Below are 144179 nucleotides of genomic sequence, written 5' to 3'. Positions count from 1 at the left end.
GGGGCTGAAAACTTAATTCAGAGTCTGGACACATTTCTGCCAAGAGCTGCTGGGTTCTGGTATTTGTTTCTGAGTCTCGGGGATCATGGCCATTCAGCAACTCAATCCTCAGCTACTGTTTTAAGTTTATGGAGGTGGCCTGAGCACCCCAGGCTTCCCTCCCCTCCGGACTGCCAGCTGAGTGGCCGGCACGACGACCCCAATTGCCGAAGCCTTTTTGTCTTCCAGCCCAGGTGTGTGATGCCCCCTCGACCCGCCCTTCCGGACCCAGCCTGCTCCTTGGCCCTGAGCACCCCAGGCTTCCCTCCCCTCCGGACTGCCAGCCAAGTGACCGGCACGCCAACCCCAAGCGCCTCAGCCACTTTGTCTTCTGGCCCAGGTGTGTGACGACCCCTCGACCCGCCCTTCCGGCCACCCCCAACCCCCTGACCCACCGTCGGGCTGTGGGAAAGGAGCATGGCCTAATTGCCAGGGGGTGTGGCCTAGGCAAAGTGGGTGAGGCCTCTTTTCCGGCCATCTGCTGCTTACACTGCAGCAGATAGTCTCCTCTACATTGTGTCCAAGACTAACATCCTAGCTATTTGTAAACAGTAGGACAATAAAACACAAGACTTCACATAAGGATTGAAGGAACATCTCAGTGGGAGGTCAGCTTCGAGAAGGGAGAAATAAAAAGGCAACCACCATTGACTGAGCCTATCCACAATCCTTTTTCTCAACAAGAGGGAACAGGGGTACTGATCTTCAAGATCCCTCTTCCATACCACCACAACAACATGAAGAAACAGCGCAAATCCCCACCGCAAGCAGACAACAAAATACGAGAAGAAACGAGAGCAGAAATAAAAAACCTAAAAAAAGAAATGAAGAATTCGCTAGATGAAATCAAAAACGCTCTGTCTGCCCCCAACAATAGAATGACTGCAGCGGAAGACAGAATCAGTATGCTTGAAGATGAGCTGCAAGATACCTACAGGCAACAACAAATTATGGCAAGAGACCTCAAAATAGCTCTAGGGCGAATCAGCGTCCTAAGGGATGATTTCAAGAGGAACAACATTAGAATCATTGGACTACCAGAAGGACAGGGAACCAACCCCAACAAAAAGCCATAGTCAAACAAATCATTGCTGAAAACTTCCCAGAGCTGGACAATGCGGGCATCCAGATTCAAGGCGCCCGAAGGGTGCCAGATAAAAGAGATCCTAACAGAAAAACCCTAAGACGTATCATAGTTACAATGATGGACGTCATCCAAAGAGACACAATACTGCAAGAAGCAAGGTCAAAGAAGGAAATTGCATACAAAGGAGCACCCCTTAGATTCACAGCAGCTCTATCAGAGGAAACCCTCCAAGCCCGAAAGCAATGGTGGGATATAGTGAAAAAACTCAATGAAATCAACGCTTCACCAAGAATACTTTATCTGGCTAAACTCTATTCAAACTCGAAGGAATCATACACTACTTTGGGGATAAAAAACAGCTCAGGAACTTCACAGACTCAAAACCAAACCTAGAAGAAGCACTAAAGGGACTATTGTAAGACAAGAAGAACACCCACAAGCACAACAAACCCTTACACAAAGATGGCACAAAATCCCATAACAATAATCTCCCTTAATGTCAATGGTATAAATTCACCAATTAAGAGACACATACTGGCAAAATGGATTGAGAGACTGAACCCAACATTCTGCTGCCCATAAGAAACACATCTGAATAGCCAGAACAAACAGAGACGCAAAGTCAAAGGATGGAAAATAATCCCGCAAGAAAACAACTCCCTCAAGAAGGCTGGGGTGGCTTTACTAGTATCAGACAACATAGACTTCGGGTTGAAAAAGATTAGAAGGGATAGTGAAGGCCACTTTTAATTAATCACGGGATACGTACATCAGGAAGAAATTACACTCCTAAACGTCTACGCACCCAATGAGGGACCAGCTAAATACCTAGAAGAGCTGCTAAGAGACCTTAAGAAGGAAATTGTGAGCAACACAATAGTAGTTTGAGACTTCAACACTGCCCTATCATCTCTGGACAGATCAAGAAGATTAAAACTCAACAAGGAAATACTGGCTTTGAAGGAAGAAATAGAAGAAAGAGGGCTAATAGATCTATGCAGGGCTTTCTATCCCCCAAAAGAGGAATACACATTCTTTTCCAGTGCACATGGAACATTTTCCAGAATAGACCATGCGCTAGGCCACACAGCATACCTCCACAGAATGAACAAGATAGACATTGTACCAGCTATCTTTCCAGACCATGATGCACTGAAGATAAAAGTTAATCATGGACAGATGCAGAAAACCAAATCAAACACCTGGAAATTAAATAGCTTGATGTTGAACAATGAGTGAGTCAGGAAGGAAATCAAGGAAGAAATCAAAAGGTACCTTGAAACAAATGAGAATGAAGGCACGAGATACCAGAACCTGTGGGACACAGCTAAAGCCATATTAAGGGGAAAATTTATAGCTCTGCTAGCACACTTCAGGAAGGAAGAAAGGGCCCACATAAATAACTTGACTTCATAGCTCAAGACCTTAGAAAAGACCAACAAAAGGAGCCCAAACCAGGCAGAAGGAAAGAGATAATAAAATTTAAAGCAGAAATTAACGACGTGGAAACCCAAAAGACAATCTGAAAGCTCAATGAAACCAAGAGCAGGTTCTTCAAGAAAATTAACAACACTGATAAACCACTAGCAAGACTCACAAAGAAAGAGAGATAGAGAACACTTTATAAGCCGAATCAGAAATGAAAAGGGGGACATCACAACAGAAACCAATGAAATTCAAAAGATCATCAGAGACTACTTCGAAAATCTGTATGCCACAAAACAAGAGAACTTAGAAGAAATGGATAAAATCCACGAATCCTATAATCTCCCAAGGCTGAACCAAGAAGACCTGGAGTACCTGAGTAGTCCAATTAACATCAAGGAAATTGAAATGGTAATCAAAAGTCTTTCCAAAAAAAAAAGCCCAGGTCCAGATGGATTCACTAGCGAGTTCTTCCAAACATTTAAGATGACCTGTTGCCAGTTCTTCTCAAGAATTTCCAGGAAACTGAAAAAACAGAAACCCTCCCAAACAGTTTCTATGAGGCTCATATCTCCCTAATACCAAAAGCAAACAAAGACACCACAAAAGAAGAAATCTACAGGCCAATATCCCTGATGAACACAGATGCAAAGATTCTCAACAAAAATATTAGCAAATAGAATTCAACAACTCATCAAAAACATCATACACCATGACCAAGCGGGATTCATCCCGGGGATGCAAGGATGGTTTAACATCCGGAAATAAATCAACATAATCCATCATATCAACAAAAGAAAAGATAAAAATCATATAATCATATCAATAGATGCAGAGAAAGCATTTGACAAGATCCAGCACACGTTTATGATGAAAACGCTCCCCAAAATGGGTATAGAAGGGACATTACTCAATATAATATAGTCAAAGCCGTTTATCACAAGACATCCCCTGCTCGTGGATTGAAAGAATTAATACTGTCAAAACGGCAATTCTCCCCAAAGCATTGTACAAATTCAATGCGATCCCTATTTGCATACCCTTGACATTCTTCAAAGAAAAGGAGCAAGCGCTCCTGAAATTTTTATGGAACAATAAGCCCCCACGAATAGCTAAAACATTTCTTGGGTAAAAGAAAATGGGAGAAATCAACCTCCCCAACTCCCAACTCTACTACAAAGCGGTAGTCATTAAAACAGCATGGTACTGGAACAAAGGCAGAGCTGCAAACCAATGGAACAGGGTTGAATACTCTGACACACACACACAAATATATGATCATCTAATCTTTGATAAGGGAGCAAGAAATGTGAAGTGGAGCAGGGAAAGCATGTTTAACAAATTGTGCTGGCAAATGGACAGCTACATGCAAAAAAATGGGCTTAGACCTCCACCTGTCACTCTGTACAAAAGACAGATCAAAATGGATTAAAGACCTCAACATCAGACCAGAATCCCTAAGGTATATTGAAGACGGGTCGGCAAAACCCTGCACGACATTGAAGCCAAAGGTATCTTCAAGACTGACACGCCACTGGCCAAGCAAGTGAAAACAGAGATAAATAAATGGGACTATCTCAAACTAAGAAGCTTCTGCACCTAAAGAGAAGCAGTGACCAAAGTAGAAAGATAATCTACAGAATGGAAAAGGATATTTACGTAGTACCCATTTGATAAAGGGTTGATAAAAAGGATATACAATGCACTATTTGAACTGCACAAAAAGAAAACTGCCAACACGATCAAAAAGTGGGGTGATGAAATGAACAGAAACTTTCCCAAAGAAGAAATCCGAATGGCTGAGAGGCACATGAGAAAATGTTCAACATCACTAATCATCAGAGAGATGCAGATCAAAACAACAATGATATATCATCTAACACCTCAGAGACTAGCCCACATCCCAAAAAATAAAAGCAACCAGTGTTGGCGTGCATGTGGGGAGAAAGGGACCCTCCTTCACTGCTGGTGGGAATGCCGACTGGTTCAGCACTTTTGGAAAACAATATGGGTGATTCTCAAAAAGTTAGAAATTGAGCTTACATTTGACCCAGCAATACCACTCCTGGGAATATATCCCAGTGAGGCAAAAAGGTATATTAGAGATGACATCTGCATTTCTATGTTCATTGCAGCACTGTTTATCATAGTTACAATCTGGAAAGAAACAGAGTGCCCAAAAAGAGATGAGTGGTTAAAGAAACTCTGGTACATCTACACAATGGAATACTATGTAGCTGTCAGAAAACATGAAGTCTAGGTCCGGAGCCCCAGGCCCGTCTCACACCTCTCAGTCTCCCTGCGGCGGCCCTGAACTCTGACTCCCCACCAGGTAAATTGGGACTTTTCCTCTGAGACCCTGCTGCCGGTCCAAGAGCACACGAATTTCCCCCACGTCCGCGGTCTGGGGTCGGGAGCCCCAGGCCCATCTCACGCCTCTCAGTCTCCCTGCAGCGGCCCTGAACTCTCACTCCCCAGCAGGTTGTTAAGGGCGTGTCTACACGTCAGTGGGCATGGCCTCAAAAGGGGCGTGACCTCCTTCTGAAGATATTTTTCCCACTCAATGCATTGTGCTTTGGCCATAATCGGTAGAATCTATACCTCTGAAGAATACCCTGGTCATCTTAGTCACTATATGTTAATAGTCAACTGACCTAGCCTATCCTCATTTCACAAAAACTGTCAATGAACTCATCAATCCACACATAAAGTCCTTTGTAAAAAGATCATAGCCCCACGCTTTCTCTTGAGACCCCTCTCAAGCTATGGAGAGCGCCTAATAGTTAAACCCATAACAACATGAAGAAACAGCGAAAATCCCCACCACCAACAGAGATGGATGGGAGAATCTCAGCAACCCCAACAATGACCTCCCAGAAATGCAGTCTCCTCTCAGATAAGAATTTAGAGAGGAAATCGTGAAGATGGTTGAGAACGCAAAGCAACTATGGAGCGAGCATCCAATAAGATAAGGGAAGATATGGATGCAGCATTGGAACGATCCACCAAGATAATAAAGGAAGAAATGAGAGCAGAAATTTCAAAGCTACGAACAGAAGTGACACAATTAAAAGAATCGGTAGATGAAATAAAAAACTCAGTAGGAGCCCTTAACAGTAGAATGGCTACTGCCCAAGAAAGATTCAGTGATCTTAAAGACGAGCTGCAGAAAGCATATAGGCAACAACAAATAATGGCAAAAGACCTCAAAATGGCTCTAGAGCGAATTAGAGACCTTGGGGATGACGTCAAGAGAACCAAAATAAGAATCATTGGAGTACCAAACCACAGGAACCAATACTAAGGAAAAAAACACAATTAAAGACATCATCGCTAACAAATTCCCAGAGCTAGATAATATGGACATCCAGATCCAAGGAGTCCAAAGGGTGCCAGCTAAAAAGGACCCAAAGAAAAAATCCCCAAGGCATATCATAGTCAGAATGATGGATGCTATGGATAGACACACAATACTGCAAGCAGCAAGATCAAAGAAGGAGATCATATACAAAGGAGCACCCCTTAGATTCACAGCAGACCTATCAGAAGAAACCTTCCAAGCCCAAAGACAATGGTGGGATATAGTGAAAAAAACTCAATGAAATGAATGCCTCACCAAGAATACTTTACCCGGCTAAACTCTCAATTAAACTTGAAGGAACCATACACTACTTCACGGAGAAACAACAGCTCAGGAACTTCATAGACTCAAGACCAAATTTAAAAGAAGGACTCAAAGGGCTACTCTAAGACAAGGAAAAAAACCTATAAGAACAACAAACCCTACAGAAAAATGGCACAAAACCCCATGAAAATAATTTTTCTTAATGTTAACGGTCTAAATGCACCAATCAAGAGACATAGAGTGGCAAAATGGATTCAGAAACTAAACCAACTTTCTGCTGCCTACAAAAAACACATCTGAATAGTCAGAACAAACACAGACTCAAAATCAAAGGATGGAAAACAATCCTGCAAGGAAACAGCTCCCTCAAAAAAGCGGGGGTGGCCATACTAGTATGCAACAACATAGATTTCAGGCTGAAAAAAATTAGAAGGGACAGTGAAGATCATTTCCTATTCATCAAAAGATATGTACAACAGGAAGAAATCACACTCTTAAACGTATACGCACCTAAAGAATGACCAGCTAAATACTTAAAAGAACTCCTAACAGAATTTAACTAGCACCATGATAGTAGTTGGAGATTTCAACACTGCCTTATCACCTCTGGATAGATCGACAAGAACAGCACTTAGCAAGGAACCAAAGGCCCTGAAGGAAGAAATGGAGGAGAGAGAGTTAATAGACCTATACAGAGCTATACACCCCAAAAAGAAAGAATACACATTCTTTTCCAGCGCACATGGAACGTTTTCCAAAATAGACCACGTTCAGGGCCACAAATTATACCTTAATAGAATCGGGAAGATAGAAATTGAATCAACTATCTTTTCAGACCATGATGCACTGAAGATGGAAGTTAATCACGCACAGACACAGAGAACCAAATCAAACACTTGGAAATTAAACAACTCACTATTAAACAACGAGTGGGTCACAAGGATTTAAAGAAGAAATCAAGAGATACCTCGAAACAAATGAGAATGAAGACACAAACTACCAGAACCTATGGGATGCAGCTAAAGCTGTGTTAAGGGGAAAATTTATAGCTCTGCAACCTTTCCTCAGAAAGGAAGAAAGTGCCTATATGGATAGCTTGACTTCGCAAGATCTTAGAAGAGGACCAGCAAAAGGAACCCAAACCAGATCGAAGGAAAGAAATAATAAAAATTAGAGCAGAAATTAACGATATGGAAACCTGAAAAACAATCCAAAAGATCAGTGAAACAAAGAGCTGGTTCTTCAAGAAAATAAATAAGATTGATAAACCACTAGCAAGACTCACAAAGAAAGAAAGAGAGAAAACCATAATAAACCGAATCAGAAATGGAAAGGGGACATCACAACAGAAACCAAGGAGATTCAAAAGATCATCAGAGACTACTTTGAAAGTCTGTATGCCACGAAACAAGAGAACCTAAAAGAAATGGACGAATTCCTAGATTCCTACAATCTCCCAAGACTGAACAAAGAAGACTTGTAATACCTGAATAGTCCCATAAATATCAAGGAAATTGAAACTGTAATCAAAAGTCTCCCCAAAAACAAAAACCCAGGTCCAGACGGATTCACTGGCAAATTCTTCCAAACATTTAAAGAAGACTTGTTGCCAGTTCTCCTCAAACTTTTCCAGGAAATTGAAAAGACAGGAACCATTCCAAACAGTTTCTATGAGGCACAAATCTCCCTAATACCAAAAGCAAACAAAGACACCGCTAACAAAGAAAACTATAGACCAATATCCTTGATGAACACCGATGTGAAGATCCTCAACAAAATACTAGCAAGTAGAATCCAACAACGCATCAAAAAGATCATACACCATGACCAAGTGGGATTCGTCCCGGGAATGCAAGGATGGTTTAATATTCGGAAATCAATCAACATAATCCATCATATCAACAAAAGTATAGATAAAAACCATATGATCATATCAATGGATGCAGAGAAAGCATTTGACAAGATCCAACACCCATTCATGATAAAAACTCTCACCAAAATGGGTTTTGGAGGAACTTTCCTCAGGATAGTCAAAGCCATTTACCACGAACCTATGGCAAGCATTATCATCAATGGAGAAAAACTAAGGGTCTTTCCCCTAAGACCGGGGACAAGACAAGGATGCCCACTCTCACCACTTCTCTTTAATATAGTAATATAGTACTGGAAGTATTAGCAATAGCCATCAGGCAAGAAAAATTTATTAAGGGGATTCAGATCGGAATGGAAGAAATCAAGCTCTCACTATTCGAAGATGATATGATACTATACCTAGAGAAGCCTAAAAGCTCTAGTAAGAAACTCTTAGAAACAATTGACCTGTACAGTAAAGTCGCAGGCTATAAAATCAATACCCAAAAATCCATGGCCTTCCTATATGCAAACAATGAGACAGAGGAAAGGGACATAAAAAAAGCAATCCCGTTCACAATCGTGCCCCAGAAAATCAAGTACCTTGGAATCAGCTTAACTAAAGAAGTAAAGGACCTCTACAAAAAAAAAATATGAAACACTACTCCATGAAATAAAAGAGGACATGAGGAAATGGAAACATATCCCCTGCTCATGGATAGAGAGAATCAATATTGTCAAAATGGCAATACTCCCCAAAGCATTATACAGATTTAACGTGATCCCTATAAGGATACCCATGGCATTCTTCAAATAAACAAATCAAGCAATTCTGAAATTCATATAGAACAACAAATGCCCACGGATAGCTAAAACAATTCTTGGGAAAAAGATGATGGGAAGCATCACCCTCCCCAACCTTAAACTCTACTACAAAGCGGTAACAATTAAAGCAGCATGGTACTGGAACAAAGGCAGAGCCGAAGACCAATGGAACAGGGTAGAATATCCCTACACAGTACAACCTCAAGTGTATGATCATCTAATCTTTGATAAGGGAGCAAGAGATGTGAAGTGGAAAGCCTGTTTAACAAATGGTGCTGGCACAACTGGACAACCACATGCAAAAGAATGGGCTTAGACCTCAACCTGACTCCATGCACAAAAGTCAGATCAAAATGGATTAAAGACCTCACCATCAGACCACAAACCATAAGGTACATTGAAGACAAGGTCGGCACAACCCTCCATGACATTGAAGCCAAAGGTATCTTCAAAGATGACACACAACTGGCTAACCAAGTGGAAACAGAGATCAACAAATGGGACTACATTAAACTAAAAAGCTTCTGCACTGCAAAAGATACAGTGACCAGAATACAAAGACTATCTACAGAATGGGAAAGGATTTTTACACAATACCCATCAGATAAGGGGTTGATATCAATGGTATATAAAGCATTGGTTGAACTCTACAAGAAGAAAACACCCAACCCCATTAGAAAATGGGGCGAAGAAATGAACAGAAACTTTTCCAAGGAAGAGATACGAATGGCCAAAAGTCACATAAAAAAGTGCTCTACATCACTAATCATCAGAGAGATGCAGATCAAAAAAAACCATGAGATACCACCTCACACCACAGAGACTAGCACACATTCAAAAGAACAAAAGCAACCACTGTTGGAGAGGATGTGGGGAGAAAGGGACCCTTCTACACTGCTGGTGGGAATGCTTATTATTTCAGCCCTTTTGGAAAACAATATGGACTATTCTCAAAAAACTAGAGGTTGAGCTCCCATTTGACCCAGTAATACCACTGCTGGGAATATATCCCAGAGGAGCAAACAAGTATAGTCGAAACGACATCTGCACTTATATGTTCATCGCAGCACTGTTTACAATAGCCAGAATCTGGAAAAAACCGGAGTGCCCTAGAACAGATGACTGGTTGAAGAAACTTTGGTACATCTATACAATGAAATACTATGCAGCTGTTAGAAAAAATGAGGTCATGAAGTTTGCATATAAGTGGATCAGCCTGGAAAGTATCATGCTAAGTGAAATGAGTCAGAAAGAGAGAGACAGACATAGAAAGATTGTACTCATCTGTGGAATATAGAATAATCCACTAGGAGACTAACACCCAAGAATAGTAGAAATATGTACCAGCAGGTTGATTTCATGGCTTGGAAGCTGGTCTCTCATTCTGGACAACTCAGAGAAGGGAACACCAAGTAAAATGTGGTTGGAAGCCATGCGGGGGAAGGGTGATGCGTGCCGAATGTTGACTAGAGACTGAACACAATGGCCACGCAACACCTTTATTGCAAACCACAACACCTAATTAGAGAGAGAGAACAAAAGGGAATACCCTGCCATAGTGGCAGTGTGGGGTTGGGGGAGATGGGACTGGGGAGGGTGGGAGGGATGCTGGTTTTACTGGTGGCAGAGAATGGGCACTGGTGAAGGGATGAGTTCTCGAACTTTGTATGGGGGAAACATGAGCACAAAAATGTATAAATCTGTAACTGTACCTTCACGGTGATTCACTAATTAAAAATAAATAAATTATAAAAAAAAACATGAAGTCATGAAATTTGCATATAAGTGGGTCAACATGTTAAGTATCATGCTGAGTGAAATAAGTCAGAAAGAAAGAGAGACATAGAAAGATTGCACTCATATGTGGAATATAAAGTAGCTGAGAGGTACAAGGTTACAATGATGCAATTTCTGGCAGATATTTGTCTGGACTTACTTACTAAAGTACTAAAATACAGAAATCCAAACCCATGCGGCTGCTAGTGTTGCCTCTCGACCTCATATCTCTTCTTTCTCAGCAATGGAAAACAAATTATCAAATGCTTTCTTTTCAGCAGGTCAACTTTAGGGGGGAGAAACTACAAATCAATAATAGTGAGTTTTTTGTTGAAATATTGAATGTAATCAAAGTAAAGTGAAAGTAAAGTGAAATTTACCAGTTTCACATGCGGGGTGGGGGACTGGGGAGGTAGGGAGGAGGGGGGAGGTATACTGTGATTCTCTGTGGTGGAATATGTGCACTGGTTAAGGGATGAGTGTTCGAGCATTGTATAACTGAGACTTAAACCTGAAAGCTTTGTAACTTTCCACTTGGTGATTCAATAAAAGAATAAATTTTTTAAAAAGTTTATGGAGGTTATTGATAAACCATTCAGTATCCCATTTTTTCTCTATTTGTATATCACTGTATCACTGTCATCCCGTTTTTCATTGATTTATTCAAACAGGCACCAGTATCATCCCCATTCTTCCCAGCCCTGAGATTTTAGCAGCCTCTCCTTACTTGTTTTTCCCAACAATTGGAGGGTCTTTTCAGAGTCAGGGGAATGATCCCTGTTATTGTTACTGTATATGGCATATCGAATATGCCACAGAGAACTTGCCAGTCTCTTCAGTGCAGTTGGGATAGTCTTGGTAGTTTGCCAGTTGCCAGGCTCTCTGAGAGGCATATATATGTATATACATAATATATATATACATATACATATATATATTCCTTTATGATGAGGTGTTGTGCGGCTGCAGGAATATGTTGACTATATGTTAGGCTCAGTCTGCCCCTGTGGAAAGCTTTCTGGAGCGTGGTGGCAGTGGGGTACTGGAGGTTGGCTGCCGAGGCTGGGTCCCTTGGGGTGGGGAGGGCTCTCACCCGCCCATCTCTCGGGCACCCCTGGTGCGGAGTTCGGTGGCTTGGTTATGGGGGCCTCATTTTCGGCTCCCTTCTGGGAGAAGCAGCAATGAGTTCTGGAGGGTGGCCAATGAGGAGATTACCTGGTGCCAGCAGGAGGTGGCTATGAGTGTGACCCCTGGGTGACTAGAGACTGGGGAAAGCAGGCAGAGGATCTCTGCTCCTGGGTCCATTGAGCCCAGAGTCCAAGATCACAAAGTTTGGCATTACCAGATAATAAATTACCAGGTAATTTTTTTTATCTCTATTTATGTAAATTTTATTTTTCCTTGATGTTACCATGGACAAATTACACCTCCTGATTCACATGTGAAGCCCTGACCCTCAATTTAATTGTATTTAGAGATTAAATTAAAGCCTTTGGAAGATTATTAGAGTTATATGAGGTCATGAAAGTAGAGTCCTACCTAATTAATTTCATTATTTCTTAATGGAGTTAATGGCCTTAAAGATGTATTTCCCTCCACCTCTTTCTGAACATACACAAAGCAGAAGTCATATGAGTCCACAGAAAGATGGCAACTAGCATCAAGCAAAAGGAGAGTAAAAAATAAACCCTGCCTTTTCAGGATAATGATACAAAGTTTAAAAACACATATTTACTACTCAGTTCCATAGGTATAGGTTTTTAAATCCAGCCAGTGTATAGTATTGTTATAGCAATTCAAGACTAGTACAGTTGTAGAAATATTCTAGAGCAAGTAAAATTAGACTCGGTAAGAAATCTCTCCAGGTTATAAAACAGATAAACCTTGATGAAGTCTCTGGACTTTCCTTACATTCTTAGGAAATACTGAAGAGGTTATAGTTCATGAAGATAATACTGATAAATTTGAAGCTCTAAATAAGAAAGGAAGCTATTTAATTAAAGTACAGTAGCAGTCTTCAAGTTTGAGTGTATGTATGTAAAAGTGATTGTAGGAGTTGCATGTACAGTGTGTTATAAAACTGTGATAATGTAGAGAAAAAAAGTCCACCATTAGAACTTCACCTTCTCAGAAGGGAAGTGTTTTAAATTCTATGTGTGTTCCCTGCAGCACCTAACAAAGTATGTTGTGTGTTTTAACAACTTATTAATATTATGGATTTCATTTCATTTTATTCTTTTGATTACACATTGTTTCCTACTTACATTTTAATAAAGATGACATGTTTTTTTAGCACATTTTATATTATCGTCCTAAGCTAAACACTGGTAATATAGTAATATAGACATAATGATCTTTTTGAAACGTTATTTTAAAAAAATTATTTTACCCAAGGACATCATCATAAAGTTCATTACCATGCAAAGTAATATATACTGAGGAAAAGAACCATAATGTATAAAATAATGTGGACCGATCATCTCAACATCTATTTCAATCACCTTCTAGTAATCTAGAAAATGGAAAGTTGAAAATCATATTTCATACATTCCCTTGAACCTATTTCTGTATTGTGAGTTTCAAGAAAAAGGCTCTGGGACGAGTGGGGGCATGTGGGGGACGCCAGCATTCAGTGACCGAGAGCCGCCTCCCCAGGCCGGACGATGGGTGATACAGACGGAGGACCAGGGTAATGGAGAAACAGGGAGTGGGCCCGAGGCTGGTTGGCAGAGAGAGTGTTTATTTCTCTCTTCTCCCCTGAAATCTGATCTCTCCCTTACAGCACGATTATAGTCGGAGTTTTGGCTTAGTCGCAGTCATAATAGTTCCATCATTCTAGTCTCCTTGTAGACCTCAGTCCTCTCCTTAGCAAACTCCTTCCTTGTCTCATCGTAGTCTCACAGTCCTCTACTTCAAGTCCCCACAGACCTGCTAGTCTTCAAAGACGTCAAAGTTCCAAAGTCCTCAAAGTCTCAGTTCTCATCCCCTTTCTGGTCATTTCTTACCCCTTACTTACATCATAGTCATAGAAATCACGAAGGGTGGAGACACACAAAGGTGGGGTTGAACATTGTCAAAAGAACAAACAGATGTAAACCACTCCTTCAGGACATTAATTCAAAGACAAAATCTCATCTGAAGGTTCAGCACTCCAGATTACTAGGAGATCCGCTCAAGGGCAGGATTCCATCCAGGGTGTATTGCTTTCTCCTTTCCTCAGAGAGGAAATTTATTTCTTATAATATTTCTAGTCATTTAGTATGAACACAGTAAGAGATATAGTAACCTCAAAGCTTGGCTCTTCCTGGGGATATCTCTCTATATATTCAGACCCCAATCCTCAGGCCAGGTTAGTCTTTCCCAAACCCAGCCAGGTCCTTATTCAGTCACTTCTTTTTGGACCATGACAGAGTTTGTCCCATGACCATGCTTTTAACTTATTATACTTATGGTGCCTAGTTTGTCTCCTTTCGATGCCAGGGTAGCGTGTCCATCCATCCCTTCATTGGGACCCTGCTCTTGGAGTGGTAGGAACTAAGGCAACTGAGGCTTAAGAAAAGTAAATATGGATGCCCAGGAGTAAATATTATTCAAGTCATTAACTCTCATGTTACAAAAGCACAGCATGAACTATCTTTGTGTGTCTATACAAAAAGAAAATTGCTAAATAAATCATGCAAATGACATAAGGAAAAGAGAAATGTAATATAGTGTTATTAATGCTTAATAGAATTGGGTGCACCTCAGGGGCACTGCTGTGAGAGTAACTCAATAAAAACTTAAGCTCCCTGCGGGAGAAGCAAAGAAAACCCAATGTTATACAATACTGTATACATTTTAGGTTTCATCAATCATATGCACAATCATGAAACCCAGAATTAAATTGGATTAAATGCAGAAAAACCATGTATAATGCATCTGTTTTACGTGAAATCAGAGGAGCTATAGTGAGGACCATCTTTCTGGTTAGCAAGAGGAACTTCTGTTTCTGATGGCAGGAGTGGCCCTTGAGATAGATCTCTGATTGAGTCTTTGGGAGTGAACAGACACACATTCAGCCTGAAGTCAGTTACTCTGTGTCTTCCCCAGGCTCTGTTGGACATTTAGCACACATCAGTGAATGTTTTTCTGCTTGAATTAACCAGAATAGATTCAGTGCTCTGCAACCAAATTCTGACTGATAGAATTGCTTTATAAAAAGGAGAACATGTCTATCAAGAGCTGTGAAAAAAGCGTGTCAAGATTCTCCAGACTTATCTGAAAATACTAGTGATCTGAGACATGATTAAATTGGTGTTTAATTATGATGGATTTATTTTTAGTAAGACTTTTCAAAAGGTACATGAATAGTTCATCTGTATTATGAATTGCACTCTAAATCACTTCCCCAATGTTTTTTTTCAAGAAAATAAATTATTCATGTCGGGGATAAACTATTATTCACTTTCGAAACAAAGACAAACTTACTCTAGTATTAGTCTAAATAAAAAATACAATTCCCTGAGTCTACAACCTTTATTTTTATTTCAATTATATTTATTCCAAGTGAAATGTTTAGACTTTAGGTTTTTAAACATCTGTGGTTATGCTACAGTAGTCAGTTTTCTGAGTGGAGGCATCTCTATCCAACCAGTGTAAATGTATTTATTTTCATATTGCAAATTGATAGCATTTTTGTGGACAAAGTAATTTTACTTCAATTTGACTACTGGATGCCAAAGAAACCTTGGTTTGTTTTATAATCGCGAAGAAATCAAGGTTAAAATATCAAAAATAACATATTTTGCTGGCATTCCCCAGTTTTTGTGTGATTTTAAATGAGTTTAATGGGGGAAAAGATTGCAAGATTAAGAATGAATTCTGCCTGGGAGACTAACATCCAAGAATAGTAGAGATATGTACCAAGAGGAGTACTCCACAGCTTGGAAGTTGACCTCACATGCTAGGTGAAGAAGCAGCTCTGATAAAGAAAGGATCACTAAGCAAAGGGTGCCAGGCGGGCCCACTAGGGATGGAAGATACGGGCTGAAAATAGACTATAGACTGAACATGATGCCTACTCAATACCTATGTAGCAAACCACAACACCCAAAAAGAGAGAGCGAGCAAATAGGAATGCCCTGCCACAGAGGCAGAGTCGGGTGAAGGGGACAGAGTGGGGGTGGTGGGAGGGATGCTGGGACCATTGGTGGTGGAAAATGGGCACTGGTGGAGGGATGGGTACTTGATCATTGTGTGACTTAAACATAAGCATGAAAACCTGTAAGTCTGTAACTTTGTCTCATGGTGATTCACTAATAAAATAAAAAATCACACGAATCACAAATCACGAAATCCCGTTCATCGTCGAGTTGCTCTAGCGGTCTCAGTAACCTCTACATTCGTCCTATCCCTGAGATCTTAGAAGCCTCTCTCTTCTCGGCCTTCCCAACAATGCTGCATTGTAGGCTCTTTCAGAGTCAGGGGAATGAGATTCGGCTGGTTACTGGCTTTGGCATAAGGATACACCATGGGAAGCTTGTGAGGCTGTCCCATATGGGCAGGAAGCTCTCAGTAGCTTGCTAGTTTCTACCAGATGGAAAGGTAGGTTAACAAGATATCTGGGAGCTTGCTTTTAAGTCTCTGGATGTTGGCCGTTGATGGGATTACACACACCTGGGTTCCTCTGCCGGTACCTTCATGCGTGAGGCTTGTCGAACATGTGGAGAGGGGCCTTGAGCATAGCTGTAGCTAGGTTCCGGTGGTCTTCAGCCTCTAGGAGTTCTGCTCAGGGTGGGGAAGAAAGCTGGAGCCCATCCCCTCAGAGGGGCCCCAGGGAAGACAGCCAGGCATGTGGGCAAGAGACTCTCTAAAATAAAAAAATAAATAATAAAAAGAATAAATTCTGCCTAGGACAAACAAGCAGATCTGTGATTAACTAATTTCCAACAAAAGAACTCAGAACATAAATGATATAAAGATAGCCTCATTGCAAAATGAGAGAGAGAAAACTGGATAATCACATGCAAAAAAAGAATGATGTTAAGCCCTTATCGCACACCTTATAAAAAAAGTCAACTCAAAGTTAATCAGAGACCTTGAGATCAGACAAGAATTCATAAAATATATTAAAAAATACTGGCAGGATTCTCCAAGTCTTGGACCTCAAAGTCATTTTCAGTGACATAGTCCCATTGATAAGGGAAACAAAACCAAACATGAACTAATGGGACCATTTCAAGTTAGAAATTTTTGCATGGCTAAAGAAACATGACAAAATTTAAAAACTCCCTACTAAATGGAAGGAATTATTTTCACTCAGTGCATCAGACAAGTATCAATATTCAAGATATCAATATTCAAGGTCGAATAGTGGGTAAAGCCAGTAGGCATATGAAAGAGTTCATCATCACTTATCATTAGGGAAATTCAAATCAAGATGATAATGATACATCATCTCATATCATCTCATATCAGTGAGAATAGCACATATGAAAATATCTGGAAGCAATTTGTGGGGATGTTGTTAAAAAGGGAACTCTCATTCCAGGCTGGTGGGAATATAATGTTGTCTGGTTCAACCCCTTATGAAAAATAATATGGGAATTTCTCAAAAAAGTAATATTAGGATTTCTGATACAACCGAGTTTTCTAATTATACTTCTTGGTACCTACCCCTAAGATATAAAGCCATTAATTTAAAAAGTAATATATATACTATAATTTACTGCATTCCTCGGTATACTAGCTAAGACATGGAAACCCAAGTGTCCAATGACAAATGAGTGCACAACTCACTAATATAATCTCACCTTGTTGTTCTCTTGTTTACATATAATACACACATGTACATGTATAAAATATACATAAATATACAATACACTATGTGTGCATATGTATACGTGTGTGTATATATATATGTGTGTGTGTCTGTGTATGTGTACACACACACATATACATGCACAGTGCAGCTGCAAGGGATGATAAAATCATGTCATTCTCTGCAATTTGGATTGAATTAAATAGTATCTTGGCAAATGAACTAAGTTAGTAAAAAGAAGACCAACTACCAAATGATCTCATTTCTTTGTGGTACATAGAAAAACCTGAAAAAGGAATTTAAGTTATCAAGAAATAAAATGTCAGGGAAAGAGAAAAATAGAGTGCCGAGTCAGAGAAGTTGAAGAGGCAAATGAGTGATAACAAGGGCAAAGATCAGGGGACTTGGACACATCTGTGGTGGTGTAGTACACACACACACACACACACACACACACACACACACATACACAGAGCCAACAGTAGTGTACAAGCATGAGACTCGTAACTAAAAAATGTGCCTGTTAAGAAGGCAGGCTAGGGGTGGGACCTCGAGGGAACCTAGAGACACTGGTGGAAATAGTTAACACTGGTGGTGGAATTAGTGTCGGAACATTGTTTTCTAAAACACTAATGTGGACATCTTTGCAAATCACAGTAGCACTGTAGTACTGTGGTCCCGTTGTTCATCAATTTGCTCAAGTGGGCACCAGTAACATCTCTATTGTGAGACTTGTTACTGTTTGGGGCATATCGAATATGCCACGGGTCGCTTGCCAGGCTCTGCCCTGCGGGCACGATACTCTCGGTAGCTTGCTTGGCTCTTCGAGAGGGGCAGAGGAATCCAACCCGGGTCAGGCCGCATGCAAGGCAAACACCCTACTGCTGTGCTATCGCTTTAATTCAAATTTTAATGTATTAATAAAATGTTTTAAGTAAAAAGGGTGAAATGCCGAGTAATTTAAAAGATAGTATTTGAAAACTAGAGTTAGTCTTGTAATCAGTCAAAGCATTGCAAAATCAATGGCATTAGAGTGGAAAGTGACAAGCACTATCATTTTCTAGAGAAAAAGAGAGAAATTACTTCAGTCTAGAGCTTTAAGAGAGATATTAAATAAGATGCAGTATCTCGTATATAGAAGATTTATTAGAGCTAGAATTGGCCAGGGAAGAATAGAATGCAAAGTAGGTTGATTAAAGGTAAGTCTGGGTGACTATTGACTCGATATAATTTCTATTAGGCTAATGAATTTTTTTAAAAAATATAATCACATTTCTCAACTTCGCCATACAGGATGTAAATTGAAACTATTAGAATAAGGAGCTCACAGTATTACTGAGAAACTAAGTAACTAAGAAACTAAGAAACAAGTACATCATGATGTACTGAGAACCTAAGCTGTACTCCGGTTTTAATCCCTGGGTGATGTTGTAGTTGGATTCTTCTTACCTCATTTAATGACAGCAGTATTTTTTTCACCAAACCCAGTGAAAGATAAGAAAATTCTTTAAATCTATCTCTTCTCAGATGGAGGGACAAGGTTTTTAATTATTATTTTTAATTATATTGTTTTGTCTTGAACCACAGCTTTCTCTTAGCTTTAGGGAAAAAAATTTGCTTTGTAGATTGTCTAGCTTTTTCTCATCTGTGATAGGAATAAAATGTTCTTGACATTTTCAATTACCTTGCAAAATTTTAAGATCAATTTAAGAAATTTTAGGATCAATTGCTCACTTTTTCCCAACCTAGTTTATAATCAAGAATTTTTTTCTAGCTTCATCATCCCTTTCATGTTTCCCAGTCAACCTTCATTTGAGATGGGTTTTTTTTTTTGTGGCCAGTGGCTGTGGATCACGTCTAGAGGTGCTCAGGGCTAACTCCTGGCTCTGTGCTCAGAGATCACTCCTGTAGTGCTTGGGGAAACATTTTAATGCAGGGCATTAAACTCAGGTCAGCATTGTGCAAGACAAATCCCTTAATCCTTAATCTCTGTGGCTGAGAGAGAGAGATTTTAAGGAATTAGAAAGAATTGTAGTGTAGGATAACATAGGCTCAGGTAGTTTAGGTTTATTGGGTAACTCCCCTCACAATGCTCCCATTCCTCTGTGTTTATTTGTAGCTTCTTTCTTAATGTTCTGTTGACTTGTATATATTGTTTTTCTCTTCTCCTTGAGTCCTTTGCATAGTTTATTCAGAGCCATATCCTTTTGTATGGACACAGGAAGACTGCAGCAAATGCTATGCTTTTGTAACCTGGGAGTCATTTGACTCTACATGATAGTTTCCTCCTGGGCATCTGTTCTCTCTATATAAGCCTCAGTTGCCTTTCACTGTCATCCTGTTGCTCATCGATTTGTTCGAGCGGGCACCAGTAACGTCTCTCATTGAGAGACTTATTGTTACTGTTTTTGGCATATCCAATATGCACGGGTAGCTTGCCAGGCTCAGCCGTGCGGGCTCGATACTCTTCGTAGCTTGCCGGGCTCTCTCAGAGGGGTGGAGAAATCAAACACAGGTCGGCCAAAGGCCCAACCGCTGTACTATCACTCCAGCCCATCAGTTAGCACCCCCAAAAGCAGGGTCCAGACGAGGGACAAGACGGACCCAGGGCAAGCGGTGAGTTGTGTGCACACAGGGAGTTGTGTGCTCCCTGGCATCGAGATGGGCCTGGCCAAAGTGCCTAATGCTTAACTATAAGTTAAGAGCTTGGTCATGGACAAATTCTGTCATGATCCAAACAGTAATAACTAGATTTGGACCCTGCTAGGGTTAGGAATGATTAATCTGGCCTGAGTGCTGTAGTCTGAGTCTGTGGCAAGATGTTGCCAGGAGAGCTGCCTTGCAAGCCTCATGTATCTCTTGCTATGTCCATACAAAAATAACTAGTATTAAGATGTTAATGAGTGTTTGGACTAAGGAAAGGAGAAAAACCCCTTAAGAGGTATTTTGCCTACTGGCAGTCACTGGAATGCCCCTAGGTTGTGTTCCCTTTGAACCTGATGACCCTCAGGAAGGGCTTTCTTATGTTGATTTTACTACCTGGCTGTGTGTAGCCTAGGGGCAAGGGCGAGAGAGAAAAAGGGAGGAGAGAAGAGGGAGAATCCAGGGGATGGAGCTAGGAGTGCAGGAGATGAGAAAGATGGAAGATTGAATAGACAGTAACTAATCAGCAACCAGCTTGGTCCTCGTTCTTCATTCTCCTGTCCTTGGCCAACGGCCGTCCCGATCCAGCCCATACACAACAGTTCCAGAGCACCGAACGGGGGCGGTGAGACAGCAGCCCGAGAGCATGCGAGTGCACACGCCCTATGGCGTGCATAGTTTTTTACAGAAATGTCAATGAGTAACGATGTGGGCACCCACACTGTGTTAGTTGAAATATATAAATTATGAGGCAAAAATATTTACAGCTTGATAAACTGCTAAGGAAATTTCTTCCAGAAAATTCCTGTAGTTTATCTCTTATTGTTGGACATGGAGTGGGGCAGGAGAAACTGCTTCATGTTTTGTTTTACCTAAACCTTTTTGTTTTTCTTAAAACTCCGTTTCTTCCCTCTGGCAATCTGCAAGGGCTGAAACCTCGGCCTTGGCAAATAGTTCCATAACCGCTATTCACTGTCTATAGAAGCCACCCAGACAAAAGCAGGGTGGGTAGCTGCCAGAATGTTCTGAAAACATGTCTAGATAAACTATCTGTAACTGCTTGTTTGTACTATTTGAAAGTATGTTTTCTTCTGAATCATGAAACTTACACTTTCACTTATTTTTTGTTAAAATTCATAAGTGCAGGCTATGATGTAAGTACTGACTATACAATTTGTAGCTTTTCCCTTGTTTGGGGTCTTGTTTGGGCCTGCGTGCCTAGAAGATTGACCCCAGCCAGCTGGTTTAATAAACTCCACTTGTGTGTTGCATTACTGGCTGAACTCTTTGTGTGGGTTCAGAGAGGGGGAAATTGTCAACACCGGACCCTAACACTATCAACATTACATTAAATTTACAATCATGTTTTTAGGGGTAGCTAAATACATGGCATTGAATTAGGTTCTTTGCTAAGTTCTAGTGCTATAACATCATCATCATCGTCATCATCATCATCATCCCATTGATCGTCGATTTTCTGGAGCAATCTCAGTAACATCTTCATTAGTCCTAGCCCTGAGATTTTAGAAGCCTCTCTTTACTTTTCCCAATGGTGCCGCATTGGAGGCTCTTTCAGGGTCAGGGGAATGAGACCCATCATTGTTACTGGTTTTGGCATATGAATACACCACAGGGAGTTTGCCAGGCTCTCCCATGCGAGCAGGAAATGCTCCATAGCTTGCCAGTTTCTCCAAGAGGGAGAGAGGGAGAACTAGGCTATAAGATGTCTTCCAGGAGCTTGGTTTTATAGTCTCTGGATGTTGGCCTTTGATGGGATTACAGGGCAATGGGCGGGGGAGGGGGGGAGTTTCTGGGTGTGACCGCCTAGCTAATGGAAAATGAGGGATCTGGGTGGAAGAGGCCCAGCCCCCATCTGAGCAGCCTTGGAGATTTCAGCCCTGGGTCCCACACACCTGGGTTCCTCTGTCAGTTCCTTTATGTGTGCGGCTCATCCTTATGTGTGGAGAGGGGCTGGAGCATGGCTATGGCTGGGTTTCAGAGTTCTTCGGCTGTAGGGGTTCTGCTCGGGGTGGGGAGAGAAACCCACCCCCTCCAAGGGGCCTGAGTGAAGACAGCCAGGTGTGGGGCAAGAGACTCTGCCAGTGCTATAACACAAAAGAAATTTTTATTTGTCTTCAAAAAATGGTGAAGCTTTACTTGGGGACTTTTATTGTATCCCAGGAACTCTTCTAAATGATTAATAAGTGATATTTTATTTTATCCTTATAGTAATCTGATTAGGTACTTACTGTTATACTTTATTTATAATTTAGATGTGAGAGAAATTACAGCAAGTAATTACAGCAAGTTGTGCAGCAAGTAAGAAGCAGGGTAGACCAAGGTTATCTGGTTTTAGAACCACTGTAGTATGTTATATTAAGTGTGGCAAGTGAAAAGTCTCCAATCAATGAGACTTGGAAAATGCCACATGTGAAATTGCAGAATTCACAAGGTTCCACAAACTTCTCTTTAGTGTTCATCTTCAAAACAGTGGACATATTATCTATATCATTAAGCTATTATAACAATTTAATAAAGGTGTGTCATTATGCTGGCATATTAACTCTTTTATCAGATTTTTGTTTGTTTGCTTAGTTTTTGGGTCACACCTAGCTGTGCTTAGAGCTTATTCTTGGTTCTGTTCTCAGAGATTATTCCTAAAGGCTCAGGGAATTTTACATGATGGCAGGGATTGAACCCTGGCCAGCTTACAAAGCAAATGTCTTATCTTCTGGACTATCTCTCTAGCCTCCACTAAGAATAATAATTTAGTGCAAATTAAATATCTGTAAGTGCAACAGTGGTATGGCAAGCTGTGGACAAAGTACTATCCTGACATAATGTCCTCCCAGCTTGGGAGGGGTAAAATAATCTACAGTATTCTAAAATGCATGGCATCACTGTCAACTTGAAAATGAATGATAATGACTCATGCTTTCATGTTGACTTCCTTTCGATCTTCTCAAAGTATTTCATTCATATCAGCAGATGGAGCTGATATATGAATCTTGATTAGTGGTAAAAGCATATGATTCTTCTAACAGAAAAAATTTTTTTTGTAGGTAAAGCCATATGGTCCTAATTATAGACTGTATATTTACACAGAAAAGAGCTGATTTCCCTCTAATTGTATATGAGACTTATGTCCCTGTTAGGGCCTTCAACTGCAATATATCTCTGGATAAGTCATTCATTTTTCTATTCTGCAAACTTTCTTATTTTAGGAACAATCACTGTTATACTTTGCCCTTAGAACAATACTGGAAATACAGAAATGAGGTGACTATCTATCTATCTATCTATCTATGTCTCTCTCTATATATATATCACTGTATGTAGCACTGTCCCATTGTTCATTGATTTTGCTGGAGCAGGCACCAGTATTGTCTCCATTGTGAGACTTGTTACTGTTTTTGGCATATCGAATACACCACGGGTAGCTTGCCAGGCTCCGCCATGCAGGCGAGATACTCTCGGTAGCTTTCTGGGCTCTCCAAGAGGAAGGGAGGAATAGAACCCGGGTTGGCCACATGCAAGAGAAAAGTCCTACCCACTGTGCTATTGCTCCAGCCCTATACATATGACTGGAATTGAAGCTGGGTCAGCTGTGTGTAAAGCAAGTGACTTATACACTGTATTCTCATCAACCGTAATTTTTTTTTTTTGGTAGAGGAGGAGGCTGGAGCAATAGCACAGCAGGTAGGGCGTTTGCCTTGCACACAGCCAACCTGGGCTCGATTCCTCCATCCCTCTTAGAGAGCCTGGCAAGCTACCAGGAGTATCCCGCCTGCATGGCAGAGCCTGGCAAGCTACCCGTGGTGTATTCAATATGCCAAAAACAGTAACAACAAGTCTCACAATGGAGATGTTACTGGTGCCCACTTGAACAAATTGATGAGCAACGGGATGACAGTGATACAGTGATACAGTGATGTGCTCTGGAGATGGGCCACAGGCTAGAAAGAAAGCAGAAAAGTGAGTAGGTATTTTCACAGGGAGTTATAAATTTCTGGCCTTTCTTCTCTCCATCATTTCTGGAAAGATTCTTGAGGTGAGGGGCAGAGTTATAGTACAGCAGTGAGGGTGCGTGCCATGCATGTGGCCAGCGGGGCTTCTAGCCCTGCACCCCCTATATTCTCTGGGAGCATGCCATGAGTGACCCCTAATTGCAGAGCCAGGAGCAATCCCTGACCACACTTGTTGGGCATGGCATCAAAACAGACAAATAAAGCAAAACTAAACAAAAAATTCTTGACTTGAAAGAGCAGGATTCCAGTAAAAATATGTTGTCCTAACACTGAGCTGTGCCTCTTTCTGGTGCAGGAAAGACACAACCATACCTACTTCTCCAAAGGAAAGAACAGACGCTGAGCGCTATAATTAACTCAAGCTGACTTGCTTTGATCAGTTTAGATGACAATAGAATTTTTCGATATAATCTGAGACCCAGAGTTGACACACTTCCTGTTCTCACCATCACATAACGTGTGTACCCTAGGTAGATAATGTTTGTGCTTATTCAGACACAACTCTGAGGGGAAGCCAGCTGATTGAATTCATTAGTGAACTGGGTTCCTTAGCCAGCAACTGCCTGTTAATGACTTTAATCATCTCTGCTACAGCAATACTCTTTCAACCTTTTATATCCCCCTTCTCTTTAGTTATTGTTCTGATGACTAGTGCACTGGAAGTTTACACTTCCTTGTGTTGATCATAGGTCCCAAACAACAGGGACTCTGAGGCCTGCCCTCAGGCATTGCCGGGTGGTGCCAGCCAGGCTCAGACCTGCAAGGTCTGCACTTCCACCACGGAGATATCCAACTGCATTGACTGTATAAATATTGTACTTAATTTCAAGAAAGATTGAAACATTTTGACACTTAATTCCTTATGAAGAGAGAGTTAAAGTAGACAAAGAGGATTCCTTTTGCTTGAAACATTCTAAATTTTTTCACATGTAGATGAAACTACTGATCCACTATCAACAGTTTCCCTACTTGTCATCTTATGACCCAAAGCCAACATTTATAAGGTGCACCAATCAAGGTCAGCAGTTTGTCCTGTGACTGAAGATTATTATTGCTATCTTACTGGAGCGATAGCACAGCGTGTAGGGCATTTGGGGCAACTGCCTTGCACATGGCCAACCCGGGTTCAATTCCTCCGTCCCTCTCGGAGAACCCGGCAAGCTACTGAGACTAGCCCGCCGTCATGGCAGAGCCTGGCAAAATACCCGTGGTGTATTTGATATGCCAGAAAGAGTAACAGCAAGTCTCACAATGGAGACGTTACTTGTGCCCACTCAAGCAAATTGATGAACAACGGAATGACAGTGATACAGTGCTACATAGCAGAGGAACTTCTCAGAAACTAAACTTAAGTTAACACAGCCTCACTCTCCAGTATCATTACTAACTAGACCAGATTCCTAGACATTTCTCCAAGTTTGATATTAGGGCATATGTAAAGCTCCTCAGTGTGTTTCTCAAGGTTTGGGTGAACTTAGAACTACACACATGTAAAGACAGTGGTCTTCTTCTGAACTAGCATCCTTCCACCACCCCAACAAAGATAAAACTTTATGTCAGAGAAAATATACTGATGCTTTAAGGGTAAAACTATTATCAACCCAGTTCTTCTTAACATTTCCTTTAGAGTATACTCAGAAAAAATAGGTGGTCTTAGTAAGGAAGTGTGGGATTAAACATGACTGTCTGGCCTCAGAATCAAAGGAAAATTATACTCATTCTCCATTACTATGTCAATCTTGTACAGATTGGCAGAGTTGGGGATAGAGAGATAATATAGCAGGTAAAGTGGTGCCGACCTTACATGCAGTGAACCTAGGTTTGATCCCCGGCATCCCATGTGATTCCCCCAAGCTCTGTCAGAGTGATCTCTGAAGTCAGGAGTAACCTCTGAGCAATGTCAGGTGTGACCCAAAGAGTTAAAATTAACTAATTAATTAATTAATTAATTTAAAAAGTGGTCTCTGAGCTCAGAGCCAGAAGTAAGCCCTGAACATTGCCAGGTGTGGCCACAAAACAAAACACAAACAAAACAAACAAGAAAAAGAACCGTCAAAATGATAACTTCAGCAAAACAGTTTATGAAGACATAAGGTGAAGAAGAAATTGTATTTTTTATGATGTATGCATGCATAATGGTATGGTTATACTAAGTACTAAATAGCAAGATTTACTGTCATCCTAAGAGTGTTTTTAGAAAATGTGTTAATTTACCATGTTCCCAAGTTTGGGGGGTTGTGATAAAATATGGTAAATTCAACAAATGCCACCCAGGTCCTAACAAAATGAAACTTTTACTAAATAGTTCTGCCTTTGAACTCTGTTAACTTAGAAGTTTTATCCTGATTATTTAATCACTGTCATTTAAAATAAATATTTTATTCCAGAAAAAAAATCTAATAAATATTTGGGAGGAATTATACTAATCCTCTTTTGGAGAGGAAATATTAGATGCTATTAGTGACATAGAACAGAATGCCATAGAACTGAAGAAGTCATTGTTAGTTAATAGAGTTGTATGAAGAACCCCAAAGCTTTCACTGGCTCATGATGACTGGGAACTTTTCCAAGATGAAGAGAATATAATATTCAAGCAGAACGAGGGAGAAAGGTTTGAGGAAGGTGTTATCAATTAAGCCAAGTGATATTTTAAGAAAAATATTAAGACCTTTCCGGCCCCACGCAAGATCGACCCCGGAGGCAACTGAACCACTTTGGACACGAGCGGCGGCCCCAGAATGCCTCCAAACTGTGTGCTCAGAGCTTCTGGCCCAGGCGCTGCCGGCAGGGTATGGTCTTTTCTCTCTCAACTCTTTTTTTTTGAACGCAGCGAGGCAATAGCTGGTTTTTAGACTATGCAGGAAGCCCGAGAAAGCCGATGGGGCGGGACTTCCGGATCCGCCCTGTGCCGGCCGACATTTAAGCACAGAGCCATGTGGGGACGCTCCTTTCCGGCCCCGCGCGAGATCGACCCCGGAGGCAACTGAACCACTTTGGACACGAGTGGCGCCCCCAAAATGCCTCCAAACTGTGTGCTCGGAGCTTCTGGTCCAGGCGCTGCCAGCGAGTGATTCAATTACCAAAAGAATTTTCCCTGGACTTCATATAGAAATCCAAAATCGACCTAATATCTCTTGATTGTCAGCAACGTGTAAATGTTCCTTTTTGTCAGGGCTTATCGTGGGGGGAAACTCCAAACAATAGTACTAAATTTTTTGTTGAAGGGTAAAAGATTGTAGCGATAGAATTTTAGGCAGAATTTTCCCTGGACTTTATATAGAAATCCAAAACCGCGCGGCCGCGGCAGCCTAATGTCATCTAATCATCAGCAATATGAAATGGTTCCTTTGTAATGGGTTGGAATTTGGGGGAACCATAATAGGGTTAAAGTTTGTAGTGACGTGTAATTTCTGGCTGTACTTTCCCTGGACTTTATACAGAAATTCAAAGCCGCAAGGCCGCTGCCATGGCCGCGCAACCTATTGTCATTTAATCATCACCAATATAAAATGGTTCCCTTTTAACGGGTCGGATTTTGGTGGGAAATCCTAACAATAGTAAGTATTTTGCTGAAATATTGAAGGCTACCAAAGTGGTAGCCATCTCTATAGACTGAACTAAGCCATATCCCCACGCCACCTGAGAAGAAATATCCTTCTTTCACGGGAAGAAACACGGCGTGGCGTTAACCATAGTATGATGTCCATTAAGCTGACACGGACCTGGAGGCGTGGGAATGGGATACAAGGGAATAAATTATTATGTACTTGGAACAGCGGGACGCTGGTGGAATCTCGAGCCGGGGCTGATACCAGCGTATTACTTTTGGTTCCAGAAACTGCTTGCAGACATTCTACCAGGCTATCAACTAAGCCAGAGCCCCACACCGGCTGATGATGGGAAATAACCATCTTTTTTGGTTTGTTTTCCCTTTGTCAGGCAGCGTGGTGATTACTAAACAGGCGTGATCTCGGTGGCGCGGGACGAGGAGGGAAAAAAATAGAAAAGTTATGTAACAAACTGTGGGACTTAATATCTCTACATTCTCAGAGCCATCAAATGCTTCCTTGACAGTGGGACTGTCTTTTCTTTTTGGGGGGGAAACCCTAGCAACAATAGTGAGTTATGTGTTGAAACATGGACTGTAACGAAGATAAAGCATAAACGAAGTGAAACTTATCACTTACAAGGGCGGGGACTGGGGGGGCAGGAGGGGGCGGGAGGTCAAATGGGGTGGTTGGTGATGGAATATGGGCACGGGTGAAGGGAAGGGTGTTTGAGTATTGTATAACTGACATAATCCTGAGAACTATGTAACCCTCCCCATGGTGATTCAATAAAATTTAAATTTAAAAAAAAAAGAAAAATATTAAGAGATACTTTAAGAGGGACCCTGGAAACAGGCGGAGGAAAGCTGACCTGGTGGTAGAATGGACGATGGAACATTTTATGTCAAAAACCCAACTGTGAATAACTTTTTAATTCACAGTGCTTTATTTATTTATTTTTTATTTTGCATTTGATAATTAGTTTTCCATTGCTGAGAATGAAGAGATATGAAGTCCCACTGTTCCAAGCACATAACTCCTTTTTTTCTCATCCCCAGACCCCCAAGTTCGTGCCTGCTCAATAATCCTCATAATATGGCGGATGCCACGCTGCTTCTCCTCGAAAAGGGAAAAAAAATGAGAAAGAAGGATATTTCCCCTCCCCGGCTGGCATGGGGCTATGGCTTAGTTCACGGTCTAGAGACATGGCTGAAAGCAGTTTCTGGGACCAAAAGTAGTCTAGTTGGCCTCCGGATCCTGGTCAATCAGCAGCAAAGCAGCCACACAAAAGTGTGGCCACCTGGGTCGAATCTTGGCGGAGCACACGCCAGTAACGGCCCCAGCCCGAGACTGCCCAAGCGTCCCACTGTTCCAAGTACATAATTTTTTTTCTTTTTTTTTCTCCTTCCCACGCCACCAAGTTTGTACCTGCTTAATAGACCTCATAATATGGCAGACGCCACGCCACTTCTCCCCGAAAAGGGAAAAAAAGCAAGAAAGAAGGATATTTCCTCTCCTCGGCCAGCGTGCGGCTATGGCTTAATTCACAGTCTAGAGACATGGCTGCTACTTTGATTACTTTCAATATTTCAACAAAAAACTCACTATTATTGTTTGGAGTTTCCCCCCAAAGTCAGACCTGCTAAAAAGGAACCGTTTCACATTGCTGACAATTAAGAGAATATTAGGTTGTGGCCAGGCAGTTTTGGATTTCTGTATAAAGTCCAGGGAAAATTCTGACAGAAATTGCATCCCTGCAAGCTTTTACTTCCCTTTTTGTGGTGCTCATAAGATGGAAAAGCCTGGAGAGAGAGAAAACCTACCCCCCGGCGCTGCATGGGGCAGTGGCTCATTTCACAGCCTAGAGGCATTTTTGCGAGCTGCTGGTGTCCAAAGTAGTTCAGTTGGCCTCCGGGATCATGGTCGTGCAGCAGCGGAAAGGCCTCACAGTGCTTTAATGAAATAAAATTTGGAAAAAAAAATTTAGATTTTGGAATAATAGTTGGATGCAGAGGAATATTGAGAAACAGTCTAGAGTTAAACCACTAGGGAGAACTAGTTGTCATAGAACTTGACTGTATATTTTACTCAGTAGCTACTTTTCTGAGATTGTTTTTGTCTGAAATAATTCCCTGTTTTCATATTCTACTTTCTTCACTGACTAGAGTGATAGCATAGTAGGTAGGGTGCTTGCCTTGCATGCGGCTGACCCGGGTTCAACTCCTCTGTCCCTCTCAAAGAGTCCAGCAAGCTACCAAGGGTATCCCACCCAACGGCAGAGCCTGGCAAGCTACCCATGGCATATTCGATATGCCAAAAATAGTAACAACAAATCTCACTATGGAGACATTACTGAGCAATGCCAGGAGACGTTACTGGTGCCTGCTCAAGCAAATCGATGAACAGTGGGATGATGACAGTGCAACAGTGCTACTTTCTTCACAATATCTGGGCACTGTTCCCTGTATAATTTTTAACTGTTCTTTGGATACATGCATTTTTATCACTTTCTGAAGAGATTCTTAATTTATCTGATGAAATGAAAGCACATTATATAAGCATAAATATCCTATGACTTTCCAGTATAGTATAAACTTTTAGCTATTTCATCTTGTTAAATGTTTTTTATTTATAAAAACTAAATTTTTCCATGAGATTAGAAAGATTTCCATTGTATTCACTTTTTAATCCTTAAAATTTCCATAGTGTCCTTTCCGCCCCGCGCGAGATCGACCCCGGAGGCAACTGAATCACTTTGGACACGAGTGGCGCCCCCAAAATGCCTCCAAACTGTGTGCTCAGAGCTTCTAGCCCAGGCGCTGCCGGCGGGGTATGGTCTTTTCTCTCTCAACTCTTTCTTTTTGAACGCAGCGAGGCAATAGCTGGTTTTTAGACTATGCAGGAAGCCCGGGAAAGCCGATGGAGCGGGACTTCCAGATCCGCCCCGTGCCGGCCGACATTTAAGCGCAGAGCCATGTGGGGACGCTCCTTTCCGGTCCCCCGCGAGATCGACCCCGGAGGCAACTGAACCACTTTGGACATGAGCGGCGCCCCCAAAATGCCTCCAAACTGTGTGCTCGGAGCTTCTGGCCCAGGCGCTGCCAGCGACTGATGCAATTACCAAAAGAATTTTCCCTGGACTTCATATAGAAATCCAAAACCGCACGGCTGCAATAGCAGCCGCGTGACCTAATATCTCTTGATTGTCAGCAACGTGTAAATGTTCCTTTTTGGCAGGGCTTACCGTGGAGGGAAACTCCAAACAATAGTACTGAGTTTTTTGTTGAAGGGTAAAAGATTGTAGCGATAGAATTTTAGGCAGAATTTTCCCTGGACTTTATATAGAAACCAAAAACCGCGCAGCCACGGCAGCCTAATGTCATCTAATCATCAGCAATATGAAATGGTTCCTTTGTAATGGGTTGGACTTTGGGGGGACCATAATAGGGTTAAAGTTTGTAGCAACGTGTAATTTCTGGCTGTACTTTCCCTGGACTTTATACAGAAACTCAAAGCCGCGAGGCCACTGCCATGGCCGCGCAACCTATTGTCATTTAATCATCACCAATATGAAATGGTTCCTTTTTAACGGGTCGGACTTTGGTGGGAAATCCTAACAAGAATAGTAAATCTTGTGCTGAAATATTGAAGGCTACCAAAGTGGTAACCATCTCTATAGACTGAACTAAGCCATATCCCCACGCCGGCTGAGAAGAAATATCCTTCTTTCTCGGGAAGAAACGCGGCGTGGCGTTAACCATGGTATGATGTCCATTAAGCTGACACGGACCTGGTGGCGTGGGAATGGGATACAAGGGAATAAATTATTATGTACTTGGAACAGCGGGACGCTGGTGGAATCTCGAGCCGGGGCCGATACCAGCATATTACTTTTGGTTCCAGAAACTGCTTGCAGACATTCTACCAGACTATCAACTAAGACAGAGCCCCATGCCGGCTGATGACGGGAAATAACCATCTTTTTTGGTTTGTTTTCCCTTTGTCAGGCAGCGTGGTGATTACTAAACAGGTGTGATCTCGGTGGCAGGAGACAAGGGGGGGAAAAAAATAGAAAAGTTATGTAACAAACAGCGGGACTTAATATCTCTACATTCTCAGCAATGGAGAGCCATCAAATGCTTCCTTGACAGTGGGACTGTCTTCTCTTTTTTGGGGGGAAACCCTAGCAACAATAGTGAGTTATGTGTTGAAACATGGATTGTAACCAAGATAAAGCGTAAACGAAGTGAAACTTATCACTTACAAGAGCGGGGACTGGGGGGGCGGGAGGGGGCGGGAGGTATATTGGGGTGGTTGGTGATGGAATATGGGCACGGGTGAAGGGAAGGGTGTTTGAGTATTGTATAACTGACATAATCCCGAGAACTATGTAACCCTCCACATGGTGATTCAATAAAATTTAAATTATAAAAAAAAAATTTCCATAGTGCATGTAAAATAATTACTTATTAAATAAATGAATATATAAAATGATATTATGACAATGAATAAAATGATAAGCTAAAATATGCAGGGTAAATGGTAATTAGTAATGCAAATAATTGCTTTTAATATGAAATGTAAATATTACATTTATTTTAGGATAGAATTAGTTACAGAGATTTTGAGAAAACATCATAAAAATGATCGGTTCTTGGCGCAGATGTAGGGAGAAAGGGACCCTCCTTCACTGCTGGTGGGAATGCTGACTGGTTCAGCCCTTTTGGAAAACAGTATGGACGCTTCTCAAAATATTAGAAATTGAGCTCCCATTTGACCCAGCAATACCACTTCTGGGAATATATCCCAGAGAGACAAAAATGTATAGTCAAAATGACCTCTGCACTTTTATGTACATTGCAGCACTGCTTACAATAGCCCAAAACTGGAAAAAACCTGAGTGCCTGAGAACAGATGACTGGTTAAAGAAACTCTGGTACATCTACACAATGGAATACTATGCAACTGTTAGAAAGATGAAGTCATGAAATTTACATATAAGTGGATCAACATGGAAAGTATCATGTTAAGTGAAATGAGTCAGAAAGAGAGGGACAGGCGTAGAAAGATTGCACCCTTTGTGGATTATAAAGTAACAGAATGGGAGACTAACACTCAAGAACTGTAGATATAAGTACCAGGAGGTCTGCTTCATGGCTTGGAAGCAGGCCTCACATTCTAGAGGAAAAGGCAGCACAGATAGAGAAGGGAACACCTAGTAAAGGATGTTGGATGTTGAGAGGACCCATTCAGCCATTCAGAATGAAAGATGCATGCCAAATGTAGACCATAGACCAAACATGATGGCCACTCAATACATCTATTGCAAACCACAACACCTAAAAGGAGAGAGGGAGTAAAATGGAATGCCTCACCACAGAGGCAGGGGTGGGTAGAGAGGATGGGATGTGGGTGGTGGGAGAGATTCTTGAACCATTGGTGGTGGAAAATGGGCACTGGTGGAGGGATGGGTACTTGATCATTGTATGACTGAAATGCAAGCACGAAAGTTTGTAAGCGTGTAACTGTACCTCACGGTGATTCACTAAGAAAAAAGATCGGTTCAGTCTAGGACATCAAGGAAAGATTTTAAAAGGTTACATCAGCCAGACCTTGAATTCAACAAGTTGATAGTTGAAAAGCATAATTTCTGGCCTCCCTTTTTTATATTAATGCAATCAATATACAGAGAGAGAGAGAGAGAGAGAGAGAGCACAGAGGGTAAAGCACTTTCCTTGCATGTGTCTAATGCAGGGTCAACACCCCATCACCAGAGCACCGGAGCACTGCCAGGTGTGATCCCTGAGCACAGGACCATGAGTAAATCCTGAACATAATCAGCTTTGCCCCCAAAACAATAAGAAGTAACTGGATAAAACTTTTATAAATAGCTGTATAAAATTACACAGTATAAACATATTGCACTTTATTTTACCTATTAAAAAAATTGTGCAGGATAGAGACCAAAGCTCACACATGTGATATGCTGCTCTGTTTTCAGAATCCACCGAAGCCTCCCTTCTGGGGCTTCCCGCAGCTCAAGGGTGAAAGTAGCACCTTCTCCCTCCTCGTCCCTGGCTCTGGATTCAGGGCAGAGGCGGGACCTCTGAGCTGACTGCACCCCAAAACACCTCTTTTTCCTAGGGGCCTCCTAGTCCCTTACAGTAACATAACAAATCCACCACTATGCCAAAGTCAAGTTCTCACTCCTTTCCTAAGGCCCCAATTTTGTTTTGTTTTGTTTTCTATAGTTTGGGGGCTATACCCCTCAATACTCAAATAATACTCCTGGCTCTACACTCAAGAACTACTCATGGAGGTGTTAGGGGGACCTTACTTGATGCCAGGGATTGAGCATGCGCAAGGCAAATGCCCTACCACTATACTATCTCTCCAACCCAGGCCCAATGTTTTTTTTTTATTACTATAGCACCATTATGTACAAAGTTATTCAAAATAGTGTTTTAGGCATACAGTGTTTCAGCACCAATCCCACGACCAGTGCCAACTTCCCTCTACCAATGCTGCCAATTTCCTTCCCACCCAGCCTGCTTCCTGGACAGGTACTTTCTTCTTCTTTTTCAGTTTCAGGCAAAACTGTTAGTGTAAGAGTTTGTGCACAGAACACTCCAGCACCACACCCAACACAGAGTGTGTGCTTCCTTCCAACACTCTCCAGTGCAGCCCCTGCCCCTGCCCCTGCCACGTGCTCTGTGCCAAGTTTCCTACTGCAAATCGGTTCCAAGTTCTACGCCCTTCGGGCATCATTGTTCCCATACCATGCTTCCTTTTATTCAGAATATAAGAAAGAGCATTCTGTGTGCGTCCCTCTCCTAACTTCATTATGTATAGCACTCTCCAGATCCTTTCATATAAGAAGCAAATTTCATGATTTCTTCTTATTTTAGAGTCAAGTTGTATGTGCGTATATGCATCACTGTCACTGTCATCCCATTGCTCATTGATTTGCTTGAGTGGGCACCAGTAACCTCTCATTGTGAGATTTATTGTTACTGTTTTTGGTGGGTACTCTCTGTAGCTTGCCGGGCTCTCTGAGAGGGGTGGAGGAATCAAACACAGGTTGACCGCGTGCAAGGCAAACCCCATACTACTGTGCTATCATAGTTTCTTTATCCATAACCTGATCTTGGACATTTGTGTTAGTTCCAGATTTTGACTATTGTGAGTAAGTGCTGCTATGTGTTTGAGAGCAAATGTCTTTTCTGAACAGATTTTAGGCCTAGTGGGAACCAAGGTGGTATGGTCTAAAACGGTAGTGGTGTTCATTACCAGTACTAGAGGGAGGCCTTAGAGAGGACACGCTAGACAAACACCAGGGCTAGGAATTCTTTCTGCCTTGCTGAAAGAGAGGAGGGCAGAGAATTTTGTTCTTTAAAAGTCTAAGTATCTTTCACTGAAGATTTGTAGAAGAGTCAGTGTTTTGCCTTAGAAATTTATAGGCTGGGGCTGGAACGATAGCACAGCGGGTAGGGCGTTTGCCTTGCACGCGGCCGACCCGGGTTCGAATCCCAGCATCCCATATGGTCCCCTGAGCAACGCCAGGAGTAATTCCTGAGTGTAGAACCAGGAGTAACCCCTGTGCATCGCCGGGTGTGACCCAAAAAGCAAAAAAAAAAAAAAAAAAGAAAAAAGAAATTTATAGGCTGGTGGTCTTCCTGCACGGAAAGCGGCGGGCTGGCGGCACCCATGTGGCAGGCGCCATCTTCTGTGACTCCAAACCCACAGGTATTTGGTTTCTACTTTTGGGGCTCCCAGGAACTCATGGGAAGGGAGCGTAACCGGCACGCCCTCGGCCCAGATAAATCCGGAGCCGCTGAGCGCGAATCAGACCCTCTGCGCCTAAAGACTTTGAATTCAGAGACTTCTTACAGCAATGCACTGGGACTGTGAGCTGGGCTATGTAATTTCTGGCAGAATTTTCCCTGGACTTTATACAGAAATCCAAAACCGCGCGGACTTAACATTTATAATTGTCAGCAATGTGAAACGGTTCCATTTGAACAGGTCTGACTTGCGGGGGAAACTCCAAATAATAACAGTAAGTTTTTGTTGAAATATTGAAGGTTTTTAATGTAGCAGCCACCTCTGGACTGTGAACTAAGCAAAAGCCCCACGCTGGCCGACGCGGCATGGCGTACACCATACTATGAGGCGCTGGAAGGAGGATTAGGGGGAAAAAGGAAAAAAAAAAAGGGAAATGGAAAAAGGAAAAAAAAAAAAGAGCGAGAGAGAGAGTTATGTACTTGTAGCAGTGGGGCTACATATCTCTTCATTTCCAGCAATGAAAAACTAATTATCAAATGTAGTAGGTCTGTCTCTCTTGGTTGGAAACTCCAACAACTATAGTGAGTTTTGTGTTGAATTATGGAATGTAAACAAGGTAAAGAAAAAATGAAGTGAAATTCATTAGTTATACAGTAGGGGATACGGGGTGGGGGCGGGGGGTATACTGGGGTTTCTGGTGGTGGAATATGGGCACTGGTGAAGGGATGGGTGTTTGAATATTGTATAACTGACATATAAACCTGAGAACTTTGTAACTTTCCACATGGTGATTTAATAAAAATTTAAAAAAAAAGAAAAGTTACATATAAAATAAAAAATAATAATAAAAAAAAGAAATTTATAGGCTGGGATTTGATGAAGTGAAGGGTCAAGTCCAGCTGATTTCTGTTTTTATTTAAGACAATTTTCCTTAGTGAGACCTAGATTTTCATGTTCTAAAGCCAGTACACAAAATATAACTTAAATAATATGGTAGCATTATTTGATTCATAAATGTATTGAGTGATAAAAAAATTTGGCAAAAATCATTTATAATAAATTACATATTTAGTCACCACACTAATTTTCTAAAGAACCAAAAGTGCCAGCACTTGATCAATAAGCTTATAATTATTAATCGAATTTAATTAAACTGTTTTTTGATAAATCATTAGTTGATCTTAATTAAGCCTAATTTAGTCCAAGTTTTCTATACCTAGGAAGTCTTCACTAGATCAAAAGACAGACTGCTTGAGAACTCAAATGTCTGGTAAAGAAGTCCACAAGAGATGATATTGTGAGACGCTCTCTGTTAAAAGTTAAGCATAGCAAAAAAAAAAAAAAACCCTAAGCAGAGCATACTTTTGTCTGGCATAGATGCAAAAGAATTAGATAAAACTAAAATGTAAATGATGCTGCTGTTAATGCTTTAGTTTAAGAGAATGGAATTATGTGTTTTGAATTAGCAACAGCTGGCCGGAAGACAGAAACAACCATCTCAGCATTTCTGTAACACTTTGTAATTTCCAAAGAGTTTTCACAAGACGTATCACTCAAAGCCAGGATAAACTAAAGACAACTATTCAAGTTTGGGGAGACCTTGTACTGTATTGAAAGGTAGAAAGCTCAGGTAAGATAAAAAGCTTAGGTAAGACAGAAAACAACTTTCTTAGAATCTTCTTTCCCAAGCGCCAAGAAACACAGCTTTGTTTCCTTGAGTCTCCTCATCTCAATAGCAACATGCTACCACTGAGGCCAAACTTAAGGAGCTCTGAGGAGAGAGGCCGATAAGTGTGGTCACTCGACCTCATACCTCTTCATCCTCAGCAATGGAAAACAAATTATCTAATGCTTCCTTTTCAGCAGGTCTGACTTTAGGGGAGAGACTCTCCAAACAATAATAGTGAGTTTTGTTGAAATATTGTATGCAATCAAAGTGAAAGTAAAGTGAAATTTATTAGTTACACAGGCGGGGGGGGTTTAGGGTGGGAGGGCTAGGGGCGTGGGGGGGTTTGGGGTGTGAGGGGGCGGGGTGGAGCTATACTGGGATTCTTGGTGGTGGAATATGAGCACTGGTGAAGGGATGGGTATTCGAGCATTGTATAACTGAGATTTAAACCTGAAAACTTTGTAACTTTCCACATGGTGACTCAATAAAAAATTAAAAAAAAAAAAAGGAGCTCTGAGGAGCTGGGGTGCAGGAGCAGGGAGGGGTCTCTGTGTTCATCTGCAGTCCCCAAGTTCTTTGATATTTTCAAGAATTAAAATATTATAAAAAATATTGAGTAACAGAAACGCCCAGATGCAGACTTATAAAGTAGAAAGGTTTATTGGAAAGTGGAAAAGAAAGAAAGGAAAAGAAAAGAAAACTTCTTTTCTTCCCCATGTGAGAAGAAGTTAGTATAGGACCAAGTTTACTGTGGTGCTTTGTTTGATGGAGATTTGCAGAAACACTGGGTCTCTGAGTTACAGAGAACGCAGGGAAGTCCCAGGGGTGTATAATCTCTGGGGGGCCAGTGGAGACCCTCACGGCTCTCCCCCTTGCAGTCCGGGTTTGGTGGTCTTGGCTCACCAAGTCAGGGTGGCCCATGCCATGGGGCAGACAAAGGAGGAAACGAGGGCCAAGTTGGTTGATGATCAGTTGCCATTTATTCCATTCCCCCATGTGCTTGTTCCAGTCTCTCTGAGTCCCCCATTCTAGCCTCACACTGCCCCTCATTCCTGTCTCCTCATGTCTCTCCCGCTCATCTCTCCGCGCTCCATCTTGCTGCCCTGCTCTCTCTCTCCTCCCTTCAGCTATCTCGTCTCTCCACCCCCAGCACTCTGAGCCAAAGCTATACCCAGTCTGTAGAAAATCAACATTGGAAAGCCCCTTCCTGACCGCCCATCAGGCTCAAGGGCGGAAACACCACCTAGGTGTGTTCCTCTTCTCCTTAGTCCAATAACTTAATTAACAGCTTAATTCTACTTCTTAATATTAGTTATTTTGTATAGACACGGTAAGAGATACGTTGAGCTTGTAGGTGGCTCTCCCGGGAACAGACTCAGACTACAGTGCTCAGGCCAGATTAATCATTCCTAACCCTAGCAGGATCTGAATCTAGTTATTGCTTTTTGGATTATGACAGAATTTGTTCATGACCAAGTTCTTAACTTACAGTTAAGCATTAGGCACTTTGACCAGGCCCATTTCGATGCCAGAGTAGCACATAACTCACCGCTTGCCCTGGGTCCATCCTGTCTCTCATTGGGACCCTGCTTTTGGGGTGCTAGGAAGTAAGGGCAGCTGAGGCTGAAGTCGAGAGAACAGATGCCCAGGAGTGAATATTATTCAGAGTCAATTAACTACCAGGTTACAAAAGCATAGCATTTACTGTCTTCCTGTGCCCATACAAAAGGACATTGCTCTGAAATAACTATGCAAAGGACTAAAGGAGAAGAGAAAAACAATATCTTCAAGATAACAGAGCACAAAGAAAGAAGTTACAAATAAAACAGAGGAATGGGAGCAGTGTGATGGGAGTAACCCTATTAAACCTAAGCTCCCAGCAGCAAGGCAGAAAGGACAAACCAATGCAATGTTTTCCTACACAGGGAAAAGGTTTTTCTACAGATGCTTTAAAATGAAAACTGGCCTCTGCATTTCTTATCAATTGATAAAAGTATTGCAGAGGATGCAAAGATCAAAAGGGTGGTCTGGCCCCCTTACCTTAGCTATTTCTCGTTATCTTAACCCCCTGGTGAGCCTAAGCTCAATGGCAGAATTTTATGATGGACAATTGTTAATTTCCTGCTTATTAAAAAGATCCCAGAAAGTAAAAAATGTAGAATGAGGCAGTGAAAATGCTGCCGGCAGCTGGCAAGGCGAAACCGAGATTTCCTCTTTCCGTGGAAAACACTGAGTACAACTGGATCACTTCAAAGGAAGTCAAGTGGTAAATTAGGCTTCTCATGAGCAGTCTGACACAAGAGATCAAAACTGCTTAGTTCAATCTGGAAGCTATGCACGTTTTCAGACCTATTAAAAGGCAATGATAGTGACAATGATGATGAAGAAGAGGAGGAAAGGAGATGGAGAAGTGCCACCAAAGCTAGCTACCCATATTTTAAATATAACACTAAGTTTATTAAAACATATCAGTTTGTGGCTTTGTTTTGTTTGTTTTGGTTTGTGGGCTGCTCTTTGCAATGTCCAGGGTTTACTCCTGGCTCTGTGCTCAGGGGTCAGTGCTGGTGGTGGTCCTTGTGCAGAGCAGGGCCTCTAACCTCGGTAGCCTTCATGCAAACAACTGCCCTACCGGCTGTACTATCTCTCTGGTCCTTGGGCTTTTTTTTTTAATAAAACAATTTCTTATCAGAGAAGTATAATACCTTGCCTGTTAAGAGTCAGCCTGTGAATCTAATCCAAGTCTTTTTACTGGAAACTCTATATTCATAACCACTCTTCTCCTCTACAATTGGGAAGAAGCGGCTCACTAGCCAGGCTCCCTAGGCACTTGTGAAGAGTGACCAGCTGTTCTCTCCTCGGTGAATATCTCGTTGAAACAGCTCATCCAACATCTCAATGACAAGGAGTTTGAGGGCCAAGTTTCCAGGCCCCCCTCAGGACAGTGTTGAGTTCCCTCTGGCAGACAACGGGCTGATACCCAGAAGGGACGGGGTGGGGGCAGAAACCCTGTTATTCAATTAGGGAATATTTCAGAAAAAAAGTACTGGGGCACTTAATGTTAAAAAAATAAAACCAAAAAAAAACACACCCAAACCAGGAGCCTCTATTATAGAGTGGATCCATCAGCATGCAACATCTAAGGCAGTTTATTCTCCTTCCGCCTTGCTCTCACCTTCAGACCTCCTTGCCCTGACCCCTCTCACATTCCCAGTCCTGCAGTTCCTGCTCCTGTGATCTTTGTATCCTTTCAGCTAAAAAAGGGGGGGGGGCAGGTACATTGGGGGACTTGCAAAAGAATGACTCGAGAACTAATGCTGCAGTGCTGTGGAAATGTAAGGGGGATTGAAAGGAAGGGACAAGAAGTTTGGGGTTTTTATAAGTTTATTCTTTAGCTGATTTAACTGTGTCTTCCAAAAGTGCACTGAACGTCCCACAAGGGCCTAAAAGCTTGTCATGGATGGCAAAAAGGAACAGTGAACTAGGATCCTAAAGGCATATGGTTCAAGGGGACTGAGCTACACTAATTTCAAAAGTCTTCACGAAAATGACCCAGGCACCAGGAGGTGGTCTTTCTTAATACAAGGCTCTGGCTCAGACAGACAGCCCACCAGCTGGTGTATAATAAGGACACCTTCAAATTCTAATTTTTGATCTCCTGTGGTCTTGGTCATGACCCCACAACAGTAACCACATCCGAGGGAAACTGACATGGACAACACCCTGTATTCGGTGTGGCTGCTTTCGGAGAAAAAGGAGACCCTCACTAACACTTCCTGTCAGCGTCGCTAGATCTGTCAATTCATCATTTACTTGTGAACTTGATGCTTTTATTTCAATTTCCTCACATTTAAGCTTTAAATAAGGATACATATCTAGGCAGCTAAAATTTTTGAGAAATACAATGTGATATTCATGTAAGTATAATTAAATTCTTGAATACCCAGAGAATATAACTGGTTTCTTTTTAAGAGGTGCTAACTCACCTATTTTCCTCACAAAGTCTTCCTGAATTTGATTTTCTTGTTGGTAAACCAAGTATAGTATAAGTGTAGTCAAATTAAAAGCGTGTTCAGAAGTTCAGAAAAGTATCAACGCAACCATTTCCCCTCTGAGGCCTGCCTAAGTGAGAACTCTCCATTGGCTGAGAAGGGGCGTCAAGCTCCTCAATGTCCAGCAACAGGGGAGTAATGCGGATGTTTGGGGACTTCTCTTTGGTGACCTTGTTTTGAAAGTAAAAACATGTTTTTATTTCGAAAATTGAGGAAGTAGGGAGGGAGGGAGGAAGAGAGAGAGAGAGCATCAGGCCATCCTTGACAGGACACCCCAGACTCAGAAAGAGTGACAGATCTGAGAGTCCATTAATGCCCAGGGTGGAGGACTCCAGAGCCAAGGTGGGTTGAGGAGCCCCCGCCTCAATTCAGCGTTCATTATATAACCAGTTTTACCTAGAAGACGTGGTACAAGCCCACATTCTTATTCTTAACCGTTATCTCACGCAAAGCCAATGTACAGAAGCAAAGGTGACAAGTAGAAAAAGCATTATGCTGGTTTGTTACACATACCACAAAAATTCAATTTGTTTTGTTCACTAGGCAGTGGGTGGGTAAGTTCATTCATGAAAAATTGTTGCATACTAAAGGCTAACTAGGTAATAGAACCATGTAAAAACTGTACACATTAAAGGCTAACTAGGAACTGTCACTGTCACTGTCATCCCGTTGCTCATCAATTTGCTCAAGTGGGCACCAGTAACATCTCCATCGTGAGACTTGTTACTGTTTTTGGCATATCGAATACTCTATGAGTAGCTTGCCAGGCTCTGCCGTGCGGGCAAGATACTCTCGGTAGCTTGCCAGACTCTCTGAGAGAGTCGGAGGAATCAAACCTGGGTCTGCCGTGTGCAAGGCAAACACCCTACCTGCTGTGCTATCACTCCAGCCCTAGAACAATATAAAATATAGTTAAAAGAAAGAAAACATGATTCCTTTCATTTTCAAGAGTAAAGTGCCCAAGAGAAGACATGGGATTCTCCAGAGTGGTTAGAGAGTCCCAATACACTTCCCACATCAAAGTACGAAGGGTCACGTCTCAAGAGGGGAGAGGAAGCAGCCTGTGCCCAGCGCCATGTGCGTGATATATGTGCATGCAAGTTCTTTGTTCCAAGTTGGCTTTGCAGGGTTTTCCCCAACTTGCCCAATGGGGGGAGATTTCTCTCTATTAACAGGTCTTGTGGTGGTGGAAATGTGCACTCGTGGAGAGATGGGTGTTCGATCATTGTATAACTGAAACTCAAACATGAAAGCATTGCAACTATATGTCATGGTGATTCAATTAAAAAAAAAAAAGTCCATCGAATGGTGTTTGCCAAGGGGAAGAGTAGGAAGCAGTTGATGGTCTCCTTTGATATTCCTTTCTTGGCCTTTTTGTCCTGCTGCAGCTTCTCTCAGGAGATTCACTGGTGTATGTAAAGGTCTTATGAGGCCTTAGGTCCAGCCCACGAGCAGGGTGCTGGCAGTAATACTTGTAGCAACTTAGGACTAGTTGGTTCTATTACTTCTCAAGAACTCGTTGTCATGGGCCTGGGGGTAGTGAATATCCCATTTCCAGTATTCCTGGGAATGACACTCCAAGCACTGCAAAAAATAGTAATGAAATGAAAAATTAATTAAAAGGAATGCTACAGTGGAAGATGCTACAGTGGGAGAGACTAGCAAGCTCCCCATGGCATATTCATATGCCAAAACCAGTAACAATGATGGGTCTCATTCCCCTGACACTGAAAGAGCCTTCAGTGCAGCACGGTTGGGAAGAATGAGTAAAGAGAGGCTGCCAAAATCTCAGGGCTAGGACGAATGGAGACGTTACTGGGCCCGCTAGAGAAAATTGACCATCAACGGGATGATGATGATGATGATGATGATGACAGTGGAAAAGAACGCATGTGTATAAAGTCTACTAACTTTGCCAGAGGAGGGACAGGTACAGGCCTTCATCATGTTGTTCAGCAGCAGGGATGGCACAGCTAAAACAGACCGTAGATGCAGAGGTGGAAAGGAGCAAGCATAGCATAATTAAAACAATTATGGCGAATAAATTAAAGGTGCAATTTCACTTTGATAATTATTTCTTTTGAGTTTACAATATAAAAATACAGGTGATAAAAACCACAATATTCTAGAATGTCACCGAATAGTCCACTGGGTAATGCATTCCCAATTCTCCTCAATGCACTGTTCAGGGTTTTCTTCTTATCTCAGATCATTTGCTCTTTGTATATGTAAACATGATATTGCACACTCACTGTTGTTCAGAAGGTAACATACCAATCATCGTACTATGGTATCTTTGTGTATCTTTAGTCTGTCTCATTCTTTTTTTGTAACAACTCCAAAAATATTCCATAATCTAGATTTTCTTCAATTTACTTTACACTCTCCACAAACTCATTATTTCACTTCTATAAACAATAATATAAAGACTTACAGAAGATGGAATTGTAAAATCAAAGCACAGCATATACTTAAAGTTGTTGCCAACACTGTTAAACCACTCCTTTAAAAGAGTGTTTCTGTTATTGTGTCTGTCAGTAACAGAGCAAATTACCTATTTCTCCATGTTTACTCAAAGTGAGTGTATCAATCTATTACTTTTTATCAATCTTATAGAAAATACCTAATTTTAAGTTATTTTCAATTATAAAATACAAATTTTTAATTAAAGCTGTTTATGTTTTTCTCAAATTATTTCCTACTGTATCTTCTTTTTAAAAAAAAATTAACTAGTGGGGGCTGGAGTGATAGCACAGCGGGTAGGGCGTTTGCCTTGCACGCGGCCGACCCGGGTTCAAATCCCAGCATCCCATATGGTCCCCTGAGCACCGCCAGGGGTGATTCCTGAGTGCATGAGCCAGGAGTGACCCCTGAGCATCGCCGGGTGTGACCCAAAAAGCAAAAAAAAAAAAAAAAAAAAAAAAAAAAAAAAAAATTAACTAGTGAAGAATATGTATTTCTTCCAAAGGAATATTGATATGAATAACAAGCTTGTTAAATTTAAGTATTATGCCTGAGAAGAAAAATCATTTACTGCCTGGCAGAGAATAAAAACCCGAGACAGGAGAGTGAGAATTCAAGTTTGACAATTATAGAAAAAACATCTGTTTTTATTACTTTTCCATAGCAGAATTTAATCCACTGTTCAGAAAAACAGCTCTCACACTCAGGATGGAAGAGGTTGGGATTTAAACAGAGTTCTAGGTTTTCTATGGGGAAGAGTTCTACGTTGACATCAGTTTAAGGAAATGTCAGGTCTTGCAATCAACAGGTAGTTGCCAGGCAATGGGGACACTATGGGTTAAAACAGACTCGGTCTCTTCCTCCCATGGTGCGCAGTAATGCTAAGAAGGAAGCCTGGTGACTTCCCATCCCTTCATCTTTCCCTAGTGGAGCTGGGGCCAGTGGATGTGTAGACTGATCAATTTTGGCAATTCTGAGCATAATGGGGAGATGCAGAGAAATAGGACAGGAAAACACATGCTTGGGTTATTGTTTAGTAAATTTGCTACTAGTTCATAAACTATCATTCTTCCACTTTGTTTTTTAATTGTTAGTTACATAGGAAAGTTTATCAGAACTGTCCTTGTTGTATTTCCTAATTTAGTTAAGTTTTATTAAAATGAAACCTCCATCATTACTACACTCCATGGAAACATGCAAACATTTTCATTAAAGGAACAGGCTATTCTTATACTAGTGTTAGTGTATTTCGCTGTATTAACTTGACAGAAATATCAATAAAAATTTTACTTCTTATAAGGTTGAAGAAGACTTCCTGTCTCTCCCTTCCCTCCCCAAAAGATGAGGTGTTTATAACTGTTTTCATCTTTCACCTAAAATGAAACTTTACAAGTTGTGATTTTAGCATATCTTAACTCAAGAACTATGATAGTATTATGTTGGATAACGTTGAGCTGTCCTTGCTCCTCCCTCAAAGAATTTAAGGTTTATTGAGATACTCCCACAACAGTGCCCCTGAGGCACACCCAATTCCATCAAGCACTAATAATCCTATATTGTTTCTCTCTTTCCTTTATGTCATTTGCATGGTTTATTTAGCAATATCCTTTTTGTATAGACACAGGAAGATAGTTCATGCTATGCTTTGTAACATGAGTTAATTGGCTCTAAAATAATATTTACTTCTGGGCATCCATATTTACTTGTCTTAAGCCTCAGTTGCCTTTAGTTCCTATCACTTCAAGAGCAAGGTCCCAACGAAGGGACTCAATGGACCCAGGGCAAGATATACGCTACCCTGGCATCAAAAGGAGACAAACTAAGTGCCACAAAAAGTATAAGTTAAGAGCATGGTCATGGAACAAACTCTGTCGTGACCCCAAAAAAGGTAACTGAATAAGGAACCTGCTGGGGTTAGAAAAGACTAACCTAGCCCAAGGACAGTGGTCTGGAATATATAGAGAAATGTCCCCAGAAAGAGCCAAACTTTTTTTTTTTTACCAGCAGCCTGGTTTATTTTATTTATATATATATTTTTTGCCTTTTGGGTCACACCTGGTGATGCACAGGGGTTACTCCTGGCTCTTGCACTCAGGAATCACTCCAGCTGTCACTCAGGGGACCATATGGGATGCTGGGAATCGAACCCAGGTTGGCCCCGTGCAAGGCAAACACCCTACCAGCTGTGCTATTACTCCAGCCCCAGGAAGAGCCAAACTTTAAGCTTAATATGTCTCTTACTGTGTTCATACAAAATTACTAGAATAAGTAATGTAAGAAGCAAATTACTATGATTATTTAAATGGATGACTAGCTGAGGAAAGGAGAAAGCAATACACCCTACATGGAATATTGCCCTTGAGCAGATCTCCTAGTAATCTGGAGTGCTGAACCCTCCGATGAGATTTTGTCTTTGAGTTAATCAAGGAGTGGCTTTGCCTCTGTTTGTTGTTGTGACAATGTTCAACCCCACCTATGTGTACCCCCACACTTCATGATTCCTATATAAGTATGCTGTAAGGGGAAAGAGGAGAGATGAGAACTGATACTTCAGGACTTTGGGACTTTGAAGTCTTGGAGGACTAGAGGGTCTGTGAGGACTAGAAGGAGGGTTTGGTGACCAAGATGACCGGAAGTAGAGGACTGTGAGACTAGGATGATGGAAATACGATGACTGGGACTACGAGTGTGCCGTAAGGAGAGAGATTGAGCTATGCTGGGGAGGAGAGAGAGATAAACGGACTACTGAGCAGCCTGGGGCCCAGGCCCTATTTCTCCATTCCCCAGACCTTTGTCTGTCACTATCATCTGGCTGGGGAGTCGGCTCTGGGCCATTGAATGTTCGAGTTTTGCGTGTCCGTGCTTTTTCCTTTGAAACTCACAGCACTATTTTCTACTTTCGGAAAAAAGAGCAAGATTCAGAAGATTTGAAACCCTTCCTGGCATAAAAGCATTCTCTTTCTTTCACACCCACCATGAAGTGAAGGAAGGAGGAGGGGAAGGCAGGGGGAAGGGGAGGGAGTGGGTGGGAGGGAGGATGGGAGTAGGGAGGGGGTGGGAAGAGGGGAAACCAGTGAGAGGGGGTATTGAGGTGAGAGGCGGGGAAGGGAAAGGGGAAAAGATGGAACATGAAGTCAGTGAGCCCTTGAACAACAGCTGTAGCAGTTGCTACTTCCAGGCGGCACCCAGAGTCATGCACCATGTCCCTGATTCATTCTGGCCCCCAGTGGCTACTCAGACCTCCCGACCCCCCACAGAGTGTGACCTGTTCCTGATCTGTGAGGGGGAGGGTCTATTTGGGTGGCAGTTGCTGCTACTTAAAAGCAAGGAAATGCCAAATTACTTCAATTCAAAGGGTAAGAGAACTTGTGGTTTGAAGCATTCTTACAGACTGCCAAGGTTGTTGACTTGAAGCTTTGCAAATGAAAGAGATATTTGTGAAGTAATAGAAATGTTTCTTGAGATGTAACAATTTTTCAAGGAATAATTTGCAAAAGGAAGTACATGCTCATGATAATGTATTTTTCAGGCTGTCTCAGAATTAGAAAACTTTTTATATATAATAAAAAAAACAGTGTGTAAGGCATGTGTGATAATGAAAGAATGTTCAATAGGATATTTACAGAGACAAAGTTCTCACAGCACTCTTTGAAGCTGTGGACTGCTTAGGAAATGGCAAATTGCACATTGTTCTATGCACACCTCAAGTTTTTTTGAGGATTGTAAGCCCTGGGGTGCTTGTGGTAGTATTGGTGTTGCAAGAGTTTCTGCCTGAAACGGTCATGGTGTGTTGTGAACAACTTTGTAAATCAGCTTGTCTTAATTTAAATAAATACCTGTTTTAAAATGACTAAGGTATTACAGATGTGTTTGGCAACTCAACTCTAAAGGCAAGAGAAAAAAGAACAAAAATTAGCAAGTGGATATACTTCAAACTAAAAGAGCTTGTGTACAGTAAAAGAAACTTACATCAAAATATTTTTAAAATCCTGGCGCCGGAGCAATAGCATAGCGGGTAGGGCATTTGCCTTGCACGTGGCCGACCCGGGTTTGATCCCCAGCATCCCATATGGTCCCCCAAGCACCGCTAGGAGTAATTCCTGAGTGCAAAGCCAGGAATAACCCCTGAGCATCGCTGGGTGTGACCCAAAAAGCAAAAAAAAAAAAAATTTTTTTAAATCCTACTTATTGGGAGATATTTTCATATCATACGTATGACAAAGATTAATATCCACAACATTTAAGTAACTCATAAGACTCAACAATGAAAAACATTCTCACTTTTTATAAATGGGCAGAGGATCTTTAACAAGCACTTCATTTAAAAAGACATTTTTTTGTACCAGTAGGCACAGAAAAAGATGTCCACCATCCCTCCTTGTGCTAAGGAACTTCAAATCCAAACGATGTTAGACTGTGTAGCAATTGTGAGAACGAATCTTATTGCTAAAAAGTGTGAGAGAGGATGCCAGCTCAGGGACCCCTCCTGCCCAGGAGGAGCTGTGAAACGGCACAGCCAACATGGAAAGCAGTATTACGGAGAGTTCCCAAAACTTTGAACACGGAAACTCCAGGTATCTAGCTACCTCACGTCTGCTTATTTATCCTAAGAGTGCAAAGCCCCACTGACTCCCAAAGCTGGCTGCCGCGCCTCCTGCTCCACCCCCAGGTGCATGTGGTGGGCGAGAGAACCGAGTGCGCAGAGGCAGGGGCAGCCCTGGGGACCGAAGGAGCGGGGCAGGTGACAGTCAGCACGGCAGCCGTCCCGCGGGGCAGGGCTTGGCTTGGGGCCTCCTGGGCTCTTCCAGGGCACGGGAGGGCAGGAAGCGAGGCCAGGAGTGGCTGGGCTGCAGGGGACACTGCACTGTGCCCCGCAAGTTAGAGGGGCTGACGCCAGAACTAGCCAGGGCCCTGAGAATTGCTCACGAAAGGCCCCAGAGACGTTCAAGTGAGTCCCCCAAATCCCTGTGCTCTAACCAACCAACGCAGGGAAAAGAGGGGCTGGAAAGAAGTGGTTCAAAGCTGGAAACTGGCGGAGAAACGCACATACACACAAACAAACCCCAGCTTGCCTGGGCCGGCCGGAGGGGGGCATCCTCCTTCAACCCCGCCGCCGTGGAGAGGTTTGTTTTCTCTCCCTGGTGCTCCTGTCCGAGTGCTCTCCTGAGTCCAGTATGTGTCAGCACATGTGCCCTCAGACAGGCGCTGTGAAGGAGCGCAGGGGTGACCTGGCCGCCCTCCTAATCACAGCATGATCCAGGCAGTCTGCATCTGGGAACCCTCCACTCCAAGGACAGGGTCACTCGTGACAGGGCCGCGTGGCCATGACCGTGAAGCTGATGTAGGCAGGTAGATAGGGAAAGGCCCTTGGCAATGAAAATTGAGATTTAACAGAGTCTCTGGGAAGGGGACTCTTAAGATCTGCAGATTCAAGAAAACAAAAGACCCGGAAGAAACCATCAGCAGACCCTGAGGACAATAGACCCCTCCCCAGGGGGTTCCCCAAAGAAGGCCATCACCACTCCCAACCTCCCTGGTAACCTCCTTAGCAACGGACTTTTACCTGGGAAGAAGCCCCCACGTGGGGGCAGGTTGAAGAAACCCTATAAAGGCCACCTTGAACAAAGGAAGGGCGCGCATATGCTGCCTGAGCCCATGTGCTGCTTGTGCCATGTGGCTGAGCACATGTGTCGCCCGCATCTCCCCCCTTGAGATGTGTACTTTCATGCTTTCGTGTCCAGTGCTAGGATGTGTGTAGGGCTTCCTCCACCCTTGGAGAAGCCCGCGTTCTCTCTTGAGCGCGTTACTCCTACTGGTTTTTCTTTTCCACTTATCCTTTCCTCCTTCCCTAAGACCTTCTAAATAAAATCTATTTACTTCACTGCTTGTCTACTCCTGAAATTCTTTTCCGCGAGCGAGACAAGAACCCAGTAACCCTGGGTCCCGGGTGTTTGAGGCAGTTGGAGAGAAAGTGACTGTCTTTCTCCTCCCCGCCTCACGAAAGTCACCCGTGGGGCCCACCGACATCAAAGCTGCCGTGTTCCTGTCTGGGCCCTTGAACTCGGAGGGCGAACTTTGCCCTGGAAACTCCCAGTTCTTACAAGTGTATGGCTGTTGCTAATAGCTAAGGAAGGCCGCACAGCACTCTGGGTCCCGTGGCTTGGGGGCCTGTTGCTGCTGGCAGGTCTCTCCCAGTCCGCCTCGTCCTCCTGGCCCTCGCTGGGCTCGTGTCCCGACTTCCCCGGGCCAGTGGCACAGCAGGCTTTTGTCCCTTTGGCTTTTGTTTCCACTCCTGCTTTCTGCCAGTCTGCCCAGGCCCAGGTGAGAGGTCAGGCCAGCCCCTGCCCTTCAGAGCTCCTGTAGCCTGATTCCTAGGCGGGGAGTGCAAATCTGTTCCACAAGCATGGTGTATAGATAATCCTCCTTTCAATTCAATTTTATTTCACTTTAATTTATTTTGTTGGTTTCGGAGCCACACCCAGCTCTGCTCAGGGCTCTCCACTAGACTTTCACTCAGCCTCAGTCCTGGCAGAGCTCCAGGGACCATCTGGGGTGTTGGGAATTGAACTCAGCACATGCAAAGCACATGCTATACCTGCTGTACTATATCTCCAGTCCCTCAACTTTTTAAATAGAAAATAATTTTAAGAATTTCAAAAATGACGTTGACAACCTCTGTTGTACCCTTATCTCATTGTCTTTAGAGTTAGTTATTAAAGAACACACCCATAACAAGCTACCGAGAGTATCCTGCTGGCTCGGCAAGAGCCTGGCAAGCTCCCCATGGCATATTTGATATGCCAAAAGCAGTAACAAGTCTCACAATGGAGACGTTACTGGTGCCCGCTTGAGCAAACCAATGAACAATGGGATGACAGTAATACAGTGTTACTTATAACTAAATACTTTTATTTTTATATTCCCTTCCATAAAATTTTGATTTGGAGATGTTATTAAAATAGATACACGAAGAAATCATGACTATGAAATGAGCATAGGGCTTTTGTTGAGAGTGACAGGCTTCTCTCCTGCACTAAGCACAGTCAGACTGTTGGCCTGAAGAACATTCCATTCCTCACAGCATGTTTGGGAGCCCAAGAACGGAAGGGGCCTTGTCTTGGGCAAAACAGGAGGGAGGGTTCCTAAGAATGGGGCTCTGGCAAAAGCAAGTCTTGGAGCACTAGGCTCTGTGATTGACCCTGAGCCTTTGTAGAAAAAGACTATGACACAGGGCTAACTTTGTCCTGGTTCCCTATAAAAGAATTTTGTAAAATTCTTTTTTTTTTTTATAAAGTTCCCTATAAAAGAATTTCCCCAAGACTGTAGGGATTTTATAAGATCAAGCAAGCTTGATCTTAGGTGGAGGAACCCATAAGCGATTAAGCTAACAGGGGGCAATGAGTTTAGGGGTGCAGCGCATTGGGATTGCTACTGGCCACAAGGATGAGCCCAGAGGGAGCAGCGATGGAAGAAGCCAGAGTGCCCTGACACTAAGGGAGCAGGGGAGCCCTGGCGACATAGGCTGACCCTCCCCCCAGACTCAGAGCTGAGGGAGCCCTGGGGACATAGGCTGCCCCTCCCCCCAGACTCAGAGCTGAGGGCCCTGAGGGACATAGGCTGCCCCTCCCCCCAGACTCAGAGCTGAGGGAGCCCTGGGGACATAGGCTGCCCCTCCCCCCCAGACTCAGAGCTGAGGGCCCTGAGGGACATAGGCTGCCCCTCTCACCCAGACTCAGAGCTGAGGGAGCCCTGGGGACATAGGCTGCCCCTCCCCCCAGACTCAGAGCTGAGGGAGCCCTGGGGACATAGGCTGCCCCTCCCCCCCAGACTCAGAGCTGAGGGAGCCCTGGGGACATAGGCTGCCCCTCCCCTCCAGACTCAGAGTTGAGGGAGCCCTGGGGACATAGGCTGCCCCTCCCCCTCAGACTCAGAGCTGAGGGCCCTGAGGGACATAGGCTGCCCCTCCCCTCCAGACTCAGAGTTGAGGGAGCCCTGGGGACATAGGCTGCCCTTTACCCTGGGAGCAAGGCAGTAGAAGTGTAGGTAAGAGAGAGGTGGGAGTTGTAGAGGTCTGGCTAGCAGAGGGAGGCCTGCTGTGAGAAGATCCTGACACAGCCTGAGGGAAGAAGAGAATGTGGATTCTGACTCAGGGCTTTCTGATTCTGCTTCCTGAAAAGGCTGTTAGAAAGCCAGGGCCCCCATGCCTGCCCCATGGTCCTGGGCCCTGCTGCCCTACATAAGACAGAACACCCATTTCCTTTGTCAGATGTAATTTGCTTCCTTGTGTTACCCGCCCCTCCCCCACACCTTCCTCTGGTGTGTAGGTGGAACCCTTGGTGGTCCGGAGTTTTCTTCTCTCTGACACACTTTACTTCTCAGAAGAGCTTGAAATGTGTTGAAGACAAAGAGGGCAGATTCTTGTGGAAAATATGAAAAAGGCTGATGTTTGCTTTGTTCTACTTCCCCTCTCCTCCACCAGAAAAGCACCCGCTCTAGAGCCTCTGACTCTTTCCTTCTGTGAGATACTCCTTGGGCTCTTCTTCAAATCTGAAAGTCCTTTCACCCCATATTTGGTATCACTAAGGAAAAATAATTATAATCCATGTGACATTAGAAATGAAGCTAAACTTTATTGTTGGAGAGATCATAAATTTGGTGATGTAACATATAGACATAAAATGTTTACATAATGTATATACATTGTTAGGGTGCAGATAGAGCTCTCCCTATAACGACAAAGAGACTCCAGAGACTGCAAATAGCAAGCAGGGTTTATTGTAAGACTGGCTATCCAGGGTCCAGCCACCTACTCGGACACTCAGGTCCAGCAGGTTGGGCAAAAGACCCTGAGCTTCTCCAAAGGAGATCTTATATAGGCCTTCCCCGGCCGTTACAGCAGAGCCCACGCATTTCATACCCAATAGATTTGTAATATTACAAACTTTCTTAGCCAATCCATTTAAAAGGACATCACTCCTTAGCCTATGGTTTTGGAGATCAGTATTCGCACCAATATTCAGGAATGTCCAGTTCTGGGGGCAGTCCTGGGTCTTGTGATATGGGTCTTGTGAGAAGCATCTGGTTATCTGGTCTGACCACCACCCTTCTTGCGACCCCAGGGCGTCTGTATCCTAATTTCTTGCTCAGGGGCAGAAAATCAAGTTATTCTGCCATGCGGGCTCTTGTAAAATGAGTCTTGAGAAAGCTAAATTGATTCCTGTGGTCTGTTCTGGGCCGGTTCCTCACAACATGAAAATATTTTGTTAAAAGTGGGTAATTTCAAAGGTCCACTTTCATAGTTGCTGGACAGAAGCTATCAAAATCATGAGTCAAGGTGAGATGTAGAGAAGAAGGTTTTTAGCCCCAAAACCCACGTTTTGAATTGATAGCCTTGGAAACCATCTTGCCCGCTTGCTCAGAAGCAGCAGTTCATAGAACAAATGAACTGGGAAGTCTCGTTAAGCTTGCAGGAAGATGGGACAGAGGGCCTTTGAAGCATGGGCACAGGCCAAAGAGAGGATTCTGAAGATAGCCCTTGCCCATGGATGGCTGGTTTTAACTTTGAGTTCAGCTCTAAAGCCATCTCAGTTTGTTTCAAGTTCCCAAAAGTGAGAGAGCGAGCGAGCGAGTGAGAGAGAGACAGAGACAGAGACAGAGACAGAGAGACAGAGAGACAGAGGAGAAATGGACAGAGTACTTGCCTTGCACTTGGCAAACAACCAGGGTTTGATTCCTGGCCCTTGACACCCCTCTGGTCACCAGAGTACTGCCTGGAGTGATCCCTGAATGCAGGGCCAGGAGTAAGTTCTGAGCACCACTGAGTGTGACCCCAAAACAAAGAATAAACAAACAAACAAAAACCCCAAAATGTGTTCAATATCAGAAGTTCCAGTGAAAGTTCAGATGTCCATGATAAAACAGTAGGGAAATTCATATGAAGAAACCACATTCTTGCCTACTAAACTTTTTCTAATCAACATGGAAATGTCCATATATTTTACCCATTTGTTTTCCCTGTCTAAAGATCTGCAAAGATTTCTTCCTCCCACACCCCAACCGCCACCCAGTACTTCTAAAACCTCACTGCCTCTGACTCACACGTATCTCATACCTTTGGAATTGTGTTCAGAATTCACATCTGTTACTTATTAGATCATTCTGTATATTGCTGCCACCTCCATCCATTTTAATAATAAACCTATATCCTTCTATTGCAATTTTTAGATTTTATAAAACACTTTTATAGATATCACCACATGTGACTGTAACAGTAACTCTTTCACATAGAAATTATCTTTGATGTACCTAGTAAGTGAATATCAAAGTTGAGTCTCCAAACTCTAGTGTTCTTTCCAGAAATATAGTAACAATGAAGCTATATTCTTTTCTTTATCTCACAACTATCAAGTCTTATTTTTATTATTCTACTTTTATAATTTATTTAGCCACCATGGGTTGCATTCATGATTGGGTTTCAGGCTTGCAATATTTCAACACCAATCCCTTCAGTGGTATCCACTTCATTTCGCCAAGACTCTCTTTGCCCCCATTTACCCTCCCACCCACCAGTCTGCCTCTATACGAGACACTTCTGAAATAACTCTCGGTACTGTGATTTACAGTACTGTTATTGATAAGGCTTAGTGCATAATGCTTTATTTCAGCAACCTCTTCTCCCATTTGAACACTTCCCTCCATCATTGTTGTAGTTTTCTCTTCCCTATGTGATACATATAGAAGAATCTGTCACCAGCACTCATCAATACACTGGCTCAGCTCTTCACACACTACCTGCCTGAATGCAAGTTTCTGTCCCAGTGGAAAACCAGCAGGACTGTTCTATTGTACAAGAAGGGAGACATCCACGACTATCGCCTGATCTTCCTGTTGTCCGTCATCTACAAGTTATTGACTCAAGTCATCCTGAATAGGATTGGCAGAACACTAGACAAAGGATAACCATGCGAGCAAGCCCAGTTCTGAAAAGGATTCAACACAATCGACTATATCCGCAGGGTGACCAAACTCATTGAGGTTTCTTGAGAGTTCAAGATGCCTCTCTGTCTAATGTTCATTGATTTAAAGAAGGCTTTTGATTTTGTTGAGACTGAAGTGGTCATCAAAGCCCTAGCCAAAGAGGGCGTTCAAACTCAGTACATCAGGATCCTCCATGAGCTGTATTATGGATTCACCACCAGGATCTCACGATTCTACAAGGAAGTGATCATTGATGTAAAGAGAGTGATTCAGCAGAGTGACACCATTTCACCAAAACTCTTCAGTGCCACCCTTGAGAACTCATGTGATGACTGGAATGAGAAGGAATGGGAATGAAGATAGATGGTCAGCAACTACACCACCTCCACTTCGCTGACAACATCCTTCTAATACACTAAATATTAGCCAAGTGCCACGAATGCTGGCCGACTTTGACCCTGAGTATGGAAAGATCGGACTGCAGCTGAATTTCATGAAGACAATGTTCATGAGAGATGAACTAGTTCCTGATGTTCCATTTGCTCTCAATGAAAAAACATCCCTGAACGCAGCAGTTATGTGTACCTAGTTTGAGAACTCAACATGACGAATGACTTGGCACCAGAGCTGCTCAGGAGGAAAAGAGCTGCATGAAATGCCTTCAAGAGCATCAAAGAAGTTGTTAAGAGGATGAAGAAACTCTGGCTCTGGGCACATCTTTTCAACTCCACAATTCTTCCTGTACTACAACTCAGAGACCTGGGCCCTACAAAAACAGGACAAGAACACTATTTGGGTCTCCCAAAGAGGAATCAAAATAGCTATGCTTAGAATATCACATTTCACTCAAGTGAGAGAAGGAATCCAGAGTTCTGACCTCCATTGACGATCAAGAATTAGGGACACTGCCTCCTTTGCCAAGGTGTTGAAAATTGATGGGCCGGACACGTAATGCAAAATGGAGACAATCACTGGACTAGAGCTGTTACCGACTGGATTCCATGGGACTTCAAAAGGCTGCGTGTCTTCCCACCTATGAGATGGTCATACTTCTTCGTCAAGACCCTGAATGAATGATTCGAGGCTCTTTCGTGTTCTTGAAGCAAGTAGACGCCATTGGGCTACACTCGACAGGGACGAATGGAGACGTTACTGGTGCCCGCTCGAGCAAATCGATAAGCAACGGATGACAAGTGATACAAGTGATATTGATAATATCCACGTGAAGCCAAATGAAAAAATAATAACCAATTTTTTAGTTTTCAGGTCTACTTATATCATATGAGATCCAGTATTCTTTATTGTCACATCTTTTTAACACCTGATTTCCCCAAGCCATAGGTTGGTTATTTTAGAAACAGTCTAGACAATTAATATGTTCATAGAAAAAAACTATTTGAATTTTATTTAAAATTTATTTGAACCATTGTTATACCCATGGAAAATACCAAATCACCTTTTCTTGAGTAATTTGATCATTTATTATGCAGATTAAAACAGGGTGACATTTGTCAAATAAGGTAACTTAAATTTGTTTATTCACTCAGTTGTGAGTATTGTTGAGTATTCAATAAGTAAGTAATCTGAGAGTTGTTCAGTTATGATATGGATCCAAGGTGGAAAAAGTTTACCTGAATCCACCTTTTCATTACTCTCTGCTTTTTTAATATTAGGAAAAATACAACACAAATATTTCCTTAAATTACTCTAAATTTATTGAAAACAAACTTTTATTTGTACTTCCTAATGTTTATACCCATATGGTTTGCTCATTCCAGTATAAATTTTCCCTGATTTTCCTGTTACCAATCCCCCCAACAAAACACTTAAATGATTTTTTCTTTTTTTTTTCTTTTTTCCTGTATTTTATATGATTCTTAACAGGATAGATATAGATATGTGTTGTTGTCAAGTCAAAGTCTTAAAACATTTTGAGATTAATTTACATTACCAAAATGCTTTACAAAGAGTTTGAAACAATGTAAATTCCCACAAGCTATGTCATAAAGTTTCATAACTATTAAATTTCAATTCTCCATCACCCATGATATAGCTATTATCAACTTTTCACACTTCCTCAAAATGCGTCCAGGCTTTATATTTGTTATTACTTCTCAGTATTTAAAATGTGCTGCCATAAACAATGAGTAAGTGCAGATCTCAGCTGAAATCTGCCTTCTCTGATTCCCCTGCAAATCAAGGGACAATTATCCATTGCTTTTACCTCTACTACTCATCTTTGATATAGTTATTGAGAAATAAATGTTTTATGTTTTATTTTGGGCTTGAATGAAAAGCCCCAAAATAGGATCTGAAGTGTTACTACACTGGGTGGAGTAGGAGCAGTTGCCCTGCATGTGACTGATCTTGGTTCAATTTCTTTCACCATATATGGTCCTCGGCTTTTCTAGGAGTGACCCTGAGCACAGAATCCTGAACAGTGTTGGAAGAAAGGAAGGAATGGAGGAAGGAAAGAAGGAAGGGAGGAAGAAAGGAAGGGAGAAGGGGAGGGATAGGAGGAGGGAGGGATGGAGGGAGGGAGGGAGGAGGGAGGGAGAGAGGAAGGGAGGAAGAAGAGAGATAGCAAGCAACCAGGCATGCGCAGCAGGGGAGATGCCATGATTCTAAGTGGCTTCCCCTGTCAGCCCATCATTGCCCTTGGCTGTGCTGACTCCTGTGAGTTCCACTTCTGTCCCTCAAAAACAGAAAGTGAGTTCAGGAGAGCAGGAATTCTACCACAACTGTTGTTGAAGTCCTCATGCCAGATCATAATCTGACACATGGTAAGCATTTAAAGCACCACAACTTAAAAAAATCTAAGAAGTTGAAATTTCTGATTGGATAAGGGAGAAATCATAAAATTGTTTGACATAATGTCCTTAAACGAGTCGGTGGCAGGAAACTAGTTATGTTCATAATGCTGACTTTAGCAGATAGTTTTTAAAAATACAATTTCAATTACAACTACTTATTTTGTTAAAATAAATCCCCATGGGTGGGTCTAGAGCACAATGTGGGCTCAGTCACCTCATCGCTGCCACAAGTAAGAGCACTGAGTGAGGAGCAGCTCCCAAGCAACTGTCAGTATGTTCCTGACAAAAGCAAGACAAATATAGTATCTTCATGACATTTGGATTACAGCTGAGTATGATATAGACATTATTTATATAGGTGTCACTAATATCTGTAGATGGGTACTACAATACTTCTGTATAATTAATTTTATATTAACGCACTCAGCTGAACCAAATCAGGAATTCTAACTAGGGAGAGAGCAACTTGTGTCTTAGAGAGCAATGCTGAAACAGGAAATGAGAACATACTTTCATTATGACTTTCAGATCAGTCGTGTTAATCATGTACAGACGAGGTTATCCTTTACTTTTGTAACTTTGCAACAGGGTCTTTTTGAAAGCTAAAAGTTCAAAAAAATCAATGCTAAAATTAAAAAATGGCCCAATAGTTACTATTAAATCCTACATACTGGTTTCTCAGCGAATAAAAAGTACAAATTTTGGTAGTGTATTTGATTTTGTAAGGAGAGACTAATGAGAAATAGGTTTATACGAGAAATTTATTTTTAAAAAAACTGAGTGCTACCATATGCTATAATGATGTGATGGAACTGAACATACCTTCCAGTCCAGTGGGTCAAAATGCCACTAAATATATTTTTAGAACCACAGATATTGATATATTCTTTCAGTAATGGTCAAAAAGAGGGTCTCTGCCCCACTTTTCAGTAGCTTAGTATAGCAGCATGTCTCAGTGGGAGCTATATGGCCCCTCTAGGTTCTTCAGCATATTTCAAGGGCATTACAGGTGAAAAATGACATTAATGGGTCCACTTCCTGACATCAGGGGCTAACTGGAAGGACTTGGTTTGGGGACACAGGAAGGACGCAAAGTTGTAAGGGGGCCAAATTTTGAAGGAATAAGTCAAATATTCCAGCTCAGCCACTTGATATTTGCATAGAATTTAGCAAGACATGAATCTCTTTTGTTTAAAAAAAAATCTGCATTTTTTAAAATGAAGAAAACTCCTTCATATTACCATGTAGGTTTAAGGATTAAACTGTTTGTATGTACAGATGTTTACAGATAATAGGTATTCCCTAAATCATAGTTGTTGTCCTGAAAAGCATTTTGCTGTTCCTCTTAGTTTATTATAGAAACTTTGATCAGTAGTGTGAGGTCTGTTAACATTACAAAAGTCAAGAAGGAAAATGTATATTTGAATTAAAACCCAGGCCTTGGATCAAGACAACACCTGGGGTTGACAGGCACAAATCTAAGTTACTTTTGGGCAGGAGATGCTTGTGGATGTCCCAGAGCAGAGGACATCTATGAATAGGCAAAATCATAAGTTTCAAAGGAGGTATAATATGCCTACATGAATCAGTAGAAGATAACAAAGCAATTATAGTTTTGAAAAGAGAATCAGGCAACAAACTTATAAAAAAAAATCTTATAACTGAGTTTACTTAACAAAATGTTAAAAATTCTTTAAAAATTGAAAGATGAAAAGTCAAAAGTAAAATCATGACCACTGAGAGACACGCTAACTACTTTGAGGAATAGTTCAAAGTCTACTGCAGAGTGAAAGTGCGATCTTTCATATCTGTGTAAAAGTACAGTCATTTCGTGTACACAAGTAAATTCTACATAGCTATAAGAAAAGATGAAATGTTACTTATTTTGTTGCTGCAACCTGGACGCCACTAGAGGTAATCAGGAAAAATGAAATAAAAAGAGCTAGTCTCCAGGACCTCACCATGTCTGGTAAAGTAAGAAACAGAGTAAGAATGTAAGTGATATTTGGTGTAAACAAATCCTTAGGGTGCAACCACAGTGATAAAGTTACCAAAGATGGGGAAGAGCTGGGTGCCTGAGCTGAAAGGCCAGACGGCATTTAGTCAACTTTGGTAGAGGGACAATGGCACTTTGATTACCTGGTGGTTTGGAAATATGGTACACCTAAAACATAAGTATATATAGTCTTATAAAAAGCAAACAAAAATGTTCTCATAAAAAAAAGGCAGGCAGTGGGTGGCAGGTGTGTGTGTGAGGGTGATGGGAGGGAACCTGGGGACACTGGTGCTGGGAAATGTACACTGGTGGAAAGATGGGTGTTGGAATACTGTATGACTGAAACCCAATCATGAACAGCTTTGTAATGGTCCATATCACAGAGATTCAATAAAAGAGTTAAAAATACTCAGCTATAAATTAAATCATAAAGAGAACATTGATACATTGATAAATTTTAGATGTTGATGATCTACAGTCTTCATTCTCAAAACATGATCCAATAAATAGTAATATAAAATAAAAACTTAACTACTTAAAATAGGTTACAAATACTCTGTAGAATTACCTCAAATATTAGAGTTATACATTTCTACTGAAGTACTATTTGCAGGAACAAAAATAATGTCATATTACCCTAAAACAACCCAGATATCCATTTAATTCAGATATTATTACACATTCTCAGGCAGCTATTTTCCTTAAATGATTTTAGTTTCCCCATATGAAGTGGTCACATCATGATTGTTGTTTTGGAACCAACCTGGTGGTGTTTAAGGGTTATTCCTATTAGTTCTCTGGGACTATATTTCATGGTGTCAGGAGTGGAATCATAAGCCACTTCATGCAAAGAATGTGCTTAACTCTTTGAATCATTTTCCAGGTCCCTCTTCAATATATATTGGGGGGTGGGGAATTTGAAAGCACACCAGGTAGGGCATACTCCTGGTTCCTTTTAAATGACTTTTAAGAATGAAAATATTTCTTTAAGAATGAGAGAGAGAGAGAGAGAGAGAGACAGAGAGAGAGACAGAGAGAGAGAGAGAGTGCGCAAGAACAAAAATCAGTCTGAGAAGACTGTAGAATGTATCTACCACTCCTTTATTTTTCCCTTTTTGTACTTGGGTGATACCTGGTGATGCGCAAGGTTATACCTGACTCTGTACTAAAAGATCATTCTTGGTACAGTTTAGGATACCATGTATAGAGACAGGGATTGAACCCATTTCAAACTGTATTCAAAGCAAGTGCCCTACCCACTGTATTATTTTCCTGGCCCCAAATTTCCATTAAAAAATCCATATATATGGATATCCAAATAACAATGACAGCATTTCTACAGTGGTTATACTGTGACAATATTGTAGTGTTTTTTGCACACACACACACACACATACACACACACACACAAGAGCACACTATGCAATTTTCAGGGCTTACTCCTGGCTCTGTGCTTTGGGGGTCACTCTTGGTGGTGTCTGAGAGACCATATGGGTTGCCTAGGCTTGAACCTGGGTTGGTGGTGTGCAAGGCAAGCACCTTATCCACTATTCTACCAGCTTTTAATGTAGAAACCCATTCAAGCCCTCATATTATTATAGTAGTTTTGCTGATGAGGAAACTGAATCAGAGAAAATAAGTAACTGCTCTTTGGTTGTGTACATACAGAGTTGGTGCCAAAATTCAAACCATGCCTTCTGGCTCTAGAAGCTGCATCCTCAATCATTATGTACATTGCTTCTTTAAAAAGGCTGAATAATGTCTGAATAAGTTTGGTAAAATAATTGAAAGGTGCATCAGGAAGTTTATAGATATGAGGGAAATGGAGAGATAGTAAATGAAAGGAAAAGGGAAAACTAACATGGCAAAATATAATTGTGTTTCAGGAATTTTAAGTAAAATTCATTTGATTTTATATCTCATATTATAAAACACTAATAAATGTAGTAAAGTGGAAGGTATAAAGAGAAGAAGAGGAACAAATTTAAATGACAATAAGACTTTGGTCTTTATTTCTGGCAGTTCTGTTACTATAATGATAATCGTATGTTATTCATTTATGCATTCAGTAATGAGCTTATTTATGTCTAAGCTTCCTTACCATGCTATTTATGTATTGAGCTATTTTAAATTCTAAAAGTACTAAATGTTATTTCAAAAACATGACAGGGACCAGGCATGTGACTTGACAGTATGACATTTGCTTTCTATATATAAGGTCCTGGCTTTGATTGACAACATAGCATATAAAAACAACAACAAAAAATGAATTCATATGCCAGTTTGATATTTTAATCAATATATAATAATAACATATACTTAAATTATTAAAATAAATATTTTCAGCATTCCCCAATAGCATTACTTGGATAAGTAATCTGTTTCTTTGAAAAGAATATCTCAACTGGCAAACACCATCTCAACTTGGAGAAACTGATAGTCTTGACCTTTAAAAATAATTATCGAGTCTAGATTTTCTCTCTTTCTGCCAAGAAAACGAATTTGCTATTTTAAAATTCACTCGTTTGACCTCAGGTTTATCTCTCAGCATTATATGATATAAAAAGAGAAGTAAAACTAAACCATAGAGCTTTGAAAGGAAAATGCCAAAACACAATTTTATTCCAACATAAGTTTATAATTGACTTCAGCCAACTATGAATTGGTCCAGGGTCAAGTTCCCAGCTAATATACAAAGGTATATTAACTTAAAGTTTCCTTATGCCGGTTAAGATAAAGTTTTCCTTTATGATGAGATGTGAAATGTTAAAGATAGAGAGAAAGGAGTGTTAAGAACTCTGTAGTGGCAGGGGGTGGGGGGTGGGGGGCGAGGGAGAAGGAGAACATAAACTTTATTTCTACCATTTTGATTACGTGCAATGATTTCCAATACTGTCAATTATAATTTTCATTCGTGCATGCATTGTTCCAATGCTACACCCCCCACCAGAATGCCTGCTTCCCCCCACCCCATCAGTTTTCTAAATGCCACTCTCACAGCCACCCCTGTTCATGTAAACTCAGTTCTATAGACAAAGTTACTGGTTCTGATGCCACTGTACTCAGTCAACTTTTAATAAATATTGAGCACCTACTATGTCTGTCTATGTCCAAATATTGAGCCAGGTCAGTGAAAGAGAGGCAAGGACCAAACCTCACGGAGTTTAAGTTGCAGTATCACTGTCATCCCGTTGTTCATCGATTTGCTCCAGCAGGCACCAGTAACATCTCCATTGCGAGACTTTTTTCTTTTTGACCTGGAAGACATTTACTTCACCATCTTTCTCTACAATGTTGTTAGGTACAGCCCACATAGCATAAAATGCATGATTTTGAAGAATAAATCATAAACATTTTTGGTATATTCACAAGTATCACATATGTTACTATGCTTTTTTTTTTAATAAACAGCACGTTATTGTTTTTGGCATATTGAATACGTCACAGGGAGCTTGCCAGGCTTTCCGAGAAGTTGCAGTAGAGCAGCAATTAATGTGCTTCGCAGAAATAAACATGATAATAAAATTGAATGACAGGAGAATTCAGCAGTCTTCTGAAAACTGGGTGCATATTTTGGGCAGAAAAGTCATTAAAGAACAGGTTCTGAGGAGAGAACAAAGCTAGGGGGCTTGAGGACCTGACCCAAGGCCAGAGAGAACACTGGCCACTTCTGTGGGAGAGTGCAGACTCTTTGGGAGGTCTTTTCAAGGTGCTGTACAGGCCAGCTATTGGTCAGTACTCAGCTTTCCAACACTGGGAATATCATGATCCTTAAATAAAACATTCACAGGGTGAGAGCAGGCTCATAATGGACTGAGATGGACTCTATCATCTCAAGACCCACCTCAGTTTTCCGGGTCTGTAGCATAAAGTACATCGATCCTGGGCCCGGTTGCTTCTGCTCCAGCCTCACTTGTTAATGGGAGTCATTACACCAGAGTTCCCTGGTGCAATAAGGTCCTCAGTCATTGTTCTCCCAAACCTCCTTCCAGGCTCCCTTTGAGATCTCAGAACCATATTGCAGCCTGATGTTTTCTCTTTCTAACTTTCTGCCCTGTCAACTTTCTCCTTCAAGGCTAATAATTTGCTAATAATTAATCCCTAATAATTTCTCTGAATCTCAGCTTTATTTTAGATAAAATAAAAGTTAAAAGAGTTAATCTATCCACAATTATCTTAGTAACATGTAAAATAGTAAAAAAAAGTATTACATCATTACTGTGTCTATCAATAATGAGAATGCCTATGTTAACCAATCGCATTCTTCAGGGATTGCCAAGTTTTTTTTTTTCACTACTTCTGAGATCTTTGTTGTGATTTGCATTCCAGAAGAGTGATTCTACAAAAGAGGAAACACAAAAATTATGATGTTCTTGACAAATACATAAAATAAATATTCATAATATTTTTCATTCAACAAATATAAGAGGGATCTGTGTACTAGGACTAGAGGCCAAGTGCTACAGTAATGGAGAACAGGATTATAAAACCTCAATCTAATTAATAAGGAAAAGTTTTTACATTTCCTGCACAATAAATGTAGCCAAATACCACATATATCACTAATAACTATTTTGTCTCCTGAAATCATAATCTAGAGCAGGCAACAAATGTACACATTTTATAAGTGAGAAAATCAAATCACAAAAAGAAACTTCTCAATGAAGAGAAAGCTGGCGAACAGCAGAGCCAGGCTTTAAACTCAGGCAGTGTTCTTGCTAACTTGAAAGCGGTGATGCTCAAACTATAGCTGATGCAGCATTGCCTGAAATGAGACTGGGACCAGTCCAGACACTTTCTGGTTGAGTAGGTATAGCATGCAGCTCTGGGATTTCCATTTCTAAGAAATCTCATTTTTAAACATTTTAGTTTTTCTCTTTGCTTTCCTTCATTACTCTTGTTCCTGGGATGACTGGGGGGTATGGACACTTGGCTGCAATGTTTGACTTGGTTGTGGTGCTTGCCTGGGGTCACATCTGGTGGTGATGCCACTTCACTGTGATGACAAAATCCCAAAGTGCAGACGAGCTAGAACTGCAGTTCCGTATGAGTGGATCTCACTAGTCTCATGCTTGCAAGGGAGCTCTTTTATTTTTTTCTTTGCTCACACCCAGCGATGCACAGGTATTACTCCTGGCTCTGCACTCAGGAATTACTCCTGGCCATGCTCAAGGTAGTATATGGGATATTGGGCATTGAACCCGGGTCAGCCGTGTGCAAGGCAAACGCCCTACCTGCTGTACTATTGCCCTGGCCCAAGGGGGCTCTTCTATCATGAACAATCCTCGGATTCCACCTGAACATTTTAGATGATGGACTATTGGCATTTTATTTAAATATTTATAATTTCTTTTATTTTGTTACATTTTGTTTATTTTAAAAATTAAGTGTGTAACTTATTTGTATGAATTACATTTTAGAGTAGTAAAAGGTCTCTAAAATACTCTCATAAAATACAATTTTAGTTTCATTAAATTTTAGTCACTAATTTTCCTTTCCAAATGAAAAGACTATTGAGTGTATAATTTGGAAGTTATCAGATTAGTGGCACATTTAGTAAATTGAGATTATTTTAGTAAACTAAACTGAAAATAAAACTCTTTGAGATTTACTCCTGAATCTCACTACCCAGCAATAGGACATTTACAAGACTCCAAATCTCTGGGCATACATGCTTCAATATGTATCTGCTGTAGTGGAAGACCTCTAGGTCCTGGTCTACTTCCCACTCACTGAGTAACTGCCTCAAACGCTCCTTACAACACATTGTGTAAGTAGCTGAAGCCCATCAGAGATATGTACAGCCTCACTGGATCTTGAATATTGATGAGCTTGTAAAAGTTTTACAATTTAACTACTTAACGTTTTAAAGTTTAACAACCAGTGACAACACATTCCAGACAATGACAATGTTTTGTCAGTGTCCAAGTAGCTTGTTGATGATATGATGCCAGTTTTTAATTACCATGAAGTGGTTGTAAAGCCCTTTACAGGGTGGTGGCTGCAGCCTTACCCTTACACTTCCTTCCAGTAACTTCCTTCCAGAACTTTTCAGTTCTGATGGTTCACTCCTTTTGCCAAATATAAACTGGACAAGGTCTTAAAAAGCAAGAAAAGCACACAGCGAAAGCTTTCTTTCCTTTTCAGTCTGTCTTTCCCCTCCCCCCTCCCCTCATCTCTCTTCTCTTCTCTCCCCTCATCTCCTCTCCACTTTCTTTTCTCCTCATTCCATCCTTCCCTCCCTCTTTCCGTCCCTCTCCCTTTCTCTCCATCACTCGCATTTGGTGTTGGCACAGGATTTGGCAGCTTAACAGAGTGCATGAAAAAAACCCAGAGCACGTGTGGGTCACAGTCATTGTCACAGTCACTATCATCCCATTGTTCATCGATTTGCTCGAGCAGGCACCAGTAACGTCTTCATTGTGAGAGTTGTTGTTACTGTTTTTAGCATACTGAGTACACCACGGGTAGCTTGCCAGGCTCTGCCTGTGGGCGGGATACTCTCGGTAGCTTGTGGGGCTCTCCGAGAGGGATGGAGGAATCCAACCTGGGTTGGCTGTGTGCAAGGCAAATGCCCCACCCGCTGTGCTATCGCTCCAGCCCGTGAGGGTGACACTGGACTCAAATGGGCAGTGTGGAAACAGTTCCAGCTGGCAACCTGGACTGGCGGGTGGACGGTGCCTGGGGCTGTTTCTCTGGGCAAGGCCCGTGCGAGACCAGCCCTTCTCTCCCAGGACCTCAACCCAGAGCCACCGCTCCAACGCGCCTGACTGCTACGCGTGGGGGTCTCCACCCACGCCACGGGGGCGGCGGCTCGAGTGTGTCTGCCCCTCTTCCCTGCTTCTGCAGCGGTCAGTCTTTCCTGGGGCCCCCGGAGTCCAAGCACCACGGGGGAGTCAGGCCTGGTCCAACGGTCTAAGCATCTCAGTGGCGGCGAGCACCTCGCAGCTTCTCCATGCAGTTCCCTTCGCTCTGGGAGAACCTCAGGCTGGTCCTGCTCCCGCAGGGGTCCGGCTCTGACCACGCACGGGTGGGCAGCAGCCCCGAGCACCCGATGCGGTAGCAGCGGCCTGGGCAGCGCTCTCTCCCGTCTGCCGCTGCTGTCCTGCTCGCTCGCTGCCCGCGGCTCCATCCCTCCATCCCTTACTTAGTCTGCTTGCTCCTGCTCCTGCCGCAGCCTGGGGCCTCTGCCCTACCCCGCGACTGCCGGCGTGTCCCTCTCGGTGGCCAGGGTGGCCCGCCTGCGCCTGTCTCTCTTCTCATGTTCCCAGAGCCCCAGCCCTGGCCCCCTTCTCTTTCCCACCTCTGCCTGGGCCTGGTGGCCGCCCTCGGATGGCCCCTGCTCTCTGGCCTCCCTCGCGGGCCTGGGGCAAGTCTCGGGGAACGGACGCAGGCAGCTCTGCACCAGGCTAGTCTGGTTAGTCGCTCAGGAGCGCGTGCGGGGTCTCACTCCGGGGCCCACGTTCTGGGCCCACTGCCCTGCTCAGGCCAAGGGCCCATTTCTGCCCTGGGTCCCTAGAACGTGCGATCGGAGAGGGAGCACTTGAGACTGAGCCGAGCCGCGCTCGGTGTCGCAGCGAAGCCTACGCTCGTACCCAGGTATTTCGGAAGGAAAGGGGGCTCTGAAGGAGGAGACCCCGCTGGGGCTGCGGGGAAGCCCCCGCCAGGCCGCGAGCGCCGGGCCGCGGGGAGGCAGCCAGGGCAGGCCCGGGCGTAGCCGTCTGGGCTCGGGACGGCAGGCGGGGGCATGCGGGGCGGCCCCCGGGCGGCCCCAGATCGGCACAGGCGCCTGGTCTTCGCGCGGCGGAGACGGGGACTGTGAGCAAAGCCCTTTCCCTCTCCCCGCGCCCACCCCGGGCCCGGCCTGCGCGCCTCGTAGGGGCGGTGCAGGGGGAGGTCTCCAACCTGTCGCACCTGTGGCCGTCCGCGCAGCCTGGGCCGGCGGGGCGGGGCGAGGCGGGACGAGGCGGGGGCGGGACAGGAGGGGCGGGGCCTTCGGGGAGGGGGCGGGATGGCGGGGCGGGGCCGTCGGGGCGAGACAGAGACGTCGGGGCGGGGCCCGGACAGGCGGAGCTGGGGCGTGGCCGTCGGGGCTGGGAGGAGCTGTCCGAGCCGTCGGGGCAGGGGCGGGGCCGGCCGCGGCGTCGGAGCGGGGGCGTGGCCGGGCCCATCAGGGCGGGGCGGGTCTCGCAGGCCCCTCCCCGCGCCTTCCGGCCCGCGGCTATTTGAGAGCGCGCGGCGGCGCGGGTTCGGCCCGTCCAGGCTCTGGCCCGGCTGCTCTCCCGCCATGGACACCCGGCCGGCCGCGCACCTCGTCCTGCTCCTGTGCCTGCTGTGCGGCGCGGGCCTCGCGCGCGGCGACACGCCCGCCAACTGCTCGTACCCCGACCTGCTGGGCACCTGGCTGCTGCAGGTGGGCGCCCCGCGCGGGCAGCGCCTGGCCAACTGCTCGGCGATGGGTAAGCCCGGGCCGGGCCGCCGCCTTCCCGGGACTTTCGGCCCGTCACGGTGCGCGGGCTCGGGGTGCTCGTTCGGAAGAGTTGGGAGTGGGCCTTACAGCCGCTCTCACCGGGCGGCCCCTGGCCCGGCCCGCGCGCTGCTCCGGGAGGGGCTCCGGGAGGGGCTCCGGGAGGGGCTCCGGGAGGGGTTCCGAGAGGGGCTCCGGGAGGGGTTCCGGGAGGGGTTCCGAGAGGGGCTCCGAGAGGGGCTCCGAGAGGGGCTCCGGGAGGGGCTCCGGGAGGGGTTCCGAGAGGGGCTCCGGGAGGGGCTCCGAGAGGGGCTCCGGGAGGGGCTCCGGGAGGGGTTCCGAGAGGGGCTCCGGGAGGGGCTCCGCGCCGCCAGGGGCCCTCTGGTTGGCGGCCAGCTGGGTTTTCAGTGAAACTTTCGTTGCCTTTGGACCGTCGGGAGCGGAGACCGGCGCAGTACAGGCCCGGTGCCGGAGCGGACAGCCCGCCCTGCCCGCCCTGCCCGCCCTGCCCCTCCGGAGCCCTCCCCTGCCCGGGCCCTCGCCGGTGCCAGGTGGCACTTGCAGCTGCAGTTTCCGCGTCAGCAGACCGCTCTCGTAACCCAGTGCCCGCGCGCGTGCCAGGCCCGGGCCCCCAAGCCTCCCCCTCCGAAAGGCTGGGTTTGGGGGGTGACGGTGGGAGGGAAATCGGAGCTGGTACTGTCACTTGTGACTGTCCTTTCCCGACGCCAGTGGGACAGTGGGAGCAGCTATTTGGGGTGCGCGAACCGCGCAGAGATGTCCCCAGCTGGGCCCGCAGCAGACGGGCCGTCTTCTCTTTTAATTAAGCAAAGTACTTTTCTTGTTTTCGTTTCGATTGTTTGGGGCCCCGCTCGGCGGTGCTCAGGTCTCATCCTGCCTCTGTGCTCAGGGGTCACCCCTGCGGCCGGGGACCATGGGTGCTGGGCAACTGACCCGTGCCTGGCCAGCTGTGCACCACCTGGGGGTGACACGGGAACGAGTGTCCCAGAGAGGGGGCGACAGGCCTCACCGGAGGGGAGAAGAGCAGGAGCCCTGCTGAAAGGGACGTGGGCTGGGACAGCCAACGAGGCCTCTTTTGTTGGCGCCCTGGACCCTCCGTGCTCAGGAGGGCGTAGAATTTAGGCTCCTGGACTCAGGCCCCGGGATGGCACAGCGCTTCCCGTCCGGTGGGTGGTTGCCCTTGTCTTCTACATGTTCTGATAGCGGGCCTTATATATACATATATATGTATATATTTTGTTTCAAGATTTCCCTTTTCAGCTCCCATCCTCGCCGTGCGTGCTGCGTTTCTCGGCCCAGGCGCTTTAGGAAGGTGAGCTGCGTGGCAGTCTGACTTGGACCCGCCGCAGAGACGTGCCCGAGCCTGGGCAGCACGCAGAGGCGGCCACCTGTCGTGCACGGGAACCTCCACTCCAGACCTGTAGCACTCAAAAGAAGCAGCTTAGAAATAGTGAGAATAAATGCTCTCTTCCATTTAAGTCCAAATAACTCTCCCTTATTTGCGCATTTTTTCTTCTTTAGGACCACCAGAAAAAAAAGTAGTAGTGCACCTTAAGAAACTGGACACAGCATATGATGAGTTTGGTAATTCTGGCCATTTCACCATCATCTACAATCAAGGTTTTGAGATTGTGCTGAATGACTACAAGTGGTTTGCCTTTTTTAAGGTTAGTCTTGGTGACAAATGCATTATATTTTGGGGAATTTGATACCTGAAACTGCTTCTAATCAGAGTACCCTGATAATTTTAATTTTAGATTTAGAAAATAACTAGAATTGACACCAGTTTTCCTCAGAGAAATCGAATAGTGTGATTTGCTTTTGTCTCTTTATTTAAACTTAAGTCTTCAGTAGGTTTAAAAAAAAAAATCCTGCTCTATGTTTGAATATGTATAGTCCATCGGTATTTAAATTCGGATTTTGTAGCTTTTGTAAGTATGACTGAAACCAGCCTTTTTTGAACATTGAGCTTCCCTTGCAGATACACTGTAGAGTAGGAAAGTTTAGCACAGTTTGTGATTAGACTTTTTCCTGTTAGCAGAATCTTAAATGGTATTCTCAAGTCCTGACTAGCTGTTTCTCATTAAAAAATAGGGTATAAAGACAGACTTTTTAATAGGGTATTGTTTACAGTCTTTGAAACATCTGCTAAGAGTTAGCCAATTTGGGGATTTGTGGGAAAGTGGAGGAAGGTTAAAGCTGATGAAAGAGAAAGTACCAACAAAAGACTAACTTCTAAATTTATTGTGATCCTCAATTGGGCTCGGATTTGATTTATACATACAGTGTAATGTCTAAGCTAGTTATAATTCTTGGAGTTCTAATTACTTAGTCTATGAGAATTCCTCTTTAATATGAAATCAGTGGTTGCAGAAACAATCACTTCTCATTTGTGTTGGCCAGGTTCTTAAACGCTGTTCGGAGGCTGTCTGTTCAGACTTGCTCATGGTGCCAAGCAGTCAGTTTTCTTCTGAAGCCCGTGCTTGCCAGTTAGTAAATACTCTAATATGCATGCATCGTGGCTCCTGGGGGGAGGCATCGCAGGAATCGGATGCAGGGCTCCTGTGCTCCGCATGCACTATGCCACTGAGATGGATCCCTGGCCCCTGCTTGCTTGTTTTTGTTTTCATTTGTGTTGTTTTTCCTTTTCATGTCATAACAGTATATGGATTTTTAAGTTTGTCTTTGTTGTTTGTTTGGGAATGAGGGAGCACAGCCAGTGGTGCTCAGGTCTTACTCCTGGCTCTGTGCTCAGGGCTGGTGCTGGGAATCAAACCCAGGCCAGCTGAGTGCAAGGCAAATACCTTACTCACTGGACCATCTCTCCAGCCCTCTGGACATTTAAAACTCTAGCACGTATGTGGTCAGCGTCATTCTCTTCCAGTTCTTGCTCTGCATGTGAGTGCTTTCCAGGTTTTCACTGCTTCTCAAAGGTTCTTTTCCTGCAGGTTGGTAAGGAGTTACCTCTGCAGTGGAAATGTAAGGAAAGAGATACTCGGGGTAATGGCTACTATGTGTTCCTGCCCCCTTCTGTTTCTGCCTTCCCCACCCTGCATTTCCTTGGCCCTTTCTTATTTCCTATGAATAGGGACGTCCTCGAGTCCCTCAAGGGCATCATGGGGCGATTCCCAGGGCCGTCTGCTTAGCTTTGGGTATGGCTGTCAAGATGACACACCTCTGAGTTGGGTGCAGTGCACTGCGGGAATGTGGCTGGGGCTTTCTCCTTGTTCCCCTTCTCCTTTCTGTAGACATGTAGTCAATATTTAAAAAATATACAAATGATTATACGAAGTAGAGTTCACTTAGAAATAGATTGACTATTTAATACAAGGTAGAGAGTAGCATATACATATATGGTAAGTCATTTTATGTATTATTTACAAGTCTTTTTCTAATATATTTTACCTTTACTGAAAATATTTAAATAAAAAACTTTAAAATAATAGTTAGGGTAACATGGTTCCTGTATTTTAATGACTAAACACACTCACTAATTTTGGTGGAATTATACGAAGAAAATCTGACCGGTAGCACAGCGGTTGGCCGTTCCCCTTTCACGCGGCTGATCCGAGTTCGATACCAGGAGTATCGAGCCTGAGCGGCAGAGCCTGGCAAGCTACCCGTGCTATTGGATATGCCAAAAACAGTAACAATACGTTTCTCAATGAGAGACGTTACTGGTGCCCGATTGAACAAATTGATGAGCAACGGGATATATATGTATATATATACATATATATGCACTGGGAAAGAGAAAACTTTAGCTTTGAACATTGTGAGTATTCTTGAATCCTACAGTAAAACTTGACAAATGGTTGTTATTTTAATGCTAGTTGCAATGGGAATCATAAATTACATCGATGAATTTCTTGTGCCTTTATATTAGTATTTGTTTGTCTACATTGCATTTTGAATGGAGTTTGGTTTTTTTATCCATTTGTGGAGCTGGATCAATAGCACAGTGGGTCGGGCGTTTGCCTTGCACTCGTCCAACCTGGGTTTGATTCCTCCGTCTCTCTTGGAGAACCCGGCAAGCTACTGAGAGTATCCTGTCCGCACGGCAGAGCCTGGTAAGCTACCCATGGCATATTCAATGTGCCAAAAACAGTAACAACAAGTCTCACAATGGAGACGTTACTGGTGCTCGCTCCAGCAAATCGAATTACAACAGGACAACAGTGCTACAGTGTAGTATCATGTATTGGCCATTTGGAAACTTTTGGTTAACTGAGATAGGCAGATCCATTTTGTTGTATTTATAAAAATACTATGTTTCATAATATCAGCATAACAATCATGGGGGAAAGTTTCATATATATGTATACATATATATGTGTATATATGTATATATTTGGTTTGGGGTTATACTCAGAGGTGCTCAGGACTTACTCGGTTCCTCACTTAGGGATCACTCCTGGTAGGGCTTGGGGGACCTTATGGGATGTGGACCGAACTCCCCAGGTTGGCTATTGCAAGACAAGTGCCCTGCCTGCTGTAGTTTACTCTGGCCCCGTCATTGGGAAAATCTTATCAAGACAGGAACTTGTTAAATTTATGGTGGCAAGTATGCATTTCCCCCTTAATGGTTTTTGTTGGAATTTCAAGTTTTCTACATGACAGCAAATAATGTCAATTATTTTCTTTGAAATAATAGTCTCCTTTCCTCACTTTCACGAATATGACTGCCACTGTCTGAATAATCATAGTTTATTGCATAGAAGACCACCATGCTCAAGGAGCCTAAACAATAATGCAGGAGCTCAACTAGCACACTGGATCCTCAGAATATATCTTTAGTAACATCATTGTGAGACATAGCAATGATAACAGATTGACTCCTATTGATCTCTATTTGATAATTCCATTTGCCTTTGTGTTATAACAAACAGTACAATACAGAGTAAATTTGATTGTGCCTGCAGGGGTCAGGCTGGAGTGAAGGCTGGGAGACTGGGACTGGGGACATTGGTGGAGGGAAGGTCACAGGTAATGGGAATGGTGTTGGAATATTTAATGCCTGAAGCAATTTTTGTTTTGATCAACTTAGTAATTCATGGTGTTATAATAATTTTGTTTGAATTGGCAAATTATTTAGAAGCCTTTCCAATCTTCTGCAGAATTGAAAATACTGGTAGAGAAACTTCTAAAGTTACCACTTATTTACCAGTGTCTTTTCCTATTTCTCCACCAGTTTGTCTGCTTTCAAATGAATCTGGATATATTTCCATGACCTCAGAACATGAGTCAATAGAAAACTACTTTTTAAAGCTAAATACATTTTTAAGTATCCTCAGACATAAGTAGAAGAGTAAACTATTGAAGGGTGTCTCCTGAAGGCATTCTCGCATTGAGAAAAATAAGAAAGAGTGTTCCCTCTTTGTGATTTCAATATTGATTATTTTGAAGTGCCCATCTGACAGGTGCTCATCTGTGCCATGTTTTCTTGCTAAAATCTAAACCTTTCTGGTCAATAGTTAAGTCCTGTGATAAGGAATAAGGGTCAGCATTTCCATGAGCAAGTAGATATACACATGTGCCCTCATCCTTGGGCTGTACCATCTCAGGGGACTGGGGTGGCGGCTCCTGGTGGTGCTTCTCTAGAACCCTGGGGCCTGGCTTCAGCAGGAAAAGTGTGTAGCCGAACTTTGAGCATCTCCCTGTTCCCCAGGTGGGTGTTTCCAAGTTTCTCTTCATGTAATCAAGCCGTGGTACCTTCTAGATAATCATTGTTTGCAGGGTGATACTTTGGAGGCATGTTCTTTTAACAAATCAAATGAAGGGAAATGGGAAGCAGTATTAAAAAAAATTAGAAAACTGATAGCAGGAAGTAGATTTTAGGGAATCGGAGGCATAACCCAGTGCTTGCTGGATTTGAGCAAAAGCATCAGGGTATTCCCTACAGTGCTGCTCGGGGAATCTTGCTGAAAGATTTCAAGAGAAAAGCAGACATTTATTTGTATTAAATATTTTTTAAAAATAGCGTTGCATTGTAACATGTAAAAGTTTGTATGTGACAAAGGTTTTAAAGTATGCATCACTATGAAGCATTATCTATGTATACTATGTTGAGTTCACCACCAAAACTCTAGTTTCCCAATTGGTCCTTTCCACCCAATTAAACCAACGCAAGGAATAAAGAACATGAGTTTTTTTTTTCAAACTGACAAAAATTAATTATTTTTTTAATTGAAGAATAAAAACTTAAGCAGTATTTTATTTTTTAAAATTTTAAGCAGTATTTTAATCCATGTTTTATACATATGTATGTTTATATGTGGTAAGCAATGTATAATACAGTTTGCTCAGTGTGCTGCCATTAGAAGCATCTGACACGCTTCACCACAGGGCCTTGCCATTGTTATTCTGTTCATTGTTATTCCCTGTCTGTTCTACCATTGGTTTTCCTTTGGTCTCTTCAGTTATACTGTCACCAATTTTAAAAAATATTCTTCTTTTAATTCTTATTGCTGCTCTGACTCATAAAGCAAGCGATCCTATCCAGGTCATTCTGTTTGGCTTCTGCTCCTCTGAAAGCACCCTGAGACCCCTCGAGCGGACGGCATCATCCCTGGACTGCATTCCAGCTGACCCACTGTCCTGCTGCTGCTGCTGCTGCTTGGAACTTGCTCTATTTGTTTTCCTTATTCAGGTCTCATAGGAACAATGACATAGGTTTACAAGCGATTTATTCACTTGTTAATTTTTTTAATTGCTTGAGAAATTGTGAGTGGAGTTGGGATATTATTATAATTAATATTTTTCATATGACTTGAGGCTGATTAAAATTTTGGAGTTAGTGAATTTTGATTCTGAATGTTTTATGATTTGAGTGGAACTAGAAGCACTAGGGATATATATATACATATATGTATATATGTATATGTATATATATATATATACATATGTATACAAATTTTTTTTGAAAGATACTTTTCCTTGAGCTTCTATGGTAGAGCACATTTCTTGCATGCCTGTGTGAGGTCCTGAGTTCCCTTTCCAACAGGGAATAAACCTCCCAACCCCCCACCTTAGGACTTCCAGCTAGGGCCCAGACCACCTCCCAGGGTGCCACCATCTTTGCAACTATGGAAGATACTTTGCCCTGTTCAACTTCTGGAAGACATCATATTATCTTAACACTTGTTGAGCTGCCAACTCAAATGCATTTAGGGCTTACTCATGCTGGTGTATAAACATGTAGAGCAACTTCTGGGAACCCAAATGCTGGTAGCACAGCAGGGAAGGCACTCGTCTCGATTGCAGGCTGCCCCACGCTGTGGTGTCCTGGGCATGGCCAGGAGTGATCCCTGAACTTTCAGAAGTAAGCCCTGAGCACAGTTGGGTGTGATCCCCAAACCAAAGCAGTTTTATTTAAAACAGAAGGGCCCAGCTATGCAAAATGCAAATTTTCAAGTTCAGCTAACGTGTAATACTGTGTTGATCTATATCCTTGACCACTGATTATAATTGGGCACACTGCAGCAAATTTGTGCCACTCAGAAGTACTGCAGATTAGAAAGTCAGCCTATGAAAGAAAAATACAGAGTATAAAAACATAAAAGAAATTTGTTGATTTTGGATGATAAATGGTTACTTTTTCTCCTATACTTTAGTGTACTTTATTCCTTTTTACAATGCTCCTCTAATGCACTCATGCTGTGCTCATTACCTAGATGAAGAAAGTTGTATGGAACAAACTGACCTCTGAGGAATATACTCAACTTGAAAAGACTTTCTAGCGTGTTACTGTTTCTCAGGCTACTTTCTCTGAGGCTGTAAATGAGACTGACTAGAAAAGGTAGTAGAGAAGGAACTCAGATTTTATTTTAATTATAAACTGCTCAAGGGCTGAAGAAATGCAAGGGCTGAAGTGAAACTATGTGGTTGAAAATTTCATTTGATAATCAAGTAAAATTTCATTTGTTTCTCCATTTGTGTTTGGGGCCTACCAGACTTCCTTGAATTTTAAGTGAAACATTGCAATCATGGGGGTTTATTAAACAGGTTGCTACTCAGCATATCTGGGAGATAGAGGATTTATTTGCCCATATGTGTGCTAATTATATGTGTATTTCAGGTTAGAACAGCTGACAAACAGAATGACAAACAGAATTTGTCATTCATCTGTATAGTAAAATTTTTCCATTGTGCCACCTTGGTTTATTTTAAGATGTAGCAAGAAGCTTTTAGCATATGTTTTATTAGGATAGATTTTATAGTTTTGTTAAAATTCAGTATGTTAAGAATTTTGTCTCTTAAATAACGTGGGGGTTATTTTTAAATATGTTACAATTGTAGGACAGAGTTGAGTTTGCATTTAATGTATGACTTCTGTGATGATGCTTTATTTCAATGCAATGACTCAGTTTACCATTGTAAATCCTTCATAGGATGCCACTGATTTTATCAATCAGTTGTTTATGCAACTGGGAACAGTGGGGATATATGATTTGCCACATCTGAGGAACAAACTGGGTGAGCTCCACTGAAATATTTTCAACTCTCTTATGAAAAGCAGGCTTGCTTCCTTGGCGGCTTATGCAAATTAGTTGATTCATCATGAAACTTGGGTTTGTGAAAAATTTCTTGCTTGACTGCTTTTTTTGCTACTTCTATCTGCCCACACTATTTTATGTAAATATATTTTTCAGTTTAGTATGCTGTCTTTGCTTATGCCAGATTACTTCTTTTAAAATGATACTCATAGACACAAGTACACCGAACCCAAGACTTAAAGACCCAGTTAAGGAAAGGTTGACTCAGGGTCATTCACACCCTTGAAACAGTGGTATACCTCAGGTAGCTCCTTTTTCTAAAATTACTCACAGGAACTTGGGAGGCCATAGAATTTGAGGTCTGTCTTCAAGTAAAGATCTATTTTTCTGTTTTTCAAAGGAAGACCTTCCTGCCACTCATACTTCTGAGAAGTCTTCCATTTTATCTATCTATCTATCTATCTATCTATCTATCTATCTATCTATCTATCTATCTATCTATCTATCTATGCTTTTTGGGTCACACTCGGCAACGCACAGGGATTATTCCTGGCTCTGCACTCAGGTATTACCCCTGGCGGTGCTCAGGGGACCATATAGGATGCTGGGAATTGAACTCGGGTCGGCCGCATGCAAGGCAAATGCCCTACCCGCTGTGCTATTGCTCCAGCCCCTAACCTAAATTTTTGATGGAAAATGGATGGTTAGAGAGTTTAAAGTTGGTAGAAACTTACCCTGCCTTTAGTGTTTCCTTTCCTTCCCACTTTTACTTGTTAAAAAGTAAGACTGGGAATTGGAGATTTCTGTTGACAACACCTAAACTTACACATTTAATCTTATAAATTTAGAAAGTCTTTTTCTAAACTGTTTCATGGACCTGCCAGGTGAAATTTCTTATCAGTTGTCTTATTTTCATCTTGTTAGCCTTATAGATTCTCCAGGTAGCTAGTAATTACAGATCAAAGAATTCAAACTAAAACAGATTAGCTATGTCTTCTTAATCCTTTTCTGGTAGTTGAAAACTGTGGATTGAAATCTTTTTTTTTTGTTGTTCAGAACTTCTCAGCATTTTTAGTACATTTTATGCTGCTTGTTTAGGAATAAGATATAGTAGAAAAGTTACCCAAAATAAATTTGCCATTTTTCCTATTACAAAAAGTTTATGAAATGTAGTTTTAAATTTTAAAAAATGAATTAAACATTTTAATTTTAATTAAGAATTTAAAATTTAAAATGTATTTTGTGGGTGCCGGAGTGATAGTATGGCAGGTAGGGCATTTGTCTTGCATACGGCCTACCCGGCTTCAATCCCCGGTATCCCAAGCACCGCCAGGAGTAATTCCTGAGTGCAGAGCCAGGAGTAACCCCTGAGCATCACTGGGTGTGACCCAGAAAGCAAAAGCAGGCATATATATGTATATATAAATGATGTATTTTGCAAACTACATTAAAATGAATTTACAAAATTCTGTCTAAAAATTCATTGTCTTCCTCCTAATTCGGGAGATACCTTTTCTGGTAGTAAAGATGAGCCCTAAAGATAAAGTTTGGTAAATTGGGTACGTAGCCTACTGGGCTGGACATAGGGATCCGTGCAGCATTAAACCTATGTTTAGAATTTGTAGGGCACACAAGTGAAGGTATCTGGTTGCTAGAATTAGTCTGCTAAGTACGTTTCAAGACTACAGCTTATCCAGAGGTTAGCTTCCTATGCATCTGCATGTGCTTGCATGTGTTGGCTGCATTCGCAATACGTGTTGCCTAACAATTCAGCTTGAGAATGGCAGCTCGTTGTGAATGCCTTTGAATGCACTAAAAGTCACTGGCATCACAAATATTGATATGTTTTTTAAACTTACTGTAAGTAAACATTTTTAGAGAAACACTGATCCTTTTTGGTTTATAACTGTAGTTTTTATTATCTTGTAGTTATTAAGTAGAGCATCTATTGAGGGGATCTTTTAAAACCACAGCCAAAGAGAACTTGGGGCTCAGAGGCCAAGCTGCATGCCGCAGTGGACCACGTCTCAGCCAGCAGGGGCTCCTGGGCCGTTGTGGCCTCCCATCTGGAGTCTCTGAGCATGTAGAATGCAGAGAAGTCCTGGTGACCTGTCTCCAAGGCCGCTGCCCTCCGACATTTCCTTGGAAAGCAGAAACCACCATTCTGGATTGTGGAAAGCCAGACACTGTGCAGAATAAGAAAATAAATATGGAAGTCTTAAATGGCTTCACTATCCTGTGTTTGAATAAGAAAGAACAATATGCTACACAAGTTATTTTCTCTTTTATATGTTCACTATTATTTAGGTGATTCCCCCCCCCCAAATTGTTTAGAATGTGAATATTGTGTATTACTTTGTTTACAGTGCAAGTTTTATTCACAATTAAACTGTCTTTTGAGTGCATGCCTTTTCTTTAATTACCTCGAAGAAACCCAGCACCTACCATGAAGTGAAAATAAGGCTTTAGGAACTTTTGAGACACACAGATAAATTATCTGAAGTAATAAAGTTCGAAGGAGGTCACATCTTAGTTGGGGTAGAGGAGAAGGGCTTTCTGATAGATAAAATTGCTGAGTTGGATCATTGCAAGTTATAGGCCTATAGCACTACTGGCCAGAGAAGGGATCTGATTTTGAATTTTTTAAATATATTTTTTACTAAATGCAATTATGTAAAGATTGCATTCTAATTTTGTGCTAAGAGCTTGACATGCTTTATCTTACAAAGATTCTATAACATGGATACTACTAGGTTCAGTTTACGGATAGAAAAATTACTATCAGAGCAGTAAGGACTTCTATAGTGCTTAGCGCCGAAGTGGAAAACAAGAAACACAGAAGTAGTGAAGCTTGCAGTCATATTTGTGTGGAGTTCCTGGTGAGTCTGAAGTATTAGGAATGTTAGCTTAATGTAATAGAATATGTACTGTATTCACTCCCATTGGCATTTTAGAATGATTCAAAGTTTTCTTTTCAAATGAGGCTATTCTCCTTTTTTTCCTAAATCAGGACTCTTTATTTTAATTTCCCTCATTAAAGATCAAATTTTACTTTCTCTTTCCCTTTGTAGTCTCAAAAATTGAAAGGAGAACTTTATAGACGAGATTATAAGTAACCTTGCCTAGTTGAGTTCTCTTGACACTGTTGATAATACCGCTTGCTGTCTTTGAATTCTTGCCTCCTAATCACTGGACTAATTTTCTCAGGTAGTATTTTAGGTTAATATCTGATAAGTATTAACCTTGGAAAACAGTGGGACTATACCTAATCCATTTTGTTGGCAAAAATTTTCTCTGACATTTCTGCTCAGATGGGGGAATCTTTCTGAGAAAGTATGTTGATTGGTTATCGTGACTTTTTTGCCCTCTGAGAAGTACTGGTATGCTTTTCTGGGAAATTTATGTCTTTAAAGATGAAGTAACAACAGATACTACTTCTACCAGAATACTTTCTTCCATCCTGCTACTTCTGGACCTAATAAATCTTTTATTTTCTGGGTCTTGATGCCACCTTTTGATGCCACCTCCAGTTCATTAGTGGAGCGAATGCCATTGCTTTTGTAGTTCTTTCTGCTCCGGCACTAATGCTCTTGTGATAGAACAGTTTGCTAACCTGTTTCCATTTTCTTCCATGCGGAAAATATGTGCAGCTCCCTACTTTATTTTCAGCTCTGAATGTACAGGATATCAATGTCTGGAAAGTGATACAGACTTGTTGTCTTATCTAAGACAGAGCACAAGTAATATCAGTTTGCAAAAAATCAATTCTATAGGGTTCTGGCACCACAAATCAGGAAGGATGCAGTATTTATTGTTTTGGTTCTCAGCTCTAAAAAACTTATCAGTTTGCTTGCCTCCAGAGTTCTAATGGAGTTTTGTATTTTTGAAGTTGATTTTCAGATGTAACTACTGACAAAGCAACCAGTATAATAAGTCTATAATGTGGAATTTCAAAATCTTAGTCTACTAAGTAAGCCCCCCACTTTTTCTGAGTGAGTTTGCATATTAAGTGATGGCCTTTATTATGGAAAAGACAACTTAATGGGTATGAAATTGCAGGTATATGTTAAAAGACCCTGTGATATGAAAGAGCTCTGGCTTCTCTTTCATAATTGCTTATTTGTCTTTTCCTCTGATCAGTTTACATAAGGGCAGGAATCGAGTCTCTGTATCACTGACCATTTTATTTCTCACGTAGCATAATACATTTTGAATAATAGTATTTACAGGAGAAATAACATGAAATAATACATCACTGTGCTGTCCTACTGTTTATTGATTGCCCCAGAAGTATTGTCCCTTTTTGTACTTGGAGGATCAGGTCATAGTTTTTGAATGCTTTTGTAGAAAATAAAATCGATAACATATTTTATTGTCTAACTTTTGCATAATACTATAGAGGTCAAGATAAGGCTCATTGTTTAATAAGCAAAGTGCTAATTTTCAGAATTATTACAAATTAAATTAGTTGCCAAGGGAAGTATCCACAGGCTGGTTCCCCCGAGTCAGGAGAACCAGTATTGGTATCAATCCCAGCCTGGAAAACCCATTGTGTGTTGGGGTGCTCCAGACTGGATTGGGCTAGGCAAACAGGATTTCTTTGAACTTTGTGTTTAAAGTTTTAAAGTGAATAGATGAAATATTGTTTGCTATCAAACATGAAATAGTATTAAATGATCAAATGCTTAGTGCCACAAAAATTTGGCCTGCCAAAACATATTTCACAATACCCATCTTTGGGAACAGAATAAAAATATACTCAATTATGATTTTGTTGCCAAAGGAAATTTAAGTGTCTCCTCACTGAAAGTTTTCAACATCTTATACAATTTTTAAATGATTTTTTTGGTCTTTTTTTTTCTTTTCTTTTTGGATCACACCTGGTGATGCACAGATGCACAGGGGTTACTCCTGGCTCCTTCACTCAGGAATTACTCCTGGTGGTGCTCGGGGGACCATGTGGGATGCTGGGAATTGAACCTGGGTCAGCCTCATACAAGGCAAATGCTCTACCTGCTGTACTATTGCTCCAGCCCCCCCTTTTTTTTGATATATTAGGATTAAACTCAGTGCCTCTTACATATAAAGACACTGTACTAATGAGCAACGTTCCTGGCTGTCTAATGTGCTTTAAAATCTTTCAAGTACAGAATTTTAGTAATTTTTACCTGTTTTGTTAAAAATAGGAACGTGTCAGAAGTTTAATAATTTAGTATAATTGATATGTGGCATTAGGAAGGGTTGTTTAATATGTACATGTATTAGATATGTAAATATATGTATACTAAATGTATTTAGCACATATTAAACAACCCTTCCTAATACACATATCAATTATACACACATATACTTATTAATATATATGGACAGATATACATATATATATTTAGCACACATTTACACTGTTGATAAATAAGATTTAAAAGTGAATAGCGGGTGGAGACAAGATCCCTTTACATGGCGCTGACCCTGGTTTGATCCTCAGAACCACATCTGGTTGCACCTGGTATGACCCCGAGATACTGCCGGGATTAAGTTTGTGCAGCACAGATGTCTGTTACTCCCGCTAACCCCAGAGGGGGAAATGAGCATCATGGTGATAGAAACAGCTCAAACATCTCTTTTCAAAAACACAATTTTTCATGGTGACTGGCAGAATAATCTAGGCATCAGGCCTTCCCATTTTCTTATTTTGATTAATATTTATAAATCCTGATTTCTTTGCAGGTATTACTTTAAATCATTTTCTCATTTTGTGAGTTAGTTTAATTAAATAATATGTGTTCCTCCAGTTTAGGAAGGCACCTATATACTCAAGGGAATATATACTTTGTCCTAACCATCGGCTAGGTAGCACACCTACAATGACAAGGAGACTCTTACATTCGAACTAAGAGTTTGTTAATATTGTTTTGCATACTAGATAGTGAATGGGCTGGAGCGATAGCACAGAGGTAGGGCATTGCCTTGCATGCGGCCAACCTGTGTTGATTCCTCCGCCCCTTTCGGTGAGCTCGGCAAGCTACCCAGAGTATCGAGCCCGCACGGCAGAGCCTGGCCAGTATCTGTGGTGTATTCTATGTGCCAAAAACAGTAACAATAAGTCTCACAATGAGAGATGTTACTGGTGCCCGCTCGAGCAACTCGATGAGCAACGGGATGACTGTGACAGTGACTAGATAATGAATATGCTTATTTTCAGTTTATCTCTGTTGTAAGTACAAATGAAAAATGTAATATTTTCTTTCCAGTATTCTGATGGATCATCTTTTATTTCATTTTGAAAAGTACTCACCGGTTCACAAATAGGACTCTACTAACTGTTCGGTTTTGGGTTATGTTGTAAGTTATTTGATGGTATAAAGAAAGATTGGAACAGTTTTATCTTCTCCATAGTTAACAAAGGGTAGTTTATTATATTTTTTGTCATTTTTTAAATTCTTCAATCCTGTAATGTTATCTTTTTGCTTTTGTTTTGTCATCTATATTTGGAATCCAGTGAACTTGATAGCATTCCCACTAGCAGATGGAGAAAGATTGAGACTAGTTGTTACTTTCGGGTTATGTGAGTGATAAATGGCAGACTAGTATTTAAAGGCACGCAGCTTTTTATACAACTGCATTTGACTTCTGTCAGTGTGTTAAGTAATATCGTTCACATGTTTACCAAGTATGTTCGTATTCAAGGAAACTCACAGGAGGTAAGTGATCGCCACTCTCTTTGCCAAGGAGCAGTTGAGTACCAGATCCAGGATAAGTGACAAATCCTAAAACAGCCTGCTCTTTCTCTGTTGTTTAGTATGAGTTTTATCTAACTGGATAGTTGATAAGTGAGTGATACATTGGAAAATTGGGTTTTTGAAATTGTTTGGCAACCTAGTGAAAATTTTGAAGACAACAACGCATAGTGATTAAATCTGTGTTTTCTAAACTTAAAAGCTGTGTTTTGAAGGTTCTTCAATTTTACTTACTTGTAGGTTTGGGGAGGTTTGGAACCACACCTAGAGATACTCAGGGCTTACTCCTGGCTCTGTGCTCAGGGATTACTTCTGGTGGGGGTGAGGGAATATATGGGACACTGGGCATCAACCCAGATTGACTGCATGCAAAGCAAGCATCCTATCCACAGCACTATCTCTCTGGCCCCTCTTCAATTTATATTAAATTATCTACTATTGCAGTAGAAATTAACAGACAGGTACCAGAGTTGTCAGCAAATGTCTAGTTTTTACAACCCCTGCAATATAATACGTTTTATTCAGTTTGCCCATCACTTTTTCCTTTTAGTAACCATCTTTTTGTTCTATTAATTTGAATTTTAAAAACTTTTTAATTGGTGTAAATATCCAAAGCCATTGAAATAGTAGTCCACGATATTAGGGAAAATGCCACACTGCAGCGTATTTGCCTCAAGAAGCTGATGAGGATAGATGGACTTCTCAAAGGCCTATCAAGAACTTGACAGCTGGGTGACACATGATTCTTTTTCTTCTTTTGGAGTCTGTGGCGGTGGGGGGTAGGGGGTAGAGAAACACTGTGCTGGGTGTTTCTCTCTGCGGTGTTTAGGAGACCATGTGATGCCATGAAACAAGCAAGACCCCCCTCTCCCATACAAAACAAGCTTTGCATGTCTTCAGCCTGTTGAACTACCTCTCTGGCCCAAATGATTCTTTTTCTTATAAGCTATACTTGAATTGCATAAGGATATTGCAACTCTATTTTACCTTATATAAGGTCTTTTTAATTTGAAAAAAAAAAGGGGGGGGTGGAAGGTAGTCCAAGGGGGGTAAAGTGTGTGCCTTGCACATATGGAACAAGGTCTCAGGTTTAATCCCCAGCAGAGCACAGCCCTCTGATACCTGGGGTTAGCCCTGACCACCAAACCATCTTGCCTGAAATGCAGGGAACACAGCAGGAAGACCAGCCCTAAGTCCCAGGGAAGGACTGGGGAAGCCCTATTTAAAAAAAAAAAAGTGTGTGTGTATGTGTATATGCATTTGGAAAAACTGCATAATAATATAAAATAACAAATGGAAGATAATTTTCTATTTAATGCATCAAAATGGCACATGAGTAGATAACTTTCTGAATTATAGCCAAAATGCAATTCTTTTTTATTGGATTGCTTAGCACATATGTCCTAGATCAGGAGTTGTGTTGGTACAAATTATTTTATGGTTTTATGATATTAAATAAGAAATTCCCAGCAGTAAATCCCAATCGCTATGGAATTAGAAAGCATTCAGGAATATTTTGTAACATGTAGGTTGACCTAGATTAGCCTTAATGTACAGATAGGAATGTGAAGGTTTGGAAAAGAAAACTGGCATTCCAAAGCTATCCTGTGAGTGTGAGTTTAGATCTTCATGATTTGTTGGCAGCGTCACCCTAATATTAATTAGAGACTTCTTATCTCTTGAATTTCTTGTGCTGTTTTTGACATAGAACTTGACATTTATTGTTCCTTTATTCACTCTTTAAATATTTAATTGCTTCCTAGTGCCAGATAGTTTCTTAGTTACTGAACAAACTAATATTGTTTGCACAATGCTTCTTTGGTGTGTGTGGAAAGAGCCAAAATAGGTATCTTTTATATAACATAACTTATGAGACAGGTCTGTTTCCATCACTCTGGTTTTATAGGTGCTGACTCCAAAATGCTCAGAGAGGATCACACAGACACTAAGTAGCAGAATGGCTTCCAGCGTAGGCAATTATTTCTCCGAGATCTAGTCTTTTCCCTATGTTGCACTGAAAATGCTTACCACGGGGCGGGAGAGATAGCTACGGGAGCTGCCTGTCCGCTTTGCCTGCAGGAGGCCAGCATTCAGAACCAGGCCTGCTGGGTTCTCTGATGCTGCTAGTGCCTGTGCTCGATGAGGTTTGCACGGTATCCGAACAGGAGTGGAATTTGCCTGGGAAACTTAACTAGATCCTGAAAATGTTTGAATCTGAGAGTCAGTTACTATTCAAGTTAGAGAGAACAGTGAATAAAGCAATGATCCTTGTAACCTGAGCACTGCTGTTTGAATTCTTGTCTCTATTTTGTAGAAGTTTTGGGTGAGAAGAATGTTTCCAAAGAAGTCCCCGTGAGGCTCAAACCATAGAGGTTGAAACCCTTTGCAGAGGGGCTTCTGAAGCCTTTGCGGCCTCTTCTCGGGTGCTGAAAAGCAACCTGTAAAAGTAATCTGTAAAGTGCTCATTATAAAGTGTGAAGTGGTTGGGTAAATGTTAAGGTTCCATAGTTCTGTAATACTGATGAATCATTGAGTCCTTGAACAGTATGAATGTTAAAATATTGCAACAGAATCAGTTATATTTGATTGATTCCCCACCCCACTCCTCAAATAACAGTCACCTTCCTCTCATGAGAATTTGCCCTTTATCTGTGAAATTGTGCATTGTTTCTTCAAATCTGAGTGAGATTCTGAGTGGGTAATGTATTCTTGGTGAGGTGTTCATTTCATTGAGTTTGTTCACTGTATCCCACTACTGTTTTGGGGCCTGGAGGGTTTCATCTGAGAAGTCTGCAGTGAATCTTAGGGATGCTCCATTATAAGCTATTTCTTTCTTTGATCTTGCTGCTTTCAGTATTCTCTCTATCTGTGGTTTTTCTCATTCTGACAAGGATGTGTCTTGGGGTATTCTTTTTTGGATTTCTTTTAACTGATACCCTTCCAGACTCTTTGATCTGGGTACATTCAGTCTTCAGCTCTGAAAACTTCTCAGCTTTAACAGTTGCTTCTTTATCAGGGTTTTCTTCCTGCCCCTCTGTTACTCCAGTGATTCTTATGTTGTTCTTCTTGGCATCATCCCAATTTTCTCTTGTATCTGTCAATTTATTTTAAAGGTCTTTTCCATCTCCTGCTGTTGTGTGGAGATTCTCTGCACCTCATCTTTAAGCTCACTGATTCTGTCCTCAGCTGTCTTAACTCTGCTGGCGAGGCCTTCCACTGAGGTTTTCATTTCACCTACTAGGTTTTTCCGGTCTGTCATTTTGGCTTGTATTTTTGTTTGCATTTTCTTCAGTTCTGCTCTCAAATTCTACTGTATTTTATTTGCAGTATGTTCCATTGTTTCTTTGAGTGCCTTGCACATCCTTAACAGTTTCATTCTAAATTCCCTATTAAAGAGGTTATATGGCTTGCTATTGCTTTCTGGATCAGCCAGGCTAGCTTCTTCACTCACTAAGGCTGGCAGGATTCCATGGTGCTTTACTGTCGTGACCTTTTGCTGTTTTTAGATTTGTTACCTGTGTGTTTTTGTGTAGTTAGGAGCCTAAGTTGTCTTTGTACATGTAGGATGAGTCACAGAGAGGTGAAGAAATGTATGGTACAGGTTAGTGAGGTAGTTCAGGGTTAGTGAGGCAGGTGATAGAGGTGAACAGTTCCCCAAGGGTCTGGGCGCCTGCCCGATGTTCTAACTGTTCCTCTCACTTCTCGCTGAGAATTGCCCTTGTGTGGGCTGTCCTGTTTAACTTGTGACTCATTTGTGCCGACCAGACCACACTGGTAAACAGTATTTACATTTGTTCATTTCTGCTACTGAATGTTTCTAACTCTTATTCTATGTTGAGAAAGTTATTTCATCAGATCTTAATCTGTGCTTCAATGAGGAAATTCTCCAGGCTTCTCCAGGAGTTTCAGTAGCTATTGAGCCATATGATGGCATAACAGATTATTTTCATATTTGTTTCTTTCATTGAACTCTGAACTTCTTAAGGCCAGGGCCTGCATCAGTATTGGTGAGCATGCCTACCACCTTTCATGATGCCTGGAGCATTGTGCAGCCAGTATTTGATAAATAACTGTAAGAGCTTCAAAATAAGAATTAGAGGTGCTTTTTTTCCAGGAGTTACCCAGACAAATCTATTTCAGCAGCTTTGAGCAACACCATCTCAGCAATAGGATTCTTTATCCTTTGTAACTTTGTAGGTGATAAATTGTATTCATTGAAATTTTTTTTTAAAGATTTAATTTCACAAGATAATTTCATAATCCTCCATTTTGTGAGTAACAAAACTCAATGAAAGGCAAAATTCACCTTTTGTTTTCATTAAAGATTTTCTTCTTAGGGACCAGAGTGATTAGTATAGTGGAGAGGGTACTTTCCTTGGCTGTGGTCAACCTTGATTCAGTTACGTCACCCCCTCTGGGCACCCAGGCCCTGCATCAATGCCATAGAAAGCCCTGAAAACCACCAGCTGTTTCCTCCAAACAAACTTTAAAAAAAAAAACAAAAAAGATTTTAGTCATAAAAAAATCATATTTTTGTTTCTAGTTATCTGAGAATGACCCAGACCCACGAAGAGCTCACAGCAATGTAGCCCTATGCTGTGTAGCTTAGTAGATGTGGACCCGAGGATTCAGGCCTGTATCTTTGCACCCAAAGTCATACTTTCCTTTCATTTTCAAAGGTAGTGTGGTGGGGTGCAGGGTAGGTGGTGGCGGGGCCATTTCCAGCACTGTCCTGGGCCGCCGGGGCTCTGGGGGTTGCATTTGCGTGGGGGGGCGTGCATGGAGTCCAAGGTCAGACTTGATGCTCGGATATACAAGGCATGTTTCCATCTTCATGAGCTATGCTCTGGGTTCAGCCCACAAAGTGAGTCAGATGTAATAAACAATTTTACCTTTTGAGGTGTTGTTTAGCCCAGTGGGTTTCAATCATTCATGGACCACAAGTATAAAACAGATCGAAACCCACCGAGTAGCCCACACATTTCTCTGAACTCGTCTTGCAAGCTGCAGGCCTGTGGGGTTTGTGTGTACTTTGTTTTGGGGGCCACACCTAGTGATGATCAGGGCTTACTCTCTACTCTCTGCTTAAGGATCACTCCTGAATGTGCTCATGGACCGTATGGGGTTCCAAGGCTCAACCTGGTATAGCACGGTACAGGGCCAAATGCCTCACTCGCTATGCCAGCTTTCTGCACCTCCACCCTTTTATGAAATTTCTTGGCACAAGATCTGATTCATTCTATTTCATGTTTCCTGCATACCTTTTGTATTTCCAATGGCTGAAGTAGGAGGTTGTTACAAAGATCTTAGAGCCTGCAATTCTTAATACTTACTCTCTGGCCCTTATAAAAGTTGGCCTGGCCAGAAAGATAACTCAAAAAGGGCTAGAGTCGAAAGTAGATAATGGACCAAACATGATGACCTCTCAGTGTCTGTGTTGCAAGCCATAATGCCCAAAACTAGAGAGTATGGGGAATATTGTCTACCATAGAGGCAGGGGGAGGATGGGAAAGGGGGAATACCCGGGATATTGGTGGTGGGGAACGTGCACTGGTGGAGGGATGGGTGTTTGATCATTGTAAGATTGTAACCCAAACATGAAAGCTTGTAACTATCTCATGGTGATTCAATAAAATTTAATTATTTTTTTTAAAAAAGGGGGGACTAGAGTACATTCAAAGCATGCAAGAGTTCTGGGTTGCATTCCCAGCATCAAATAATCACCTAAACACCACTAAAAAACAAAGTCAAAACAAGCAAAAAAGAACTTGGCCAATCCCTGTGTTATAGGTAAAGTAATATCATTAAGATTATATTAGGAATCTTGGGGCCGGAGCGATAGCACAGCGGGTAGGGCATTTGCCTTGCACACGGCCAACCTGGGTTCGATCCTCGGCATCCCATATGGTCCCCCAAGCACCGCCAGGAGTAATTCCTGAGTGCAAAGCCAGGAGTAACCCCTGAGCATCGCTGGGTGTGACCCAAAAAAAAAAAAGATTATATTAGGAATCTTCAAACATAGCCCATGGGTCAGAAGTAACCTGTTGAGTGTTTTGTAAAGAAAGTACTGGAAGAGTGTCTGCCTGTGTGATTGTGGGCAGTGTGTGCCTGTATCTCACAAGGGCAGGGCTTGTGAGTCACTCAGACAGTGCCTTCGGCTGCAGAACCTAAACGGTAGGCTTCCTGAAAAGCCCTGACTAATCTCTGCATTAGGTTGTGGAATTCCAGAATGATTAGCACTTGCAGGACGTTTTTTCCCCTTTTATTTTCATTGTTTTATAGATGGGAGAACCAAGCATTTCATGAAATAGACCAGTGCCTTAGATAGTCTGTGTTTCCCTCTGCCTCCCAGCCCTACACACTCATTCTGGAGCATGTGTCCTCTGCATGAGGAGGTGACAAGAACTGGAACATCTGGGTCCAGAGTGGGGTAGCACTTTACAGCTATTTTTCAATTATCAACATCGAAAGGACTAAGTGAAATAAGGAGATTATTTACTTATGGAGTGGCTTTAGCTCCCTGAGAATTGGAATATACATAAACATCATGAGATTGACACAAACATTTTGTTTGGATCTATAAAAAAATCATAATCATTTGTTCTTATAGTTTGCTGGTATAGACCTTTCAGTAGAGAAAAAGTCTGATGGACTGAGTAAGAGCCTGTGTCTACCACGGAACTTTTTCTTAGGAGAGGGCTGACTGACTTCCTCTGGAGCCTTTGTGCCATTTCAGTGCGTGACTCTTTGAAATTGCCTGAAACATGACAAATGCTCAACAAAAAGTATTTCTGGGGCTGAATTGATAGTACGGTGGGTAGGGCATTTGCCTTGCACATGGCCAGCCAGGGTTTGATACCCTGCGTCCCATGTGTCCCCACGCACTACCAGGAATGATTCCTGAGTGCAGAGCCAGCAGTGACCCCTAAGCATTGCTGGGTGTGGCCCCCCCAAACGAAACTAAATATTTTTTCTTTTCAGGTCTTTTACTTACAGAAGTTTTTGTTATGTAAAGTTGGGGAATAATCAACAATGTTAATCTTAGAAATGTTGGGTTTTTTTTCTCTTCACTCTAAAAATAAAAATGTGAGAGTCTCAAAAATGTAACCTCTCAGCATTGAAAGTTCTTGTTGGCAGAGAATATTCCTGATGATAAAAAGAAAGGGCATCTTTCCTGTGACATTGTGGGGGCCAGGAAATGGGTGAGAGCACAGTGGTATCTATCTGATGTTCAACAGACTCAGTAGTAGCCTCTCCTGGCTTTACTTTATTGCAGTATAAAGAAGAGGGCGGCAAGGTCACCAGCTACTGCCATGAGACGATGCCTGGGTGGGTCCATGATGTGCTGGGCCGTAACTGGGCTTGCTTCACTGGAAGGAAGGTGGACGCTCCCTCTGAGAAAGGGAATGTGAATATGATACATCTTCCAACTCTACAGGAAAAGGAGAAGTAAGTGGTCACACATGAAAGATACATTGAGATTTAGTTTTGTTATATGATATGTGTGTGTCTAAGTTAATGGTTAGAGAATTTTATTTTGATGATTTAAGGGTTGACTTAGAAATGTACACCATGTTACAGCAAATTTCTTTGGGAAAAAATGTTTTGATTGATGTAGTTGAGAAAATAAATTTATTTCCAAAAACACTTCAAAATGAACAATCATGGCTTAAGAGTAAGTGCTGGGTAGAGAGTTCAGCAGATGGGGCACTTGACTAGCACATGGCTGATCCAGCTTCAGTCCCTAGAGTCCCATGTGGTCCCTGGACCACCACCAGAAGTGATCCCTGAGTACAGAGCCAGGAATAAGCCCTGAGTACTGGCTTATTCCAAAAAAACAAAAACAAACAAAAAAAACCTCTCAAAAGTAAGCACCATATTCAACTTCACAGAATTGCAGTGACTTTTTAAAGAACATTTTATTAATTGAACATAAGTATTAAAGCAGTATGTGGCAGAAATTTAAGTTCTTGGTCATTAGGTAGTATACATATGTATTTTTTTTTTTGCTAGAGTTATCATAACAGTATCATAAACTGAATGAGTTAAACATCAAAACTTTATTTCATTACCATTTTGAGGCTGAAAGTCACAGATCAAGTAAGCAAGTTGGGTTTCCTCTGAGTGTTTTTGTATCATTCACAGTGTAGTGACCAGTGGATGCCAATTTGCCTAATCATGTTTCCCAGAAGAACAATATTTTTAATCTTCTTATGAAATAATAGTGTTTAAGACCACTTTATAATCACTGCAATGCACATATCAGCATAGGACATTTTACTAAATGTTGCAAAGAAATAGGGAGAATTACTGTTTCTTTATCAGTGTAACGTGGCTTTCATTACAAAACATTTATAATTTAATATTGGTTTTTTTTTTGGGGGGAGGGTCATACCCAGCAATGCACCGGGGGTTACTCCTGGCTCTGCACTCAGGAGTTGCTCCAGCCCCTATAATTTAATATTGTATCTTGAATTTTTCTGTTAAACTCTGAAAAGCTTTAGTTTTTTTTAACCTCTCTGACTAAGCCTCTTAAAAAAAAATACTTGTCATTAGACTTTTGAAGTGTTTAACCTTTATGAGATTTTATTAAACTGCTTTTACCTTTAGATTTATTCAAGCCAGCCTATATAAATCCATTTATTATTGTGCCTGAAGATAGTAGAACAGCTGCAATTTGGTTTTATTGTTGTGTTAGTATTTTCAGAAATATGATGCCATTTTATAATCCGTTTAGTAATGTTATACATCTGGTACACTTTGTAATAAGTGAGAGAGAACTTTGATGAAGCATTATAAATGTGGTTACGCATTTTCTGTATTCCTCGGTATTTTGTGTTAAAATATTTTCTCTATGGAGAGCAATCAAAAGAGAAAGTGAATTATGCCTAAAATGTTACTCAAGTTAGATAATGCTTTGCATAAGTGAAACGACCACATCTTAAATGTTAATTCATTGTGAACCATTTGGAGATCTCCTTAGATCCAGATTCCGATTTAGTTGTCTGGGTTGAATATTTAGGTTTTGTCCACATGTGTAACAAACATGCAACTGTTGATACTGATACTATCTCAGAAAAAAACATATTCTGAGGTGCTGAGAATGTGGTTCAGGGGCTGGAGTACCTCTCTTGCATTTGGAGCCCTGGTTCAGCCTCTGACTATAGCTGGGAGGGAGCCTCAAGCACTGAGCTGGTGGCAACCCTGAACATTGTAGGATATGACTTAAAAACAGAAACAAAAAATGCACACTCCCCCATTTAAAAAAATAATTGTGTATAGACGATGTAATCCATAATTCATTTGAAATAAATTATTTTAGTTGTCATACTTACATTCGATACTATATATATGGCATGTTGTATGCTATATAATGTTTGCCATGTTATATTCTTTATTACATAATTTAGAAAGATGCCCTGTTTTATTTTATGAATTTATAAAGGTACATACTAGAAATTGTAAAGGGCAGGGGAAAGGTGGTGATTCAATGCCAGCGCTTAAAGGCATCTAGGTTGACTTCCTTTTAAAAATGTATTACTGTATCACTGTCATCCTGTTGCTCATCGATTTGTTCGAGCGGGCACCAGTAATGTCTCCATTGTGAGACTTGTTACTGTTTTTGGCATATCAAATATGCTACGGGTATCTTGCCAGGCTCTGCCGTGTGGGCGAGATACTTCCGGTAGCTTGCCGGGCTCTCTGAGAGGGGCGGAGGAATCGAACCCGCATTGGCCGTGTGCAAGGCAAATGCCCTATCGGCTGTGCTATCGTTCCAACCCAAATGCACACACACACACACACACACACACATACACACACACACACACCACACAATAAAACCTGATTGTGAAGGCCAGAGAGATAGTTCGTGGGTAAAGTGTTTGCCTTCTATGCTGGATTTGGTCCTTGAACCCTCCTCCAGGTCCCTGAGCTCTTCCAGAACCGAGTCCTAAGCACAGAGCCAGGAGTGAGCCCAAGTGTGACCAAAAATATGAAACAGTAAAACTGATTCTGTATAAATGTCTTTGCTTTTTAAATTTAATAAACTTTAAACACTTATCACAAACTAAACTTCTAGACACTTTTTACTGAACAGGCAATAGAATAGAGGCAGTACTGTTGCTTATTTAAGCAGCCCTTATCTTAAAACCTAATTTATGATATTTATAACCTATTACTAGACAAAATGGTTTAATTTAACATCCTTACATATTCCTCTTCATTTGAGTTGCTATTTTCACAGAAGGCATTCCCATTTATGCTGTTCTTACAGTTGTTTTCTCAAGAGGTCATAGCAGTTTTGTTTCTTCTTTGCTGTCGAGGGCACGCACATGGATTGGACAGGCACCCAGGGCCTTCCCTAAACAGTGTTGGGGCTGGGGAGACGGGATGCCACAGTCAGGGTCTCACACTTGAATGAGATTCCCGGGCCCTGCTTTCCAATTCATCCCTTAGTATGAGAGCCTCTATTTGACTGGAGTCTATTTACATCTGCAGTGGGTATATCTAAAACTGTCTTGCTTTTGTGGCAGCTATTCTAACAGGTTGTACAAATATGATAACAATTTTGTGAAAACTATCAATGCTGTTCAGAAGTCCTGGACTGCAACCACATACAGGGAGTACGAGACACTTACGCTGAGAGAAATGATGCGGAGAGCTGGTGGCCACTGGCAGAGTCACCCAAGGTAGTACTGCACCCACCTGTCTCCCTGACAGGGATGCTGTCTGTCTGTCTCCCTGATGGGGAGGCTGTCTGTCTGTCTGTCTCCCTGATGGAGATGCTGTCTGTCTGTCTGTCTCCGTGATGGGGATGCTGTCTGTCTGTCTGCCTGATGGGGATGCTATGTTGAGTGTGTCTCCCTGATGGGGATGCTGTCTGCCTGTCTCTCTGATGAGGAGGCTGTTTGTCTATCTGTCTCCCTGACGGGGATGCTGTCTGTCTGTCTCCCTGATGGGGAGGCTGTCTGTCTGTTTGTCTCCCTGATGGGGATGCTGTCTGTCTGTCTGTCTCCCTGATGGGGAGGCTGTCTGTCTGTTTGTCTCCCTGATGGGGATGCTGTCAGTCTGTCTGTCTCCCTGATGGGGAGGCTGTCTGTCCATCTCCCTGATGGGGATGCTTTGTTGAGTACCATCCTTCCAGTGTTTTTTCCTGGATCACTCACCATTTTATTGGGCATCCAAAATTAATTTTTTTCTGTTTTCTTTCTTTTTGTTTTGAATCATCCGTCTCTTTCAGAGATGCTCTAATGTGCCCAATCCTAATTCAGGTTTTGCTTTCACAGGCCTGCCATCCTTCCTTTTCATTCCTCTCTTCTGGCTTAGGACTTTGTCCCCTCTCCTGTATATGAATCAGCTCCTGCTTCGCTCCTTCCTCTTGGGCTTCTTCCCTCTCTGGTCCTGTGTTAGCCACTCTGTGTAATGCTGACATTTCTCCTTCCTGTATGCTGCTATGATTGTGTTACTACTTATTTTTTAATACTTAAACTTAGCCATACAGATCTGACTATAGCTACACCTGACTTGTGTTCAAATAGTACCATGCAGTTACTAAAACTTAACTCACAGTCATAACATTTCCTTTGCTTCAAACCCCTTCTCTCAACTTGCCTATAAAAACTGTCAAGTTTGCAGTCTCTAAAATGTCAGAAACTCTGCATATGCTGCCTGAGCCCACGTGCTGCTTACATCCACGTGGCTAAGCACATGTGGTGCCTGAGCACATGTGTCGCCCGCATCTCCCTTCTTTTTTTTTTTTTCTTTTTTGGGTCACACCCGGCAATGCACAGAGGTCACTCCTGGCTCTGCACAGAGGAATCACTCCTGGCAGTGCCCAGGGGACCATATGGGATGCTGGGAATTGAACCTGGGTCGGCCGTGTGCAAGGCAAACGCCCTACCCGCTGTGCTATTGCTCCAGTCCCGTGCATCTCCCTTCTTGAAATGTGGAATTTTGTGTTTTCATGTCTAATGCTGAGTGTATGAGTGTAGGGATGAGTGTAGGGGCTCTCTCTGTTCTTGGAGAAGCCCAGGATCTCTCTTGAGCTTGTTACTCTCCATTGTCTCTCTCACTTTCTCGCCCTCCTTCCCTTCAAAACCTCCAAATAAAAAAAACTGCAATTTCCAAATAAATAAATAAATAAATAAATAAAATGTCAAAGACTTCTTTCTGCTTAAATTCTAGGAAAAATGCTCCTTATTTACCAATCTGCCTTGCTATCCTTAGTCAAAATTGTCATTTTCCATCTTTTGTTATAAACTTCATGTTCTATTTCGTACTCGAGTCGATTATATAATAATACTTTAAACTGAGATAGTAAGAAAGTTTGTAACTTATTTCCTCAGATTATATTATACTTGAATAATATAATGTGACATTTAGTCTAATAACATCTGTTAAATGACCAAGTATATTCTTCTGATGCCCTACCTTTTTTAGAAAATATTGATATGATATTGATATGATAAGGAATTGAAAAGCAGTAAAGATCTAGTATGTAGGTAGGCTATTCTTCTTTAGTCCAGTTTTCAAAGAACACAGTATTAATTCTTTGCTTTAAAGTATATTGCTTCATTAGGTCACAAAGCAGTTAATTATAAATAAAATGCATTGGAACCTTTTTTAATCTGCAGAATAATAATATTCATTTCTGATATATTTTGGCTTTGATACTGTCTTGAGGATTTTTCCTATCCACTTGATAGGATTATCTAATAATTCTTTCTCAGAAAAAAAACATATAATTATATTTTTATATATTTGTGTGTATATTTCTTTAAGTTTATACTAAGGAATTTCAAATTCATAGGTAATGCTTTTGTTAACTGAAAGGAAGGGAGCATATCATATTCTGTTCTTGAATTTGCAAAAATGGAGTTCCATGTTTCTGTGAGATTGGAAGCTGAGACTCAGTGAAAATCCAAAGAAGTCAACCAGAGAATGGGTTATTGATATTATCATATTTAAGCCTCAGAAATTTTTTTTTCTACATGCCTTGTTCTATGTTTCCATTGAACTCTTTTTTTTAATCTATGCTCTTCTCTCCTTCCACCTAACTACCTTTATCTTAGAGAAGGGCAAGCTTTATGAAAGGCTGCTTTTAATTTCAAATCTTCATAGAACCTTTAAGATGAGATTAAACTACCAAAGTGAGAAATATCTAAGGTTGACTGCTTTTCAGCAATATTTTTGTTTATAAATAAGTCCTAATAATCCAATGACATTATCAGCTCAGAGACTTAGACATAAACTTTAAGAAGTTTCTGAAACTAGTGACATTTTACATAAAATTTGTGTCCATGGACATCTTTTGAGTCCAGAGCTTTCACTGTATATTTCAAAGAAATTGGGCCCAGATGATTAACATGAAATGTACCTGTGGTGTTTGTGATTATCCCTTCTTCATCCCCCAAACTCCTGTTATGCTCTTTATTTTTACAGCATTGAACTTCAGTTGTTAGTTTCACTGTGTGTGTGTGAATGTGTGTGTGAATGTGTATGTGTGTGTGAGAGAGAGAGAGGGAGGGAGGGAGGGTGGGAAGGAGGGAGGGAGGGAAAGAGGAAGGGAGGGAGGGAGGGACCAGTGAGCAATAATCTGCCTTATAAAATGGTAGGAAGAAGGGAGTTAACAGCGTTGATTAATTCTATCAGCATCATATTTAATCTTTCTGACATGGATGGTGATGATGAGTGTTATAACTGCCATATATTATATTAAGGACTTTACAGAGACTGGATGTGTTCTAAGGGTTTTTTTTTTAATTATTGCATTGAATTTTAATAGCAATCTTGGGGGAACATAGTATTATGTCGATTTTTTTTTTTTTTATTGGGTTACCTTGAGAAAAGTTACAAAGCTATCAGGTTTAAGTCTCAGTCATACAATGATCAGACACCCATCCCTTTACCAGTGCACATGTTCCACCACCAAGAACTCCAGTATACCCCCCATCCCACTCCTTCACCCCCGCCTGTGTGGCTAATGATTTTCCCTTTACTCTCTTTTCACTTTGATTACATTCAATATTTCGACAGAAAACTCACTATTATTATTTGGAATTTTCCCCCAATAATCAGACCTGCCAAAAAGACATCATTTGATAATTTGTTTTCCATATTGAGGGCTCTAAAAGATGGTGGTCGCCATGCTGCTGAAGCTGAAAGGAAAGGCTGAGGGACAAAAACCTTTCCCCTCCCGGGGTGGGGGACAGCACGGAGCTGTAGCTTAGTTCACAGTCTAGAAGCATTTCTGCAAGAAGCCGCTGGGTTCCAAAATTAGTTAGTTTTCCTCTGGGATCATGGCCATTCAGGAGCAGAGGACTCTTGCATGTGGGGATGCTCGGAGTCTTGTCTGGGCAAAGGGTAGCTATTATATCGATTTTAATGAAAGTCAATATTAGTTTCTGGTGGTCTTTGAAGAATTATACCATTACACTGGTAAATGGTGAAGCTGTCTTGAGCAGGTCAGTATGACCTGTAGATACTTGAAATTAACTGCCCTGAAATTGCATTATGCTGCCACACTTAATTTCCCTTTTTCTTTCATATTAATTAGTATGCTATTATGTATATCATGACAACTAACTGATACCTGTTGACTTATTCAATCTTTTGGCCTCTCAGTGTAAAATCACAGAAACTTTATTTTCTTTCAAAATGTATTTGCACCTTAGTGTTCAGAGATTAGACAAATTTTCCAAGAATTTTTGGGATTTGTTTCTTCCCTACCATTTATATAAAATTTTCCACAAGGCATACATTTTTATGTATCTTACTTATCCCATGATTATTGTACAAGTTATGCATTCTTCAGTAATTAACTGATCCCTGTTCTAGAGTTCATGAATGTATCTCTCCCTGAGTCTTTGTGTCAGTGATCACCTTATATTTGTCTCTATACCACAGAATTTTTAGCAATATTCCTGTCCTGGTAAACATCTTAGTGTAAAACCAGTCTACACCTTTCCTCATGATAAGAAATCTGTTCCTTTTTGTTGGAGAGCAGGGGCAATGGTCACACCCCGCCATCCTCAGTGCTTACCCAGCCTTATGCTCAGGGAACATCCTGGCAGAGCCAGGGGACCACATGCAGTACCAGGATTGAACCAGGGCCAGCTGAATGCAAGACAAGTGCCTTAATACTTGTGATATCTTTCCAGCACTAAGATTTTTTTTTTTAAATTTTCGGCCACTTGTAGCACTGCTCAGGTCTCACTCCTGACAGTGCTCAGGGGACCTTTTGATCTGCCAGGAATTGAAATAGGATCAGTTGCGGATAAGGCAAGCAACTTCCCTTTTTGTCCTAGTGTTAACTTAGATCAAGATTTCTTAAGCTTTTTCCTCTGTGCCTTTGTTGCCCAAGAAATGCAGAAATGCTGCCAGAAACAAGGCAGATTCATTACATGTTTTCTTTTCAGTCACTGGAGTGAGAAACTTTTCACTCTTGCCATATTCTTTTGTGATCTCCATATTGTTATATGATCACATATGGGGTTCCCAGCCGCAGTTTCAGAAGCAGACTTCATCGTTTTCTACCTTAGTATCATCATCAACATATCCTGTGTCAAGCATCAATAATTCCTTTATTTTCTATGTTTATTATCTTCACTTCCTATGTTTTTTCTTCTTGGTGTGGAGAGAATGCATCTACTTTTGTATATATTAAAAATACCTTGATAGATATAGACTAAACGATTATCAGTTAATAAAAAAATTCTGATCTCCAAAAAGAAAGCCATTTATATAGCATCATGGATGATGTCAGTGGAATGTTATTTAATAGGAAAATTCTGTTCCTGAAAAAGTTAAGCCATTTATATAGCTTCATAGATGATGCTAATGTGATTACATTGTTGGAACATTGATACACTGACAGACCAGTCTTCTTTGTGTCTGAGTGGAGATCCAAAGTTGAGAGCCTAGCCAACCAGGTGTTTGAGATGGATTTAGAGGCAAAGAAATTAATCCTCTAAGGGTTGACTTCATATTGATGTGAAGTGTGTATTTTTTCCCTAGGCCCAAACCTGTGCCATTAACTGCAGAAATGCATGCAGAGAATTTACAGTTGCCAGCATCTTGGGATTGGAGAAATGTTCATGGTACCAATTTTGTTAGCCCAGTTCGAAACCAAGGTAAAAGAGAAGTTGTATTTTTCATTAATTCATCCTGAAATATTGTATGCTAGAGCATGGGATAGATTCTGGGCATATTTATTCATAGAAATGAAGTGGGTTTCAGTCACTGTAGTAAAACAAATGAGAAATATGTATAAGACTAATGAGTGCTCACTTCCTTTTGTGTCCATGGCAGATTATGGTAATGGTTCACATCACCTATACATTTCTTTGATATTCTTCTCATACATTTTTGAGGTAGCTACTGAAATTAGTAAAAGACATATGCAAGCCTAAGCTCATCTGCCCTCCTTGCAGGAATGACTTATGTAGAAATAATGAATTGTATATGATAAATTGCATTACTTTTGTAAAGGATATGCTGAAATCTTTGTTATTTATACTCCCACTACTATTATTTAGTCTTTCATTACATTAGAAGTTCAGTAAGTGGATCCTTAAATTTCACTCTGGCAAGGTTGATTTTGGAATAGGATAAGGGTCTTTCAGTTCATTGTGTGACATAATATTATATTAAGCTGATTTTGGATAGAATTGTAGTTCACTTGACTGATTCATTACTAAATAAAATAAGCAGACTGTTTTCTGGAAGCATTCTTATTGGTGATCAGATTTTAGTTTTATAATATCCAAAAATATATCGTTCTTTCCATTTTCTAAAAGTTAATTAATAATCAGCTTCCCCTACTTCTCAAGCATGCACCACCAACTCTTCAGTCCCATTATTACTGAACTTTTGTCAAATGTTTGGAATGAACAAAGCTGGGAGCAGTTATGGCAGCCGCTTAGCCAGCAAGGGTCCTCTTCACATACCCCAGCAGTCATTCCTTTGTACTGGTTATTCTGGGACTCTTCAGCTTAGATCTACAAAGTGTGGAGCCTGAAATTCTTTCCAACTTTTCCTTCTTGGCAAGAATTTCTTGGCATTGGTGGAATTGGATATAAGAAAAATTTCAAAGAAATGAATTGCAAGTGAAATTAAAAGGTGGATGTTAGATTAAAATGTACTCGGTCATCAAATCTTATGCTAATTTGAAAAAAAATTAGTAATGTTTTTTAAGAGTTGATTAATGAGTATCAGGGCCATAGTTGGTCCTGCTGTGTTGCCGAGAACATTTGGTTATTCGTGTTGTTAAAAAAATTTTTTTTGAAAACTATGGATCCGTCCCTCTTGGAGAGCCTGGCAAGCTACTAAGAGTATCTCACCCACACGGCAGACCCTGGCAAGTTCCCCATGGAGAATTCGATATGCCAAAAAGAGTAACAACAAGTTTCACAATGGAGACATTACTGGTGCCCACTTGAGCAAATTGATGAACAAGGGGATGACAGTGCTACAGTGTTACAATGGATATAAAATCTAATATGACATGGTGCTTTTTATTGGTCTTACAATTTAACCAAGACTTTGAAGCCGAACACTAAAATTAAAATACGATAACTACTAGGGTGTTCTTAAAATTAATCAGAAGTATGGGGGGATGGGAGATTGAATGGTTTAGTCACCAAAGATATGATTAATTAGTTTTGCAACAATAATTCAGGAGAAATAAATGAACTAGATTCAGTGACATTGGTTGTCTTGTAGCTCTGTAAAATTTGTTATTGTCTCCAGTGTTTCATAGTCTTTGAGTATTGAAAGGACTTTTACAGACAGGCACAATTTAAAAAGCAGAGGACTTAGATTAGTTGCTTTTGAGTTGATCCCTCCTCTGTGGTATCTTGTGTAGTACTTAAGAAAATCACACATTTCAAGGTTCTTCTTTTGACTTTCTTTCTTTTGGAAAGATGACTGCCTTCCAAGGTGGCTGCTAGGAAATTTTCACTAAGAATACCAGTTTTGTATATAACACAGAATTATGAATTTCCAAAAGTTCTGGAAATCATAGTTTTCTCTCTTTGAGGGCCATAGAAAAATGCCCTTGCATATGAAGGACAACTTTAAGTACCCTGCATAAGCCAGGTTTACCTGAAAGTTTGAGAGGAGGAAACAAAAAATTGGAAAAGATAAACTTGCCTTGTTCTCTAAGCAAGTGTCTATTACTGTGCATTCTGGAGAGTAAAGTGTCTTTTCTTGGCCATGTTAATTAGGTAATGCAGTTTTTTTTTTTAATATTTATAATTGATTTTCTTTAAATCTTGTTCTGTGTACAGTTTGTTTTATTAGAGTTTATATCCGAAGACCTTGAAGAAGTGCACCTCACCCTTCTTACTTATATACAAAGTAAAAATGAGTTCTGGAACCGGAGTAATAGCACAGGGTGTAGGGCACCTGCCTTGCCCATGGTTAACCTGGGTTCAATCCCCAGCACTCGGTAGAGTCCCCCACACTGGGGACAGAAGTGATCTCTGATGACAGAGCCAGGAGTAACCCCAACTCAAAAAAAAAAAGGGTAAAAACAAATTTCAGGAAGTTCTCCTGAGTTTCCCAGGATCACACAGCTGGTTGTTAGAAGGAAGGGGAGAGAAAAGTATCCTGACACCTCAGGTCACTGTGCTCCCCGGTCTCGGAAGGGTCATCTTGAACATAATTAAACCCCGTGAAACCACAGTATCAATTTGAGATTGCAGAAATACTGTTATTGAAGAGCTCTTTTTAAAAATACATTTTATTTTTATAAAGCTGTTCATAATAATTTATTACAGTCAATATTTCAACACCAATCCCACCACCATTACACTTTCCAACCATTGTTTCAAATTTTTCCACCATGACCCAAGCCTAAAGGCATATCCTAAATAATTTATTTTGTGTTGCTTGTTATGAATAATTGATTAAAACTGACCCAAAAAGGTTTCTCTAGAGAAAAGTATGTGCAAATTGTTGTATCTCACTTTGGAGCCATTAAACGTCTGTATAAGAGATCACTAACATGTTGTTATTTGAGCTGTGTGTGCTAATGTGTGTGTACGTGTTAACGTATATATGTGCATTGATTAAGATCTGTTGTCATCTACCTTACACCCCATCAAATGTGTTGCTTTACTTTTGGTATATCAGTGGCATAAAGTATGTGGTGCTCCAAGAATTCTAAAATTTTAAATAGGGTGCTAGGGCTGGAGTTACATTTTTAACTGGATGGTGATTTGGGGGTCCAGAGGCATCTCTTTGGCATGTTGCTCTCTTTGGAGATTTATTTCTGAGTCTCTGGATCATGGCCGTTAATGAACTTATATGGCACCAGAGACAGTTCCTGGGCATGACTGGCAGGGACCCAGAGGTACAGGGAGATGAGAAGTGGGGACCCAACACCGACTCCATGCAAGCCAGCACACTGGGATTCATTCTTACGTGAGGGGCTCTTATGGGGCCAGATGTCCTTCCTGGGTCTTTTGGTGCCTGGTAATTTTCTGAAGGAGTAGTATTTCTTTTAGGATTCAGCCACTGCCTCTTTGGAAAGAGGCATTGATTACTGACAGATTGGGAGAACACAAAGCCTGAGACAAGTTTTCTCTTTCTTTTTCATTCTCATGATTTCTCTAAAGATCATACTCTGCACCCTTGAATATGCACTTGACCCCTTCTCTCTCTTAGTGCTGGATGGTCAGATGATGAAGACTTCATACTTAATACCAAGACATGATTTCTGTAGCTGCCACGGGCTACAGTGCTGGCTGAACCAAAAATGGGGCCTTTTTCAGAATCTCTTGGGAAAGTGCTGCTTATTTTATGGTTTTGGCATCTCATGGAAGTAACACTGGCTTCGACTGCTCACTCATTGAATTCTCTGCCATTCAGGCTTTGAAGGACGAATGTTGTATTTTTCTTTTTTGAAATTTTTGATTGAATCACCATGTGAAAAGTCTCAGTCATACAATGATTAAACACCCATCCCTTCACCAGTGCACATGTTCCACCACCAACAACCCCAGTATGCCCCGCTCCCAGCCCACCCCTGTGTGGCAGATGATTTTCACTTTACTCTCTCTTTACTTTGATTACATTCAGTATTTCAAAGAAAACTCACTATTATTATTTTGAATTTTCCCCCAACAATCAGACCTGCCAAAAAGGCATCATTAGATAATTTGTTTTCCATTGCTGTGAATGAAGAGCATATGAGGTTTTGGATTTCTGGTATTTGGTAATTAAGTCCAGAGAAATTTCTGCCAGAAGTTGTATCACTGCACTCGTACCTCTGTTTAGTGGGGGTCTACAAGCTGGCAGTCGCCATGCCACAGGTGAAATGAAAGGCTGAGAGAGAAAAACCTTTCCCCTCCCGGGGCGGCATGGGGCCGTAGCTTAGTTCACAGTCTGGAGGCATTTCTGCAAGAAGCCGCTGGTGCTGTGCATAAGGTTCATACTCAGCTATGTGCTGGGAAGTTTGTTGTCTTTTAAAGAAGCTTCTTTAATGCTTCTTGCAAAACTGGTTTCAAGGTTTTAGATTCTCTAAGTTGTTGCCTGTCCCCGAAGCTCTATGTCACTCCAAATAATCTGTCTGACAGAGTATTCTTGGTGAGGTGTTCATTTCATTGAGTTTTTTTTTTTTTTGTATCGCATCTCTCCATTCTTTGCTTGTTCATAGAGTTGGATAGATGTATTGTGATGGGCTTTTCTTTGCATATAAGTTCCTTTTTTGCTTTCAATGTCTTTGGATTTTGTTATTCTGAGCACAGTGTGTCTTAGAGTTTCCCTACTTGAATCTATTTTTATTGTGACCCCTGGCCTCTTCTATTTGATTCTGTATTTCTCAGTTCTTGGAAATTCCATGATTTCTTTAGATATTGGTACTTAATCAAATTCACTTTCCTGTCAGAAACTCTGATGATTCTTACATTTTCACCTCAGAACTGGTTTTCCAGTGTGCTGTTCATCTCTGTTCAAACTTTCTTCCACCTTCTGTTGGTTTCTAGTGGTTTCCTGCATCTCATCTTGGGGTCCGTGCTCTTTTCCTCCACTGCTGGTATTTTGTTACTGGGGCCTTCTTTCGAGTTGTTTTATACCTCCAGCCGTACTCTTCCTTTCGGTTACTTCCAGTTGTAGTTTTCTCATTTCTGCTCTCTTGCTTTTTTGTGCCTTCCTGACTGTGACCTTGTATCTGTGTGTGAGCTTATCGAACATCCTCACTGTGGTGTCGCCAAGTCATTCCTCGGGGACTTGCAGAGCTAGTTGGTGTTGGTTGAGCCCTTAATGCTTATTGTTTTTGCTCATTGAACTTGGTGGGCTTCTAATTGAGTTTGCAGTGTTTCTGCTGTGCTGGGAATGAATCTTTGTAGCTAAGCCAAACACAGATGGATTACTCTGGGAGGGAGTGTTCTGCCCTTTCCCTGCCCATTTTTACCTAATGACAGGAAGTACACCTGTGAGCAGTGTGAAATTTGACAAGAAGGGCTCTTGCAGTCACTGGGTTCCAGAGACAAGTCCTGGGCCTGTTAGTATAGCAGAAGCTGGCGTGTGGGCTGCCGGGACCAAGTGGGCTGGGAGAGGCATTTGTCTCCACTCTAGAAAGGGTCAGAGGGGCTTGAGAGAGAGTTCAGCTGATAGGGTACTTGACTTCTATGCAACCGACCTGGGTTCCATCCTTGGCATTTTGGTGATCCCTGAGCACCACCAGAAGTAACCACTGAGCAGCACTGCCAGGCGTGGCCCTTAAACAAATAAATAACAACTAAAAATGGGTCGAGAGATGCCCGCCAGGAGTCGTCTCCTCTGGAAGGGTGGGGAAGGAGACAGAGAGCCCCGTCCAGAGGTCATTCAAAGAGAACAAAGATTCTCTTTGGTATGCAGTTTTACACTGTGTAGCCAAAGGAATGGCTCCTTTCCAAAGGGTTGCAGATCCGAGGCCCTGGGTTCAAACCCCAGCACCACCCCCTGCTCTGCGCTTCTTCCTGATGGCCCCTGGCACCGCAGATCCTGCCATTGTGCTGTTGGCCTGGTTTGCAGATCTCACTGGGAATAGCCCCTTTGCACACTCAGTTCTGCTTGAGAAGCTCCCCACCCCAATAAAGAAATGAGTAAATAAATTCTTTTTAAAATAGGAGTACTGCTTTTTATTTAGCAATTGATTATGCTGAGTGATTGGGCATGAACTCCACATTACTTTTTTAATTTAAAAAATTTTATTGAATATCTGTGAGACAGTTATTACAAAACTGTTCATAATTGGGTTTCAGTCATACAATGATCCAGCACCCATCCCTTCACTAGTGTACATCTTCCACCACCAGTGTCCCTGTTTCCCCACCACCATCCCCCAACATCTCACCTCCACCCCCAGACTCCCTCTATGGGAGGCACTTTCCTTCTTGCTCTCTCTTTCTCCTTTTCCTTTTGCGCATTATGGTTTGCAATACAGGTGCCAAGAGGTCAAGGTGTTTGTTCAGGGCATGCAGTATTTTTATCGGGATGGTAAGGCTGGAGTAGCTTTTCAATTGGGCGGCCGCTTCGGGGTGTGGATGTGACTGCCGAGGATTCGGGAAGTACAAGGAGATGGGGGGAGGTAGCCCATCCCGACCCTGAGAAAGCCTAAGATTTCAGTCACAAATCTCGCATACCAGAATTTTCAGCAGATTGTATCTTGGTGAGGTCCGACCTGAGATGGTGGAGTCAGGCAGGGGGTATGGCGGCAATTTTGGATTGTGGAAGCAAGCGTTGGGGGCTCTGCTTTACCCCTCTCTGTTTAGCATGCGTGGGTCCAAGTTTAACTGCAGCTTTTGATCTCTCTTGAGATTTATTTATGGGTCTCTGAAGCAAGGCTTTCTTCTTATTTATTCACAAATCTAATTTTCCATGCTCATCATTCAAATAATTGGAAGAGCTTACATGATGGTGCTGAAGTTGGTTCGTGCGGGTGACTGCCAGTGCTTCCAGGAGTATTGGGAAGTGGGGGGGAGGTAGCCCACCCAACTTCGAGAAAGCCTGGAGATTTCAGTCACAAAACCCACATACCTGAGTTTTCAGCAGATTATATCTTGGTGAGGTTTGTCCCGAGATGGTGGAGTAGGGCCAGGTATGGCTGCGGTTTTGGATTGTGGAAGCAAGTGGCTGCTGGGGGCAATGCTTGGGCTGTTGGCCTGGTTTGCAGATCTCACTAACCTGCCCCCACTCAGATTTACCCAGGTCTGTTCAGTCATATGTGGGTCCGAGATTGACTGTGGCTTTTGATCTCCTTTGAGATTTATATATGGATCTGTGAAATATGGCCAATAAATGAGGTGGCTTGTGGGCATGGCTCCCACATACCTAAGTTTTGACTGTTTAATTTCTTGGTAAACTTGGCCCCAGTTGTTGGGGTCAGGCCAAAAGCACAGCAACAGTTTTGGGTATCAGGAAGCCTGAAGGCATCATCAGGCTGCTGATGCACTCACCCTGTAGTTACAGATTGGCCTGCTGGCAGCACCATACCCCTGAGTAAATAAATTTTATTTATTCACAAATATAATTTTTCATGCTCACCATTCAAATAAGTGGTATTTTTATTTAATATTTAAGAGTTTATTAAATTGAATGCTCTATAAGTTGTGTATAACTTTAATATCAATATCTTAAAAATGATATAAGCTTGTATCCCTGTAAAATGTGTATCAGTAGCAGAAGTGAAATATTAATAAAAATCTAAATATTAATAAGTAAAAACAGTTTTCCACCCCCAGAATTATAAGTGGAAGTTCCAATTTTGTTATGTATAACGATATATATAATTATCATTATGTTTCTAGATATTTTAAAAAGTTTTTTGTTTTTCCTTACCTTACACATCAATCCAGATATTTTTCATATTTTTTTTATCCTTTCAGGGATGTTTTTCAGAGGATGCTGCTTATACATGTCACCTTTTCACCCTTGGAACTAGTCTTTTCAATTTTTTTGCCTCCATACTGGCATAATGCCTTTAGTTTCTTAATGTCTACCTGAAATATCAAATTCTTAGCCTTCCTCCCCCTCCCCTTTTTTTTGTATTTTGCTACCTTGATCCTCGTTATATAGACTATAGCTCTCTCACACCTGTATTGTTAAGGGTATCACTGTATCACTGTCATCCATTTGCTCAAGCGGGCGCCAGTAAAATCTCCATTCGTCCCTGTAGCATGCTACTGTAGCCTGATGGTGTACTGGGGGCTCTTTCAGGGTCAGGGGAATGAGGACCATGATTGTTACTGTTTTAGGCATATCGCATAAGCCACGTGTAGCTTGCCGGGCTCTTGGTAGCTTGCTGGGCTCTCCGAGAGGGATGAAGGCTTTTGGGGTGGCCTCTAATCGCCTTTACAGGTGTTCCCAGTGTACCAAATGTAAGCTTTTGGTTGACTGGCATGTTGTAATGATCTTCACACTGACAAACACACACCTGCCTGTGTCTCTGGGCAGCACCTGGGACATCTGCGGCCTCAGGTTGATCTCCTTGAGGTTGATGGAGTGTGCCAGGAAATTGTTGAGCAGCTGGCAGACAGGACCCTATCATGGAGGGTCTGTGCCAGGTCAAACACCTGCGCTGAGTCCCAGGTCACCCTTACTTGGTGGTTGGCTGACAGCACCCCACAGTGGATGAGCCACTGCATGAATTGCCGCCACGGCTCTATGTCCGCAGTGCTGCAACTCAGCCTGGCCAGGGCAGGAGGCAACTCTGTGGCCACAACTGCCGTTTCTCCATGCCCTGCCGACACCATTCTGTGCAAGTCTTGCAAAACAATTGGTGATGTCCATCAGGAATCACACATAGAGTTCCAGCAGGGGTCATGCGTAGAGTTCCATACCTAGCGTGCTGAGCTGCGTGCTGTCTAAGGCTCTGGTGAGCCGGGTACAGGAGAGCTCGAGGGTTTCCAGTGGCATCAGCACCGTCTTGATGTGAATCATTGTTAAAAGTAGTTCTATGCAACTTGCTTTAGCACGTGCTGTTCTTGAGATATTTAAATGTTTACATCATTTATGTCCACCTAAAGTTTTCTCTTTAATATGAGCGTTCATAATGTTGCAGGCACAGTTCTTTTTATCAGGTGCATTATTTTTTTGACAGTGATATTGTCAAAATCACTATTTTATCAGTGATATTTGTAGATGTTAGGAGTTTCCTATTTATCCCCTCCTAAAGTAATCTCGTGGAAAGCCCCACCTGTACACTGGATCTTTGATCAACAGGGTTGACGTCTTCATATTTCATTGTTTTACTTTGAGAGGATCATCTTTGTTGATTGAACTTCTGTATTGTGTTGAACCTTATGAGCAACAATAGTTGATATAAATACAGTTCATCAGCTCATTCATTCAGACTTTTGTGTAATCCTTTGTGAGCACTCTAAAGTTCTTTTTCTTTTCCTTTTTCATCACCAGGTTCTTGTGGAAGCTGCTACTCATTTGCTTCTATGGGCATGCTCGAAGCTAGAATTCGCATACTAACCAATAACTCTCAGACCCCAATCTTGAGTCCTCAGGAGATTGTTTCTTGCAGCCAGTATGCTCAAGGTAAATGTAGTTTCGCAGATACCGTTTACATATGTGTAGTTGGCTATGGTTTGAAAAAGGCAAAAGAATATTCAGCCTCTCTAGTCAGAAATCCTGGGTGCAACTCTGACCCTCCCCGCTAATCATGGATGCTGCCATGAGCCACTGTGCCGTCCAGTAATGTGGCAGTTGCTGTTTACTACTGGGGTTTATGGAGCCTCTTACTGTGCTACCTACTGATGCCTAAAACCATGGCGAAATAGATGCCCTGCGTCACAAAGAGGGGGCTTCCATTTTAAACTGTTCCATAAAATGTTGAAGGTCTCAGTGCTATTTGAAAGTTTAAGCTCTGATGTAGATAGAAAGCCCAGCTATAAATGATTTAGGAAGAAATTCCCCTTTAAGATTTTCCTTGTATCAAGACTAGAGTTGGCCTCACTAATGTCCCAGTCTATAGATGAAAGTACTGGTGGAAATTCTGTTACTGATCTTTTTTTATCCATAGTGAAATATTCACTTCATTGTGACTCTTAGCAGTGAGGCAGCGATGTATCAAAACGTTGTTCACACTTTCGATGAAGCTTACAGTTAAGGGGAGAAAACTGAAATTAAAGAATTATAGGAACAATGGAGAACAAGCTCAAGGCCCTAGCTGTGTACATAGGAAGGAGGAGATAGGACCTGGGTTAGACTTTTCTGCGGGAGGTCATGAAATGAATTTTTAGGAAGAGCCATGACATGTGATCTGGCCATTTTCTAATATTTGAAAAAATATTGTTTGTTGATTGTTTGGGAGCCACATTGCATTGCTCGGGGTTTACCTAGCTCTGTGCTCATTAGACACTCCTGACAGTGCTCTGGGGACAATCTAGGTTACCAAGAATCAAACCAAGGTTTACTGAAAGGTAAACACCCTACATGTCATATTATCTACCACCCCCTTTTAAAACTTTTGCATGAAGTAACTAATTTTATATGTTACAAAAAACTAAGCAAGTGTAGAAGAGTTAAAGTTTCATGCAGTTGTGGATTTAAACCTACCGAACTAGGTTTCCATGATTTCTCGTTCAGCCGTCCACATCAGGCATATAATCAGTGTGAGAATAATGGGGAAAAGAAAATAACTAAATGAATATATAATAGGTGGATGAATAAAGTAACATTGGGACTAAGAACAACTTGTAGGTTAAAGAATTGATGAAATAGAAAGAAAAAAGATAGAAGGACTGTCTTTCTCATAGCAGGATAATAACTCTGTCTGCTACTCATCTCCAGGCTGTGAAGGTGGATTCCCGTTCCTCATTGCAGGAAAGTATGCCCAAGACTTTGGGCTGGTGGAAGAGGACTGCTACCCCTACACAGGTGTTGATTCCCCGTGCAAACTGAGGGAAAACTGCATCCGATACTACACGTCTGAATACCACTATGTTGGAGGGTTCTACGGGGGCTGCAATGAAGCGCTGATGAAGCTAGAGCTGGTCCGCCATGGGCCCATGGCAGTTGCTTTCGAGGTTTATGATGACTTCCTCCACTACAAAAAGGGGGTCTACCAGCACACTGGGCTGAGAGACCCTTTCAATCCCTTTGAGCTAACTAACCACGCTGTTCTGCTGGTGGGCTACGGCACCGACCCCCACACCGGGCTCGATTACTGGATTGTTAAGAACAGCTGGGGCACTGCTTGGGGTGAGGATGGTTACTTCCGGATCCGCAGAGGAAACGATGAGTGTGCCATCGAGAGCATAGCGATGGCAGCCACTCCTATCCCTAAGTTGTAGGGTGTGTCTTCCACCCAACAACCATCCATCATGGAAGAGAACCCATGTCTTCACAGGCTGGAGACATAGCAGTTCCTGAAGAGTGCAGACAGATTCTAATCAGGATTTTTGCTCATAAGATGAAAACATCCTTGACTTTATTACACTTTCCCATTAAGCCTATGTTTTTTAAATATTAAATGAAGTTTTTCTGATGGTGCAGGAATAAATTTTTTAATTATTCAATTTCAAACAGATGCTATATATTTTCAATGTATGCGCAAGACTGATTATTTTTCAATTGTAAAAATAAAAAATGTGATTTTTAAAGATTATTAAATGTTATTTTTAAAGATTTTTTTAAATGTCAAAGATTTTATAAATGTTCAGGTGGCATATAGTATAGAATTTATGCGTCTTAGTGATTTTTTACCATTGATTCTTTGGTTAGATTTACTTGTTACTTATCTAAGTACTTAAAAAATAAAATGCATTTGAGGGTATTTTAATTTTAAAAATAAAATTTAGGGGCCCGTTATAGTACAATGAGTAGGGTATTTGCCTTGCATGCAGCTGACCTGGGTTCGATCATATGGTACTCTGAGCTCTGCAAGTTGTAATTTCTGAGTGCAGAACCAGCAGTAACCCCTGAGCATCAGCAGGTGTGATCCAAAAAGCAATAAATAAATAAAATTATAAAACTTTTATGGTAGAGGATATACTCAGATGATTATTGAATCTTAAAGTCTTATCCAGGATGTATGATGAGCCAGAGGCCATGGAGCAAAGATACAAAGTTTGATAAATATATGGATATTGATTAAATTTTTTAATAGTGTGAAAAAGTATTGTTTATTCTTCACTGGGTGGACAGTAACAGCTTAAATGGTCAAAGTAAATCTCAAGCCGAAGATTTGGGCAGATCATTAGGCTCTCCAAAAGATATTTCACAATGGTTTTAACCTGTATTCCGAGTCAAGACATGGCATCTATTAGGAATAAGAGGAAGTAGGGCAAATTAGAGCATCTTTCATATTTGAAAATTTTACCTTGATGTAGGTTCTCCATGTGTGTTTCTAGTATCTCAGTTCTGCTCTACATTGCAGTCCACTGCAATGGCAAAATTCTTGAAATGGGGTTCCAGAATTTACCTCACATTTAAAATGTGACTTTTCGTCCTCCTGACACTCTCCTACATCTCTTTGGTCTTTCCTCTGCAGACACCAGACCCTCGCATGGTAGGCTTAGTTGGGGCCCTTACCATCTGGGGCTTCCTAGGTGATTCATGCTCTTGGTTTTGTTATTTTTTCATTTTTGTTTCTGGAAGTTGAACCCATGTAAAATGTGTGCTGTAGTACTGATCTACATTTCTGATCCCTAGGAGGCATTTTGTTGTTACTGTTACTCAGTTAACATAATCTGATTTCTATTCTATTCTTTATCACTATGTTAAATATTAGACTTTGAAATCAAAAGTGAATTTGTTGTTTTAAATTTGGAAACATATTCAAAAACCATGCCCCAGGATGCTCCTGGACAACCCTCCCCCCCCCCCCCCCCCCGCTTGACATTCAGCATCACATGCTAGGAACCCAGCATACCCGTATACTCTTTGAGCCATCTCCCAGTCCCAGTGAATACGTTTTTACCCAAATGGAGAAAAATGCTATTTAGCAAATAAGATGCTATTTAACTTGCAAGCACAAGTTTATCCTATTTATCCTGTTTTTCATGGTCATTCAGAACACCCCAGTTTCTGCACAATTTTAAGAGGACCCTGGCTGATCTCCATCTCAAAATCATGGCTGGGATCATTTAAGTTGTAGGTCAGTTGTTTTCACTCTAAACTGAGGACCTCTGCCAGTCTGCATATGTAGGAAATGCTGAGAAACTAGATGGGTATGACGGAGAGGCAAAAAATTATAGTCAAAATGACATCTGCACCTGTATGTTCATCGCAGCACTGTTTACAATAGCCAGAATCTGGAAAAAACCCGAATGCCCGAGAACAGATGACTGGTTAAAGAAACTTTGGTACATCTACACAATGGAATACTATGCAGCTGTCAGAACGGATGAAATTATGAACTTTGCATTTAAGTGGATCAACGTGGAAAGTATCATGCTAAGTGAAGTGAGTCAGAAAGAGAGACAGACACAGAAAAATCGCACTCATTTGTAGAATATAAAATAGAATAGTAGCAATTAATACCTGGAGGCCTGCTCCACGGCTTGGAAACTGACCTCACATGCTGGGGGAGAGGGCAGCTTGCTTAGACAGAAGGGAACACCAAAGTGCAGTGAAGGATCCATTCAGGATAGGAGAGGCGGGTTGAAAGCAGACTATAGATTGAACATAATAGCTACCCAGTATCTCCATTCAAACCATGACACCCAAAAGGAGAGAGAGAACATTAAGGAATTCCCTGTCACGGGAGGGGGGGCCCGTAGGGGAGGGGTGCTGGGAGGGACCCTGGGGCCATGGATGGAGGAGAATGGGCACTGGTGGAAGGATGGGTACTCGAGTATTCTATGACTGTAACACAGGCACGAAACTCTGTAACTGCACCCTCACAGTGACTCATTAATAAAAAAAATAAAGGAGTTGGCCCAAATCTAAAAATAATATTAAAATCTCTAAAATTCTCAAATAGCTATGAACTACCAAGCATACCAAATGAATGAACACACATTTTTGTTATGTGAAAAAAAAAAAAACAACTAGATGTGTATGAGAGTAATTGGACTGGGATATAGTTTCTATAATGAATTGAGGACAAGCAGTGTTTTAAAGATGCCCTAAGTTTTCAAGAATCTAGAAGTGATCCCGCAGTGGCAGTCTGTGCTGTGGTGGTTTGCTGCTTTGACAGGAAAAGCCGTTTTAGTCACTGTAGAATGCACATTGATGTTCTTCAAGCCAATGTTAAGTTACATCAAGATTTCTTACCTAGGGGCTGGAGCGATAGCACAGCGGGTAAGGCATTTGCCTTGCAGAGGCTGACCGACCCGGGTTCGATTCCCAGATACCATATGGTCCCCTGGCACTGCCAAGAGTAATTTCTGAGTGCAAAGCCAAGAGTAACCCCTATGCATCGCCAGGTGTGACCCAAAAAGCCAAAAAAAGATTTATTACCTAAAATATAACTATATAGATTCTAATAGGATATATAATCAAGGTCTGGATTTTAGAAAAAGTGGGATAGGAAACTGGCTAACCTCTGTCAACACATTTCTCATAAAGATTTGCTGATTATACACTATCATTATTTACAAAAGCTTCAGTGGACAGTCTAGCACAACCTTAATCACTTTATTGCCTTTCTGCTCAGGAAGATATTTTGTTCTGCTACTTCTTGGTCATGAAACCTTAGGCAAGTCTTCATTACATGTACTTCAGCTCTTTCATATACAAAATTGGAGAGAATAGGATAGATTTCCGTCACTGTCAAGACTTGCCCTCCTTAAGACCCTGTTATTGCAACAAGAGTGGGTCACATTTTAGTAAGACATTTGCTTAAGCTGAATTCAGGCCTTTCATCATCCCATGATAGGAGACCAACATTCTGATAACGAAGTTTCCCTGGTGATCCAGATTCGCTCACTAAACTCAATCTGACCTCTAACCGTTGAACTCAGGAATTGAGTAGATCAGTATAGTAAGGGGATGTGTATACTACTTCACAGTTCTCAAAGGTTAAATGTCTTCTATATATATGCAAAATATATAGAACAGTGCTTAAAACAGTGAGGAGCCATCCCTTTTTTTTTAAAAAAAAAAAAGCCTAGATTGTAAAATAATTCATTGCTTGTCCAATAAACTTCTTGAAAGTCCTTAGTTGCAAACATATTTATAGTAAATATTTTTGTTGATTTTTTTTTATTATTGAATCACCGTGAGGTACAGTTACAGGCTTACAAACTTTCGTGCTTGCATTTCAGTCATACAATGACTGAGTACCCATTCCTCCACCACTGTCCATTTCCATCACCAATGGTCCCAGTATCCCTCCCACCACCCCCACCCCGTCCCCTCCACCCTGCCCTGCCTCTGTGGCAGGCATTCCCTTTTGCTCTCTCTCTCTCTGGGGTGTTGTGGTTTGCAATAGAGGTATTGAGCAGCCATCATGTTCAGTCTATAGTCTACTTTTGGCACGCATCTTTCTTTTTTTTAATTTAAAAAATTATTTTATTGAATCACTGTGACAAAAGTTACAAAGCTTTAAGGTTTAAGTCTCAGTCACATAATGATCAAACCCCAATCCCTTCACCAGTGCTCCTGTTCCCCCACCAAGAACCCCAATATACCCCCCCTCCCACCTGAGTGTCCAATGATCTTCACTTTATTCTCTCTATATTTTGGATACATTCAATATTTCAACAGAGAACTGACTATTATTATTTGAATTTTACCCCAACAATAAAACCTGCTGAAAAGACATCATTTGATAGTTTGTTTTCCATTGCTGAGAATGAAGATTATAGGAGCTTGCAGCTGCGCGGTTTGGGATTTCTGTTATTTTAGCTCAGTTTATAGTCTAGATGCATTTCTATAAGTCTGGGTGCCAAAATGGGTTAGTAGCCCTCCCGGCTCATAGTCTTTAAGGAACAGAGGGGCTGTGTCATGCACGGTTGCTCCAGATCTCATCTGGGTCAAGGGCATGCTGGTTGCACCCCCATCCCATGATCTCTTGCACGCCACGTCACAACAAGCAAGCACCTCTGGGTTGTGAGTCCTAGAAAATGGCGGATGCCACGTGGGTGCTGCTGCTGCTGCCGTTGCCATCTTCCCCATAGAAAGAAAGCGTTGGGAGAGAAAATCCTTCCCCCTCCCCGGGCGGCATAGGGTCATAGCTCAGCTCACAGTCTAGATGCATTTCTATAAGTCTCTGGGTGCCAAAATGGGTTAGTAGTCCTCCCGCATCATAGTCTTTAAGGAGCAGAGGGGCCGTGTCGTGTGCGGCTGCTCCGGATCTCATCTGGGCTATAGCAAATATTTTCAACAGTTAATTGGTCATAAGGTTATTTTGCCATTATCTTAGCATAGTGAAACATGAGATATTGACTCACCAACATCAAATGGCAAAACCTTTTCACCATTTTCAAAAAGCATATTTGTCAGAAATCAAAACCATTTTATTTTTTGAGATTTGTAAGAGCTTCATTATTCGCCTTTGGTCTCTAATACTGCCTAATAAATTCAGCAAAAGAAGTATTAGAGAACAAGCTATTTTATCTAAATTAATTAAAGAATGGATATTGCTCCTAAAGGCTGGTGAGTCACTAGCCTCATACACTTGCCCAGGCTTTTAATGCTGGCTGTGATGGATGGCAGGACGATACATTATCAGTGTCCACTCAATCTGCAGTCTGCGCTTATGCATTTATTTCACACTCCCTCTAAGGTTTATTGCCCCCTACTGCCTACTGCCTGTTAGCCCCGGAGAAATGGTTTTTGGTTCTTTTTAGGTTCTTCCCTACATTAGTATAGTTGGCCTGCTTAGACCTGAAAAAGTTCATACCTGATCATGCTATATAAAAAGGCCTTGGGCTTCTGCCTCCATGACATGACTCAGGTCAGCGACTGGTCTTCGGAGATGGGTCCACGGAAAGCGTCTGTCCTTCTGAGTGAGTGGCTGGCTCCAGATACAGCCAGCCCAAGCCAGGGGCACTTTTAGCCCCAGGGGGGTGCAGAAACCCCCATGAGAGTCTGGAGAGGGTGCAGAGGGCTCCAGAACCCTGAGAGCACAGAAGGGGCTGCCTGCTGAAGCCGGTGAGTCTAATTGTGGGGACTGCCAGCTGCTACAGTCTGGGCCCCCGAGAGAGCTGAGGGCCTCAGGAATTCCCTAAGGCAGTGAGCAGACAGGACCCTAGGACAGCTACTGGAAGCAGTAGCAGTAAAGACTTCGGCCCTGTCTCCTCTCAACACTGGGACAAGCGGGGCTGGAGTGCAGCTGAGGTGGGCTGGGAATCTGGGAACACTGCTGGAGGGATCAATGCTGAGTTATTGTATGCCTAAAACCCAACTATAAGTAGTTTTGTAAATTATTACATGACTCTTTAATATTAAAAAAAATAATGAAGAATGTCAGCTCCTCCCACGTCTGGTCCAGATCCACCACTCCTCTCTGGGCCAGTGATGAAATGCACAGAATCAGGTGTGGACAAGCCAAGCACTTTGCTTGTTTTCATGGGGGTAAGAAGGACCTAACTGAACTTCAGAGATTAATAGTCAAGTATGCTAAACTGAGTTAGAAGGTTCCTACTTTATGGTATCATATTCTTTGTGTCCACACAAAATCCGGGCTCTCCTGGAGGGAGCAGGGCTGGGAGGAATCGGGTTTGGAAGGCTAAGATAGAAATAAAAAATGGATCACTGCTGAGAGAAAAGTCATTGCACTTTGAAGTGAAAATGACAGTAAGACTGGAACAATTTGGTTTTCCTACCTGTGAATAGAAAGTGAACAAAACCTATTCTCATAGCATTAGGTGAGATTGTGCTCTGGTCTGTATCTGTCAGTACAGTTACAGTGACATAAAGTGGAGAGACCACGCAAGTGGAGTTCCCACTGATAAAGGTAAGTCCAGATCCCATGCACCTAGTATGTTATGGACAGTTCCTGCTTTCTCTCAAGAAAAAGGCAGAAAGAAATCTAAACGTGAGGCAACCTCATTTTCCGTAGAACAATCTCTAATATCCTCTCCAGTTCTCAGAGTTCTTGTCTTCCTGGCATAGTTACCATAGTCTTGAAAGGACAGCCATGATTGGCTGGAGGGAGAAACCTTTTTATTTTTAAACCTTGGCCATCAGAAATCAGTTATTTTTTATTTCTGACTCATTTGTTTTTAAATGTGTGTCATGGTATAGCACTTCCAGGGGCAGCTTCCTGAGCTCTGATGCTGAATGTCAGTCTCTTGGGGAAATGTGAAAAGACCTGATTGGCTTTTTAACGAAAAAAGGATTTTGACTGGCTGACTTGACTGATGGAAATATTTTTTTTTCTATATTGGCTGCAGGTGCCCTACTGATAACAATTGCTTTTTCTCTCTTGAAATGTTGAAAACAGGGTCTGGGACATTAGTTGTTATATTTGACTTTTAAAAAAGAAAGAATTAAAAAATAATCATTAAGGAGTATTAAAAATATTATTGCAAGCAGATTCCCTTTTCCATGCTAAAAGAAAGACACATAATAACATCCAAAATATCCAAATTGCAATAGACAAAGGTTTCTTGGGAATGTATTTTTCCTTGTGCAAGAATCAGCTTTTTTTCTTTTGATTTTTTTTTGTTTGTTTATTTGGTTTGATTAGGCTCTGGACAGCTCTGGCTGTGCTCAGGATTTATTCGTGGCTCTGGATAGAGATCAGTTCTGCTGATGTCCGGGGATCAGTGTGGGGCCAAGGACAGCCTGGGTGTCCCACAGGTCAGGAAGCCTGGTGCCAGCTGTACTTCTATGCAGTACATCTTGTTCCCTCTTTTCGGACTTTCCCCAATACTTAATAACTTACTTATTACAATTTTAACCTCTCAGAAGTGGAACTCTAGAGCTATCAGCAGTTCTTGCTTGCACTTTGGAGGTATTCTGCATGAAAAAAAAAGTCCCACCTTTCCCTTAAAACAAGGGGATTTTCTCTGAAACGATCTTATGCAAGTAACTGAGTCAAGACTTTTTTCTCTGGACTAGAAACCTTCCATTTTGTACAACCCCTTGCCATGCCTGTTTACTTCCTTGCTGATGCTGCCCAATTTGACTCGACCTTTTCACACAATTAGATCTCTGCGTTCAATGCAGATGATTTTCATGTTGATAAATTTTGCTTTTCTAGCAAGAATTAAGTGACTCCCAGATCAAAAACAATGTTAGGCATCAGACTCTTACTCTGCTGGAAAGCATGTGTCCACTTGGGTATTGGTCAGTTAGTCACTGGCCTTAGCTTTGTTAGCTATAAAACATTGGCTTGGCAGAAGTGTTTTTATTTGAAAATGTGAAGCTGACTAGACTCCAAAATAATTGAAACTTAGCAGACTTTCAGGCTTACTGTTGTCATGACAGCACATCATAATGGCAGGGGATAAAGTAGCCCTTGAACAGAAAGTATGTTTTTGTTGGTGTTTTCTTTTTTCAGAGATTTGTCACACTGTCCATTCTTCACGTACTCTATAATTAATTTTGTTTCAGGGTCACTCCTAAGGACTTTAAAAGTAATTCCCATTTTGTTGTTCCAGGAGTATGCCTTGTCATACTTAGGAGACCACTGGGTGTTAGAGATTAAATTTGGGATTCAGCATGCAGCAGCCTGTCGATACAACTCTCTAGCTCTAGTCAAGATCCTGAGCACAGCAAGGTGTACCCCCCCATCCTGAAACCCCACCCCAAAAAAGTTCTACAGATAGTTCATTATTAACTCACCAAATTGAGTTTATTAAACTCTAAAGCTAATGGTCTTAAGAAATCACAGCAGTCAGTTGAATCAATAGTTGGAGAAATCATGTTGAGGAAATAGTCAAGATACCATGAAGCTAAAGCTGTACACTGAAGTAATTGAGGGGACTATTTTTCTGCTGTCATTTATTTTCTTCAGATGTACTGAATAGTTTCAGTGAAGTTTAAGATAAATGATAGGAAGTAAGTGCTTTTAATATCAGCTTTTATATCTCTGTTCTCTTTTGCAGGGATTTTTGGAGCTAAAAGAAAAATCTGACTGTTCTCAAACTTACTTGATCAACTGGCTTCTTTTCAGAAAACAAAATCACTTAGCACTTTCCTGGAAATTTACCGTCTCTAAATTAAAGAACTGTAAACACCCTGCAGTGCTCCCGAGGTCACTGCCTTTCCCTGAGATTTTTCAGCAGCCTGGTGGCCACTGGATTTCTTTGGTTGTGGTAGCATAGTGGTATCACCCACTGGGTCTCAAAGACCCTAATAAGAAATACAAATCATTTCAGCAGATCTAAAAATGATCCTCATTATGTACCTAAAAGTAGATTGAAAAAAGAAAAGTAAACAAAATTGCACTGTGCACTGAAAACCATCATGTCTTTAGGATTTAGGCAACCCTGACTTGGGGTATTGGCTCTTTTGATATTTGTTATCAGGACTTAGCTCAGATATTTAACTGGATATTAACTCAGATATTTACTTTTTGGTAATCAGCTATTGAAAGGAGATATTACTGGGGTCAGGGTGATAGCTAAGAAAGCTGAAATACATAATTTGCATGCAGAGCTGCAGGTTTGGTCCCTGATGCTGGGTGGTCCCTGAGCACCACTAGAAATGACCCCATAGCCCTGTGAAATGTTCATGGTATTATCTACTTTCAAGAATTGTGGCAGGTTTAAAATAAACAATGATGGCTTATATGTTACCTGTTTTGTTAAACATTTTAAGGTGTTTTACAAAGGCAAAAATGCAGCATATGTGAGCAAAGGGAGATAAAGATATGCTGGTGATAAGAAGCATGCTTCCACAGTGATTTTCAATGAGAGGAGTTTTATCCTGGGGACACTGAAGAGGCGAGAAGAGATACATTTCGCTTTAAATTGTCTTTTATAGAAAAGTTTTTAGAAATTTGGGTCGTCACCCTGGGATATGATGGTGTGATGGCTCTCAAAGAACTATGCAACTAAAAATATCAATAGTCATGAGGCTGAGAAAGCCTACCTACAGCATGTTAATTCCCCTGTACTTCCCTCTCCCGGCACAAAATCAATGTTGTTGGCTTTGTAGAAAAGAAAAATTTCTATGGGCTAAAGTTATTCCAGAAACTTTTGGAGAGTATCTGTGTATATGGAACTTGGACGTGGCTTCATTGGACTTTGGTGGATATTAGTTCCAGAGCTTCACACAAGAAAAGCATGTGCTCTGCCACTGGGAGATATTCCCAGGCTTGAGCTGAGCTTTGAAGTATAGTAAAAAATGTGGAAGGAAAGAGAATGTATAATTAATAAAAGGAGATGATAAGGATGACAGTTTTTAGTTTCAGTTGACAAGCAGCTTTTATCCCAAAGAGACCTCATGGCAGAATATTTAAATCATATAAAACAATAAATAAATAAATATTCATAGTTTATTAATGGCGGGGGCCTTCCTATACCTGACTTTGAATATTTGAATTTGTATCCTAATAAAAGGAGGAAGGAGGCAAATGAGAAGATATAATGGAAGTTAGAGGCCTGAGTGTATGAGAAAATTCTGCCAGAGATGAGCACATCTTAACTCACTAAACATGTAATCCAGATCAAGATAAGAACTACAGAGTAGAGATTTTAGTACTTTCCCTGATGTTTTGCTTCCTCTTGCTCTCAAATAAACACTTTGAGCTCAACCCTTTTGACTCCTGTCTCTCAGGCTTCAGTAACCAAGACTAAACCCAGTTTACAGAGACATTCTGCCACACCAGGAACATTGTTCAGGCTGAGTCACAAGTGACCAGTGCTCAGGGCATCCTCAGACATTTCTGAAAGTCTCTAAGAAACACAAATTTATTCCTGGTCTGACATCAAGGAAATTTCTCTCTTTTCTCTAGCCTGAGTTTGAATTTCCCCTCCAGCTACCAGTCAGTTACTGGGTATAGTTAAAAGCCACTAGAGAACCCATTGCTAGAAGTCATCCTTGAAAGGATCAATCAGAATGAGTACTGCAGTTATTTTCAGTTTGCACCAAATCCAGAATATCTCACAACAAGGAGCACAATCATAAACACTCACTCTGCCAGTTTGCCATTTCCCAGGGTGTTTCCTCCTCCATAACTTAGTACTATTCACTCATGTGATATTCAGATCCCTGACTCCCTCTAACAGCCTCAACTCAGAAATTAGATATCCCATTACTAGATGACTCTTGTTTCATAGGCATTTCCATACTAGGTGTACCGTCCCTAACCCAACCATCACAACCCATGGCTCCAGGAAGACAGCTATTGCTTCTATAGAAATTTCATGGGAGTTCTGAGACCCATTTGCCTAACTAGTGGCCCCCCCAATCAACTGCTCTTAGACCCACTTATGGCTGATGAAGCAATTAAACATTCTGTAGCATGTTTAATGAAATTTGCTATTTTTGACTTAACAATTTGCATATAGTAGATTAAAACTTTCAAATTACAAAAATAGTATCAGAATCATGAGCCCCACAAAAGACCAAGCAGCCTTACTACAAAATCTGCTTCAAGGATGAGGATCGATGATGTCTCTGGTTTCTCACATTTTCCCCTACCATTATACTTTTATTTCTATTTCTAATATTCAGGCTGTACCTCCTAAGCACCTTAGTAAAGCTCATCTCTTCTAATTTAGAATCATTTAAACTACACACTGTGGTCAAAATACTGTTTGAGATAAACATTCCTTCTGATAGGGATAGAGATCTCTGTAATAGGGACTCCACTTACAACTAAGTGCTCTTGACATATTATCAGCAGGAAGTAGCTAGAAAAAGTCTTTAAAGAAAATAGTCTTTCACCATTAACAATTGGAACCTTTTGCTAGATGAGATGAAAGATAGGGTTAAAATAGGGTAAAACAGAGAAAAATGGGTTCTGACAGTGAAATGTTGCAAGGAACAGGTCTGATGACATATGTAGCATAAATGGTAGTTCTCTTACATGCTTCAGGATCAGGAATGGTCATAAAGATAACACAGCTTCTGCCAAATAATCAAAATGGCCCTGAGAAAGCCAGTTGTTTTTACTCTTAATGAGAAAAAAAATGTTTTCCTCTTCATTAGTAAGAGGAGTATTAAAAAGGAAGGGTAATTACCCCTTATGGAAATCCCTCAAGAATCCTTCCTATGTAATTGGAGAACTTTACTGCTGTCCTGCTTGTTTATTTTTTCCTTATTTTTTATTTTTATTTTTTGCTTTTTGGGTCACATCCGGCAATGCACAGGGGTTACTCCTGGCTCTGCACTCAGGAATTACCCCTGGCAGTGCTCAGGGGACCACATGGGATGCTGGGATTTGAACCCGGGTTGGCCTCATGCAAGACAAATGCCCTACCCGCTGGGCTATTGCTCCAGCCCCTTGTTTATTTTATATTTTTTTAATAAATACTTTTTTGAGCTCCACCACCTTGTCTTGAAAATTAGGCTTCTGCACAAAAAAATTCTAGGTTTTTTATCCCGTGTTCTGGGCAGCTGGTGTTGAGGCAGTTCCTTGGTCTCCCGGCGGTCCTAGGGGGAAATCAAGGCAGACAGCAGAAGACCTGCGGGTCTTCAGGCTTCCTGTTCACTTCCGTGCACCGAGCGGGGCTGGCAGGAATGAGGCTGCCAGGAACGCAGTACCGGCCCGTGGAGGTGGCACTCTCCATCAGAGACCTCCCGGCGCCAGCTCTCACGGATGGGGAGGGAGAGTCGCATGTCGCGGCCGCAGAAGCCCGAAGAGCACAGTGGCCAGCAGGAGCACTCACAGGCTTCCCGCCATCCAAGGAGTAGCACTGTTATCTTACTACCACAAGCCTCCTGCAGCCTTCTTTGACATCCTCTGCGGCTGTTCCACCCACTGGGTAACTAAGACTAAGTACCTCATCACGATTTAGTTTTGCATGTGCTTGGTTCTGTTTTCATTGGTGATAGTGGCTGCCAGTTTTTTTAAGTTTTACTTAACCTTAGGGTTTGGTAAGCTCTTAGATACAGTGCCACATTTTATTCTTCCTAAAAGTCCTGTCTTTCAGATAAGGAATTGGATCACTCAGGTAATTTACTCTCATAAAAGTGATAGGTTTACTTGGGATTGGGACTTGAAAATCATTGATCTGGAACTGCAACTCTATTTAATACTACTCTTACTCCAGCAGGTTCTCCCTTGACTTCCCCAGGGATGAATGAGTTGTTTAGCTCCTGGTCCCTTTGTTCTTCCTTGTCTTTTTTAAGAAGCTGCCATACATGCACAAGCACTAAAAGACTATGTAAGATACCGTCAGTGTCTTAAGCTAAGTTGAATCCTGGAAGTGTGATAGCAGAGATCATGAGGTTAGGTTAGGAGGAACTGACAAAGAGAAGCTTTGCTTTACTTGGAACAGTTTGAAATTCATCTGACCTTTTTAAAACAGCAAGAATTTTTTCTTTCAGCAATTTTCAACACTTGTCATACTAGAAATATGTAGCAATTCTTGAGTCTTGAGAAGGATTTGGCAAATGCAATGTTTAGCAGACTTGCCACAATCATTACAATCTCAAATGGAAGATACTTTCTGACTGCATACTCAACCCTGCAATGAAAAGTAAATTGTTTTACTTGGAATGCAATAGCATGAATATATGAAGGATAGCAGCATTTTTTACAAAATTAATGAAAGAGAATGAAGATAGCCTCTATGATAGAGAAAACAACATTCTGGTGTTATCTTTATGTATTTCAGGGTATTGGTAGGAAGATATTAACTCAGGATATGTTGCCATCAGGATCAACTAAATCTAGTCATGCAGTGATATCTTTCTGTTTAATTTGCCATTTCAGACTTTTCATAGGCCTTCATAGTCTATAACACAAGAATAAAAAAGAGGCCTTGCAATTTTATGTAGACTTATTGAATTAGTGTCAGACCCCTTAGTTGAAACAAAGGAAACATTGGTAAGAGTCCAGGAAATATCTCTGGGATAGGAGTGAGGCTGAAGTTGAGTCGGGGATGGAGGAGGGGAATTCATTGGGTTATTTTTAGACCAACCTAACACCTCTCTGCAGGAGGAAGGAAATAATAAAACTTAGAGAAGAAATCAAGGAGCAGGAATCCCCAAAACAATCCAAAATATCAACTAAAACCAAGAGTTGGTTATTTGAGAAAATAAACAAGATCAACAAACCTCTAGTGAGACTCATTAAGAAACACAGAGAGGAACCTAATAAACCAGATCAGAAATGCAAAAGGGCACATCACAATAGACACTGCAGAAATCCACAGGATCATCATAGGTTACTTCGAAAATCTTTATGGCACGGAAAAAGAGAACCTTGAAGAAATGAACAAATTCCTGGATTCTTATAACCTCTAAGGCTGAACCAAAAAGATTTGGAATACCTGAACAAACATATTACCATTGAGGAAATGGAAATGGTAATTAACAGTCTTCCCATTAACAAAAGCCCAGGCCCAGATAGATTCACTAGTGAATTTTTTTTTTTTTTGGCTTTTTGGGTCACACCTGCAGTGCTCAGGGGATACTCCAGTCTCTGCATTTAGGAAATACTCCTAGTAGTGCTTGGGTGACCATATGGGATGCCAGGTCAGCTGCATGCAAGACAAAGGCCCTACCCACTGTTCCATCACACCAGCCCCTCACTAGTGAATTCTTCCAAACATTTACGAGAACATGTAGCCAATCCTTTCCAAACTTTTCCAGGAAATTGAAGAAACAGAAACACTCCCAAACAGTTTCTATGAGAAAAAGATCACCCTGTTACTCCAATCAGAGAGAGATACCAGAAAAAAGAAAATTACCGACTGATATCCTTGATGAACATCAATGCAAAGGAGCCTCAACAAAGTACTAGCAAATAGAATCCAAAGATTCATCAAAAAGATCATGCACCACAGCCAACTAGGATTCATCCTGGTTTGCAAGGATGGTTTAACACTCGCAAGTTGATCCATACACCATATCAATAAAAAAAATAAAACCATATGATCATATCAATGCACTCAGAAAAAACTTTTGACAAGATTCAGTACCCATTCATGAAAAAAACTCTCAATAAAATGGAAGTCAAAGGAGCATTCCTCAATATAGATAGTCAAAGCCATCTAACACAAGTCCACAGCAAGCATTATACTTAACAGAGAAAAAATAAAAGTCTTCTCTCTAAGATTGGGGATAAGACAAGGTTGCCCACTCTCACGACTTCTATTTAATATTGTACTGGAAATACTGGTCATAGCAGTTAGGGAAGAAAAAGGTATTAAGGGCCTTCAGATAGAAAAGGAAGAAGTCAAGCTCTCACTATTTTCAGATGACATGATATTGTACTTAGAGAACCCTAATGTCTCTACCAAAATGCTCCTAGAAACAATAGATTTGTGTAGTAAAGTGGCACATTACAAAATCAGTACCCAAAAATCCATGGCTTTTCTATGTGCAAATAATGAAAGAGAAGAAAATAATGCTAAAAAAAATCCTTTTGACAGTTGTGCCACAGAAAATCAAGTACTTAGAATCATCTTAATTAAGGAAGTAAATGATCTGTACAATGAACACCACCTCAAGAAATAAGAGAGGGATGAGGAAATGGAAGCACATGCCCTGCTCATGTATTGGAAGAATTAAAATTGCCAAAATGGCAATACTCCCCAAAGCATTGTACAGATTCAATGCAGTCCCTATAAGGAGGCCTATGACATTTTTCAGAGAAATGAATCAAACACTCCTGAAATTCATATGGAACAATAATCCCCCACAAATAGTTAAAACAATCTTTGGGGGGGGGGGAAATGAGAAGTATCACCTTCCCCAACTTTAAACTGTACTACAAAGTGTTAGTAATTAAAAGACTACGTTATTGAAATAAAGACAGATTTGCAGACCAATGATATAGAGTTGAATATCCTGGCACAGACATTAAAATTTAGGATCACCTAATCTTTGATAAGGGAGCAAGAAATATGAAGTGTAGCAAAGAAAGTCTCTTGAACAAGTGGTGCTGGAAAAACTGGACATTTACATGTAAAAAATAAACTCTGACCTCTACCTAACTCCATACACAAAAATCATATCAAAATAGATTGATACATGTAAAAAATAAACTGTGACCTCTACCTAACTCCATACACAAAAATCATATCAAAATAGATTGAAAACCTCAATATCAGACCTGAATCTGTAAGGTACATGAAAGAAAACGTCGGCAAATTCCCCATGACATTGAAGCTCAAGGCATCTTCAAAAATGAAACACTGCTGACCAAACAGGTGGAAACAAAGATTAACAAATGAGACAACATTAAATTAAGAAGCTTCTGCACCTCAAAAGAAACAGTGACCAAGATACTATGGAATTGCAAAAGCTATTCACCTAATACCATCTGATAAGGGGTTAATATTAAAGACATACAAGGCACTGGTAGAACTTTACAATAAAAAACATCCAAGCCTATAAAAAAACGGGGAGAAGAAATGAACAGAAACTTCCTCAAAGAAGAAATTTGAATGACTGAAAAGCACATGAAAAAATGTTCTACATCACCAATCAGGGAGATGCAAATCAAAACAACAATGAGATATCATCTTACACCACAGAGACTGGCATACATCCAAATGAACAAGAACAACCGGTGCCGGCATGGATTCAGAGAGGAAGGGACCCTCATTCATTGTTGGTGGGAATGCTGACTGGTCCAGCCATTTTGAAAAAAATATGAACATTCCTCAAAAAACTAGACATTGAGCTACCATTTGACCCAGAAATACCACTCCTGGGAATATACCCCAATATGTATGTCCAAAAACACACAGAAGAAACACCACCCTATATCTATGTTCATTGCAGCACTATTTACAATAGCAAGAATCTGGAAACAACCTGAGCACCCAAGAACAGATGACTAGATAAAGAAACTTTAGTACATCTACACAACAGAATACTACATGACTGTTAGAAAAAGTGAGATCATAAAATTTGCCAATAAATGGAGACTTGGAGATTATCATGCTGAGTGAAATGAGCCATAAGGAGAGGGTCAGTTATAGAATGACTACATTTATTTGTGACATGTAAAAAAGTATGAAACCAATGCCCATGGCCAGGGAAAATGGGTCAAGAGTACTGGTCAATGGTTGCAAAGCACCATAAGGCAGTGGGGGTGGAGGGTAGTTGAGATAGCGGTTAAGATAGTTATGACAAAATTAATTGAACACTGTAGAAACTGAATGTAAAAAGTAGGTAATGAGATTTTCATGCATCTGTATTACAAACCATAATGACTAAAATGATAAAGAGAGCGAGAGAGCAAGCGCGCGAGAGAGAACAAAGGTGCCTGCCACATAGGCAGGTGAGGGGTTGGGTGTTGGAGTGGTGGGAAGGAAATTGGAAGCACTGGTACTGGGAAATGTACACTGGTGGGAGGATGGGTATCAGAACACTGACTGAAATTCAATCATGAACAGCTTTGTAAAATACATACATACATACATACATACATACATACATACATACATACATACATACTTCTTTTTAAAAGTGGAATTGCTGAGTCATATGGCAGTTTAATTCTAAGTTTACTAACAAATCTCCATACTGTTTTCCACAGAGGTTGTATCAGACACATTTCTAACAGCAGTAGATGAGAGTTCCTTTTCCACCACATCCTCGCCAACACAGATTATTCCTACATTTTATGCTATGTGTCATTCTCACTTGTGTAGGATGGTATCTCAGTGTTGTCTTGATTTGAATTGCTCTGATGATAAGTGATGCTGGAAGTTTTTCATGTCCCTACTGTCTCTCCATCTAATAAGTGTCTATTCATTTTCTCTCCCCATTTGTTGATAGAGGTACTTTATATATTGTATGTATTTATGTATGTATGTATGTATGTATGCATGTATACATATATGATGGATACTTTATATATTCTGGATATCAAACCTTTATCTGATGCAAATATTTTCCCCATGAAGTTAGCTATATTTTAGTTTTTGCCCATGTGTCTTTTGCATGCAGAAGTTCTTTAATTTTATAGTCCCATTTGTTTACTCTTTTATTGCATTGTCTTTGCCGTGGTATTAGATCATTGAAGAGCCCTTTGAAGTCCAAATCTTAAAGTTTTATGCCTATATTTTCTTCAGTGTACATTAAAGCTTCTGGTTGGATCTAAAGGCCTTTGATTCATGTTGAATTGACTTTTTTTGTGTGGTGTAAGATATTTATCCAGCATTAATTTCTTAGATGTTATTATCCAGGTTTTCCAGCACAATTTTTTGAAAGGGATATCTTTACTCTTTTCATGTTCTCAGCTTCCTTATCAAAAATTAACTCTCTACATATGTATATATGGAGTTTTGTCATGGAGTATTAGATTCTGCCCCATTTAACAAAGTATCTATCTTTATTCCAGTATCAAGTAGTTTTAATCACTATAGCTTTACAATACAGTTCCAAATTAGTCAATGAAATATCTCCCAATCTCTTATTTTCAGTATGGCTTTGGCTATTTGTGATCTTTTCTGATTCCATACAAACTTTTTATGAACTACTATAGGTCTTGGAAAAATATCATCTAAATTTGAATGGAGATTGCCTTGAATCTATGTAACAGCCTAAGTAGGATAGTCATTTTAATAGTATTGATTCTTCCCATCCATGACCATGGGATATTTTCACATTTCCTAAGGTCTTCTATCTCTTTATTAAGTATTTAAAGTTATCATGGTAAAGCTCTCCCAAATCTTTTGTTAAGATGATTCCTAGATAATTGATGTTTCCAGATGCTATTTTAAATGAGATAGACTACTTGATCACTTTTTCTTCTAATTCATCCTTTGTATGTAAGAATTTGGCCTATCGTTGTGTACTGACTGTGTAGCCGGCCACTTTGCTCTTTTGGTTTTTTGTTCCTATGAGCGTTTTGGTGGACTCTTTAGGGTCTTCTATACATGCTATCATGTCATATGTAGATAGTGATAGTTTGAGTTCTTCATCTCCAATTTGTTTTCCTTGCCTGATTGCTGCAGCCAGGATTTACTTCTAATACTATGCTGAATAGAAGTGAAGAGAATGGACATTCTTGTCTTGTACCTGATCTCAGAGGAACTTCTTTCAGCTTTTCACCATTAAGGATGATAATGGCTGTGAGCTTGTTATCAAAGATAATGCCATCATTATCTTCAGGAAGGTTCCTTCAACCCCTAATTTTTTAAGTTTTTTTTTAAATTATAAATAAATGTTGGATCTTGTCAAAGGTTTTCTCTGATTCAATCATATGATATAATTTTTATTTTTTCTTTTATTAGTGTAGTGAGAACCTCCTGCACCATGCCAGGCTGTCTTCACTGGGCCCCCCTCATAGGGGGGCAGGTTGAGTTTCCCTCCCTGCCCCAAGCACAGCCACGGCAGCCAAAAACCTCCAAAACCCAGCCACAGCCATACTCAAGGCCACTATCCACACACTCAGAAGAGCCTCATCCATGAGGGAACCAACAGAGGAACCCAGGTTTGCGGGACCCCTGGGTGAGATCTTCAAGTCTGCTTGGATCAGAACTGAGCCTACTCCATCCAGATCCCCGTTTTTCCAGTAGCTTGGCAGTCACACCCACAAATTGTCCCCGACACCATGTAATCTCATCAACGGTCAAGATCCAGAGACTATAAACCAAAGCTCTCAGAAGAGAGCAATGCAGATTTTCCTCTCGGAGAGCCTGGTAACCTATGGAGAGTATCCCACCTGCATGGCAGAGCCTGGCAAGCTACCTGTAGTGTATTCGATATGCCAAAAACAGTAAAATTAATGGGCCTCATTCCCCTGACCCTGAAAGAGCCCCCAGTGCGGCAGCATTGGGAAGGATGAGTAAGGAGATGCTGCTAAAATCTCAGGCTCTTCATGTTCCTGAAGTGAGCAGATGCCATTGGGCTACACTAGCACATGACAGGGATGAATGGAGAGGTTACTGATGCCTACTTGAGCAAATCGATGAACAATGGGATGACAGTGATGATGATGACAGTGATGATTAATGTGATATATTATGTTATTTGCATGTGTTGCATCATCCTTGCATCCCTGGGATAAATCCCACTTGATCAGGGTGTATGACTTTTGTGATATATTGTTGGATTCTATTAACTAAGATTTTTAAAGGATTTTTATATCAACATTCATCAGGGGAATTGGTCTGAAATTTTACTTTCTGGAAGTGTCTCTGTATGCTTTGGTTATTAATGTAGTGTTAACTTTATAGAAAGTGTTAGGAACAATTCCTGTGTCTAAGGTATTTTGGAAGAATTTATGGATTATAGGCAGTAAATCTTTGAAGCTTTGATAGAACTCACCAGTGAATCCATCTGAAAGGGGGCTTTTGTTCTTGGAGAGATTCTTAATTAATGTACCAATTTCCTTACTTGTAAATGTCCTGTTTAGGCTTTCTACTTTCACCTCCTTCAGTTTTGGGAGATGACATGACTAAGAATATTTCCATTTCTTCTAGGTTTTGCAGGTAAGAACAGAAAGTTGTTGATAGTAACCTCTCATTGTATTTTGAGTTTCTGAATGATCCATTGTTATTACTCCATTTCATCTCTGATCCAATTTATTTAAACGTTTTTATTTTTTACCTCATGAGCCTAGTAAAGGTTTACTTATTTTGTTTACTTATCTATTTATTTAAGAAACAGCTCTGGATTTTAAGGATTCTTTGAATTGCTTTCTATCTTGCTGATTTCTGCTATGTTTTTATTATTTTCCTCCTTATCCTATTTTTTGGGTTTGTTTGCTGTTTCTTATCCAGATTTCTGAGTTGTGGTTTAGGTTGTTGATTTGGGCTTTTACTTCTTTCTTCATGTCGGCCTGCCTTGTTACGGATGTCCCCCTTAACACAGTTTTTGCTATAGTCCAGAGATTCTGGTAGCTTGTGTCTTCATTCTCATTAGTTTCAAGGAATCTTTTTATTTCTTTCTTGATTTTCTCTTTGATACAATTATATTTTAGCAGTGTTTTTTCAGCTTCCAAGTGTTAGAAGTTTCCCCAATATTCTTACTGTGATTACTTTCTATTTTCATGGCATTGTGGTCTTCTCAGTTACCACACATGCTGCTGGGATCAAACCAGGTCGAACATGTACACATACCCTCTGGGCAATTTCTCTGCTCTGTATTTTAGGTTGTTATTGTGGGACTATCTCTGATAGTGCTTGGGGCTGATTCCTGGCTTTGTGCTCAGGAGTCACTCTCCGTGCTGTTCAAGGGAACGTTTGTAGTTCTGGGATAAATCCAGAGTCAACAGTCAATAGGAATGCCAACCGGTCCAGCCTTTCTGGAAAGCAATATGGACAGTCCTTCAAAAACTAGAAATTGAGCTTCCATATGAGCCCACAATACCACTTCTGGGAATAATACATCCCAAGGATGCAAAAAAGCACAGTAGAAATGACATCTGTACCTATATGTTCATTGCAGCATTGTTCACAATTGCCAAAATCTGGAAACAACCCAACTGACCAAGAACAGATGACTGGTTAAAGAAACTTTGGTACATCTACACAATGGAATACTACGCAGCAGTTAGGAGAGAAGAAGTCATGAAATTTGCTTATAATTGGATAGACATGGAGAGTATCATACTAAGTGAAATGAGTTAGAGAGGGACAGATATAGAAGGACTGCACTCATTTGTGGAGTATAGAGTAACATCACATGAGGCTGACACCCAAGGACAGTAGATACAAGGGCCAGGGGGATTGCCCCATAGCTGGAAGCCTGCTTCATGAGCAGAGGGGAGAAGGCAGATGGAATAGAGAAGGGATCACTAAGAAAATGATGGCTGGAGGAACCAGTTAGGATGGGAGATGTGTGCCGAAAGTAGATAATAAAGCAAACAAGATGACCTCTCAGTGTCTGTGTTGCAAGCCATCATGCCCAAAAGTACAGAGGGAATATGGGGAATATTGTCTGCCATGGAGGCAGTGGGAGGGTGGGAAAGGAGGGGTATACCCGGGATATTGGTGGTAGGGAATGTGCACTGGTGGAGAGATGGGTGTTTGATCATTGTGTAATTGTAACCCAAACATGAAAGCTTGTAACTATTTCACAGTGATTCAATAAAATTTTTAAAAAAAGAGTCAACTGTGTACAAGGCAAGTGACTTAACCTTTGTAGTACCTGTGGTCTGTTATCTAACAAGATAAACCTTGGGGGAGAGTATGGGTGAGGATTGGACCATACCCAGCTATGCTGAAGACTTTCTTCTGACCATGGTCAGGAATCAACCATTGCAAGACTCAGGGACTGTATGTGATGCTGGGGACAAACCCACATCTGCCATGTGCAAGGCAAGTTCCTTAACCCTCTGCTTTCTGTCTGGACCCTAGATTCCAGAACATAAAAATAATTACTAAAAAATTCAAGACACTAAGGAATGTTACTAGTTATGTTAAATGCTGCAAAAGATAGCTCACATGATGGTCAGAAATTCAATAGTTTAAACACATTATGCCAAAGTAAAATTGATCCCTGAAATATGATGCATATATATGTATTCACATATAGATGTATATGTGTATGTATGTGTAAGGAAAAAGAGAAAGCAACAGAAAAGAGAAACTGAGAAGCAAGGTACTAATTTCCAAGTGAAATTTGAAGTTTTAATTAACTTAGAAAAGATAAATGAGGTTATGCATTATGTAAAGATGAAACATTTAGAATCTATTAGGCTTTTCTCCAAATACAACTGTCAGCAACAGAATCCCCAGGACACATATACTTCCTTTGAGTACCTGTGCCTCAGCTCTCCTGCCTAGCTGAAGCTCCCCCTCACATCATCACACCAGAATGTTGAATTCTTATTTACCTCTTCATGAATTGAGAATGTTTTATCCCAATCCATAACATGCTGTCAGTAATCGAAAACTCCTGAGTTCTGCCATTAAGCTATCAAGCTGCTTTTAAGCAAAATGCATTACAAAAGAAAAGTGAAAATTCTGCTTTTTGAAAAACTGACATGTAGGCTGACCTTGATCTCAGTCCTTTAAAATCACGTGGTGTTTTGGGCTGTTATGTATTTATTTGGGTTATGCTGAACCATGTTTATTCAATCAGCTTACATAATTATTTCTATTTTTATTACTAGCAATACTGAATGTTATCATAAAGTGTTATTTTATCATCTGAGTGTTCTTTATGAAATCTAAAATGTCTCAAATTTTTATTGGAACTCAGGTTGTTTAGATCTCAGAAACCAAAAATTTCTAAGAGACCAAAACTCTTTTCTTAGACAAAATGTTGTGAGAACAGGCTTGTGAAAAGGTTACATCACACACAGGCTTTTGTCCTCACAGAGCCAAAACAGAAAGCAAGCATCTGGAAGTGAAATGACTGGTTTCAGAAGAGGTCTTTATCTGAAAGAAGAAAATGGGCAGAAAATTGGAGGAACTTTGGAACATCTTTAGAAGGATTCCACCAAAAAGTGAAAAACCTCCTCCTATTTTATCTTTTTTACTGGGGGATGGGTGAGTACTTTGTATTAGGTTTAATTTATGCAAGGGGTGGTGCAGAATGTAGGAGGAAGGATGTGACCTGGGCCCATCCTTCTAATTTTCCATACTAGTACTCTCTTTCTTTAGGATCACTTTTTCCAATCTCACTTTACCTACCCTTTGTTCCTCTATTAGAACATGGATAGGTGCTTGTCCCTGAGTAGAAAGGAGGCAACACAGGGTGCATTGTCATGGCTAGATGTCCAAAGCACACAGGGATGGCTTTTAGAATGTTTGTCCAGTTCACCCAGTCTTTTGTTCATGGCCAGAAGATGTTATACTCAGCTTCAGGGACTGAGCATGCCTTATAAGGGTTTGCTGTACATGGTTTCAGAGGTTGGCACACTGGGTGTGCATGACTATGAGAGATCACTTGCACATGGTCCCTCTATGATGGAAGGGTCGCTCATAACCACCACGTCTTAGAAGCGTCTTCTTGTGGACAGCTTGCTGACACTAACCATGCCAGGACTAGGAACTCTCCGTGTGAAACTGCAGCTGCAGTCTACAGTCTGGAGGCCGAGTTTTAACCTGAGTTAGGTGGTGTGGGCCTTGAGTCAAGGTCTCTGAGAAAATTGCAGGTTTTTTTTAAGTGGGGTTAAAGGCCTGTTTCAGTTCTTGCTTTATTGCTGAATTATTTCTAAAATTGCATTGGCCAAAACATTTATAGGATGTTATTGCCTTTGGGTTAAAATTCAACTCAAGTGGGCATAAGTGGAGATTAAGAACACAAAGACTTTAACTAAGACCAGTTAGTTTATTACATAATTATTCACCCATCAATATTTTAGTTTCCTTATCTGAAAAATGTAGACAATGACATTACATCATGAAGTTGTTAAAATAATTAAAGAATGCCATTTATCTAAAACTATTCAGAAAGTGTCAGGGACACCTTGTTTAATACTGAATCCTGTAGACCTCAAAAAGGCGATGAGGAGCTGTAGAGAAAACTCAGGAGTCAGACTTGCATGTCTTGCATGGACAAGTGTATGAGTTTGATCCTCAGAATTTCATGCCTTCTCTCTAAGCAGACTGTGGCTCTGGCGGTCTCTGAGGGTCTTCAGCCCTTAGTGCCATAGGGTCTGAGTAGTACAGAATCTATTCAGTTGCATGACTATCACAAGGGTGACTCCTGGCCCTCTGTAACTGTCCTGGCACCCTATTTTTAGGCATAAAATGTTCCAGCAACATTCCCACCATCACTGTCAACTTCCATCCACCAGTGTTCTCAGTTTCTATCCCACCGCTCAGCCTGCCTCCTTGACACATTTTAAAGTTTTGGTTCTTGTAATTTGAAGTTCACTCTTTAAGTGTTGTTGGAAATGTGAGTTAGGTATATATACATATACCACACCTCAAACTCCTGATGTGCCAAGGCTTCAGACCCCTTCTCTGTTACATCCCATTGACTTCTTCTTACTTCCCCTTGATTTCTTTTCTGCCCTGACCTACTCCTTCCTATATTCCAGGGTCAAGAGTCAGGGCTGACCTAGGTATTCCTCTTTTGATACATTGTGCTCACTTCTTATCTTAATTCTAAATACCACAGATAAGTAAGATCATCTTGTGGTTGTCCTCACTTATTTTACTAAACATTATATCCTCTACTTCCATTATGCAGCAAAACTACATGATTTCATCATTCTTTGAAGCTGAATGGTATTCTGTTTTATATACACATAAACTGCCGCCATGCACCAGGCTGCTTTCCTGGACACATCATAAACACTTCCTACCCATTTTCCATCATTATGTCTGTCATCCCATTGCTCATTAATTTGTTCAAGCGGGCACCAGTAACGTCTCTCATTGAGAGACTTATTGTTACTGTTTTTGGCATATCCAATACGCATTGGTAGCTTGCCAGGCTCTATCATTACCGCACCATATTTAATGGGGTTCAAATATGGTGTGAACCATTGGAACACCTATAATGACAATTGGAGGCCGCTCTAAAAGCCTCCATCCCTCTCAGAGACCCCGAGTATCCCGCCCACATGGCAGAACCTGGCAAGCTACCAATGGCATATTTGATATGCCAAAGACAGTAACAACAATGGGCCTCATTCCCCTGACTCTGTTAGAGCCCCCAGTATGGCAGCATTAAGAGGGATAAACAAGGGACTGGAGTGATAGCACAGCGGGTAGGGCTTTTACCTTGCATGAGGCCAACCCAGGTTCGATTTCCAGCATTCCATATGGTCCCCTGAGCACCACCAGGAGTAATTCCTGCGTGTACGGCCAGGAGTAACCCCTGTGCATCACCAGGTGTGACCCCAAAAAAAGAAAAAAAAAAGAAGAACGAAAAAGGAGAGGCTGATAAAATCTCAGGGCTAAACTAGGCTGCCAAAATGCAGAAGGACTAAAATAACTGTTTGCACTTTTATTGCACGTATGCTGGCATCAGAAGCATCCATCGAGAACCAGATGTTGCAAGTGCAGATCAAGTACGACGTTATTGGATTGACCAAGACGATAAGGCATCGAGCACATCATGTCATTTTTGACACTGGAGAACTGTTTTCTCAGAACATAGGACAGTAGAGGTGTCGGTGGTGTCCTTGTCAACATGAACTTGGCCATAAGCATTGATTCGTTTGAATGCCTAACAACTCAAATCAGACACTTAGGTTTGAAAAGATGTGGGTTGTTGCCAGCAGTTTTTATCTGTGTCAAACTACACACCAACATTCAACTACGACAAAGAAGAAATTGAGAAGTTCTACATGGAGCTGGGGAAGTTCTATAAAGAAGACCACACCTTCTACAAGATCATTGTCGGTGATTTTAACACCAAGATAGGACCTAGAAGGTTACCTAAAGAACTCCACATTAGGACCCATGGCATAGAATGGAACAAACAGGGTGAGAGACTGTCTGAGTTCATCATGTCGACCAAGACCATCCATGGTAAGTCGCAGTTCAGAAAGCCGAATCTAAAAGTTGGACATGGGAGTCTCCCATTGGACAGTTCCACAACGAAATTGACCACTTCATATTCAATCGCTGGTTTTGCCTGACTGATGTTGCTGTTGTCCCAAAATTCCAAATGGGATCAGACCACCGTCTCCTTCATGCAAAATTCTACTTCACAGAGCAGGGAGAAAGGGCTGAAAAGTTTAAGAAGAGAACTCCCAGAACGACCACCAACTGGGAGCTCTTTGGCACTATTGCAGCAATATGGGAAGATGCCGTCATTGACGACATCGACAAGGAGTATGATCTACTGGTTCAGCACCTTCGCGATTGTGCAAGGAATGCAGAGAGAGATTTCGAAAGCCACAGAAAGTCACCTGTCTTTGGAAACTCTCGAGCTCATTCACCAGCATAGTCTGGTGCAAGCCACAGGCAATCACAAGCTAATGTCCAAGCTCGCAAAGCTGTGCAGAGAAGTGATAAAGGAAGACCTCAAAGAGAGAAGAGTAGCAGTGTTGGTCCATGTGGCAGAAGTTGGGAAAAGTATTCACAACACTTGCCTGTCTTTTGCCAACTATAAGACCAAGATGACTGCCCTCCAACATCCTGATGGATCTGTCACATCTTCCAGAAGAGCAATTAAAAAGGTTATCCATGACTTCTACTCAGATCTCTTTGATAGCCACGTCCACCTGCCCACATACCAAATTCCTCAGGATGGATATGTCGTTCCCAGAATTCTCCCTTCCAAAATCCGACACACCATTTCATTGGTAAAAAAGCATATGGCACCCAGTTCAAACATGGTCAGACCCAAACCTCAAGAATCTGCCACCAGTACTTGTCAATACACTGGCTTGGCTCTTCACACACTATTTGTCTGAATGCAAGTTTCCATCCCAATGGAAAACCAGCAGGACTGTGCTGTTGTACAATAAGGGAGACATCCACAACATTGGCAACTATTGCCCAATCTGCCTGCTGTCCATCATGTACAAGTTGTTCACTCAAATCATCCTGGTTAGGATTGGCAGAACACTAATCGAAGGACAACCATGTGAGCAAGCCAGGTTCCGAAAAGGATTCAGCACGATCGACCATATCCACACGTTGACCAAGCTCATTGAGGTTTCATGAGATTTCAAGATGCCTCTCTACCATTCATTGATTTAAAGAAGGCCTTTGATTCTGTTGAGACTGAAGCAGTCATCAAAACCCTAGCCAAACAGGGCGTTCAAACTCAGTACAGTACATCAGGATCCTTTGTGAGCTGTATTATGGATTTACCACCAGGATCTCACCATTCTACAAAGAAGTGATCATCGACGTAAAGAGAGGGGTTCGGCAGGGTGACACAATTTCACTGAAACTCTTCAGTGCACCCTTGAGAACGTCACACGGCAACTAGAATGGGAAGGAATGAGAGTGAAGATAGACAGTCAGCAACTACACCACCTTTGCTTTGCTGATGACATCGTTCTCATAAAACCAAATATCAGCCAAGTGGCAAGAATGCTGGCTGACTTTGACCAAGAGTGTGGAAAGGTTGGACTGCAGCTGAATCTCATGAAGACAATGTTCATGAGAAACAGACTAGTTCCTGATGTTCCATTTGCCCTCAATGGAACAAACATCTCCAAATGCAGCAGTCATCTCTCGCCTCTTGTTGATTTCTAGGTATAGGATGTTTTTTGCAATCTGTTTTGGATAGGATAAACTCTTTGACTACTTTCTCTTCTAGCTTATTATTTGTTTTTAAAAAAACAGCAATTTTCTGTATTTACCTTGTTTTTATCACTTTTATGTATTTGTTTGTTTGTTTTTAGGAAATTAGAGGGCTGGAGCAATAGCACAGCGGGTAAGGTGTTTGTCTTGCACATGGCTGGACCAGGTTAGATTCCTCCATGCCTCTCGGAGAGCCCAGAAAGCTAACGAGAGAATTCCCGCCCCCATGGCAGAAGTTGCCAAGCTACCCGTGGCGTATTTGATATGCCAAAAACAGTAAAAACAAGTCTGACCATGGAGATCTTAATGGTGCCCACTTGAGCAAATCGATGAGCTACAGGATGACAGTGACAGTGATGGGAATTAGTTATTCCCCCACTATGGTTCTCTGTATCCCACAAATGAGTGATGCCACTCTGTGTCTCTCCCTTTCCCTCTAACTTATTTCATTCAGTTTAATACTATCCATGTATAAAAAATTCCATGACTTCCTCTTTTCTAATGGCTCAGTATTTCATTGTGTATACATACCATATATTTTTCTTTAAATACAGGTACTAGCAAATTCTGTCATTATGTGACAATCTTTTTTAATGCATGAGTGATATTCTACTGTGTTCATCTATGAATCAACAAATTCCACAACTGTTTTTGCAAAGGCAGAGAAGCATTCCATTGTGTGTATGTATCATATCATCTGCTTTTGGGCATTTAGGTTTCTTCCAGATTTGGGGGGTTGTGAATAGTCCTTCAATGAACAAAGGAATAGGGGGTCAGATGTCTTTTCTGTATTGTGCTTTTGGTCCCTTTGGATAAATTTCCAGGAATGAAATTGCTAAATTTTATGGTAGGTCAATTCCTAGTTTTTTGAGAAATGTCTATATTGTCTTCTAAAAAGGCTGGACCAGTTGAAATTGCCACTAGCAGTGAATGAGCGTCACCCTTTCCCCTGCATCTATCCAACATTCATTGTTTGTTTTGAGGAATATACTACCTCTGTGGCATGAGGTAATCTCTCATTTTTGTTATTTGCAGTTCCCTGATGATTAGAGATATTGAGCATTTTTATATGCCTTTGGACATTTGTATTTCTTCTTTGAGAAAGCTTCTATTCATTCATTCTCCTCATTTTTCTGTGAGATTGTATTTTGTTTTTGTAATGTTCTACCAGTATTTTGTATATCTTGTATGCTATCCTGTGAGTGGTTGTCAAATGATTTCTACTTGGCTTTAATCAATTTTATTTGACTTTTATGCATGATATTATAAAAAGGTGAGTTTGCTTCTTTTGCATGTGGCCAGTTTTCCCAACACAACTTATTGAAGAAACTTCCCTTGCTCCACTTCATACTTTTTGCTTCTTAATGAAAAATTAATTGACCATATATCTGGGAGTCTGCTCTAGATTTTATATTCTATTTCATTGATCTGAGTTTTTTTTTATTTCAGTACTACAATACTGCTGTATTGTGATGGCTTGAAATTGGGGAAGGTGATGCATCCCATCTCCTTTTTCCTGGCGATTGCTTTGACTATTCAGGGATACTTACTGTTCCATATGAATTTCAGAAGTATTTTATTTATTTCCTTGAAAAATGTACTAGCTATCCGTATATGTATTGCACTGCATCTGCCCAGTGGTCTTGGAGTGCTGTACTTGGTGATGCCAGTCCTCCCAAGCTCTGAGCAGGAGATATGTTTCCATTTTCTTATGTACTGTTTTAGTTACTGAAGTGGTGTTTCCTAGCTTTATTTGTATAGGTCTTTCACCTTTTTAGTTGAGCTCATTCCTATGCACTTGATTTTCTGAGGCACAATTGTGAATGAGATTTTTTAAAATTAATTTATCTCTCTTCTATTTCATTATTTGTGTGTAGGAAAGCCATGGAATTTTGCATGTTGATTTTGTATCAACTTACCTGTTACTCTACTACATAAGTCTATTATTTCTAGAAGCTTTACTGTAGAATCTTTAGGATTTTCTAAATATAATATGTCATCCACAAATAGTGAGTTCTTGACTTCCTGCTTTCCTATATGAATGACCTTGGGTCTACTTTAAAACAAGACAAATCTCGTAAACACAAAATACTACAGAAATATGGCACAAAACTCCATAATAAACTTATTCAATGTCAGTGGGCTAAGTGCACCAATTAAGAGACACAGAGCATCAGAATGGGTTAGAAAACCTAATTCAACATTTTGGTGCATACAGGAAATACAGACTGGAGATATAGCACAGTGGGTAGGGCATTTGCTTTGTACATGGCCGACCCAGGTTCGATTCCTCTGTCACTCTTGGAGACACTGGCAAGCTACCGAGAGTATCCTGCCCACACAACAGAGCCTGGCAAGCTACCCGTGGCATATTCGATATGCCAAAAACAGTGACAAGTCTCACAATGAGTGCCCACTCGAGCAAATTGATGAACAGCAAGGACATCAGTGCTACAGTGCTACAGGAAACACAGCCGCACAGGAAGGACAACACAGACTCAAATCAAAAAGTTGGAAGACTGTATTTAAAGCAAAAAACCTACAAAAAGGCTTGGTGGTCATACTTGTTTCAGACAACACTGACTTTAATTGTAAATGTTATGAGAGACAAGAGATGAGTATAAACTTTAATTAGTGATTAAAGTATATATATATGTATATGTATACATATATATATGTGCACACACACACACACACCACACACACATCAGGAAGAACTCACACTCCTAAACATATGTACACTTAATGATGGATCAGCAGAATACTTAAAACAACCGCTAATAGACTTAAAGGAAGACATTAATAGCAATAAAATAATAGCTCAATATTGCTCTCCCAATAGTCTTAAATTCAGCAATGAAATACTGACCTTAAAGAAATGAGAGTTTAATATATATGCTAAATATATACTAAATATATACATACCCGATATATAATATGCATGTATATATGAATATATATTTACTTAATATATATGTAAATACCAATGTGTAGTTGGCCTTTTTAATCCAAAAAAAGCTGAATACTCATTATTATTCAATTTATATGGGACTTTATCCAAGATAGATCACACACTGAACCATGAAACATACCTCCATAAAGTCAGGGGATAGAGACTATATCATCTATGTTTGCAGGCCATGATGCACTGAAAATAGAAATTCAAAGAGTAATGGAGAAATAACTAACATCTGAAAATTAAACAGTGAACTACTGAACAACCTCTGGGTCAGAGATGAAATTAGAAAGGAAATCAAAGATCCCTCAAAATGAATGAGAATGAAGTCATGACTTACCAGAACTTGAGGGATACAGCAAAACTGTGTTAAGAAAAAGCTCATAGCTATGGAAGCATTCATGAGGAAGGAAGAAAGGGCCCACATGAATGACCTAACTGCATAGCTTAAGACGCTAGAAAATAACAAAGAACAGAAACCCAAAGCAGGCAGGAGAAAGGAAATAATAAAACTTATACTTGGGACTGTCCCTTACCAGCTCCCCCAACTCCCCACCCTACCCCTGCCAAATAATCCAAAAGATTAATAAACCAAGAGCTGGTTCTTTGAAAAACTAAGATCAATAAACCACTAATAATACCCACAAATAAATAGAGATATTTAAAAACTGAAGCTAATTTAATCAAGACACTGTCATGAAAGAGGTGGGGGGGTGGGGAAGGGGAGAGTGTCACAACAGATGCCATGGGGATTCAAAGGAATATCAGAGATTATTTTGAAAATCTTGATGCCACTAACAAGACAATCTAGAAAATGGATAGACTCTTGAACTCCTATTGTCTCCCCAGGAATAATCAAGAAGATGTGGAACACCTGAACAGACCTATCAAGGAAATCAAAATGATAATCAGAAGTTTCCAAAAATACAAAGCCCAGGCCCAAATTAATTCACTCATTAGTTTTTTTAACCTTTGAGAAAAAGGTACTGACAATCATTTCCAGTCTCTTCCAGAAAAATGAAGAAACAGAAACACTTCCAAACAGTGTTTTATGAGGCAATTATTACACTGATGCTAAAAGCAGACAACATGAAAAATGTAGAAATACAGACCAATAACTTTGATGAACATAGATGCAAAGATCCTCCACAAAATATTAAAAAATTGAATCTAGCAATTCATCTAAAAGATGATACGCCATAACCAAGTAGGTTTCATTATAGGGATGACAAAAATGATTTAACATATAAAGTAAATCAATATATCATATCAATACAAAAATTAAAGAATTATAAAAACATATCAATAGATGTCAAAAATATGATTGATGTCCTCTTGTTTCGGTCATACCAATGCTGTCGTACTCGATCTTCTGTGCTTGCACCATCAGGTCCATTATGGATGCTTCTGATGCCAGTGTACATGTGTTGAAAGTACAGACGATCATTTCAGTCTTTCTTCGTTTGGGCAGTCTAGTTCGTCCCCAAGAATTTTTCAGCCTCTCCTTGCTCATCTTTCTTAATGCTGCTGCATTGGGGGCTCTTTCGGTGACAGGTGAATGAGGCCAATTGTTGTTACTATTGTTGGTATATTGAATATGGATGGGTAGCTTGCTAGGCTCTGCCGTTTGGGTGGGATACTCTTGGTAGCTTGCCGGGCTCTCCGAGAGAGACGGAGGCTTTTAGGGCTACCTGCAGTTGCCCTTAGAGTTGTTACCATCGTTCACACCAAATTTAAACCTATCAAATATGGTGTGGGGATAATGGGCATTTAGTGTCTTATGGTGTGACGCGTGACTGCAAAGTGGCCATGCAGTTCTGAGAGTGGCCTAAAGCGTGGCAGTGACTGGGTAGTGGATGTAATGGGGGTCAGCCAGTGAGGTATTTATCTGGCTTGGGTAGGGTGGAGGTCTGGGTTTGATCCCTCCCTCAGATGCCGGAGATTGGAGGCAGACAGAGGATCTTGTTTCCAGGCCTCATTGAACCTAAGTTCAAGGTTGCATAGTTTTGCTTACCTGGTTTTGTGGGCTTCACTTGTGTTTGACGTTAGGCCCAAGTGTCCGGAGAGTGGCCTGGAATGTGGCGGTGGCTGGGTAGTACTTCGCAGTACTCATCAATATACTGTCTCCACATGCTACCTGTCTGAATGCAAGGTTCCATCTCAGTGGAAAAACAGTAGGACCGTTCTGTTGTACTAAAAGGGAGACATCCACGACATTGGCAACTATCACCCAATTTGCCTACTATCTGTCATCTACAAGTTGTTCACTCATGTCATCCTGAATAGAATAGGCAGAACACTAGATGAAGGACAACCATGCGAGCAAACCAGGTTCCGAAGGTTTCATCACGATAGACCATATCCACACAGTGACCAAATTCATTGAAGTTTCTCGAGAGTTCAAGATGCGGCTCTGTCTAACGTTCATCAACTTAAAGAAGGCCTTTGATTCTGTTGAGACTGAAGCTGTCATTGAAGCCCTAGCCAAACAGGGCGTTCAAACTCAGTATATCAAAATCCTCTGAGAGCTGTACTGTGGATTCACCATCAGGAGCTCACCATTCTACAAGGAAGTTATCATTGATTAAAGAGAGGGGTGTGGCAGGGTGATACCATTTCACCGAAACTCTTCAGTGCTACCCTTGAGAACATCATGCGATGACTGGAATGGGAAGAAATGGGAATGAAGATAGACAATTGGCAATTTTACACCACCTCTGTTTCGCTGATGACATCATTCTCATTAAACCAAACAGTAGCCCAGCGGCACAAATGCTGGCTGACTTTGACCACGAGTGTGGAAAGGACAGATTGCAGCTGAATCTCAACAAGATGATGCTCATGACAAACAAACTGGTCCCTGAAGCTCCATTTGCTCTCAATGGAATGAACATCTCCAAATGCAACAGCTATGTGTACCTGGGTCGAGAAATCAACATGAGGGACGACTTGGTGCCAGAACTGCACAGGAGGAAGAGAGCAGCGTGGAATGTATTCAAGAGCATCGAAGAAGTGGTTAAGAGAAC

General features: G+C 41.3%; 1 protein-coding gene across 1 annotated transcript; it reads left to right on the top strand.

Annotated features, from left to right (window-relative positions):
• Positions 1–67608: 67608 nt before the first annotated feature.
• CTSC (cathepsin C) lies at positions 67609–110740 on the top strand. Its single transcript, XM_055141642.1, has 7 exons — positions 67609–67857; positions 69405–69550; positions 90392–90564; positions 93651–93806; positions 99133–99248; positions 108517–108648; positions 109903–110740. Exons 1-7 carry the CDS (start codon positions 67686–67688, stop codon positions 110403–110405), a joined length of 1398 nt encoding a protein of 465 aa, XP_054997617.1. The 5' UTR covers positions 67609–67685; the 3' UTR covers positions 110406–110740.
• The last annotated feature ends 33439 nt before the right edge of the window (positions 110741–144179 follow it).

This window comes from Sorex araneus, chromosome 1 (genome assembly GCF_027595985.1).
Source record: "Sorex araneus isolate mSorAra2 chromosome 1, mSorAra2.pri, whole genome shotgun sequence".
In the NCBI taxonomy this organism is placed as follows: domain Eukaryota; kingdom Metazoa; phylum Chordata; class Mammalia; order Eulipotyphla; family Soricidae; genus Sorex; species Sorex araneus.
Note: the sequence above shows the minus strand (reverse complement) of the source record. Positions and strands in the feature narration are given on the sequence as shown.

Excerpts from the sequence above, each read along its gene's own strand:
- CTSC (XM_055141642.1), top strand. The coding sequence starts at position 67,686 with ATGGACACCCGGCCGGCCGCGCACCTCGTCCTGCTCCTGTGCCTGCTG. Across the intron at positions 99,249-108,516 it reads TAGCCCAGTTCGAAACCAAG|GTTCTTGTGGAAGCTGCTAC; the intron begins GTAAAAGAGAAG and ends TTTCATCACCAG. Across the intron at positions 108,649-109,902 it reads TTGCAGCCAGTATGCTCAAG|GCTGTGAAGGTGGATTCCCG; the intron begins GTAAATGTAGTT and ends ACTCATCTCCAG.